The 144,179-nt window shown below is 45.2% G+C and overlaps 1 protein-coding gene and 1 long non-coding RNA gene across 5 annotated transcripts; one reads left to right on the top strand and one right to left on the bottom strand.

Moving 5' to 3' along the window:
- Nucleotides 1-24,809: 24,809 nt before the first annotated feature.
- Nucleotides 24,810-132,363, bottom strand: FAM78B (family with sequence similarity 78 member B). 4 transcript variants are annotated; one of them, XR_008501624.2, is made up of 3 exons: nucleotides 131,348-132,290; nucleotides 29,414-29,539; nucleotides 26,187-26,711 (listed from the first exon to the last, which is right to left on the bottom strand). XR_008501624.2 is itself a non-coding variant. In XM_054482349.1 (2 exons), the coding sequence occupies exons 1-2, from the start codon at nucleotides 131,608-131,610 to the stop codon at nucleotides 29,485-29,487; spliced, it is 318 nt and encodes a 105-aa protein (XP_054338324.1). In that variant the 5' UTR covers nucleotides 131,611-132,363; the 3' UTR covers nucleotides 24,810-29,484. The 4 variants fall into 4 exon arrangements, 3 of the variants coding, with proteins under 3 accessions (XP_054338324.1, XP_054338312.1, XP_063505437.1); XM_054482349.1 differs by having other exon boundaries at nucleotides 24,810-29,539; nucleotides 131,348-132,363; XM_054482337.2 differs by lacking the exons at nucleotides 26,187-26,711; nucleotides 29,414-29,539 and adding an exon at nucleotides 39,230-39,974 and having other exon boundaries at nucleotides 131,348-131,989.
- Nucleotides 49,811-60,599, top strand: LOC129033599 (uncharacterized). Its single transcript, XR_008501626.1, has 3 exons — nucleotides 49,811-50,083; nucleotides 51,677-51,820; nucleotides 56,114-60,599. It is a non-coding gene; the product is annotated as an uncharacterized LOC129033599 (long non-coding RNA).
- Nucleotides 132,364-144,179: the final 11,816 nt, after the last annotated feature.

Raw genomic sequence — 144,179 nt, 5'->3', positions numbered from 1 at the left:
CCTTAGGTCCGATCTTGGGTTTTCCTGGATGTACCCTGTGACACCTCTGACCCTGCCGCCTCTGCCCAGCTCTCATTCCTTTTCATCCTTTAATCTCGGCTAAACATCGCCTTTTGGGAAACAGGTTCAGATCTGCTGGTCTTGGCCAGGCTCCTCTCATCTCCTCCCTCAGTCTTCCTGGTTATTCTTTCCTCACCTCCTCCCTCAGTCTTGATGGTTATCCTCTCCTTACCTCTTCCCTCAGTCTTGCTGGCTATCCTCTCCTCGCCTCCTCCCTCAGTCTTGCTGTTTATTCTCTCCTCAACTCCTCCCTTAGTCTTGTGTCTAATCTTCACTCACCTCCTCCCTCAGTCTTGCTGTTTATTCTCCACTCATCTTCTCCTTCAATCAATAAGGCTTTGCTGAAATGACTTGGTCATCCACAGCTCAGGCTTACCTCTATGTCCTCTGTGGCTATGTAGTGACTGGTGCTTAACAAACATGTGTTGAATTAATATATGAATGGGTTGCTACAACTTTTCAAGTCTATATGCTATGAATATCCAAAGGGCTACGAACGCTGCCTCTTTGCTAATATTTTACTGTTATCTAAGAAGTGGGTACACAAATCAAATTCTTAGCTTGAGTGTGTTTGACAATTCCCTGAAAAAAAAATGACATCCAGAATTCCTGTTTTTCACCCAGCAAATATTTTTTGAGCATTTCATATGTACCAGGAGATACTGAAGATGTAAAGTTGAGTATGACATAGTCTCAGGCTTCCTATTGTCACAGAGTTTTCAGTCAATAATTAAATGAGGTATTGGGCAAACATTTGTTGAATGAATGAATAAATGATGAATAAAAGTATTTAATCTTAAAAACAAAACATTTTAAGTTTATAATTGTTTAAAGACAACAGAATGTGTGTTGCTATTGTGCAGTTGGAAACCTATATTCAAATTCATTCATTCATTTATTCATTCATTCAAATTATAGTTATTGAGCATCTGTTACATTTTGAGTACATGAATATCTACTGGTTTTTTGATTTGAGCCATTAACCCTGCCCAAACTGGAAAAATATTATGGGCCCTTCAAGACCAAATGAAATGTCAACAAAAAAGAGCTATTTGCAATGCAAATGTGAAATCACCAGTCTTTGTAATAAACAGGCTGAGGAAAAAAAAACCCTGCAAGCTTCTTGGGAGATCAGGCTTAGTAGTTTTGATGAATTACAAAAGCAGTGAAAATCTGGGAACTCCTAATTTGTTTATCTTCATATCTAAGGTCAACAGCATCAATCTGTACTTGGGCAGGCCTGCCAGATCACTAAGCCTATCTGTAAACCAACCAGTTTCTGCCTGTAGGTCAGTGATTCTTAGCCTTTTATAGGACACACACCCTTTGGAGGATCTGCTGAAAGCAACAAATCCTTTCCCAGGAAAATGTAGGCTCTCATTGTCTCAAGAGCTGGAAATCTCCATTTGCGTCACTTTTAATCACAGCCCTTCTCTCTGCAGGAACCTGGTACAGTTTCCTCAAGGGGCTGAGCTAGAAGTTAATTTGAGGGATTCTCCATTCGCACTGACTCCATCTTACCATAGGTCCTTTCCTCAGTGGTGTTAAGAGACCTTGCAGTATGCATTTCCTCCAGTTCTTTGGTGGGGGAGGACTGTCTTAGAATGACGTGGTTAGATGTCAGCCCACCCTATATGGTCATTGTCTTAATCAAATCAACCAAACCCTAGCTGTCCCACCCTTCATCCTAGACAGATACTGTGGATGTGCCAGGAATGGGTCAGAGGCACACAGGCATGTCATTGTTTATTAAAAACCCTGATTGCTCTGTGCCTGATTTGTATCTGAGCCCTCCTGATGTCTTCTGTCCCTGAAATCCCTAGGAATTTTCCGGCCTGACTCAAAATGCATGGTAGCTTCGGTGACATGCTGTTCCTGGCAGACACTCTGACACCTCACTCCAGGTGGGAAGACCTCAGGCCAGGGCTGGCAAAGAGCCACTACCAGCTGGAGCTGCCAGGGTCAAAGCCTGTGAACATGCCCACCCGGACTCTGCCAGCCCTAGGCTTTCACAATTCACCATTTTAGCTTCCCAGGGTTTGACAAAAACCCAGCTTTTACACTGCAAGCATTGCATGAAACTGCCTGTTTGAAATATATTAGCAGCTGCTGTCCTATCCAGCTGGCAGGGCGCCAGAGAAGGAAATTAAACTGCACTTCCCCAGCCTTCCCCACCTCCTGTTAACCAATCGATTCTGTTCAGTGTGCGCCTGAGAATACTGTCTTGCCACTTGCCAGGACTGTGGTGCTTGGAGTTCTCGGTGAATTCAGATGCCCATTGAGCCTCTGCCAACTCACTGATGGGCCCAGAGAGTCTAACATTATCCCATGGAGAAGGATCCTAGCCTGCCCAGTGTCGGACCCTGAAGTGAGAGGGGCCTATGGAGAGACAAAGAAGGGATGTGGTTGCCAACATCCCAATTGGACTTTTCAATGACAGGGAGGAAATAATTTATAAAAGTCAGAGAAGTGATATGTAATATATGCCAACAGCTTAAGAAATCAGCATGTGAGTAAAAAATTATGGTTCTATCTATTCTATAACAATAAAACTAAAATCTTTCATTGAGAGAAAAATAACAAGTATATTAAGTGTCTTCTTAAGGAGACTCCTACCACTACCGTGTGTAAGGAATCTGTCCCTCTTTTCCCAACCATTTTACCCAGGTCGGCTGCAGGCCACAGAGGCATGGAAGGCCCCTCCTGGCCACTAGTTTACCATCCACTAGGGGAGACAGCAGCCATACACATTATGTCTGCAACACAGAATGTGATATACACTTGCTTAAGAGAAGAAGTATCTACACTGAACACAGGGGCACAGCTCACACCCATCCATTCGTCCCGCAGACTTTTACTGAGCTCTTATCATGTTCCCAGAATGATTATTGCATTTGGGATTCAAAGATGAAAACAAACATGCAGTCTCTCAAGGAGTTTATAGTTAGTATGGAGACAAGAAAACACTACAACTTTTGTAGAGAAAGACTTGGGTTCAAGTCCAAGCTATGCCTTTTAGCAGCTGAATAACCTTGGGCAAGTCACTTTTTTATTCTCAGCCTCCATTTCCTCATTAACAAAATGGAGGAGTATGAGAAAACCTCAAAGGGATGGTGAGGATGAAATGAGATTAGGCATGTGTGAGGTTTTGTAAGAAAGTGGTAAAGCACTGGATAAATGGGAGTTATCTTGGCCCTCCGGTGGGTTGAGAGCTGGGCAGGCTGATGGAGGTCTCCTGGCTTGGACATCTCTCTCTGTAAGACCTGACTACTTCCTCTGCTGGGATCTGGGGATCCTGCAATCTCAGGGCTGCAGGGAGGGAGCCTGGGCACACCACCCAGTTCTCTGCCTGCTGGATATGCCTTTTGGGGAATAGGACCTCCTATCTATACAGCCAACTTAATTCTCCTTGTTAAAACATCTAGAACCCTGGGAGGGTCCTACCAAGATGTGGTGTAAAACCTGCTGAGAATCTGGCCCCTTATTTGTTTATTATTTTTAACTTTTATTCTGGAAAATTTCAAACGTATACAAAGGTAGAGAAAATAGTGTAATGAACTCCTATGTACCCATCCTGTAATGCCAACAATTATCAACACATATGAAAAATTGTTTCATCTATAACCCCACTACTCGTCCTGTACCTTGGATTATTTTAAAAGAAAGCATTTTAGAAAACATAATTACATAAGAGTGTTATTGCACCTAAAATTAAAAAAATTCTTTATACTATCAAATATTTTGTCAGAGTTTACTTTTCCCTGATTGTCTTATAAATGGTTTTATGAGGTATATTTTTAAAAATCAGAACATGAATAAGGTCCACACAATGTATTTTGTTGCTATTTTGGCATGTGTGTATGCTGATGGAATGACCTGGTAGGGAGGAGAAAGCTGTAGATGCAGGAAAGTGAGAGGATAATTCAGGATTAAAGTGCTCTTGAGTATGCTGGGTCCAGAGCACAAGTGGAGAAGCTGACTTTAGAGAGGAGTGGAGATACTTTTCCAACTAAACAAAGGAGGAGACAGGGTATGTAGCTTTAGAGGCAGGCAGATGGGAAGGTGGGGCAATTCTTATCTGATGGCTTTTATTTTCTCAATAAAGTATGATGAGAATAAGAGAACTGATTTGACCTGACAAGAGTGAAAGGACTACTCAGAACCATCTTCATTTGATAAATAAAGAAAGCAAGGGCCAGAGAAAAGATCTGCCCAAGGTTCCAGAGCTGGTTAAGGACAGGCTGAAGAGCAGAACCTAGGTCTCCTGTTCCCATGGCTGCATTCTTTTTACTAACCCTGTTTTTTTTTTGTTTTTGTTTTTTGTTTTTTGTTTTTTTAAGATGGAGTCTCACTCTGTTACCCAGGCTGGAGTGCAGTGGTGCCATCTCGGCTCACTGCAACCTCCACCTCCTGGCTTCAAGTGATTCTCCTGCCTCAGACTCCCAACTATCTGGGATTACAGGTGTGTGCTTCCACGCCCAGCTAATTTTTGTATTTTTAGTAGAGACAGGGTTTCATCATGATGGCCAGGCTGGTCTTGAACTCCTGACCTTAGATGATTCACCCTGACTGTTAATAAATAGGAAAGCACATGGTTCTCTGGCCTTCCTCTAGCGATGGGTGGCCAGGGTGTGGCAGACCAACGGGGGGGGGGTGTGTCCCTGAAGATTGTCATTTATATTCCCAGGATTGGCTTGGGTGAGTCTAGACATTGAGTAGCATAAATGCAAGAGCTTGGTCAAGGATGGGGCTTGGAATTACAGAATTTCAGACTTAAAGAGAAATCTGAGATCCATGCTCGCTGCTAGAATGTCCCCTTCAATCCTCTTAAAGGAAAATAACATCCTTCGATCCTCTGTAAAGGAAAAATAAAAAAATCTCAGGACCCCCAAAACTCTTTATGCAAAAGGGAAGGCTAAGCCTGGAGACTGAGTCATGCAACACGCTCCTCCAAATGAATAGCTATTACTAGCATTGTGCATCAGCAGGCGACTCCCGAGACCCATGCTCCTGGCCAGAATGTTCCTTACAACATGCTCCAATCCTCCAATGAGTGGTCGTCCAGCTACTGTTTGAGCATGCACAGTGCCCGGGCACTCACCACCTCTCAAATGGTGTACCCTACTGTGAGACATCTCTAATGGCGAAAAAACATCAGGCTAATGTTGTATTGAAATCGGCTTCCCTATAATTTCTACCCACAGAGCCTAATTCTGCCTCTGAAGCTACACAGCGAGACTCATTTCTCTTCCTCCTGACAGCCCTCCAGTGACTCGAAGCTGCCTCTCAGGTCCTCCTGCTGAGATGTGACACAGCTTCTGAGCCTTGAGAGAGAGGCTGTCCCCAGGACAGAGACTTCTCAGTTTTTGCTACTTGCTCTGTGGATTCCAGGCAATACCCTCTGCTGTCTGTTCCATTTTCTATTTCTTAAAAGTGCTTTCTCATTTCATTTCAGTACCTTGGGACCCAATCAAAGCTCCCTACTACATCCTGCTTCTCTTCCAAGTATCTTACCTGTTTTCCCTCATGTGCCCCAGGCACACCCCAGGGCCTGACTGAAAGAGACATGCTTCTTCCTTCTACGTTAGAGCCCCACAAGGAGCTCCAGAGTGCCAGTCAGGAGGCTCCTCTTCCCCTGACTCATGACAATCAGGAGTCCTTGGCTTGGGAAATGCCCCTCAATGCAGCAGACACAGAAGTGCAATCTTGACTGGAATCCTTACACTTACCTCTCGCAATTCAAACCCTCCCCACACGTCAAGGCTTAACCTCTGGTCCTCCGCATCTGAGAACCTTCCCAACTACACTGATCTATGCTAACTTCCTCTTCTTTGGCAATCTTAATCTTAACATGAGAGGTATATGAGGAGAGAGAGGGTGCCGCAGGGCCTCTGTTCCTGTGAGGAGGAATATTTTATCACAGATAATAAGAGTTGTAAAAATGGTGATAAGAAAAAGCAGACCTCCATTAAGTCACCCTATTGTTTCTAAATCCTCAGTGCACACTGTACCCCCTTATTGTGTGCACTGGGAGGGATGGGTGCTCCAGTGCACCCACCTGCTTGGCACACCATGGCTTCACAGTGACTCACAGCTTGCCATGTGGTTTCTGCAACTGTTTCATGTGCCTTAGTTTTCTTCCCCTAGTGAGGGATAAGTCACTGATGGTTGGGATGAGTCTTATAGTTTTTACCCACTCCTTCTGAGCCTGGCCCAATCCTGGGTTCGCAATCGCCACTTAACAGAGAATTGCCTGATTTCATGAGTTAATAATTAGAGTGGTCCTCCTTTCCCAGCAATTCCACAGCAGTGCTCTTCCCTTGAAGTCATCCCTCCTGATCAGCTTTGAGGAGGAGAGGGATTGGAGTGCATGTGTGTGTGTGTGTGTCTGTGTATAGTGAAGGAAGAGGGGTCATGTGCGTGAGTCGCACATGCACACCCACTGCTCCTGACTGTAGGAGGAGACAGAAATGGGCTGTTATCTGGCAGGCCGGGTCTGCACCTACCCAGAATTCCACAATCTAATAAGGGCAGGAATTTGATTTTGTTGTTCCTCTTCTCTCATCCTTTCCCCTTCTCACCTCAACCTTCCTTTCCTAATTACTTTGATGGGATTTCAAAGACCAGAGCATCCCTTGCCTGACCTCAGCAGTCCCTTTGATTTCATTTTGATTTTGCTTTGACGGGGCTTTTAACCTGTTGTAATTATTTTCCCAAAATGCCCGCAGTCCCCAGTGCTCACAAGCTAATTATCTGCAGAGCATGTACGGAGTGATCTGTCAGCTGCTGATGGAACTGGGACTCTACAGGCCCTTGTCTATTGGTTAGGTACTAGGGGCTCTGGCTGAACAGCTCTGCATCACTCATTCAGGGTTTTGGCCTGTGGGAGGTTTGGTAAGGGCCTCATCCCTTACTAAGGCTGGTTGTCTATGAGCAACACCAAATAATCAAGAGTAAGCTCTTCTTGGATATTCATTCCAACCGCATGGTGGTTAGTCTGCTTCCTGGGAATGAGGCCATGATGGGAAATAATTTAATTCAAGTATTTACTCAATTCATTCCTTCATCTATTCAACATCTTTTGAACCCCTACTATGTGCTAGGCATTAGGCCAGATGCTATGTGTCTGACATAAAAATGAATGACAAACAGCTTCTGCCCTCAGGAACCTTGGTCTGGTTGAGGAAATGATAAGCACACAAGAAAATTATATATATTATAAGGGAGGCATAGATAAAATGCTATAGGAGTTCATAGATAAGAGGGGAAATTTACTTTTAAATAGGGGAGCAGGAAAGTCTTCTTGAGACAGGACATGTTTAAGCTGGGCCTGAAGAATGGGTTTAATCTGGACACAGGGAGGCAGGGGCAGAAGAAGCCTTTTGCACACATGAGTCTTAGGACTCTCCTGAAGGCCAATCAGTGGATCTGGCTTCTTCAAGCCCAGCTGCAGGGTCTCTCCAGAAAACTTTGCTAACTTCCTGTCTGCCACCCAAGTCCTCACTCCCTCCCTACTGGAGCAATGCTCTTCCAAAAGCTGATGCTCAAGGTCAAGGCCATGGTGTGTCATAGGCCCATGGTTCCACATTCTTCTCTTTTCTAGCCCAGCTTAACTGAGGAAGTGCCTCATTTCCAAATCCCACCCACTTACTTCCCACCATGCCCTCCACAGGGACTGGATGGGTTGCTCTGACATTTCAGTGATGTTGCCATCACAGACTGAGGGCCTGCAGCACACCAACCCGTGCCCCGCCCCTGCTCCTGGGCCCGGCCCCGACCAGTGCTACTTCTCAGCTTTGTTCCTTTGCTTAGCCTCTCACTCCTTTTGACAGCTGACTCCTTACATCCTTCAACACTCAGCTCCAGTGCTGCTCTGCTTAGGGATCCTTTGCCCTCAACCCAGGCTGGTTTACGTGGCCCTCTTAGTGTTCCCATAGACACCATCATTGCCCAGAGCTGCAACATGTTCAGATGATCAGCTTGTGCTGGTCCCTTTGTACGGTCAGGTCTCTGAGGGCAGGAACTCTGTATGTTTGCATTCCTGGTGGATACACAGTAAGTACTTAATCGGTGTACGTTGGATGAAGAAATGCAGATAGGAACCTCTAAAGCAGGTGCCTCTATAATATATGCACAACATTCTGGGATTAGGGATTGAAGAGAAGGACTTTGCAAATTTTTCTTCAAGTTTTCATGATATTCAACAGATGTCACTGCTCCGGCCATATTCTGGCAGGTCAGAGGGCCCTGGGAACAAGCTCAAAAGTGAGAAAGGCTTCCTGAATGTGATGAGAGGCAGTGGTGAATAGCGGCCTATAGGCCTGGGGGCTGGGAGACCTGCATTCTCATTGAACTCATCTCTTACCCAGATGTGTGGACCTGGGTCTCAAGAGTCTTCAGGCAGTGATAAACTAGTTCAGCGGTTCTCAAAGTGCAGTCTCCATATCTCAAAGTGCTGTCTCCAGACCAGCAGCATCAGCACTGATTCAGAACTTGTTGGAAATGCAAATTCTCAGACCCCACCCTAGACCTTCTGGATCCGAAACTCTACAGGTGGGGCCTGGCAATCTGTGTTTTAACAAGTTGTCTAGGTAACGCTGATACACACATATTAAAGTCTGAAAACCATGGGACTAGCTCAGTGCTCCTGAAACTGCAGTGTGTATAAGAATTATTCAGGGAACCTATTTAAATGAAGATCCTTGGACCCCACCCCAGAAATTCTAGTTTGGAAAGTCAACAGAAGCCCAGGAATCTGCACCTTGAACAGATTTGCCCTGGGAGATTCAGAAGCAGGTCTACAGATGGTATTTTCATCAGTGATGTAGGAGATGACCTCTGGGCCACTATGACCCCTGTCACAGTGATGGTCTCTGGTACTGACTGGCCAGGAGCTGTGGGTACAAAGAGCAGCAGAAAGGCAGGCCTGGGGGCAGATGCTCAACCTGCCTTCCAATTGCTTGGGAGAGGCCCTCAGTCATAACAATGGGGACTGCGTGCTATGAGACAGGACTACCTGAAATGAGGCAGTCTTTCCCAAAAATAGCAGAGTGGTACCAAAGGGAAGTGTGTAGGACTTCCGCCCCTTTAAACACCCTTGTAATTTACATTTAAAAATAGAAAAAGCTCATGAATAATTTGTGAGTCATGAGCAAGCCCCTTCAAAATACAGTCATGAATAAAATATCCCGCTTTGCCTCCTCTAATGGCACCCGCCTTTGATGTTTTATTGATGGATTCCTTGCCCTGAGTGCTAGAAGGCTCTTGGATTTATTCAAGGCACTGGGGCCCTCCCACCTGGAAGGTCCATGGGCTTGCCCTTCCTGGCTTTCTGGCTTGCTTACACATAAATACACCACCTTGTTTCAGGCAATTCAAAGGAGTGGCCTCAGATTCCTTTGGAACAGAAAGCATAATTACAGGGATGTGGGAACCCCCAACCTGGGCCCACCGAGAGGGTGGGAACCAAGTTACCAGAAGCCTTTGTTTAAAGCCAGGTGAGTTTTTAGAGCAGCTGCAAGTGTATCTCCCATTTGATTGCTTCTTGAGAGGCTAGGAATGGAAAGCAGATATTAAAAAGCTGTAAATAACAATCTCCTATAGGCAGAGCAATGCCCCAGAGACACAGGCCCCATCTAAACAGAGGCTTCTGCCTGCCCTGAGAGGCTTTTGTGTGAAACAAAGGCAGAAACCCCAAGAAAGAGCTATTAAAGAGAGTCCCTAATGAAGGAGGGTGTAGAGGGAGGTGTGGCTCTGTATCCATGTAGGGAGTCTGTAGACGCAGGCTGCTGCCAGAGCCCGTTTATAGGCAAAGCCCGAAGGCTAGAGTAAATGTGGTCTGCACAGGTGTAGGAAAGAGTGTGGGAGAGGAGGAGGGGACAACCTCATGCCTTTCTTTATTAAAAACACATAAAATAAACCTTATAAAATGAAAAAGTTCCATGGATAAAAAGGGATAGTGAGAATGAAAGACTCAAAGGCACTGGATGTAGGTGTCTTGACTGAGATGTGACCCTACCTTCCCAGAAGATGACCTCAATGCACTGGGAATTCATCTGAGGCAACAGGGGGCTGAGGTGCCTTGGGTCTGTCCTGGGACTCTGAGTGATTATTGGAGGGTTGGATAGTTTTGGAGTGGGCACCCTACAAATGCCTATGACATAGGATCTTGGGTCATGTCTTGAGTTTGTTAAGAAAGGAAGCTATAAGAATCAAGGAAGTGGGGAGTGGGGAGAGAGAAAAGAGAGAGAGAGAGAGAAAGCAAGTGCACAAAGCCACCATTCTGGGAACCCTACAATGGGAGCTGTAACAGATGGAGACAGCCCTTCAGAAGCTTGGCCATGTCAGTGTTGATAACTCTGGTCATCACTGTGGTTCTGAAGGGGACACCACCAAATCTAGTGGTGATGAGAAGAGCCAAGGGACCCCAAGTGCATGGCAGAAGCCACTAAAGGCAATCAGGCTGGGGCATGAGATCACCTGGACCTCCAGAGGACTGTGGTGGTCAAAAGGAGACTGTGTTGGTCAAAAGCTCCCTTGGACCTGCTGAGAAGAGAGGAGGTTTGGAGGTCTTGCATTACTGGGGATTCACCTGGTGGGACCTAGAGCCAGTGCTTTTTCTGCTACCATTTATGTGGCAGGGGGAGGGTTAGCCACAGCCCTCGGTTGTTTGTGGGAAGGCTTGTCTAGCCTGGTGAATTGAGGGTCAGGCAGGGTGTACAGTCCCTGGACACATATAGGCATCTTCACTCTCTCAGGTTAAGCTTTTTGCCCGCTGGGCATTCAGGGATATGCAGGGGGCACTCTCCATTTAACACCTTAATCCCAATGCCCCGAGGGCACCATCAAGTCGAATGCCCCTGTTATCTGCAGGTTTGTAGGCACTGTTCCTGGGCCAGGCTTCCTTAATGGGTGTCAGTTCAAGGTAAGGAGAAGAGGCCCTTAGCACCAGAAGGCGTTGAATAGTAGTTGCATTGCTCCATAGTTTGATCCAGGGTCTTTCAAAGGTCGCTGGAAGGGAAAAGGGGTTCTGGAGAGAGATGAGGACTATTTTACACCTGTTTCTCACTTTAGCATCTGAACTCTGTTAACACACCTGGAATCTTTGCTCCTTCTAGGATTCTTTAAAAGTCATCAGGGCCCTCAGTCTACAGCCCTACCTCCCTGAATGCTCCTGATCTCAGAAGCTAAGCAGTCAGGTGTGGTTAGTACACAGATGGGAGGCCACCTGGGAATACCTGGTGTTTTAGGCTGAAAAAAAGAAGTCATTAGAATCTAGGTGGTCAAAGAAAGACAAACTGTGAGTATTAGAACAAGCCTAGCTTAAGGTAAAACTGTAAAGGTGTCAAATATGTTTTTACTCCTCTGTTCTTCTTTTTTCTTTTTTTGAGACAAAGTCTCGCTTTGTCACCCAGGCTACAGTGTAGTGGCATGATTTTGGCTCACTGCAGCCTTGACCTCCTGGGCTCAAGCCATCCCCCAACCTCAGATCCTCAAGCAGCTGAGACTGTAGGTGTGCACCACCATGCCTGGCTATTTTTTTTTTTTTTTTTGTATTTTGTGTAGAGATGGTGTTTTGCCATGCTGCCCAGCCTTGTCTCAAACTCCTGAGCTAAAGTGATCCACCCGCCTTGGCCTCCCGAAGTGCTAGGATTACAGGCATGAGCCACTGTTCCCAGCCCCCTCCATTCTTCTTTAGAACCTGCTTTGCCCACTTTCCTGGCCATCAGAACTGCTGGGTACCCCAGTTCCTGAAGCTGCCCACAAGTCTGCAAACCTCACATGCAGTGCCCAGACCTCTCACCAACCCTCCTTCTCCATCAAAACTGATATGTCCCTTTGCCTCCTGACCTTTATCTCTGTTAGAGAGAATCCAGTAAATAGTTCTAGTGAACAAGTTATTGATTGAGTCACACCTGCAGCCCCTGCTTATTGCCTGTGCTTTGTGCTCTGAGACACCAGTTTCCTGACTTCTCTGGTGGTGAGGGGGTTCACCTGATCCAAGGGCAGCCACTATTGGCTAGCCTACCATCACTGACATGCATCAGCCAATCAGACAGGCTTCTCCCAGCAAATCAACAGGGAAATACAGAGAGCAGGTGGCAATCAGGAGTGGGAACTGAAGCAGAAAGGTCATGAGGGAACCAAAGGAGAGGGACCAGAGAGGCCACGTAGTCAATGGGCAGATTGAAACTAAAGGAGCAGACACACTCAGCAGGAGAAAGAACAGAGTACACCCTTGAGAAGAAGAGAGAGGCCATGAAAAAGAAATATTAAGTGGCCCATGAAAGAGGTAAAGTAGGCAGTTCCCAGAGCTTCTGCACAGCAAAAGAAATAATCAACCAGGTGAACAGGCAACCTACATAATGGGAGGAAATATTTGCAAATGATGCATTTGACATGGGACTAATATCCATAATCTACAAGGAATTCAAACAACTCAACAAGAAAAAGCAAATAATCCCATTAAAAAGTGGGCAAAGGACACGAACAGTCATTTTTCAAATGAAAACATACAAATGGCTAGCAAGCATAAGAAAAAATGCTCAATATCACTAATCATCAGAGAAATGCAAATTAAAACCATAATGTTACCATCTCACACCAGTCAGAATGGCCATTATGAAAAAAAAAAAACAAAAAACAGATAATGGCAAAGATGTGGAGAAAAAGAAACTCATACACTGTTGGTGGGAATGCAAATTAATATAACCTCTATGGAAAACAGTATGGAGATTTCTCAAAGAACTAAAAATAGAACTACCATTTGATCCAGCAATCCCACTATGGAGTATTTATCCAAAGGAAAATAACTCATTATATCAAAAAGATACCTGCACTCATATGTTTATTGCAGCACTGTTCACAATAGCAAAGACATGGAATCAACCTAAGTGTCTGTCAATGAATGACTGAATAAAGAGAGTGTGATTATATATACCATGGAATACTACTTGGCCACAAAAAAGAATGAAATCACGTCTTTTGCAGCAACATAGATAGAATTGGAGGCTATTATCTTTTATCTTTTTTTTTTTGCGGGGGGATGGAGTCTCACTCTGTCACCCAGGCTGGTGCAGTGGTGCGATCTCAGCTCACTGCAACCTCTGCCTCCCAAGTTTAAGCAGTTCTCCTGCCTCGGCCTCCTGAGTAGCTGTGATTACAGGCGCGAACCACCATGCCCAGCTAATTTTTGTATTTTTAGTAGAGACAGAGTTTCACCATGTTGGTCAGGCTGGTCTTGAACTCCTGACCTTGTGATCTGCCTGCCTCGGCCTCCCAAAGTGCTGCAATTACAGGCGTGAGCCATGGCGTCCCGCTTGGAGGCTATTATCTTAATTGAAATAACTCAGAAAGTCAAATACCACATGTTCTCACTTATAAGTGGAAGCTAAATAATGCAGACACATGGACGTAGAGTGTAGAATAATAGACATCAAAGACTCAGAAAGGTAGTTGGGTGGGAGTGGGGTGAGGGATGAGAAATTACCTAATGAGAATAATGTATAATATTAGGGTAACTGCTACACTAAAAGTCCAGATTTCACCACTCTATAATATATCCATGTAACAAAACTTCACTTGTACCCCCTAAGTCTATAAAATAATTTAAAAAAATAAACGTAGGCAGCCCCCATGCATGGCTAACTTGGTCCCTGAGATGTTTCTAGTTCTAATTTTGGTTCCCATTCATATGGCTCCTTATTGTAAACTCTTCCTTATTTGAGGCTACTTGAGCAAATCTCTGCTGTAACTGAGGGAGGGAGGTCTCAACAAAATAGTGGCATAGGGTGGATAAGGGCTCCAGTCTGTCATTTGTCCTCTGCTCACAGCTGGAACACCCTGAGGAAATGCTTATCCTCTTTCTCATTCATTCAACTATCATTTTTTGAGTACCCACCCTCAGGCATTGCTCTAGGTGCTTGGAATACTGAGTGAATAAAATAGAAAAAGACTTTCTTACAGAACTCCCCTGCTACTGGGATGGGGATGGAGATGGAGATACAGGACAATAACAATAAACAAATTATCTGTAAGTTAGAGGTGATGGGGGCCATGGGGGAAAGTGGAGCAACATGCTGAGGATGAAGAGTGGTGATTATACTTTTAGTGAGACTGGCTAGGGCCAGTCCCATTGAGAAGGTAACATTTGACCAAAGACTTGAAGGGGAGGAAGTGAGCCATGCTGGGATTTGGGCTGTCCAATCAGAAGGAACAGTAGGGGCAATGGGAGAAATGATTGTTATGTCTTCCTTTCTGTAGGAGGGGATAAAGATAGCATGTGCCATGAAGACTGAATGAGGTCACCTATCAAAACCTTCTGCTTAGAGCTGGGTGAATGTTAACAACAATTAGATTAAAAGCCAGTTAACACTAGTGTCCCTGTTTCCAACATAACATTTAGATTTGATGCCTTAACCCAAAGGTGTGAGCAGAGGGAGAATTCTGGGCCTTCTGGTGAGGCAGGAGTGAGATACTTTGGTGCCTTGAAGCCTTTCAGGCCTGTGTCTACTCTGCCTCCACACAGTCCAGAGAGACGCTTTCCAATAGAAGTGGGACTGAGGGCTATGGGGAGCTTTTCAAAATGCATGGGCCTGGTTCCTCTCCTCGTAAGTGTCGGTGGGAAATTTAAGTGAGGGGTCCCAGCTTTGAGTATTTTGAAATACTCCTCTTCCTCCTCCTCCCCCTCCATGATTCTGATACATTCCCATGTTCTTCTCCAATCCCTGCTCACTCTGAGTGAGAAGTCCTGGGCTAGAGTCCCCAGGCAAGGTCTCCTAGAGAGAGTTCAACCCTGGCTCCAGTTATAATGCAGAAAGAGGCCATCACACCCAAAGCCATCACACCCAAAGCCATATTCCTGTGCTCGTAGACCTAATGACACACTCATGGTCTCATTTTAGGAGCCCCATGACTTATAGAGGAAATGCAGGCTCCATGAACCTTGTCTGCCCCGTTCTCTTCAGAAACCCCTGAAGAAAGAAGACAATGGGGCAGACAAGGTTCACGGTGCCTGCATTCTCTGTATAAGTCAAGGCAGCAAAGGGTCAGGATAAAGTGGATTCTGTCCTGTTGGAGGTGAGCAACACCAGTGCTAGACCTTTGCCATCTGTGATAAAATTGTCACAAAATATACAAATCAATAATAATTACAATGTAAGTGACACCTTTAGAGTTGTGTGGTATACAGACTGCAGAACCAGGCACACAGCTTGAGTGGAGGTGGGAAAGGGGCTCTCTTGTTATGGCATTAGGCTGTCCTTCCAGGGAGGAAGTGCGTTGTAACAGGATCAAATCCTCAAGCAAAAGGAAATCCTGGCATTGCCCACTGAGAGTAGTTTTCTTGGGGGATAGTTGTGCTGGAAGTGGCATTTTCTGGGGCTCCTAAGATGAGACCATGAGTGTATCATTAGGTCCATGAACACAGGAATATGGCCTTGGGTATGCAAGGCTTCACTATGACTCCAACTCACTCATTCTGCCCCTACCTATACTTGGGCAAATGGTTCATTCCAGTCTCTAGGCCTTAGTGCAGAGCCAATATTCTGGTGTAAGAGTGTTGGTTTGACAGATTTGAAAGTTGATGCAGAACTTGTGTGTGTGTGCGTGTGTGTGTGTGTGTGAGAGAGAGAGAGAGAGGGGAAGGATCATGAATATAGGCTTGAATTATGAAACAGTTAACACTCACAGGTGAGAAGAGCTCATTGCTGTCTTGACCAGGGTCTGAGAGACAATGCAGCATTAGGTATTGCTGAGACGTGGGAGGAAACAAACATCAGAAGGGAAATGGCAGATGGGGAAAAGGGAAATGTTATTTCCAAGCCAGAGGAGGGAGGAGAGGGTTCGATTTCATCTTCATGCCTCTCAGTCAGTATAAACAGAGCATCCTTTCTCTGGAACCTTCTCCCTAATCGAATCCAGATCTCCTTGGTTCAGGATATAAACAGAAGTCAAGAACAAGGTCCAATATGGGCTTTGCAGTGAGATGGCCTGGATTTTAAGTACAATACTGCCACTTACCTAGTGCACTGGAGTGAGTTAATGTCAGTGAGCCTCAGTTTCTTCACCTATAAAACCTATGGTCATTCCATTCCCTTGCAGGGTTGTCATGAAGATAAACTGAGGAAGGTTGAAGCAGTTGGCACTTAGCTCAGTAAGTGTAGTGTTTGCTGCTTCTTGAACGGGAAATACACAGGAGCAGTATAAATACCCATATCAAATGTGGGAAAGGGTGTATATAGTCATAAGATGAGTTAAAACTTTTTGAAAAGTTATTACACATACACAGAAACAATTCAAATACAGAAAAAAGGCATCTATAAAAAATGGATCTCCTTCTTACTCATCCTCCTAGCTCCCAAGTCCCCTCTCTCAAAAGATAATAAGGTTAGTCCCTCCTGTTTGAAGACCTACATTGCAGAATCTCCTTTATTTCATTCTTGTGCTTTACTCATCTCAACCTCCAAAATTTTTTATGCTGCTTCTCTTGCCTGAGAGCCAGTTTTACAGAAAACATGATTTGAAACAAATAAAGAAGCATTTTCCACATTTGTTCTACAAAGGATTTGTTTTCTCACACCCTGATGCCCCAGACAATTACATCTGCCTTGCTGGCACTTTGAGTGGCTGCTGGGATGCTTCTGTGTGATACTGAGAGGCAGAAGCCAGAGCTGTGAGTTATGAGGTGTGAAAGGTGCCATGTTGAGGTGGGCTTCCGTGGGCATTTGAGGAGGCTGTCACTGCACCTGCCCCGCTGCCTTTTCTCACTCAAGTGTGACTTACCCTGGTAATTGGCTCCTGCAAAACAGCCTTTAGTGACACGGGCATTTGAGAGCAAGCCTCTGGACCCTTGGGGTAGCAAATGCCACAGCTGAAATCTCTGGCAAAAGATAAGCAGCCAAAGCCAAGGAACATTTCCTCTGGGTCCCTAAAAATGCCATTGATGTAGATTTCTGCTTGGGTTCATCTTACGGGAACTTAGTACCAGTGATGGGACCTTTTCCTCCTTCCCCAGGAGAGGCTCAGCCACATGACTCCTGCAAGGTCCTCATGAAGACAAGGAGTTTGGTTGTGTCCAGTTGATTCCAGCCCTGGGAAGGTGCTGCTCCACTGCAAGCGTTTCAAGTCCCAACCTATGGGGAACGGGACTGACTGACTGTTTCAAGGGCCCTATGCCAGGCTTGTCTGTCAACTCACAGAGCCAATGAGAAGGAAAAGTAACTCCAAAAAGGAACTATTTTGCCTTGTGTAGATGCTTCCTCCATGCTACTGCAACAATTGCCCTGACAGCACAGGTTCTAGGCTCTTGATCCTAGAATCTCATTTCCATTTGCTCAATGGACATCTCTTCTGAAGTCCAGGGGATATAGTATTGCTCCTGACCTCAGGAACTCACAATAAACAAACTGCAGAACAGTTACATAAGTGCAGAGGTATGTGTGAGTAGATGGAATGGCTGAGCCCTGCAGCATGAGCTGGGGCAAGGGAAGGAAGGGGCATTCACAGAGGGCACAGCTTGTGCAAAGGCCTGACGAGAACAGCACAGCATGTGCACAGAACTTAGTTCTGTCTCCACATCCACAGTCTTTCCAATATTCTGAGTGTCCTATAATTACTTTTCCTTATTTTTTCCCTTTCTTCCTTTCTCGAATAAGTGTTCTGAACTCATTACCTCCATTGAAGACCTAGGAACTACTAGTTTGAAGTATCTTCATGGGGAAATTGGCTATCCAGCCAGAACATCCCCGCTTCTGAAGAAAACCTGTGAGATGTGTCAATTCAAACTCAGAAGGGCACTCAAATGAGCCCCTGGCAAGCTGAACCTTAAGGATAAGGCCTATTCCACTCCAGCCACACTGAGCCTCTACAGGTCTTGATGAGATCAGGCTTGATCCAGCCTCAGGTCCTTTGCAGGGCTCATTTCCTCTTCCTGGTAAGTGCCTTCTCTAGGTATCTGCATGACTCTTCATCTAAGTCTGTGTTTCATCTGCTACCTTCTCTTACCACCCTATTTTAAGCTCCTCAACAAACTACATTCTTATTTCCTGCCTTATTTTCCTTCACAGCACTTACACTAACATGACATATAGTTTATGTACTAATATTCTTTATCACTCCCCAACTCCCAATTAGAATGCTAGCTCCTGAAGGTTTTGTTTGCTTTGTTCACTCCTGTGTCCTCTGCACCTAGAACAGTGCCTGTCACATAAGTGTTATGTAGGTGTGCCCTACATAGGTCTATGTGTATATGTAGGTGTGCCCTATATATTTGTTGAATAAATAATAAATGAATATTTATGAGGGCTGATGAGGGCTGAATAATGGGAATGAAGAGAGGCAATTGGGCCCATTCTTCGCATCTACTTGGTTGTGGACCACAAGAGAAATTACTGGGAAACTCCTCAGCTTGGTTTTCAAGCCCCTGCTCCGTCGACTCTAAGACCCACTCTCCTCTTTCCTAGAGGCCGCATGTCCCTCTACCAGACTTAGGTCACAGGCATCTTCACAGAGTCATTCGGGAGCCTTGGGGCTGGGAAGGCAATGCCGTGTTCCTCTTTGCATCCCCTGTATAGTAGATGATATAGTTTGAATGTGTCGCCATCCAACCTTATGTTGAAATGTAATCTCCAGTGTTGGAGGTGGGGCCTGGTGGGAGGTGTTTGGATCCTGGGGGAGGATCCCTCATGTACTGGTGCTGTTCTTCCACAGTGACTGAGTTCTCACGAGATCTGGTCGTAGTAAAGAGTGGCACAAACCCCACTTCTTGCTGCCGTTCTGCCATGTAAGATGCCTGCTCCTGCTTCACTTTCTGTCGTGAGTAAAAGTTCCTTGTGGCCTCCCCCGAAGCCGAGCAGATGCCAGTACCATGCTTCCTGTACAGTCTGCAGAACTATGAGCCAATTAAACCTCTTTTCTTTATAAATTACCTAGTCTCAGGGATTTCTTTATAGCAATGCAACAACAGCCTAACACAGTAGACGTTTGTTATACTGAACCTCTGAGGGGCTGCCTTCCTTTCCAAGTTCCTGCCTCCTAGTGTAACTTGGTAACAAAGGAGCTAAACGGAGATACAGGAATTTCCCTGTTCATAGCTTCTGGTTTCTGCCTAAGTGAGCTCACCAGCAGAAAAATCTTTCATTCAGGAGGGAAGGAGGCAATACTGAGCTGGAGCCCTCTGTCAGCTTTCGTGCTATTTTTCCTGCAACTTTTGTAGGAGACTCCCTGCCTCTAAGATCCCAGGATGAGTGGTCACTAAGTAACTCAGCACTCAGACTCACTGTGCATGCACACACAATCACTTTGCAATGAGCTTCAGCCCATCCATCCTGAGACCTCCTGGTGTCTTTTCCATCTTTAGGGGAGATGGGACTGTGTGGTAGAATAACACAGTAAGTAGCAAACTGTCAGGGGAAAGCCTGGGAAAGAAAAGAATACAGGGCCAGCTGGGATTAGGTCTGGGATTGGACCTCTTTTCCAAAATGTGTTTCTTCATAGAGCACATTAATCAGCCTAGAATTCTCTTGAAATCAACCTTCCTAGAATTGGCCCAGGTGAGGGGGATTTCCTCAGGACTGGGGATGGGAGGTGCCCCTCAGTCTTTTCCAGACCTTACCAGGGCTTCTGGACACTCTGAAGGATCCCTGACACAGCTACCTCAGCACCTACTTCCCAAGGCAACAGGAGGCTTCAGCTAGAGAGGCGTGTGGTGAGGGGCCCAGTTTTTGACTGAGCTGGTAGGTGGATGAATTGGTGAATCAGTGGACTATCACTGATACTTCCTGGGGCTTCAATGGTACTTAGAAAGAGGGAAACATAGGGGTCTCACATCCTAAAGGGAAGTGGTTTTCTGGGGCACTCCCATTTCTGTGGTAGCTTTTGGCATGGAATTGAGGCCACACATGAAATAGGTGACTTACTGTTACTCCCCAGGAGCCCCTCAGCCCTTCCATGCCCCTGGAATGGGTTCAGAGCTAGGATTGTAGCTAGGATTCAGAGCTAGGATTATAGCTGTGTGGTGGGTTCTTATGTTGGAGGCTCACACTGCCTGGAGGGCTTATCTCTGCTGGAAGCAGAACAGATGGAGGCACAAAACCCAGTGGAATAAGTTGGAGGATTTCCTGCCCCTCTCCCACCTGACAGGGGAGGGAGAAGCTTGGGCTGAAACTCACCCCACCCTCAGTCCTCTCTCAAGGGCCTTTCCTTGGGGTGGCAGCCTCTCCATCCCTGAGTCGGCAAGACCCCAGCTAGCTAACAGCAGGGGCAGAGGATGTCTCTCTTTGCTGAGCTCAGGACAAGCTATGTGGCTAAGCTAATGGACTTATTTGTTGGACCTCAGTGTTCTTCTCTGAAAAATGGCATGGCTGCAAAATATGCAGGCTTCTTTCTCAGGCTTCTTCCACACCAGAGCCATGCAAAGCACACTGGATAGACAAGATTGGGAAACTTCAACTCAAGCCCCAGCTCTGACATTTATGAGACTGTTTTTTTTCATATGTAAATCAGGGCTAGTAACACCCACAGGGTTGTTGATAGGATGAAGTGAAGTACCACTATATGTGTCAAAACTTGGTAAGCCATGAGGCTTTATACAATTGAGAGGGCTTAGGAATCTCTGAATCTGAGAAAGAGAGATGCATGGAAGTCAGGGAACATATTGGATCTTAACTCTTGGGGAGCTAGGCCTGTTCACTTTTCTTTTAAACTAAATTGCTTAGCTCTACAAGTGGATGGCAGCCTCATGGCTGCTATTTATTGACATTGAGGAGATATTTGTGTATCATTAAACACCCAAGAGAATCAGACTGCAGGCCACCTCTTGATAACCTTGAAATGTAGCCTGGTCATGGGCGCCCTAAGTTCTCCTACTTCCCACTGAGGGGCACTGAGGGGTTGGGATCTCTGGAAGAAGTATGATTTGGGGGATCATTTCTGCCATCAGTTTAATATTTTGGAATTCAGAAGTGGAGAGTCAACTCAGAATTGCCCAGGGATGAACTCTTCACCCTGCTGCATTTGCCACTGACTTAATGGACTCCTCTGTTCCGAGTGGGAAAGAGATGTCAGGAACAGAAAAAACTCAAAATTCTCCACCAGGTACCATTTTTTTTCATCCTCTCAGAATCTTAACAAAGGGTCCCTAGGGCTTCAGTTGGAGCCCATTTCTCTTTCCTCAGTGATGGGAAATAACTAGTTCCCCTCATCTTCAATGTAGTTAGTCTTACAAGGGTGAAAAATTGCCATGGACTAGCTGTTGAGCTGAAACAAAGACACATTCTAGCATTTGGGGGATAGATTTGATTTAAACTATTTTATGTCTTGATCAGGCTAGGGACAGAAATTTTTGGTTTGGAAACTATGATCATCATGATTTTAGCATCCTCATATCTTTTTTTTTTCCTTCAGAGATGGGGTCTTGCTCTGTTGTCCAGGCTGGAGTGCAGTGGCAAGATCATAGCTCACTGCAGCCTTAAACTCCTGGGCTTGAGCAATCCCCCCATTTCAGCCTCCTAAATAGCTAGAACTAGAGGCATGTGTCACCACACCTGGTTAATTTTTAATTTTTTTTTGTAGAGATTTCCATATGTTACCCAGGCTGGTCTCAAACTCCTGGGCTCAGGTTATCTTTCCACCTCAGCTGCCTACAGTGTTGAGATTATGGGCGTGAGCCACCACGCCTGACCTTCATCTCCTTTTTATTTACTCCTGAAGTTATTGCATTTCTATCTTGGCTCATTCTCTATCTTTCCTCCTGAAAATGAGACTTCCCCACTCTCTTCATTTTGAACCTAGGCTCATCAAGATATCTTTGTTTTGGGGGTGGTTTAATCCAATTTCTCTTGGAATCTTGGTGAGGAGCCTCAGAGGCAGGGATAGGACAGTTTTCCACATCCCCAGGCTGGGTGGATGGCTGAGGAGCTACCAGTCTTTCCTTGTTCTAAAGTCTCCCACTCTGACCATGGGTTCAGAGTTAGGATTGTAGCTAGGATTCAGAGCCAGGATTGTAGCTGTGTGGCAGGGGAGAAGACAGAAGGCGACATTTGCAGCTCTCTGAAGGTATACTTTTATTTTTGTAGTTTTTTTTTTTTTTTTTTTTTGAGGGCAAGAACATTCCCTTTGTAGAAGCACAGGGATTGGGCAGCTAAGCTTCAGAAGCTTTTCAGAAAGTAGAGTATGCCTCTCCTCTTATAGTTTGTATCTCCTAAGATCTCCCTTCTAAGATCTGCTAAGCAGAATTCAATTTTATTTACTGGCTTAGACTGATGGACTCGGTACCAGCTGCCTTGCAGGCCAATGTGACACTTTTTTCTGTTCACTGGTGGGCATTCTCCAATGACTAGCATAACAAAGAGGGAGAGGCTGGAACAGGAATAAATCCAACTGGTTGTTCACAGCCACCTCTACACCCCTGGGAACCATCACATGCTTGGCCATTTCTCCACACTTGCACTGTGTACAGTGAGTGCTCAGAGGCTGGTCACAAAGGCCACGTGTTGCTGCTTCTTCAATACACTTACTGTAATTATGCACATGCTTTTAGAGAACACCTTAGAAGTGGGCTTGCTTTGAATCCATTTGAATCAGATAATTAGTTTACAGACAGAAAATATATACTGTTTTAATTTTTCCAACTTGAGTAAGGATCGCTTTGGGAGTTGTGTGCAGTGTTATAAAAATAACTTTTAATTATATTTATTTACTTAATGAATCACACAGATGATAGGTGAGTAGAGTTTTGAGACAGCCTGCAGAGTTGCCCCAAAGCCTCACATTTGTACTGTGCCTTATGATTTATAATGTAATTTCACATCCAGTCTTTTTTGTTTTTTTTGAGATGAGTCTCACTCTGTCACCCAGGCTGGAGTGCAGTGGTGATATCTTGGCTCACTGCAGCCTCCGCCTCCTGGGTTCAAGAGATTCTCCTGCCTCAGCCTCCTGAGTAGCTGGGATTACAGGCATATGCCACTATGCCCAGCTATTTTTTTGTATTTTTAGTAGAGATGGGGCTTCACTATGTTGGCCAGGCTGGTATCGAACTCCTGACCTCAAGTGATCTGCCTGTCTTGACCTCCCAAAGTGCTCAGATTACAGGCGTGAGCCACCACACCCAGTCACATCCAGTCTTATGTTTGCAGGGAACATTTCAAGGTTTTGTATACCTAGTAAGAGGCAATGCTGGGTCTCTATTTTAGATGTTCCAGCTTCATGTTTTGTGCTTTTTACAAGTGCATTGAGGAAATCATATGATGAAGTCAAAAGAGCCATATTGGGATCCTCACTCTAATATTTAACAGCTGTGTGAACTTGTGAAAGTCATTTTATTTTTCAAAGCTGCAGTAAATGGACTCTCCATGGATTATGGTAAAAACAGTAGACGACAAACCTGATTCTCCTCTGAAATGTATAAAGCATAGACGTGAAGCCTCTAATGGAATAGGATGCCTGTTAATGCATAAAGGAGGTGCCTGGAGAAGGCCAAAAATTATCTTTATTAAATGTAATAATTGATAGTTGCTTCTTGGTATAGCCCAGACATAAAGGAAACAACTCTGTCCTCTTGGTTCCCCTCATCTGTTCTTGTTTTTTTCTTCTCCCATAATATTTCTCACTGCCTAACATACAAATTTCTTTATTTATTATGTCTACGGTCTATCTTTCCTCTCACTAGAATGGAAGTTCTAGGAGGGATGGATTTTTGTCTGTCTGGTTTGCTGAGGAGTTCCTAGCATCTAAAAGTCTGGCACATGGCAGTCACATAATAAGTGCTTGCTGAAATAGTACATCCTTTTGCTCTGCAGATCACTCCAGTGATCTTTAGCTATGAAAAAGTAGGGTTTCAGGGAGAAGAAGGGCATGGAGGAGGTGGAAAAGTTCATTAGAAGCTGGAACTTTCTGCAAGGCAAGGAACTGACAGCTCAGCTCCTCGTCAAGGTTTGAAACAGGGATTCCCATGGGAGCTCCAAGGGAGCCCACACCTGGGCTGGGAGCCCAAGAAAATTGGCAGGTCACCAACGTGGGGAGGACAGAGGTTTAGGTTGTTGACTTGGGTGTAATGAACAAACTTAGAGATTTGTGAGGGAGTCTGTTTCAGCACAACTTAGGAATGATTCTGGACAGGCCTCCAGTACTGGCCCCTTGGCGTCATTCTGCTTTGAGAATAATGACTTGGTATGCCAGAAGCTATACCAAGGTGACAACTTGTGTCCTGGGCTTCCTGGCTGCAATGAACTGCCATCTTCCTTTACGCAGTGGGCAGGGAAGGCAGGAACAGGTTAATATGCCCGCCTTCTGCTTGGGGTTTTGAATCTCTTGGGACTGAGTTCATGACCCAGGGTTTTTGAGAAACTGGAAGTAGATGGGCTGGGAAAACCTTAAAAAGGGATTACTGTGTTCTCTGTTAACAAAACATAAGATGGTTCAGGTAATTAATTTCAAAAATAAAAGAAATGTGACCATATATGTAACATGGCAGACTATACCATTTCTTCATGTAGATAACAATAAATATATAGTTTTGTTTGAATATTGTTTTTTCTCCCCCAAGTGACTTTGTTAAATATATGACAATTTGGTTTTCAAAAAATCAGACACATCCTTGTTCCCTTTTCCAAGTTAACATGGAACTTACATTTTTTTTAAGTGAGAAAGAAATACCACCTGTATTTTCAGTTTGCCTCAACTGTCACTATATTCTACCAATCCTCACTCATACATTTGTGCTGTATATATACACACATACATACTGCAGTGTGTTCAGCAATTGCCAGTTCCTTATTTATTTCTTGAAATGAATGAACTAAGAAAAAAGTGCCAATTGTTCTTTCCAGAGATCATGCATTCTGATAGAGAAGATGCAGGAATCCCTTTTCTAAAATGTGTCTGCAAAGCTGCTTGCTCCAGAGTTGAGCATGTGCTGCTCAGGCCACCTGGTGAGGGTAGAGGGGTCTTAGGTTAGACATATGTATATTTAAAAATACTCCCTCACCCCATGACATGCATGACAGAGGCCCTTTTCTTAAATTTTTTTTCCAGGAGTGATAACCACTATTTACCACTTTTTCTTTCAATATCTGGGTCTCCTTGCTCTCCCTCTTTTGACTGGTGTGTGTGTGTGTAGAGAGAGAGAGAGAATATGAATGAATGAATGAATGAATGTGAATTAGTGACTTTCAGCCCTCTTAAAACTGTGGACCCCACAGAAGGGTCATATATCTCGTGGAAAGATCAGAGTGCAGGTGGTGGGGAGGGGCAGGAGGAGGGCTCTGATAGGCTAGGTCTTCAGTCCTGTCAACCTCCATAGTTTTCAGAATCCCAGTACACCTCAAGACCTCTCTTCCAACCCTGCAGTTCCCACTCTTGCCTGGACGAGTCTGACCATTTACATATACCAACACTCAGGGAGAGAAGGTAACATTCCAGAAACCTAGCTGCCTCGGGAACTCAAACTTTAAGATGACCTGTTTTGATCAGATCCTAGGTGGCAAACACATTAAGCTAAAGTAAAATAATTTAGCAAAAGCAAAGCAGAATCTGGTCAAGGGTGTTCCAAGAAGAAATGGTTGTATGAAAGAGATGGAAGGGCAAACTTTATCCTCTGATTCTAGAATGTTCTCTTTCTCCCAATTTCACAGCACCGAATCATAGATGAAGAGAGTGCTATGTTCCAATATTTGTATCCCCCACAAATTCATGTTGAAATCCTAACCCCCGTGGTGATAGTATTAGAGGGTGGGGCTTTTGGGAGGTGATTAGGTCATGAAGACAGACTTCTTGTAAGAGAGGCCCAAGGAAGCTCATTTGTCCTTTGTACCATGTGAGGGCACAGCTGGAAGGTGTCAAATACGAACTAGAAAGCAGGGCCTCCCCAGTCATGGAATCTGCCAGAGCCTTGATCGTGGACTTCCCAGCTTCCAGAACAGTGAGAAATACATTTCTGTTGTTTATAGGCCACCCAACTTAGGATATTTGGTTATAGCAGCCCCAAAAGACTAAGCCCAAAGCGTGTCATTAGGGAGAAGGGTGAGGATCCCTTTCTTCCCCTTACAGTTGTCCATGCTTTTTCTCATCTTAGAATTGTCTTTTGGACCAAATTCGATGGCAATATTGTGCCTTAGCCTGCCAGAGCTTTCCTAGCTGGGCAGGATTCCTGCATCTGCCCTCTGTATGTTCCAGAGCTTGCTTGTTCCTGGGGACATCCCCAGGTTTTGTAGAAAACCAGGCACTGCATCTTTGAGGACCAAATTAAAGAGAAAACATATTTTGTTGTTGTTGTTGAATACACACTGTATTTAACTTTTTTTAATCCCAGAGAAGTGAAATGCAACATCTGTTTGAGTTTATGTAACATCTGAAGACCGACAACTCAGAATTTCCTAATTAAAGTCATTTTTAAGGCACTCTGCAGAGCCAGCTTTCATTTCTTCCTTCATTGGGTTTTTCTCCAAACTGTAGCAGAATACCTGGTTTCTCTTTCTTCAAAGTGATACACACATGCTCATGCCTTAACCTGCTCTTCTGTCCTCCAGGACAATGAAACACAGCACAATTCCAAGGAGGAAACGGTAAAGGAAGGAAATACATGGTGTAGGGGAGCAGGGTAAGGAGACAGCAGAGAGGACACGTACAAGTAAATTAACTGATACAGTCGGTTGTAGCTGAAAAGAGAAAGAGCAGAAGGGAAATTGAACAGGGTGGGGTGGGCCAGATGGCTGGCAGCCGGTGAAAAAATAGGCTACATTTCCCAGTGAGATCTAAATTAATTTAGCTAGTTCCCTGTTTTGTTTTTGTTTTGTTTTGTTTTTTTTCATTTTTAAAGATAGGGCCAATGCAAGGGAGGTATCTCAAAATTATGGAGGGTATAATGTAGGTAAGTGTGCTTGCTTGTGCTCATGCACTTATGAAGGGCTGCGCTTACAGACAGGTATGACTTGGGGGCTCTAAAATGCCCTCCTGATATAAAAGAATCTCCCTTACTGGCCCACTTCTGTGCCTGAAATTCCCACCACTACAGCCACTCTTTCTGATTAAGGCATTATCTGTAGCCCCTATTAAAACGTAAATGTCACCTGGGAAGGGTAACACTCGACTCTTTAGCACCCACTGACTGAACTGTCACCTATCAGAGAGTAGGACCCTGAGAGATGGGACATAGGGCAGGGACATTTGGACTGATGGGGAAAGAAGGCTTGGTGGTATGGGACACTGGAGAGGGAATGGCTGGGCAGCTGAGGGGAGTGTGTGAAACAATGCTTGCCCTGGGAAATTACTTAGATGGAGGAGACGGGATGGCAAAATGAACTTACCCACATCACAGGTTTCCCTAGGCTGTGTGTGTGTGTGTGTGTGTGTGTGTGTGTGTGTGTGTAGTGTGTCTAACAGTTTGTATATATTATACATTCTATGTATATACCTGATATGGAATTCACTGGGGCCCATCATGAACATAATACAGTGAAACTCCATCAAGCGAAAGATAACGAAAGCCCTCAACTGTTTTCATGTAAAATGTAATCACATGTAAAGTGAAGCCTGGCATCTCTATAGATCTAGATGGTTTGTATGTAGACAGTGTGTGCACATGTATGTGTACACACACTCACACACACATTTACTCATACCCAGCAGTGGAGATCTTGTAGATGTGAAGGGTGAGATGCCTCTTCTCAGCCATCTAGGATTTGAATGCACAGTAGCTGCTGCATTGAGCCATCAGCTCCTAGATGGCTGAGGAGGTTGGTTGTTGGAAAAAGGACTTGCTGGGGGAGCACTGTGACCCCTTTCTCTGTTAACAGTAGATCCTCATTCAACTCAGGTGGCTTTGCAGAAATGGCCAAGGCTTGGGTTATAAGACTTACATGGGCCATACCATCAAGATTGGGGCTTGGAGACAGAAATGTCACCAAAGTGCCCTTTAAACTTTTGGAGTTTGGGAACCTGGAGAAGGTGCAGGTGAACAGAGAATCTTGCAGAGGATAGGTTTCTGCTCCTAGAAAAGCTAGAAATTGTTTGGGAGCAGCCCCCAGGCTGGATGCAGAAACCAGCCTCAGAGTACCACTCATGGGACCTGCCCCCTCTCCAGGGATCTGCTATGGTTGGCTGAGCTGATGGGGAAGGTGCAGAGAGAAGAAGGGGCTGGAGGAACGGGAAGAGGACTCCAGAGAAAGCTTGGGAAGTAAAGATGAAAGAATCTGGGTGGGGAGGGGCAAGGGAGAGGTGATACTAGAACTTTCCAACCCTATTTTCACATTAGAGTCATCTGGGTAACTTAAAACACTCCGATGCCCAGGATCTACCCTTTGATGCTGTAATTGGTTTGGGCAAGGGACCAGGCATGGATATTTTTTAAGCTCCTCAGATGATTCTAATGTGCATCTGATGTTAGAATACTACATCAGAGCAGAATGAGAAGTTTTGTTCTGCACTGTTAGGCTGAAGGTGGCTGGTCAATCCCCACCTGAGTAAAGGAGAATGAGAGGACCGGTGCAAGGTGGTCGGGGTGGAGGCCGGATTCTGAGAGCTATCTAGACAGTCAAGCCTCTGCTGATTTGTGTGACTTAACAGCCTTGTTAGCTGGTGATTTCTAATCCCATGTCTGGTTGAAAATGTGGCTGAGGTGGAGGTGTTTGGGCGTAAGGAGAAAAATTTCCCTCTCTATTCTGAAGCTTCAAAGAGAAATAATTCACTGTGCTCTATGGGCCCAGGAAGACAAATTCTGGGGCTGATGCTTAAAAAATGGAAATGGATTTTGTGTTGTATAATAAATATAAATAAATACATCAGTAAGCAAGCCAATAAATAAACCAATAAATAAACCAATGCACACCATTTTTACCCTCTTAAGGTGGTTTTCCCCTCACCCCATTGATCCTGGTGACTTATACTCTGCCCCTGGTCACCTGAAGGCACCCAGCCTGGCCGTGGAAGGGGGAACAAGATGACTGCCTTGGCCCTGGCTCTCCAAGGATCAGAGAATGCAGAGAAACCTAGAGAGGCCACCCACATGGAGAAGGAGGAGGAAGGGAGATACGTTTCCCACCCAAAAGCATAGGGAGGGAAGGCAGGGTTTGGGAACCAAGGCTGTGCCATGTTAGGTATTTAAAGTCCAGGCTGACCAGCTCTTCATCCCTGGGAGGCTTCACTTTGAGGGTTGGGGAAAGGACTTGGGATCTGAATGAATTCCATCTTTCCATACACAAAAAGATACAGCAGGCACAACTCTCACTTCAACACAGCTCCAAATGGGCCAATCAGGCAGCCCAGTCAGCCCAGGGCAAGTGCCACATGGCTCGTGGAGGGTGGGTAGGAGGGGCTGGTCATGGGACGGGAGGAAGGCGAGGAGGTAGGCAGGATGGCACACATTTTAATGGGAAACCAGCTGTCCAGGGATTCAGCTTCTGGAGCCGCCAGCCATTGCTCACTTCCTCCTTCTCAGTCTCTGCCATGTGGTTGTGCTTGCTGGGCTTTCCTTGTCCTACTAGGAGACCTGTATGTGGACATGGAAACATGTAAATAAAGCGGGCATTAAGACAGTGATCAAAGAAATGTCATTCCCTAAAAGCAGATGGTCATGATCTGGGCTCCATTAATAGATTTCAAGGGGAGATGACCCTGAAATTTTATGCAAAATTTTTGGTATTTATTTTCATATGCACTTCTCTATAAAGAGAATATATAACTTTCATATGGTTATTTTAAAAAGATTAAAAACTAAAGTAATATTAAAGGATTACAGGTCATTTATATGTGTAACCCATTAGCAAGGCACCAGGCAATCCTCAGAAATGGGGGGGAAGTTGAGACCCCCAATGGCATTGTTTTTTTGGCATCCAAAGCACAAAGGGACTTGCAGGAATCACTGAGTGACCAGAGCTCTGTAGCTCACCCAACATTCCTGTGCAAGGGGGTCACACCATGACTGAGCTAAAACTTACTGTTTTATTCCAGAGTCCAAGTCACATGAGATAAAACTTACTTCTTGAATATGCAACATTGGAGAAAACTGAAGTTATTTAGTTATTCAACCTGAAGTTCTCATGTAATAGTTGTGGCCATAGCAAAGTGGGTGAACTAAAGTTTTAAAATTAGAAAAAAGCAGTCTTGAACATATGAAGAGAGTTGCTCTAGGGTAAAGCCAAGCATCAGGCATCCTTCTCTTTTTTTTCTTGATCATTCTTCTGTTTGGTATCTTTGAATTTTTGATATGCTCTGTTTGCTTACAGGGATGTACTACTATAATGACACAAATTTTATGATGATAAATTAATTACCATGTTGCCTTTTCAGATTGTATGCATGGTTGCAATTTTAGGAGAAAACCAAATTTCAAATTCTTAGGTAGATGGTAAAAAAAACTTGTTCCAATTGTTTGAAGTCAGTAGACAATGCCATTACATATATAACTGGGGACGTAACAGCCTAGAAGCCATTCTAGAAAGTGTTCCTCTGCATTCCCTGTGCTGTGAAATAGCTGCCATGCTCTTTGGTGCCACTTCCCCTTCCTGCAATAATGAGATTGGTTAGAATCAGTCAGAGGCACTGACTGTGTTAGGCTTTGCCAGCCCTCAATAACTTGTGTGACATAGAATAACAGACACAGCAGGGATAGAGGGGAATGAGTAGGGCACAATGTGGCTGCAGGTGTGCAGAGGCCTTGAGACACCCTGAGTCTGCCTGCTGCTCCTGGACCATACTGGAGAGATGCCTGTGTGCCAGTCACATCACCACAATGACTGCTTTATGTCATCATTATTTCACTATATTATTTCTGTTATATTTATTATACAATAAGGGTGTCTCTGGGTTAGGATAATTTTTCTGCAGAAAATATTTTAAATGCATGTTTGGATTCTATCAGTTTTCTCTAAAGCAAGGCACAGAGGCTCAGAGCTCTCCGTCAAATGTGCTCTCACAAGCCTAAAAACTTTGAGGGTGAATATGGCACTGAGATTGGCCTTCTTCCCATTTCACAGATGGAAAAGTGAAGATCCCAAAGATGGCCTGCATCAGACCACCATCAAGCCAAAATCAGGCCTCAGGGGTCTCAGGTCTTCTGGTCCATGAGACCACCCTGTGCCAATGAACATTGCATTTGATATAGAAAGCAGGCTTGGAAAGATCTAACTCTACTGAAGAGAAAAAGACAGGATCATGTCAAGCTGCAGAAGGTTTGGAATCCAACTGAGTTTAAAGCTGCTTATTCTTTCACAGCAAATGCCATATTTCCCTTCTGATGAATGTGCCTGAAGAAGGCGTTTTCCTTTGTTTGATTTTGTGAGTGGCTCCTGGGAACAGATGCTTTCTTGCTATTTCAGAAGACTTAGGAAATTTTTTAGGTGAGACAGATGAGTCTTTAGTTCCCTGATGCGTGTGCATGTGTGTGTACAAAGAGGTGGGTGGCGTAGCCTCTCAGTCCCTGCTCATCTGATATGCATGTGCAGAGTCTTTCTTTCTTTCCTAATTAGAAGTAATAGCTTTCCATAGTTTCTGGTACGTGAGGGAGTGAAGTGGGAAATAATTTAATTGGCTGTCTTGCTTTCAAAGCCCAGTTTAATGAAATAGTTCTCAACCTGAAGTGCATGTATTATCTTTCCTGTTATTTTTCCAATTAACATTTCATTGGATCATGTCTGTGTGGAATATTCTAATTGGTTTGAAGGGCGGGGTGAAGGGACAAGAGCAGATGGAGAGATAACCAGCTGTTTCTTTCATCCCTAGTGTCTGTGCACGTACTGACGTGGCTGTAGGTTTTTCCTAGCGCCTTTCCTTCAAAGAGCTCAAAGTGCTCGACAGAAGTCCTTCCCTGTCAACCTCACACATCCTCATGAAGCCCCTGGGCCAGGAAGGCAACATCTCCTTACAGACACACTGGCTGATGCACTGGATAGAGAGAACTAAACAGGCATTTCCCCAGGTTCTGGGCTCCCTTCTGATCGGTAAGCCCAAGGGGGAAAATGGGCAGCTCCCAAAACTTCCTGTTGGCATTGTCTCCCTGAGGGCAGGACTCTGTTTAGCCCGACACATAGGAGACACTCACTACAGACTTGTTAACAGAACAAGTATTCAGATACCGCAACATCCTCCCTGCTCGATCTTCTTGTGAAGAGAGGAGTGAGCTGGAGGTGGGCATGAAGCAGGGCTGGGACTAGGGGAGGCAAGCCAGGTGCCTAGGATAAACACTGGAGGCTCGCTTGCACAGGGGCAGGTGAGTACAGGATCCAGTATTTAAGAAGGGACTTACTCCCAGGCCTGTGCATGGCCTGACAGTGAGTGCCTTCTTAAACACTGGATCTTATGAGACCAGCCTGGACAATATAGCAAGACTCCAGCTCTGTGAAAAAATAATAATAAAATAAAAATATTCTGGATCCTAGTGCCTGCTTGGCTCACCCAGTCCCAGGACTGGCATGAAGCAAACAATCTCTCCTCCTTTATATTTCCTCTCTGTTCCTAGTAATGCTGGCCCTAGGCTCAGCGATCTCACTATCCAAATACTTCATGGCACTGGCTGTATTCCTCATAGTCCCCAGTAAGGTCTATGTGGCGCTGGGTGGTGCTCTGTGTCTCTGGCCTCTCCCATCATTGCTGTAATTCTAATGTGTTTTCCCTTCTCCCGGGCATTTCTGACCCAGCACTCAGCTGTTTTGAGGATCAACCTGTTTTCTGGGTTAGCCAAGGACAAATGTGGGCCTGGAGGCAGAGGATGGGCTCCTATGCTTGGCCACATGGCTTGCTGCCCAGAAGCCTGGCTTCACATTTGTCCTGGTGAGAAGAGCTGGTTAGGTTCTCTTAGGGGCCATTCCCAGGCCCAGCTGGGAGAGGCACAGTTTGGGGTATGGGGACAGGGAGCCCTTGGGAAGCAGCCCTGAGGTGAACTGTGTGGCTGGTCCATGTGGGGCCATGGGGAGTGGGGCTGCCTCAGGCAGGTGCAGAGAGAGGCCATCATCATATATGCCTCCAGTGTGGTGAGACAGCCTGGGGGCTGTAGGGTGCAAAGAAGTATTTCTTCATTTTATTTGCACCCACACGGCCAAATCTGAAATAACACTGTTAAACTGTGGGGTCCCAGCCAAGATCTGGGACATCAAAAACTGTGTAGAGACCCACATAAAACTTTGAATATATATTTATTTTCCTCTGAATCTCTTGTCTGAGCCCGTAACAGGAAAAATGCAGCTGTTCCTGGCTGGCTTCTCTAGGTTTAAACTAGGCAAATTGGGCTGGGATTTCAAGTCTGGCCTAGACTTGACATTCCAGCCTCCTTTCCTTTCCAAAAGGCCGCTTGGAGTTCCAGCTACACATTCTTTCTAGAGCTGCTTCCTGGAGTGCTATGCAAAAATCTTTCTTTCCTTGACCACCAGGGTTCAGGCCTCCCTGAACAAACAAGGTGGCTGGGGGAAATGGGACCCACTCTCCGCAGGGGCCAGGCCTCACTTGGCAGGAAGAGTGAGTTCTCCTGAGATGGTTTTGGGCTTCCAAGTAGATGAGGCCAGAGGGCCTGCCATCAGCTTCAGGCCCTGTGATTCTACTCGTCACAATATCTTACATGAGGCAGCACATTAGGCAATTTGGACTATTTTCAGACATTGTCCTACTTTGTCTTTCTGATAGTGATGTTGGCTGGGCTGTATTAACATCTCAGGTAACAGAGAAGGAAACCAAGGCTCAGAAAAGTTAAATGATTTGTTCAAGTCCAGCTACCAGCAGGACCTCCAAGATCTCACGTCATGCTGATGTCCCAGGTTCTGGCCTCCTACCTCAGAGCACCCAAGTGGGCCTCCCTTCTAATGTGGAATAGGAGAGAAACCACTTGAAGGCACAGCCTGGGCCACCTGAACCCTGACTCCTCAGTGGAGCTTATTCTGTCTGGTTAAAGTGCATCCAGAGATCAATTAGGGCACTCTTTCCTAGTCAGCCCTGCCTGAGAAACAGTAGTGGCTGGACAAGCAGAGGAGGGTGCCTGCATTTAACCAGGGAGACAATGTTCTGTGAGAATGGAGTAAAGGTCTGGGGTAAAAATATCTGTGTGCAGAGGGCTCAAGTTCTTAGTGCACCACTAACTTACTGTGACCTTGGACAAGTCACTTGAACTTTCTGCTTCAAATTCCTCCTTATAAAGTGGTGATATAATGCCAAAATATTACAGGATTGTTGAGGATAAAATGGCAAAATATTTGTGTCTGTACTATGTAAACTGTAACATACTAATCAGATGGGTGTTGTTACTATTAATAACAACAATGACAGATCAGGCCAATACTAAGACTTTCCATCTTGAACAGAGATGCCTCCCGTTCTACACAAAGGAAATGAAAAACTCTTTATAAACTGTAAAGCACTTAAACATAAAGGGAATTTTAGGACCCTAAGGTTGGTGATGGGCTCTGTCATGGGCAGGTGTACCGCTGACCTGGGTGGGGATGACACTCCATTTCCCCAGATGTGTTCCTGTGAAAGTGTTTGGAATGACTAAATAACCTTGACTGTCCTCTGGCCACTGAACTGGCAACTCTTCTGATGGCCTTCCATAGGCAGATGTCCTACCAGGGAAACTGGAACCAGATGTACTCAAGATCTCAAAAGAAATTAATGGCAATAAGACTCTGGGGTAAAAATATCTGTGTGCACAGAGCTTGCTCACTCAGCTCCCTTTCTATCTAAGGATCATTTAGGCTTAATTATAGAGTTCAGGCATTCATTGAGTTTTTGATTAATTTTCTTTTCAGTTTGAAGAGTATGTGAGTGTGGTTGGTCTGTGTGTGTGTGTGTTTACATCTTTCTTCGCGACTCAGTTGGGAGCCGGCTCTTGCAATGTTTAATTGTGCCCTCAGTTCTAACAAGCACGTTCAATGTGCTAACCAGGGCTTGGAAAGCCATTGTTTCCACTGCTCACACCCCAAAGGCTGCTGCTGCCGTGTTGAGGGATGGCGGGTGGCAGGGCCTTGTTCAGCTGGGACCTCAGTTGCAGAATGCATGCTTTCCTTCCCCTTTTTGGCCTTGTGGTGCTTAAGGGATTCTGAGGCCAGGAGAGCAGATTTCCTACTCCAATTACCAAGTACTCTGCTAAGAGCTGCTGAGTGACAGCTAGCTCACCCACACTGCAGCCCCTGTCAGGCATTATATTCTGGGATAACCTCCCAAAGGGTTTCTTTGCATAAGAAAGCAGTGTTTGTTCTTGTATGTTTAGTATGTCCATTTAATAGATTGGGAGAGACTACATGACAGTGTAGATGAAAGGGACTAGCTTTCTCCTTTCCTTCCTTTTCTTTTGTGCCCTCTAGGCAGGGATGAACAGGAGAGGCAGAACAGGATAGTGGAAGGGCATGGAAGTTGGAGACAAAAGACCCCATTTCAATCCTGGCTCCTGACATTTTGTTTGTGTACTCATGGATATGCCACTTAACCTCTTTGGTCTCAATTTATTATCTGAAAATGGGGATAATAATACTCCTTATGAGTATTACACTCATAAGACTGGGGATGAGAAAATGCATGTGGAAGGCTTTTGTAAAAATACTCTATAAATCATAGTTCTTTTATTTTACTGATCAGAATTGCTGCTTAGTACATGCTTTTGACCTATGAAATATCATTCCAGCACCAGGAAACAGGGAGTTGTAAAAAGGTCCACGGAATGGGAGGTGGGTAGGGGACTAGCCTCCAACCTTCTCATGTGCCCCCATCTCATGTGAGATGAGATTCGGGAGATGTGCTTGGCTCTTCAGTTGGCTAGGTATGTGAGCTACAGCAACGACCCAGGAATGTAAACTGCATGCAGCGAAGGGCCCAGATTAAGGGTTCAACCTCAAAACAGCTGTCACAGATAAAGGGAATCTGGAACATTCAAATTTTCTTTTACATAATAGTAACAAGGATTTCCTCTTGTTCTTTAAAGGATGGATCCAATTGTCTCTAGTTTTAGACTCATTTGTTTGTGGGTGAATGGATTAGGGATGACGATAATGTTTTGGTTGGAGACAAGAGGCTGTGGGTCCTAGCTAAGTGTGACCATGTTGTGAGATGAAATTTGGGAGATGGGGCCTTCTCTTGGCTCTTCGGCTGGCTAGGTATACCATTCTGAATAGATGACCTAATTTAATGAGGCCTCAATTTCCTTTGAGATCATGGACTAAAAGATCTCAAAGGATTTGATTAAGAAAACTTAAGACCTGATGAAATGCTTTTTCCTATGGAATTCAAAACTCTAGTGGCACCAAGAAGCCATGTGTTCTGTGTGTGTCTAAGTCCTGAGACCACCCAACTAAAACTTAATCAAGGCACTAAATGAGCCCCTTTAAACTGATGGCATCTGGCGTCAGGCTCAGGCACTTTGAGGGGAAGGAGGGCTGGATGGGAGGGCAGAGATGACCTCAACAGAGATTTCAAGGTTAATTCTCTCTTGTACAAGAGACTTTCATTTGGCAATATCCTGACTAAGCTGAAAGATAATGATCCACAAATCACAGGAAGAAAAGGGGTCATTTCCTTGTAAAACAACAGTAACTTGAAAATAATTGGCTAAAGGGCAATAGAGCGTTCTGCCAGGCTGACTTCAGAGCTGAGAGACCCAACTGTAGAGTTCACAATGGTATCAACAACAATAATCACAATGTATACAGTGCTTTTAACTTTCATAAGCACTTTCCCATTTTTTTCATTTTGTCATTACACAACTTCCCAGAAAACTGCTGTGGGGGTAATTTCTTTTAAAACTCTGAAAAACTGTGATTTTTCATGGGAAACAAGTCTAGCTAAGTATGCTACACCTTGCTTTAGAAATACAGATATGCTTCTGAAAAAGTTATTTGTAAATATAGTTGTGTAAGTCGTATCTTATTTTAATGCACTAGGGGAATTTGCAAACATAAATCTTGTATAGCATTTTGTAACGTAAAGTCTAATCAATCTGTTGTTTGTTACAACTTTGGAGTTTAAAATACCAGGTTTTCTTAAAGTGGGGCCACATGGATTAGATTCTAGGATCAGTATCCACTCCCCAGAATCCCATAGGGGTGGAGTCTAATTCAGTCTGGGGGAGAGAGTGCTGCCTGTGGTGTCAGCATGGAAAATAAGCTGCTTTGTACTTTAGCCATGGAGCTCTCTGGGGCTGCCTTTCCCAAATAAAACAAGGAAACATGGGAAGGGACAGAGAATTCCAAACGTAACAGCTGTATTGTTTCTAAATGAATGTCTCCAGGTCCTCTGTGAGCCACTGATGTATTATTAATGTGTTGTTATAAATAACTTGCCATCAATAACTAATCTATAACAGAGTAGTTGATGGTTGGGGTGTGAGGTTAACACTACATAATTTGGAGTAGATCTGTTAGCACTCTTACGTAAGTAAGTACCATCCCCTGGGACTAGAATCTGAAATAAATTAGACTAAATTGAATTTTTAATAAAAGTAATAAACCCTCCTGCTTTTTATTCTCTATCCACAAACTCTAGTATAAGACAGCTCTTTGGAGCCAACCATGAGGTTGTAAACTGCCTTGAACTTCAACTTTCTCCCTCTGAAATTAAGCTAGCAGTGTCTACTTATTAAATCCACAGTGACAATGTGAAAGTTTTATAATTAGTTTGCATGGAAGGGGGTGGTGAACAAGCAAATATATATATACAACCATATATATGGTTGAATTATGGAGAATAAAGGGAAAAGCTCTTTTTGTGAGGTGGGGGAGGAAGGGTGATTCAAGCTAGAACTGCAAAAATCCTCACTGTAAAGACTGGAAACCCTCAAAAAGAAGTTTTATATTGGCCTGACTAAAGGAAACCTGGCCTCTCATCTTTACTGGTTAAATCTTAGCAATACAGGCTTACTTAACATGAGTAGCTTAGATTTTCTTTAAAGAGCTCTAAAGTTAAGCCTTAGGAAGTAGTTTCTCACAAATGTTCAAGTTTGAACTTCTGTGAAATAGAGCTAAAATAAATATATATAAAAATATACAGCATATGTACATACAAAGGCTACAGGTAGATATGTAGGCACTGGTGGCAAATATGCTAGTAATTATGCTATATGCCTTGCATGCATGCGTGCATGTGTGTATGTGTGTCTATGCATATATGTGTCCATTCTATATGTTCAGATCATTCAGAAACTCAAAAGAAATAGAATGAAAATGCTGTTCTTATTTGCTGAAATGTTCTTGAAATCTTACATGGATTCATGGCTTATAACTTTTGTGTGTGTGTGTGTGTGTGTGTGTGTGTGTGTTTATCTTTTTATTGTAACCTCATCAATTCAGGTTAGCATTTATAAAAACCAAAATACAAACACTTTGCCACCAGAATCACAGAAAAAAATCTTATTTCATTTAACTTCTGTATCTTTAATTACTTTTCATACCTATTGAGCATTTGTTCTTTCAGTTTTGAATTGTCAGTTCAAACTTACTATTTTTTCTATTAGGGTTTTCATCTTCTTAATGATTGTCTATTTTTCATAATATTTTTCTTACTATTATTGATTCAGAGTTTGTCATCTGCTTATTACCTTCATTTAGTGAGCAATGCTATAACTTTTTAAATATAAATTTAGGGCTAATCATGGGAACAGAATAAGCAGCTGTAAACAAAATCACAGTTAGGATTTCACTAAAACATGGACAGGTCCCCAAATATCATAACTACTGCAGAATACGGGAATTACAAAGCCAAATACTGTGATTAAAAATACTCTGAATAAGCAATCTTTTTGGAAAGAGGTGGGTAGATGGAACTAATGAAGTGTTTCCGTTAGTTCACATCAGCACCTTGGACAGTTCCAAGGAGGCTTTCTCCCTCAGAAAGGAGCAAATACCATTATTTGTCTAGTTTTCTAAGCATTCATTCCAGTGAGTGTGTCGATCTGATTATCAACTAATAAATGCAGAAGTATTAATGTGTCATAAAACCTTATTCTTTCCTCTCCCCATCACCCATTCTTTCACCACCCATTTCCCCTGCACCCTCCAGTCAGACAGCAGGAGTCTGTCTTACGACCACCTGGTGTGGATGTTTTCACTCCTACTTCTAATTGGTTGGGAAGCAGCATTTGCCACAGGCACTGTTTAATTTCGTTTCCATCCCCTGCATCTCACAGGAAAGAAATGGTCAGTAGTTCAGATAAAAGAATCATCCTGGTCAGCTCCAAAATATGGCTACTTGCATGGTAATCACAGCAAGTCTGTCAAATCAGTGATTTCTTTATTCCTAAGAGGAAGGAATTTTTCCTAAGGATTATGGTTCTACCACCCAAGGAGCAGCCCGACTCTTCAAAAGTGGCTGCAAAGGCTGGCAAACCGAGAGGTCTGCTTTGGCTCAGAAACTCTGTTTGGCTCCTGCCACCCCTGGCACCCTCACTGCATGTCTCAGAGGCGTGTGATCCACACACAGTCAGGCCAGTCTGCTTCTACTTAGGAGGGATCACAACCAGAGGTGGCCCCCGCTTGGGCCTCCACATGAGGACCTGGGCATCATTGGCATTGGGTTTCACTAGTGCATTAGGGGGGATGGGTTCCATCCGGCTCAGGATCCGGGGCTGCTCCTGCTGAGTCCTGCCCACCAGCCGGGCCCGCTGCCCCAAGAGCTGAAGAGGGTCCACCTCAATGTCCACCCTCATCCTCCACTTGATGGTCTGCAGAATGATCTTCTCTTTTGTGGTGGTGTTCATGGCCACCAGCCAGGTCGTGAAACTTTGGTCTCTCTTGATTCTTGTGAGCAGTGGCACATTGCTGTCGCTCACAGGCACTGCCCATGTCACACTGGGGTAGAAGTTGTCATTCATGCTGACGGAGAACCTGGAGATCTTGTTGGTGGGGCCAACCAGGGTCACAGTTTCTGTGGTGTTCCCGTACCAAGGGTAGCTCACCCCATCTGAGTCACTGATGGCTTTTACTCTCCCTTCCCTCAAGTCAGGCAGTTCCCAGCTTGACCTGGCAAAGCAGAAGACATGCACAAGAAAAGAAGAGGCTGAATGAATTTTTCAAAAGCTGGAGAGGTGCTCACTGCTTACTAACATAGTCAACTTGGGCAAAATGGGAAGTTCACAGGGGGAATTCAGGTCAAAAAGTTCTATGCTGTGCTGTTTCAGGATTAAATGAGAACAAACCAAAGTAAAAATAACAAAGCCATGCCAAAACAAGTTAAATACAACCATGGCTGACCCAATTGAGAACAGGAAGCTCAAAAAGGCAGTTGTGAGACCACAAAGAGACATCAACTAATTAGATGATGGTAATCAGCAGTTTAGAGGAATTCCATTACAAGAACCACTTTCTTGGAAATATGAGTGTGAATAAGGTTTGCTTTTTGGGAAGAAATAATGGTTGAAATTCGATGTACTTGGAAGGCAGTATCTGGTGGAAAGAAGGGCAAAAGGAGGCAAAGTTAAAGGTTATATTAATTTCTTAGGAAATCATAGTAATAGAATTTCTACTTAACAAAGAGGGTTGTTTAAATTCTAGGCATCAGCCAATTCATCACTTAGGCATAGAAAATGGTAACATGAGGAAATCATGGTCATCTTCTGGAAACCAACTGAAAGTGAAAGTTGTTCTACAGGCTGGCATACACTCTAATGCACTGCTCTCCAATTGCCTTCCAGTCCAGCCTGGAAGCCTCACAGCTTAGTTTGGCAAACTTCCCATTCTGGCACCTACCTACTCCTCCTGGCTGTCTCTGACCTTGTACAGGAGGAGGAGGAACCAATGTCTCTACCCCCTGCCGTAGACTGTTGCTAATAATAATTGCTGATACTTATTGAGTGTTACTCTATTACAACCATTGTGATAAGTACATTATCTCAGTCAATATTCAAAATACTCCACAAGATAAATAAATTTTTATTTCCATTTTACACACGAGGGGATGAAGGCTTAAAGATGTTAAGGTACATGACAAAGGTCCTAAAGATTGCAAGAAGTGAAACTGAGAGTTGTCTGACTTCAAAGTCCCCGGTTTTGGCCACTGTATCACACGGCCTCCCAAAGTACCCTTACACAGCACTGGAGGGAGTTAGAGTGGAGACGACTCAGGCTGTCTAATGAGTTAGCAGCTCCAAGACCAGTCATGGAGAACTGGACTGGACCACAATAAGAGCAGAAGTCTAGTCAGCAGAGTCTGTTGATGCATTCTCCATATTTTCACTCCGGGTACCAGGGATGGTGCTTGGTAATAATGCACTAGAATTTAATAATTAAAGAAATGAGATTGCTTTATTCATCAGCTAAGAGGTAGTGGTCTTGTTTGACATAAAGTTCTTCCTCCTATGAAGTGACAGAAGATCCTGCAGGGTTTTATACAAGTGGTCTTAAAGGGAATTGCATTGTCAAGCTAGTGCTGATTAACATCTCAGCACCCTTACTGTCACATGGGGACATGGAGACACTAACCAATGCCTCCTACTGACCCCCCACAGTACCTCCTAGGCCAGTCAGCCCCAGCCTGAAGTGAAAGGAGGGCTTGGCTGCCTGGGGAGGAGGAGACCCCACAGCTGCAAGAGCCTTTTCTCTTGTCATACCCTTGGTAACTGCTGGGAATAACTGCAGTGTATCATGGTTGGCAGACACTAAGTAAGGAATTGACCTGATGCAGAAAGTCAGAGAGAGCTCATTTTACTACATATGCTTTTGCAGCTGGGGGTAGTAGCTCCCAGGTAATTCTATGCCATTTCTTACTGTACAAAAGGGAGTACATGTTCTTTGAGTGGGTCAGAGGTTGGGCAGAGACCCAATCTGCTCATTGGGTTCATGAAATAACCATACTGGAGTCAGTTTCATGCCCCCAAGCAAAGGGCTAAGACAATTCTTCAGTCACAATACATCTATTTTCTGTGTTGCCTAAATCTTGTTTTTCATTTTGGTTGTGACCAGTCCCTGCTGGCCTTTGAGTTCCTTCTTAGAATTGGAGGGCAGGTATTCCCAGCAGTGGCAGACTGTTCTTGCTCTCCCCTCCTACACACTGGGCTTACTGTGGCATATTGCCTGGGGAATTTGGTTTTGAGTGGATGTACATTTTATTCTGTTACAACATTGTCCTTTTCAGGCTATCTTGCTGGTAGATTCAGTGACTTTGTCTATAGAGTCTTTACAGTTCTCATATTTTTGCCTCCCGTCTTCCTGCCCAGAGCTGTGTGAGCAGAGACTTGGGCCAGGTCACTGGGCAAGTCAGCCTTGTAAGACAAATCATAAAACTTAGTTTTGTCTCAGGTTTTTTGAAAAACAACAACAACAACAACAGAGATAATACAATAAAGACACACTCTTGTGGCTATCTCAGGAGGGAAGGAAAATACCCTTTTCTTGGAGGAGTTTCTGGAACAGAGAAATACAACAGGCTTCTTAATCATCACATCAGAACAAACACATCTGGCCACATGTAGTCATTGGGAATAGTGACATTGGAGGCTACACTTTAGTTCCATCCATACTGTTGTTACTTCTGCAACTGTGCTTTTGGGAATTCCTCAGGTCAGAGGCATGTTCTCTTCCATAGCCCTAGGGAATTAGGACTACATCATTAAGGGATGGTTTGATTTTGGAAACAGCCAAAATTCATTATGATTTAAGTCTAGTGAATAGGGAGTTGCTTTCTATTTGAAAAATATCAAATTTTTCCTTTATGAAAAATAGATACTAATGTACACCCCAAGGCAGTGACCTTCCCTTCTTCCCTCTCTCTCTCGCTCCCTTCCTTTCTCTCTTTTTTTTTTTTCCAAAAAGAGAGTTATGTCTATAAAATGCATGACTGGTTTATGTAGCTGATAAAATGTCTTTGGTAATGGTTTTTTGAGAAGTCTCTGAAAAGTTCCAAGAACAGTAGCACTATTTGAGTCACTCAATGACCATTTAAGGGGATTACTTTGAATGGAATGCCAGAGGCATTTCAAACTCCATATGGCTCAAACTGAACTCATCATTTCCACCATAAACCAAGCCGTCTTCCCCTGTCTCTGCTGCAAGGGGTGGCCCACTGCTCACCCAATCTTCAAGGTCAGAAGTAAGGGCCATCTTTGGCTCTTTACACACCCTCCCCTAGGCTGCCACAGTGACTGTATCACTGCATCCTGTGAATTTTGCCCCATAAGTGATGCTTGAATTTATCTCCTTTTCCCCACCCAACTCTTACTGCCTTCACTTAATCCAAGCCCTCAGCATCTCTTACCTGGTCTACTGGAATGGCACATAATTTGTCTCTCTGCATCCAACTCTGGTCTCTCTCAAATCCATCTTTTAGGTTGTCCAAGTGTTCAAACATGCAAATCTGATCATGCTCTTTCTATACATAAAATCCTCCCAAGGCTTTTCTATATGGACATTGTTGGCATCACCCACAGGGTAAAATTCAAGTTCCTTAACAGGACATACATGGCTCTCCATCATCTGGCCTACCCATCTCCACACACCATGCTTTTCTCACCTCCACCGCTGGGCCCTCTGCCTATGCTGTTCCTCCTCCTATTCAATTTCCGCTGTATCGAACTACTCATCCTCTGAGAATCACCACATGTATCACCTCCTCTAGGAAGCCTTCTCTTCCATGCACCCATAGATATATCTACAACTACAGGTGTCAGATTATATTATAACGATCTATGTGTCTTTCTCATTAGATTACAGGTTTCTTGAGGCTTGGAATTACGACTTATTTTTGAATCATTAGTGTCTTGCACATTGCTGGCACATAAAACTTAATAACTATTTATTAAAAGAATAAATACTTTATTTGAATTATTTTCAGGACTATATTCCTGGAGCTTGGTAGAACTTGTATACAACAAAGTGTTTTATTACAGTTTTATACTTTATATATTTACTCACCTTTAAAAAAAATCTAACATCTATTCATTTAGAATCTATTATTAGAATAGTATCATGCTTTGCACAGAAAGTTGCTTATCCTTAAAAGGAGGAGGCACATTTAAACGAAACTGAATGAAGTAGTGAATATGAATGTATTTTAGTGACTACTCGTGCCATCATATACCTACATACAAAAATGAGTGTCAGAGACTCCAAGTGATACAGCAATTCGGAGACATGGACAACCATGCAGGCTACAGCAGGGGAAAAGCTTTGTGAAGGAAATGGCATATGAACACTTTGGAATGGAGACAGGCATTCCAGGTGGGAGTCTGTGTCACAGGCTAAAGTGTGATACCAAGCATGGATGTGGAGTGTCCAGGAAACAGAGAACACTGGGAAGAGTGAAGACACTGCTGGTGGGGCAGGGTAGTATCGGTTTGTGGAGCACCTTCAATAATGGGTTTAGGCACCTGAGCTGCATCCTAGAGGTGGTGAGACTTTTGCTCAGGAAAGTTAACTGCGAGGAAGAAAAGTAATGAAAAAAGTAGGATTAGAGGGTTAAAGGGAGGGAACGAGGATGTTTAGGAGCTTCTGCAACACTGCAGGTGATCTTTAATGAGGGCTTCATCTAGAGTGGTGGCTGAGAAAATGGACAGGAGGTGTCACATATAAGAGATATTACCAAGGTAGATTCTCCAAGGCTTGGTAACCAATTGCCTGTTAGAAACAAAAGAATAAATAAAAAGATCACTCAGAAGAGGCAAGTATGGCTGACTGTGTGTGTGTGTGTAATCATTCACAGAAGTAACAAGGTTGTGGTCTCACTGTCCCTGACATTTTACACCCAACCCTGAACCAATCACAATGGTATTTCAAGGTGTAGTACCTGACTGCTGCATTACAGCATGAGGATGGTGAGGATGGGGTTGTGTTTGTCTTTGCATCCTTTGTCTGGAGCATGGTGTCTGGCACATGATGCATACTTACTAATCTTGTTTCTCTTTATATCTCATTATTTCTTTCTCAGTGTCCTTTGCTAGTTCTGCCTCATCTTTCAACCTTTTAACATTGGAGGGCCCCAGGGCTTAGGCTTTGGTCTTCTTCTCTTTTCTATCTATTTGCATTTCCTTGGTGATCTCATCTGGTCTCATGATTTTAAGTACCATCTGCACTGTGACAACTTCCAAATTTGTATCTCTAGGCTGGATTGCTCCCTTGAGCTCCAAATCCATATATTCACCTGCCCACTTGCCAAAAACTTTGGAGTCACTCTTGGACACTCTCTCACATTCCACATGCTACCTATCAACAAATCCTGTGGATGCGATCAAAATATATCTAGAATTCAACTCCTTTCCACTACCCCCGTCACCATGACACGGGTCCAAGCTAGAGTTGTTTCTCTTAGATTAATGCAGTGGCCTTCTAACTGGTCTCCTTGCTAATTATTCAACTTTGTGTCCCTGTTCTATTGTCAACATGGCAGCCACAGTGATCTTGTTAAATATTTGTAAAATCGTGTCACTTTCTTGCTCAAAATGTTTCCATGCCTCCTAAAGCACTCAGGAAAAGCTCAGCTACTTAAAATGGCTTATGTGGCCCTACATGATCCGGTTCCCTATTTCCTCTCTGATTGTATCTCCTTTTCTCTCCCTCTTGCCCATTCTGGCCTCTGTGCTGTTCATTGAACATGCCAAATAAACTCCCACCTGAGGGTCTTTGCACTTACTGTTCATTTCGCCTAGAACAATATTCCTTTGGATATCTGAAAGGCTTGCTCCCTTGCCTCCCTTATTCTTGGCCCAAATACTACGTTCTCACTGCAATCTTTCCTAACAACCATATTTAAAATTGCAACCTCCTGCCCCAGTGCTGCCCATCCCACATCTCTGCTTTATTTTTTCTCCACAGCACCTTCTAATACACTATAACTTACTTATTTTGCTAACGGTCTGTCTCCCCTCATCCCACTCTCCAAATATAATCCCTAAGAAGGCAAGGATTTTTATATATTTTATTCACTGCTATATCTCCAGTACCTAGAACAGTGCTGGGAAAATAGGAGTTCAAAATCATTTGTTGAATAAATATCAAATTGATCTGAAGTGAAAGATGAGTGGAGACCATGAATTTCAATTTGGACACTGCTGCATTTGTGGAATTGACTAAATAGGCGGACACTGTGTCTGAGTTAATTGCAAAGTTGGGTCCAGAGCTTAGAAGACAGTCAGGGCTAAGGATGTAAATTTGGCAACCATCTGCATGGAAAGGATCAGGTGCTGGGTGAGCTCTTTGAGGATGACAGACCTGTCACATGGCCAGAGACAAAGAAGAGTATAAAAAGCAAGGAATAGCCAGCAAAAAAGGAGAACTAATTTCCACAGTTGAGAATTTCAGTGAGTCAGCAGTGTCAAAAGCCACAGAAATTGACGAGAAAAAGCCATTCAACTTGTTAATTCTCAAGACAGCAGTAAAGATATGCTGGTGGAAGCCATTCTGCAAGGGAATTAACAAGCACAAGAAAAAAACGAGAAGAAGTTGGGCAACGAAGGGGAGAAGAGAGATGAAGTAGAGAGCTGGTCCAGCATCATAGCTGAAAGCAGCATTCTGGAGCCAGACTGCTTAGGCCTGTAAACCTAGTGCTACTACTTACTAGAGTGTGAACTTTCTGTACCTGTTTCCTCATCTAAGAAATAAGGAATAAAGATAATAACAGTACTTACTTGATGTATTTGGTGTGAGAATTAAATGAGATAATGAATGGGAAGTACTTAGCACAGCTAAATACTTTCATGTGTAAAACAGGAAGAAAAATAACTCCAGGTCTCCCTACATCGCAGAACTATTACAGAAATGAAATGAAGTGATGATGTAGGAGCAAATGCTTTGTAAACTACAATACACAATGTCTCTCTCTCTCTATATATAATTTATATATATATTACATATAATTATATATTTATATATAATTATATATAATACATATAATTATATATTATATATAAAAATATGTAAATATATAATATATATTTATATATTATATATTATATATAAATATGTAAATATATTATATATTTATATATAATATATATTATATATAGATATGTAAATATATAATATATATTTATATATAAATATATATTTATAATTTATATATTATATATTTATATAAATATATTTTATGTTATATAAATATATAATATATAAATATATATAACTATATTTATATATTATATTAATTATATAATATATATAAATAATAAAATATATCTACATATATTTTTGAGATGGAGTCTCGCTCCGTTTCCAGGCTGGAGTGCAGCGGTGTGATCTTGGCACACTGCAACCTCCGCCTCTTGGGTTCAAGCAATTCTTCTGCCTCAGACTCCCGAGTAGCTGGGACTACAGGCGTGTGCCACCACACCCAACTAATTTTTGTATTTTTAGTAGAGACAGGGTTTCACCATGTTAGCCAGGATGGTCTCATCTCCTGAGCTGGTGATCCGCCTGCCTCAGCCTCCCGAAGTGCTGGGATTACAGGTGTGAGCCACCGCACCTGGCCGTCAATATTAGTTATTATCTAATTCCCTTCCTTCTCCTACAACCCTCCTCCTCACTGTGATAAACAGTGTTTTTGCTTTAGACAATCAGCCATTGACCCAAAGCTCACAGCTAATGGACTTGCCAGTGGGCCTAATAATGAAAACATCGATTACGGCAACCTTCATGCTTTCTGCATCCCATTTTTAGAAGAAAGAGGCAAATCTCAATCAAACATCATATTAAGCATTTCATTCAAATAAGCAGTCCATGGGTTAAGGTCAAGACTCCACTCAGACCCAACAAATTCTCCCACTGCCTTTGAGGGGCAGAGCAACTTCTCTGAAAAGAACTCCACTTTGCTCCCCCTGAAGCCCTGCAGTCATTGGGGAGTCTGGGGAGAGGCTGGCAGCAACATTCTTGGAGGCAGGGAGTGGGCAGTTGTGCAGGGACTCTACTGATACTAATGTCCCCCGATGCGGTGTGGGTTAGGAGTCAGGGGGAACCACACATGGAGGACTGATGGTTTCAAGCCTGGAGAGCTTCTAGGGCAGGCTTTGAAATCTGGGGCAGTACTACCCTTAGATCCAGGTGAGAGGAGCCCTGGCCTGGCCTTACATGTTTTTTTTTTTTTCTTTAGAGATGGGGTCTCACTCTGTCACCCAGGCTAAAGCACAGTGGCACAATCATAGCTCACTGCAGCCTTGAACTCCTGGGCTCAAGTGATGCTCCCACCTCAGACTCTGGAGTAGCTGGGACTACAGGCATGCTCCACCATGCCCAGCTAATTTTAAAACATTTTAAAAGAGATGGAGTCTTGCTATGTTACCCAGGTTGGTCTCGACTTCCTGGCCTCCAGGGATTCTCCTGCCTCCGCCCCCCAAGTTGCTGGGATTACAGGCAGGAACCACTGTGTCTGGCTGGCCTTACCCTTTTAAGAGACCCACTCTGGTATCTTCTGGGCATGCTCTTTCACACTGGGTAAGAAGTCTGTGGGGCTGAAAGGATGTGCCCCTCCTTCGAGAACACTCTCTGGGTACCTAGGATCTCAGTATTTCCAGCCCAAATGTCCCTAAACATACCTCCAGAGTCTATTCAGGCCTTTTCCCTGTCCTGTCTTTCCAAGGGCAGTCCACTCCACTGTGTATGCACTTTTGGGCCCAAGGGGTGGGCCAGAGGGTGGCTGTTTGTTGGGGGTATGCATGGAGTTTGGGACCATGTGTTGGGTACCCACATGCATATGTGTGTTGGACCATCTTTTTCAATGTGGTACAGAGCCAGGGGTGGGAGGGGAAGTAGGTGGAGCTAGGGGCTGAGGGTCACTTGTTCCTATGCTGCTAGGTTCTGGCACAAAACTTTGAGGAGTCCAAGAATCCTAAATTTGAACATAGCCTTCAGGTTTTTACAAAGGTATACTTGTCTAGGTAGGAGGACAGAACTTACTTGATTCAGCCCTCTGTTAGTCTGACCTATAACTTATAAATATTGAGAAACATGGCACCCAGGCCTTTGTATTCGTACTCTGAAGCCTCAAATGTTAGGGATGGACAGAGCTGGGAGATCTAGATGCACAGTTCTGGAACCCAGGACAGTTCCAATCCGGAATATTTTCCTTTTGTTATGTGTGGTTTCACTGCTGCTTGTTTAGTCTTAACATGCACAAAGCACCCTTACAACCAGTATCACATCTACTCTGTACATCAATTGCATGAGGTGGGCATCTTTCTATTTTCCATTATGCAGTAGGGAACTTGTTCAAGATCTTTCCGCCAGTGAGGGGTGGAATCAAGCTGTGAACCCAAGGACTGATTCAAAACACATGCTTTCTCATGATGCCTCCCTAGTACAAAATTAAGAGTCCAAAAGCTCTGAAAAATAATAAAAGTCATGAATGAGATTAGCTGATACACACTGCTATGACCATGCCAGTTGTTAAAATATTCAAACATTTTTGGAACAATTGCTAAACGACCCCTCTTCCTCCCCGCAATGCCTTCTCTTTGGCCACCCAGGTTCCTCCTCAGCTACCCACCACCACATCTCGAAAAATTAATCAACTAAAGTGTTTACGTAGGCACAGCAGGGGATCTCCAAGACAGGCTCTGGCTCTAAAGCTGAGGATATTAATAGTTCTGATAACATCATCTTGATCATAGCTCACACTTAACCTGAATGCCAGGCACTGTCCTGAGAGTTTGTGGTCTAACCGCTATGTTCAGCCTACTCTTTAAAGGAATCCTGACTGCTGCGTTAACTTTACTGCACTTACAGGGTGGGAAAAGAGGCTTCTGCCTTTTCTCTTCATCTTCATGGCTGGAACCTAAGGTTCTACTATTTGGGTATGTGGAAAGTTTAGTTAAAGAGAACACCACGCCCTGAGCATTGAGGCTTCCCTCCATCTAACGTGAAGGAGAGCAATGTGCTTCCAGTCACGTGAGTCTCATGTTCCGTGTCATTGCTGACTTTGCAGCAACTTTCTCCTCCCAACCCCTCCTCAGGAGGAGCTGGAAATAACAGTGCATGGTGGGACAGTGAAGAGAGAGGAGGCACGGAGGTGGAGCTGGCACAGGGCTGGGGCCAGAGGGGAGCCAGGCCAGGCGCCTGTCACCTGGGCAGCTACCTGGCCCCTGAGACCACTTTCCAGCCCTGGCTCTGGCAGAGGTCCTGATTCTCAGATGCTTTGCAACCATGATTACAGAGTAAGTGTTAAAATTAGGATTTTCCTCATTCTGCACTGTTTATATCAGACTCCAAGCAGCCTGTAAATACTCCCCTCCCACTTTCCCCTCCGCCCACTTCCTTTCTGACCACATCCTTTTCTTTTTGGCGCACAGGGAGGCATTTTTCCTATTGCAGAAAATATCATTTGCAGTGTTTTTCAAGAGTCATCAGTGCGGAGACAAGCTTCATGTTTGTTACCACTCTTGTGTTCTGTTTAGAGTGAGTTCTTCTAGCATTGGAGACATCTTCTCACTGTGTATTTAACCTTCACCACGTGGAGGTCAGGTCACCTTGTGTCCTCTAAGTTGCCCCAGCTGGGTTCTCAGAGTCCTCTGCTGACTTGTTTCAATTTGACAGCCCTGAGGTCTGGGGTCGTTGGCCAGTTTTCTAGGTCACATCTGAAAATGTTTGACTTCCGACTCCAATTCTGAGTTTCTTGGAGCAAAGCGCCTCATCCCACACAGAGAAGCAGTGTTCTCTAACGCCTGCAGAGCGCCGTGCAGGCCCAGGCTGTGTCCCTTACAAGGGTCGTGTCCTCTGGCCACACAGCAAGCCCTTTTGGCTCCCTACCAGTCACTGGGACTTGTGCCAGGCCCAGTGGCGTTTGTTCTCCATCCTGAAGGAGGTCACAGCCCACCCAAGGTGATAGGTCAGATGCCTTCCCTCAGGAGTAAGGCCCTGCTTACGCCAGGCTCTGGGGGTGCCAAGAGGAAGCAGAGGAAACTGGGGCTGGAGGTAGAGGTCAGCAGCCCTCTTAGGGGAAATGGGGCTGCAGTGGGACCCCAGAAGATGAGGGGGAATCGATGTGAGCGGCATTCCAGGTGGCGAGCACGGAGACCTGCCTGTCCCTCACCATGCCCCAATCCTCACCTGCTCTTAGACCAACATGTTTCTCCACTATGCCTCTACAATATGCCCAGAATTTGTCTCTTCTCTCTAACCCCATGGCCACCACCCTGCTCCAAGCCATTTCTCCTCTATCCGGGACCATGCAGGTCCTCTCCTCACTGGGACGCTGCTTCCAAGCTTGTGCTGCCCCTGCAAGCCACGAATGTGATTTTTATAAAATGTACATCAGGCCATGTCTCATCTCTGAAAAACCCTACGATGGTTTTCTACTGCACTCAAATGTCCATGTTTCCTTATTTGCCCCACCAGTTCTCCAGCCTCATTCATCCTCACCCCCTCCCTCTCCTGGCTCTCTAGACTTCAGCAACTTCAACTTTTCTCATTTTTCGACAAGATAAGCTTCCTCCCACTGGACTTGCTGGGCCTTTGGATTTGCTGTTCCCTTTGCCCAGAACCATTTTCTTTCAGTTCTTTACATCCTGGACTCCTTTTCTTTTTCTGAAAATAGAGATGGGGTCTCACTACCTTTCCCAGGCTGGTCTTGAACTCCTAGGCTCAAATGATCTTCCTCCCTCAACCCCCCCAAAGTGTTGGGATTATGGGCATAAGCCACCACCCTTGGTTCCCTTTCATCCTCAACTTCCAGCTCCAGGTCACCTTCTGAGAGTGGCTTCCAATTGCATATGCATTTCAGTGTGCTGATTTGCTTGTATCTCTGCCAGTTTTCCACTAGACTGCGTGCGTCCTGAGGACAGGCTTTGCTGCATCTTCAGTACCTCCAGAAGAGCCCAGAACAGGTGCTTCCTTCAAGCAGCGCAATGAATGGGGCAAGTGTTTCTGGAAGAGCAGGCAGGGCTGGCTGTGAGGTGAGTTCAAGGGAGCTGCAGAGGGAGTAAGATGGGGAAGGCTCTTCTGGAGTCTAGGGGAGAGTCCCACGTGACAGCCGAAGGGATGGGAAGGGACTGAATGCAGATACATTGGAACGAGTGTCCCTAGGGCTCCTGGCAAGGTACTGAGTGCCCTTCCTTTGACAGCTTGCATTAAATAGGCACCCAGCTAAGCTGGGAGAGGATGTAGGGGCTGGGTGGTGGCATTGAGGGGCATGGGGATGCAACACACATTCAATCCAGCCCATGGCAGTAGACTGTATCCTCTACTCCCAGCCCTTGAAGCCAGACAAATGGCAGGTAGAGGAGATGGGGAGTGGATGTGTGTTTTTTCCTTCTTATTTTGGAATTCTGCTATTATAGGCAAACCTTAGTTAACCTGAGAAAAGACATTATTGGGTGGATACACCAAAATGTGAAAAGTGCTTATCTATAGTTCTGGGACGATAGGAGTTTTCTCTTTATTTTGTGAATATTCTCATTAAAAAAATTAATTTGTCTTTATTCTGTAATAAAAAGGAATGAGTTACCTCACAGAATTACATAGAATGAATATGAAGCATTTCGGGGAAAGAGAGAGAAGGGGTAGGGGAAGAGTGCGGGGTGGGACTCCCAAGACCTGCATGCAAATCTGGATGTTACCACCCGCTACCATGTGGCCTTGGACAAATCACTAAGCCTCTTTGGGCTTTCATTTCTTATGTGAATGGGGTTAATAACAAAACCTACCCTGTAGGTTTTTCCTTTTTTTTTTTTTGAAATGGAGTTTCGCTCTGTCACCCAGGCTGGAGTGCGGTGGCGCGATCTGAGCTCACTGCAACCTCGGCCTCTTGGGTTCAAGTGCTTCTCCTGCCTCAGCCTCCCAAGTAGCTAGGAGTACACGCGTGTGCCACCACGCCCAGCTGATTTTTGTAGTTTTAGTAGAGACGGGTTTCACCATGTTGGCCAGGATGGTCTTGATCTCTTGACCTCATGATCCGTCCGCCTTGGCCTCCCAAAGTGCTGGGATTACAGGCGTGAGCCACGCACCCAGCCTATTTTTTTTTTTTTTTTTAATGAGAACCCTATGAAAACTAATCTATATCATGCCTGCCTGGCACATAACAGGTCACAAATGAGAACTATTATTATGGGTATTGCTCATTCAAAAAGGATGTTGGCTGGCTGGGACCTGAGCTTCCTTAAAGGGTAGGACTCATTTCCTCCCTTTATGCAAGTAGGAACTGAGTATTTGCCTTCCATCCTGACAAGGTAACAGGAAGGTAGACGACCACACTTTATTGACATAATAAGGACACTGAAGTAGAGAAATGACTCATTCATGGCATGCACCAAGAAAGACGCACATCCACAGACAGTATTCTTTTCACAAAGAGCACCTACTTTGTTCTTAACATTGTGTTAGACTTTGTGGATAACACAGAGGATGTAGAAACCACACACACACACACACACTCCCTCTCTTTCTCTCTCTCTCTCTGCATATAATTTCATCTGGTGAGGGTCTCAAGTCTAAAAACATCTGCTCTCGAAGCTACCATCCTAGATGCCCTTTCTGGGATGACTTTTGGGCTCCAATGTGAGCCCTTTCACCTTCAATTTCCTCATCTATAAAACAGAGTAGAATAAACAACCTCATGGATAAGGATATGTCCAGCTCCTATAATCTCTGACCAAAGACCTCAGTCCTTGTGCTGATGGCGAGTGGGATTTTCAGGGCCACAAGGGAAGAGTTATGGGTTCAGAAGAGAGAAATATAGTGGTTATTCCCAAGGGATGAGTTGCTCCTCCCAGAATACAGGGCACCACACTGTAAGGCTCTAAGGCTCCCAGGGATTCAGAGTGGCTTTCCTGCACCTGGGTCCACATCTACTCTCCTATCAGGGTTCTAGCTCCTCCTGATTGAGTCTCCTGTGACACCTGCAGCTGGGGAAGGACTACAGCTCTTGAGCCCTGCTGGATGTCTCTGACTTGCTGCTTGTCAGGCTTGCCACCTGCGCATCAGGTTGTGGAAGTGGGGCACCACTCCTGCCTGCACATGGCCTGGATCCCAGCCCCAAAGCCTGGCTTACCTTGGTGCCTGTACCTGGAGTCTACAATCGGGCAGGTCCTGTGGCTATAAAAGGCCTTAACACCATGAACACCTAATGCCTTTCTTTTTATTTTTTTCCCTTTGTGCCTGGGCATTGACAGAGAAGGTGTGGTGCACTTATTTCTTTTCACCTTATTTGTCAAATAAGATTCCTAGTATGGAATCTTCTGGTGGATCCCTGGAAGAGAAGCTCTTGGGGCCCTCCGCCATTTACCCTGTCTCGGTTAACTGGCACAGTTTGGCAATGCATCCTCATCTCATGGACTGTTTTAGCATCTCATGGACTGTTTTAGCACAGAACATCTGCAGTTTTAACTGTTACTTGTAAAGACACGACTAGTTTTTTTGTGGCTGAATCTAATGGCAGCATATGCATCTGATGGAGATAATGAACACTGAGCATAGTTGGCTGGGGACCCTGGGCAGCTCAGGGGAAGGAGGGCCACTGTACCATCCCTTCCCATCTGGACCTAAAGCTGATGTGCTAGCTTCGGAGGCTGGGGTCAGAACTCAAGATCTCTTCAGATCTTTTGGCCTAGACAGCACTTCCTGCAATTTATTCCCATCTGATTTGGGAATAATTAAGGAGAACAAATTTTCAAGGTCAAGGAGACACTGATAAAGACATGGTTGTCAAATCTTCTCCAAGATCAATCAGGAATTACTAGATACTTATCAGCTGAATGAATGAATGAACCAGGGCAGGTCTGCTGGGCACGGTGTGTAGCAGGAGTGCAGGGCACTATCAGCCCTTCTATCAGCATTCTTGCCTTTCTCCTGCCTCCCTGGTTAGAGGCCTCAGTGACCCCATGACAAATGACCATGACCAGAAAGAACATAACCCACAGGGTCTGGGTACCTGGGAGTCAATGTCAAGTCTGGGCTGGGGGCTCCTTGGCCTCAGTGGTCTGGAAACCAGGAAATCCAAAGTCTAGAAACTAGGAAATAAAGAGATGTGTTTACTGGGGCAAGAACAAGGCCAGGAGAGTAACACAGCAAAACAGCTGTGGTGACAAAGTTGAGATGATCAAGACAGGCTGGGGGGAGGAATCTCAAATGTCAGGTATTATTAATACTGCTACTACAGGTAAGAGGAGCTAATATTTACTGAAGGCTTCCAGGCAGTCTACTAAATTCTTGCTATAGTAACCTTCTAAGTAGGTACTATGTTACTTTTTTTTTTTTTTTTTTTTTTTTTGCGCATAAAGGAGCTGAGGCTCAGGCTAAATCACTCACCATTGTCACAAAGCAAATAAGTGGCAGAGATGGGACAAACTTAACTCTGGCCTCTGGCTCTCCAGTACCTTTGACCCCTCTCCCTGGTCAAAACCAAAGGCTTTTGCAGCCAGTACTGACCCAGGTCCTCTAACCTGATTCTCGCTCCCCCACCATCCCCACAGCACAGGGTTTCCTCATAGGTGATACTAGAGCAGAGGAATGTCCCCAGAGAAAGCACAGTGGCAGAAGGGCAGGACTCTGCTGCTGGAGCAGTCATTTCTCTCATTTCTCTCACTGGCGCTGGGCAGAGTAAGGGTGGGAAGATGGAAGGGGCTTCCCAGTTTCCACCAAATAATGCTCAAGGTGTAGGGGGAAGGGTCAAGGTCATGAAAGCTGGGCAGAGGGAGGCAGACACAGGAAAACAGAAGGGGAGAGTCTGAGGATGGAGTGCTCTAGCAGCACAGACTTTAAAATCAGAGTTTATTGTTTTCATTAACTTTCCACTTTGTGTTCTTTGCATGCCACATTTCACTGCATGCTGAGTAGGGCAGCAGATGTGGTGAGTTTCTGGCAGCAGCTGAGCTGGGGCAGGAGATATAAGGATGCTGGCAGCTGAGTGTGTACCCTGGTGACAGTACCATGGAAATGTCTTACTAGGCAGATGCCAGCTTAGCACACACAAGGGGTGCCTGTCTGCAGCTGGCAGAGGTGGGGCCACACTGTCCACACGTGTGGACAGAGGAATTCATATGGGTATTATCAAACTACAGGGGCAGAGAGACTGCAAAATTCCTAGGGATGCCTAAATGTTCCCCCAGTGTGGCTACATGCAGTCTGGCCCAGGTGAGATGTCTGTCTCAGCGATTGTGGATGAAAGTGGTACACACACTTGCTTTCATTTAATCTGCAACAACACTACTGGGTGGCTACTATGATTACCATCTCCATTTTTTTTTTTTTAGACGGAGTTTCACTCTTTCACCCAGGCTGGAGTGCAATGGCATGATCTCGGCTCACTGCAGCCTCTGCCTTCCAGTTTCAAGCGATTCTCCTGCCTCAGCCTCCCAAGTAGCTGGGATTACAGGCACCCACCACCACGCTGGCTAATTTTTGTATTTTTAGTAGAGATGGAGTTTCACCATGTTGTCCAGGCTGGTCTCGAACTCCTGACCTTGTGATCCACCTGCCTCGGCCCCCCAAAATGCTAGGATTACAAGCAAGAGCCACCGTGCCCAGCCCACCATCTCCATTTTGCAAAGGAGGAAACTGAGACACAGTGACACTCAGGATGACAGCTGGAGTAAACCATGGAGGCAGGATTCTCACCCTAACAGATACCTCAACAGGCCAAATTTAAGTACTTGTGGAAGGAAAACTACCATGTCTTGAGCACCTAGTGTACTTCAGGCACCATGCTAGGTACTTTGCATGGGTTAACTAATTTGGTCATCATAAGTCCTTGTGAAGGGGGCATTGTAAGTCCTGTGTTACAAATGCAACAACTTAGATGGAGAGAAATAAAGTAATGTGTCTCTCTTTGCCCAGCTTGTAAGTGGCAGAGCTGGGACTTAAACCCAGAGGAAACATCCACATGACTGTGTTGTGTTGTCAATTTTTAAAAGTTACATTACTTGATTGGTTAATTCTTTTAACAGGTAATGTTTGAAATGTGTAGGCATCTAAGGCAGTATGTGGGCGGGGGGTGGGTGGGGAGACACACAAAGATGACTCTGACCTGGCTACTAGCAGGCATAAGCCGTAAGTAAATGACTGCAGTGCAATGAGGAATGGGAGGAGGGCCGCTCAGGCCGGAGAGCATTCTGGGGTGCTGGGGATGGCAGAGGGTACTTGTGTCTGCTGCTTTTACCTTCTGCACCCTGGGGAGGGTGGTTCAGAAGTCAGCCTGCCCCAACGCAAAGCCCAGGCTGCAGATGCTTTGACCCAATTCTGCTCAAGCTGTTGGTCATCTCCTTCCAACACTCAAGGGACTGGCTTTTGTCCCTGCATGGATCATCTCTGCTCTGATGTTTCTGGCATCCATGTGAGAGCCAGCAGGGGAACTGCCATGCAACAGAGGCCTCTGGAACCTCACGCTCTTTAGATGTTAAATTGAAATCAGGCGCTTTATGACTCTTCTGTATTCAGGAACCCATCAACGCTGCATGGGAACTGCTGTGGATTCAAAAGGAACACCAGTGTCATCCCTGCATGGCCCTTTACTCCACTGTGCTCCATGTTCTCCTCACTCCCTCCCAAGGGAGTTTTCTCCCATCTGCAGACCCTGCTGGGTGGGGCAGAAAGAGCACTGGGTTTGGACTCAGAAGATCCAGGTCCACTATCTGGTCTGTCACTCAGCAGCATGATTGTCACGAAGGCTCTCCTAGGCCTCAGTCTTCTGAGCTGTAAAATGGGATAATAATGCCTTCTTGCAGAACTGCTATGTGGGTTACATGAGAAGTATGTGGAATGGTAGGTGTCACACTTAACTGCAATTTCCAGGCCTCACCGACTGGCATCCAGCTATGGCCAAGTTATTCTCACCCTTCAATCCTCTGTGAAGGGCTTCCTGACTGTTCCAGCCTGCCTGACTTATGGAGGGATGTAGGACTAACTTGACGTATTTGGCCAACCATGGGGAGGGGCAGAGGGGGCAGACACTGGGTGAATCTGGCTTTGGGCTGTGTGGGGCTGGTGGGCTCCTCCAGTGTACAACTCTTGAGAGGCTTCCTAGTACTGGCAGAATACCACCCAAACCCCTAATGTGCTCCACACAGTCCTGCATCCTCTGGCCTCTGACTCCCCAGCTTCATCTCACACTACACTCCCCCATGCTCTCAGCGTTCCACTGCAAACAGCTTTCCACCCCCAACAGCTTTCCTTATAGTCCTCCAACATGCCAGGCTCTTTCCTGCCTCAGAGCCTTGGCACACACTGTCTGGAAGGTACTTTTTCCCATTGCTCCCTTGGGCAACTGAGTAATCCTTAGGTCTAAACCCAAGTGTCACTTCCTATGGGATACCTCCCCTGATCCATGTACCTCCTCCTCCCACACTGAATGAAACTAGGTCTCTGCTATAGAACTGCATCTTCTCCTGATTCATAGGACTTACCATCATTTGTAATTATATACATGTGAACCTATTTATGATTTAATGTGTCTCTCTTCATGTGGATTGGAACACCTTAACTGATCACTACTACAGACGAGGACCGACCACAGCCTGGGATATAGTGGTATTCCATCAGCGTGTATGAAGAGTGAATGTCTACATGAAACAGGTAGCAACAAGGGGCAAGAGGATGGAGGAGAGTGGGAAGGGAGTGGTGGCAGTGATGTGCCTGAGAGGTACCACGGTGGGCAGCAGGGAAAAAGCAGAGGGCTCTAGGAAGTGAAAGAATGGGTCAGGAGGAAGATCTCAGAGTGGGCTGTTTGCATTTAAGATTTCAGAGGGGCAGCCATGAAGCATGGCCTGTTTTGAGGCTCCTAGGAAGGGGAAGATGCAGCCTTGTGATGGAGTTTTGTGCAGTTAGGGCATCCAGAGTGCCCTGGGAGCTGGGAACTGGCAAGGAAGTAAGAGAGAGCTCTGGAATGGGGGGTGAGGGGGTGGGTATCGATGGTGCCTATGTCCCTGTGTTATGGGGTGGCCCTGCCCTCCAGATGTCACCAGTATCCCTTGGACTCAGTAGGAGGGAGCTCTCTCTGGGAGAAAGGGAACTCTGTTAACATAACCGCAGTGGGGGTTAAAGAGCAGCTTTCCCTCAGTGGTACAGAGCCCTGTGGCTGGCAATGCTGCACAGACTCCCCGAGACTCAGCTCCCACTGTCCCTGAGCCACACTGGGGCTCTTCGCCCTCCTGGCAGCAATTATAAAGTTGAACAGCAGAGGCAGGGGAGGATCGAAAGCCAAACAGGAAGCCAATAATTGCCTCTTGCAGAAATAGCTCTTTCAAAATAAAAGTGAGGTCCTGAGGTTCCTACCCAGGTCAGTTATACAATGCTGCTCCTGTCCCTCCCACAGCCCTGTAATCTTCTTTCCAGTGTCTACTTTCTGGCCCTGAACTCCAGTACAGGTCAAAAGATGTCCATGTGAAAACTAAGAAATGACAAGTCCAATCCCCCACGCAACACTTTTTAGGGCTTCTGAGAACGTAAACACAAATGAACATACAACATTTTCTAAGCCTGGTCATCACAATCATCTGTCCACACACTGACACATGAACCTTCTCAGCTCCTGGACAGGCAGAGCAATGCCTCACTGAAACTGACCCCTTACTCAACAGGAAGACTAGGCTGAAAAAAACAAAATCAACGGGAAGTAGGTGTCAGGAACCAAAGGAGGAGGCCACTCCAAGGACAATGGAATGAGAGCTCTCCAAGGTCACAGGCTATTAACTCGGTCCTTTCATGGGTAAAACTAACCCCTTTGAAGGGAATGCAGTCCCAATCAAAGTCAGTAATAAAAGCCACCTCAGAGATACAGCTCATGAGACATCAGTTCGAATGATTTCTTCACCACCTGCCATGTGCTGGGTACTGTCCTGGGTGCAGGGGACAACAAGACTCATGAAACAGTGTCCCTGCTCTAATTCTGGGACAGAATTAGAGCAGATCACTGCAATACAATGTGGGATATTTGGGGACAGAGACATGTCATCAGGGGCAGCAGCAAAAGCCATCTGGCCATCTGGGAAGAGGTGGATGATGGTGACTATAATGATGGCTAATGTTTATTTGAGGGCTTACTCTGTGCAGGTATTGCTCATGGCACTTCACATGCACCAACTGCTCAATCCTCACAACAACCCAATGAAGCTGGTACTAACTTTATTTCCATTTTAAAGTTGGGGTGGGGGTGCGACTGAGGTTTGGGGAGGTGAAGAAACTGGCTTAGGGCAACACAGGATTTGAACGTAGGCTGACTGGCTCCCGAGCAGCATCCTGGGTGAAGGATGAGCAGCAGAGGAGGAAGCAGCATGAGCAATGGCCTCAAGGTGTGGCACAGGCAGGAAGGGTAGAACTAGCTGTTTCTGTATTTCTTAAACACAATGTTGGGCCAAGAGTGAGGGAAGTCAAGGCTGAAGGGGAGGTGGTGGCCTTGACAGCTCCCCCATGAAAGTCTGGTTGGGTTGGTGCAAGAAGGATGGTGATATGGTTTGGCTGTGTCCCCAACCAAATCTCATCTTGAATTCCTACATGTTGTGGGAGGGACTCGGTGGGAGGTAATTGAATCATGGGGACAGGTCTTTCCCTTCCTGTTCTCATGATAGTGAATAAGTCTCACGAGATCTGACGGTTTTAAAAAAGGGGAGTTCCCCTGCACAAGCTCTTTTTGCCTGCTGCCATCCATGTAAGACGTGATTAGCTGCTCCTTGCCTTCCACCATGATTGTGAAGCCTCTCCAGCCATGTGGAACTCTAAGTCCAATAAACCTCTTTCTTTTGTAAATTGCCCAGTCTCAGGTGTATCTTTACCAGCAGCATGAAGACAGACTAATACAGATGGTATCTCAAGCCTAATTCTTTACTGGTCCTGCCACCTGACACTGCCACGGAGATCCTCCATAAGGATTTGGTGGCTGAATTCATGGGAAAGTAACCATAACCAGATATGGACTTAGTACCTTACATTTCACAAAACAATCCCCATGTAAATGATCTCAGTTAATCTTCACAATAATGCTATGAAATAGGTATTATGTCCTCTACCTTATAAACAAGGAAACCAGAGCTCAGAAAGGTTACGTGATTTTCTCAAAGTCCAACAGTTCGTAAGTGATGGAGACAGAGGTCTTAAACCTACATCCACATTCTGTTACGTTTTCTACCACACTACCCCTGCTTCTCAATGAAGCAAGACAGCAGGAGAACCTAGACACTGTGTGGTTAACATGATTGAGCCATCATTTTTTTTTTTTTTTGCAAAACAAAAAGTGGTGGAAGCTTATGTATCAAAAGTCTATCTTTCTGAGGAATTTTCCAGAACTTAGCTCTCAGGAGGATGATCTGCCCAAAATACCTGTAGTATACTTGGTAAACATGAGCCAGAAATAATTAGCTAATGAGCTACCATCAATGTTAATTATCTGTGCCAATGGAAGCGAGCATTGATGTGGAGAATAAAAAGTGTGGCAGTGTCCCTTGGATGGCAGAGCCACAGCCCTCCTCCTTCCAGTGGGGGATGCTGAGTTGTCCTGCCCTATGTGCAGCCTGCACCCCCAACCCTCCCTGGCATTGCTAACCACCACCTGCCCACCAGGGGCTTGTTCAAACGGGCTCCTCCAGGTGGTCAGTGCTGTCAACACCTCCTCTACCTCCTCCCACCCCTAGTTAGTCCTGCCCTGCCTCTTCTCTTCTGTAGACCCCTTGCTGTGGATTCAGTTTTGGTTCTCTGCCTATTCTATGCCTACTGGTCTTTAAGCCTCAAGCTTCCTTAAGCCTGATCTTGTCATGAAGGATGCAGACTCTGATTCCCCTTTATCCCATGCTCCTCAGCTGCAAGCTGGCTGTGCCCACCCAGAACTCCAGTCCTGACCCCTGCAACCCCAGGGCGTGGGCTCCCCAATATGAATTTTGTGTATACAGCACAGCTTTCATTTTAGGTCCAACCATCCCAAACATACTCTTTAAATTTGATGACATCTGTCTAGTTAGTTATTTTTGTGTGATACAGTGAGAGTAAAAGAGGCCTTCAGAAATGCCATTTTAATACACATTTTTGATGAATGAAGGAATAAGTAACTTATTAAATCCTCCCAGCAATGTTGGTTAGGTGGATATGATCATCATCAGACAAGCTTACTGGATCTCAGAGCCATTCTAACTTGCCACTAAGTGGCCGGGCTGAAATCAAACCTGGGTCTGAGCCCCAAACCTACACTCATACAAATCCACTTATAACAACATTAGTTAAGAATATATTTAAAAAAATAATAAAATATACTTGGGTAGCTCCTCCTCAAAGGAGCCCTGAGAGAAGCATTGTTTGGAATAGAAAACTCTTTATGTAATATGTAAATAAGCACCTATTAAATTTTCCTATTTTATGTTTTTTTCAAATATATATCTCTCCAGCTTCTCAAAGTGGGGCATGCAGTTTGTGAGAAATGGCCCAGAACAGATATTCGGCAGAAAGGTGGGAAGAAGACATGGCTAAGTCACGTCTACATTCCAGGTGTGAACAATGGTGGTAATCAGCAGGAAAATGATAAAAATGATTTTAAATCCTCATCTCCAAGCAGAGGTTCCAAGTCCCTGCCCTTCCCATTGCTCCCACCAGGAAACAAGAGGCCGACAGGGCATTTGTCTCCTTTTATTTCCTTTTCTCCTGGGTCAAAGGCAGAAGAGAAGAAACAGAAACACTACTGCCCTGACATGTTTGTTTGACCCTATATGACCATGGATCCCCATTTTAAAGGCAGGGGCTTGCCTTCTTTTACATAAAATATCTTTCTACTCCTTCTCACATGTAAAGGCTCTAAGAGACTGAACCTTTGCCAAATTAATTGAGGACAAACTCATGAGAGAAAAGTATTTCAGGGCAATTCTTTGCAGAATAAAAGAATCCTGATCAGCTGAGGCTTCTCCAGGGCCTGTAAATGGCAGACAAGCAGGTCGCATGGGAAACACTATTTTTTTTTTAAAGAAAGCAATGAAATTAGCAGTTATAGATTGGGCTCTGGTGGTAAGGCAAGCATTGATTTTCTTAGGAAAAATTTGAATTATACCTTGATGTGTCCTGATTGGCTGGGATGATACAGAATAGGGCTGCTGCATAGGGACTTGCATAGGCCCAGGATCAATGACGGTGCACGGGCAGAGAGGAGCAGGGTGGGGGCATGGGGGACAGGGAAGAGGGGCACACAGGGTTTGCAAATGACTCTGTGTGTGTGTGTGTGTGTGTGTGTGTGTGTGTGTGTGTGGTGTTCTTGAATCTCTGCTTTATTGAGCCAGTGGTGCAGCAGGGGAAGGAAGCAAGACGTTGGGATGCAAGGCTGATCCCAAACAGGAAGCACCGAATGCAACCCCGGAGCAGAAGCCATCAGAATAGATAGCACTTAGGAACATGCCCATGCCTATAGCCAAGGGAAAAATGATGGCAAGCGAGGAGCAGGAACAGAGGTGGCAGGAATGACTGGAGGCAAGTGGGCCCTGATAGAGCAGGAGGCTGCAGTCTGGAGACAGAAGCAGAAGGCTACCACCCTGCTTTGGGACAGCTATAAAGAGAATCTGTGTCCCGTGCTCCATGTAGGGCTCAGTGTCATGCCATGGCGGGGCTCTCCACTGCGAAGTGTGCATGCAATGCTGACACCTGCTCTTTTACACAGAGCTGCAGTGGGCATTTCCCAATCACTATGGACCTAGAACTGCCTGTGGCCAGGCTGCACTGTGTGGTGATGAGTCTGTAAATTTATGCTGTTGTGATCTGTCAGGGCAGAAGTTCCTTAACTTCCAACAGTCTGCACTTTTCTTGGAAGACTGATAGTGCAGGAGTGCCCTATAGATGTGGAGACAGAATGTGCCGTAATGTTTCTGTAGTGAATATTCTGACCCTATATGGATGCTCTCATGAATCAAAATGGTCACATATTCTGGACGGAGCCCTGAAAAGATAAGGAGGACATGTGGATGCCAAGTGAGGTTAAGACATGCCGGGAGGGACAAGACAGAACTTCCTTGGTCATGACAGCAATAACAGTGCTAGTAACACTTACTGAAGTTTATACACCTATTGAATGCTGGAGGGTTTAGAGCATGCTACATACATTTCTTTGTTTCATCTTCAGAATGACCGTTCTGCCTAGTAGATATTATTAGATTGGTTCTGTCTATAAGAAAATAAGTTTAGGGAGCTGAAGAGACTTGTCTAAGGTGACCAAATCAGCAGGTGGCTGAGCTGACATGTCTGATGCTCAGGACACTTCTGGCTTCATCATTAGACCTGGTCTAATGATGACTCTGTCTGGTCCATACCAGTCCTTGCAGAGTCATCACCATCCTTGCAGAAGCAAGTCTGCTGACAACACTGCACTCAGAGGCTTGGAAGGTCAGTCCTCAGGGTGGCTGCATTTCCCCCTGTTCCCAAAGGGCTTGCTCATGCCCTGTGTGCGGGGTGGGCTCCCTTCCCTTGAGCATGGCATACTCGATGCAGCAGCCCCGCAAGAGCAGCCGGAGTGCAGGTGGCAGCATAAGAGCGCAAAGCTATCATGGGTGAGAACAGAGGTGTGCTGAACAGTCTGGACAGGTTTAAAGATGGACAAGGGGAGGGTAGAGTGGTCAGTACAGCCAGCGGGCCAGGAACCAGGACAGGCAGACAGGAATGCTGATGAGGCTCAAATAGGCCTGGTGCTGCCCGGAGGTTCAGGTACCTTTGGGGGCATGTGTACTCTTCCTAGCCAATGCTGGGGCATGGGCAGGGGAAGGGAGATTAGGAACTTCATACTGTTTTTAATAGGAGCATTATGGCCAGCCCCTCCACCTCTGCCCCAGTCATTGTGAGCCTGCAGGAACCCCAGACCTCCTCAGAGTGCCCTCTCCTCATCCTGCCAAAAAGGGGGCAGGAGGAAAAGGGCAGGGAATTGCTTATGTGATAGATAGTAAGTGCTACACAGACCACCCCCCACCCCCAACCCAGGTAGGTCTCTGGGACCTGAGTAGACGAACGATTCAGGAACTGTTCTGTGTGTGTGTGTGTTGGGGTGGTGGCAAGTAGGGGGACAACACTCCAGTGGCACAGAGGAGTAAGGTGCTGGCTCCCAGGATCAGTGACAGATTAAACACAGAGAAAATCAAATACTAAATGCAGGAAGCTGCAGACAGAAACGTAATTCCCCAGCTGGAAATGGCAGCACCTAAAAATACTGAGCTATGGTTCTCACAGGAATGCTCAATGCCCCACATTCAATCTAGAATGGCTTCTGGATTATGGGTTAGAGTAAATAAAAAAGATCATCTAAGCAACGTAACCATAGGTTTTTAGCTTAAGATGACATCTGGTATCAACATATTATCTGTCTCTAAGAAACTCAAATTGCCAGTCGTCCCACGAACCTCTGCTGTTCTCAGCAAATTTTCATCTTGACTTGCTTTGACTGCTGGGGAGAATATAAGTTTGGATTTCAGCTCTCCCTTGGGTCTTGGAGTTCTACTATTACCCAGGAGCCACTGTTGAGGGCAGGCTGGTCACTGGTCAGCACATGGCCTGGCCACTCTGGCACAGCACAGTGAGCTTGGGCTGCTTACATCTGTGGATGGGTAGCTCACTTCACTGGCCAACCCAAACAGCCCCATGCATAGATCACTCTACATCCATCTCTTCTCCAAGAAAAACCACTTTATGTGCACAACCTCTCGATGGTTGGTCAGTGGTAGCATTTTGTTGTTGTTGTTAAGAAGGAAAACTTGCTCCATAATAGATCTCATTCCTGGTTCTGCAAAGTCCTAGCTATGTGACCTAGGGCGAGTCACTTGGCTGCTTTGTGCCTCAGTTTCCTCATCTGTAAAGTAGAACGAGAGTATCTCCAACTGTCCTGATGTAGTGAGAGAGGCCTGTCTCATGTTCTTGTCCTCCTCTCCTTACCCAGTTGGTCTTCCTCCCTGAGTACCTACTATGGCAACTATGCCTGCATCCCACTCTAGGCTGACCTTTGACTCCAGAAACCAGCCTGGAGTCCTACGATCCAGAGAAGATGAAGAGTTGTCTTCAAAAGAAAAAGAACGGGGAGAGGGGAGTGAGATCATGGTGGACGGGAGGCAAGACTAGATTGCAGCTCTGGACAGAGCAGCGGGAGGTGGCTCACATTGTAAGCTGTAGGTCCAGATCGACTGGAAAAACAAACCAGCAATCCCGAGAGGACCCACAGACCCTCTGAAGGAGGCGGACTGCTCCTGCACAACCCAGGAGACCACCCCCCAAAACTGTGAGTGCCCCAACTGCAGAAGCAGGAAAGGGAGACGCTCCTCTCTTGAACACACACCCCTGGCTGGAGAAGCTGAAGTTCTGTTTGTGGGAGAAGTTTCCGAGTTTACCTGAAGCTGAGTCAGTCTGGAGAGCTGAGAGAAATACAGTAGTAGAGGAAGCAGCAGAAAGGCCCTGGGAGTTTGCTGGGTCCCCTAGCAGGCCATTCCTGCCTGGTACCACAGGGATCCAATGGGAGAGGAGCAGTGGGTAAAACTCCACAGGGGGAAGGAATTCTCTAGCTTAACTCTGCAACAACTTGAATAGGGCGAGAAGCCTCCTGGCCAGAACTCAGGGGAGGGTGCAAATCCAGTGTGCAGACTGCACAGGCAGGTGGAAGAACCAAGCCCCTTTTCTTTCGCAGCTGAGAGGCAGATAGCCAGGGGCAGGTTTTCAAGCCCATATGGCTCTCCAACTGGAAAGGGTCTGGGGACTGTTGCAGGGAGCATGGTGGGAGTGAGACCAGCCCTTTGGGGACTGAGACAAGCCCTTCAGGTTGTGTGGGAGCTGGGTAAGGCCTGTGACTGCTGGCTTTCCCCAACTTCCCTGACAACCTATATAACTCTACAGAGGGAGCCATAATCCTCCTAGGTATACAACTCCAGTGACCTGGGAATCTTACCCCTATCCCCACAGCAGGTGCAGGAAGACCAGCTCAAGGACAGTCTGAACTCAGACATGCCCAGCCCCACCCCCACCTGATGGTCCTTCCCTATACACCCTGGTAACAGAAGACAAAGGGCATATAATCTTGGGAGTTACATGGTCCTGCCCACCACCAGTTCCTCCCCATAATACCACAGCTGATGCTCTCTGAAAAGTGCCACATCCTGGCAGGAGGCCAACCAGCACAAAAATAAAGAATTAAACCACCAAAGCCAAGAACCCTCACGGAGTCCACTGCACCCCCCTGCCACCTCCAACAGAATAGGTACTGGTATCCATGGCTGAGAGACCCAGAGACCCACATCACAGGACTCTGTGTAGACAACTCCCAGTACCAACCTGGAGCCGGGTAGACTTGCTGGGTGGCTAGACCCAGAAGAGAGACAACAATCACTGCAGTTTGGGTAACATGAAGCCACATCCATAGGAAAAGGGGGAGAGTACTACATCAAGGGAACACACGTGGGACAAAAGAATCTGAACAATGGCCTTCAACCCTAGACCTTCCCTTTGACAGAGACTACCCAAATGAGAAGGAACCAGAAAACCAACTCTGGTAATATGACAAAATAAGGCTCTTCAACAGCCCCACCCCGCCACCACCAAAATCACACTAGTTCACCAGCAATTGATCCAAACCAAGAAGAAACCCCTGATTTACCTGAGAAAGAATTCAGAAGGTTAGTTATTAAGCTAATCAGGGAGAGACCAGAGAAAGGTGAAGCCCAGTGCAAGGAAATACAAAATATGACACAAAAAGTGAAGGGAGAAATATTCAAGGAAATAGACAGCTTAAAGAAAAAACAATAAAAAATTCAAGAAACTTTGGACACACTTTCAGAAATGTGAAATGCTCTGGAAAGTCTCAGCAACAGAACTGAACAAGCAGAAGAAAGAAATTCAGAGCTCAAAGACAAAGTCTTTGAATTAACCCAATCCAACAAAGACAAAGAAAAAAGAATAAAATATCAACAAAGCCTCCAAGAAGTCTGAGATTATGTTAAATGACCAAATCTTAGAATAATCGGTGTTCCTGAGGAAGAAGAGAATTCTAAAAGCTTGGAAGACATATTTGGAGGAATAATCAAGGAAAACTTCCCTGGTTTTGCTAGAGTTAAGACCTAGACATCCAAATACAAGAAGCACAAAGAACACCTGGGAAATTAATCACAAAAAGATCTTTGCCTAGACACACTGTCATCAGGTTTTCCAAAGTTAAGACGAAGGAAAGAATCTTAAGAGCTGTGAGACAGAAGCATCAGGTAACCTGTAAAGGAAAACCTATTAGATTAACAGCAGATTTCTCAGCAGAAACCCTACAAGCTAGAAGGGATTGGGGCCCTATCTTTAGCCTCCTCTAACAAAACAATTATCAGCCAATAATTTTGTATCCAGAGAAACTAAGCACCACATATGAAGGAAAGATACAATTGTTTTCAGACAAACAAATGATAAGAGAATTCTCCATTAGCAAACCACCACTATAAGAACTGCTAAAAGGAGCTCTAAATCTTGAAACAAATTCTGGAAACACATCAAAACAGAACCTCTTTAAGGCATAAATCAAACAGGATCTATGAAACAAAAATACAAGTTAAAAAGCAAAAACAAACAAAAAGACAAAGTACACAGGCAACAAAGAGCATGATGAATGCAACTGGTACCTCACAAATCAATACTAACATTGAATGTAAATGGTCTAAATGCTCCACTTAAAAGATGCAGAACCCACAGAATGGATAAGAACTCACCAACTAACTATCTGCTGCCTTAAGGAGACTCACCTAGCACATAAAGATTCACATAAAGTTGAAGTAAAGGGGTGGAAAAAGCCATTTCATGCCAATGGGGTAGCAGCGAGCAGGGGTAGCTATTCTTATATCAGACAAAACAAACTTTAAAGCAACAGCAGTTAAAACAGACAAAGAGGGACATTATATAATGGTAAAAGGCCTTGTACAACAGGAAAATATCACAATTCTAAACATATATGTACCTAACACTGAAGCTTGCAAATTTATAAAACAATTACTAATAGACCTAAAAAATGAGACAGACAACAACACAATAATGGTAGGGGACTTGAATATTCCATTGACAGCACTGGACAGGTCATTAAGACAGAAAGTCAACAAAGAAACAATGGATTTAAACTATACCTTGGAAAAAATGGACTTAACAGATATACAACAGCTGCAGAATACACATTCTATTCAACAGTGCATGGAACTTTCTCCAAGACAGACCATATGATAGGCCACAAAATGAGCCTCAATAAATTTAAGACAACTGAAATTATATCAAGCACTCTCTCAGATCACAGTGGAATAAAACTGGAAATCAACTCCAAAAGGAACCTTCAAAACCATGCAAATACATGGAAATTAAATAACCTGGTCCTGAATGAGCATTGAGTCAAAAAGAAAATCAAGATGGAAATTTAAAAATTCTTTGAGGAGGCAGTTCCAAGATGGCTGAATAGGAACAGCTCCAGTCTACAGCTCCCAGTGTGAGCGATGCAGAAGACGAATGATTTCTGCATTTCCAACTGAGGTACGGGGTTCATCTCACTGGGGATTGTTGGACAGTGGGTGCAGGACAGTGGGTGCAGTGCACCGTGTGTGAGCCGAAGCAGGGCAAGGCATTGCCTCACCCGGGAAGCAAAAGGGGTCAGGGATTTCCCTTTCCTAGCCAAGGAAAGGGGTGACAGATGGCACCTGGAAAATCGGGTCACTCCCACCCTCATACTGCGATTTTCTGATGGTTTTAGCAAACGGCACACCAGGAGATTATATCCCGTGCCTGGCTTGGAGGGCCCTATGCCCACGGAGCCTCATTGATTGCTAGCACAGCAGTCTGAGATCAAACTGCAAGTTGGCAGCGAGGCTGGGGGAGGGGTGCCTGCCATTGCTGAAGCTTGAGCAGGTAAACAAAGCAGATGGAGAGCTCGAACTGGGTGGAGCCCACTGCAGCTCAAGGAGGTCTGCCTGCCTCTGTAGACTCCCCCTCTGGGGGCAGGGCATAGCCAAACAAAATGCAGCAGAAACCTCTGCAGACTTAAATGTCCCTGTCTGACAGCTTGGAAGACAGTAGTGGTTCTCCCAGCATGCAGCTTGAGATCTGAGAATGGACAGACTGCCTCCTCAAGTGGGACCCTGACCCCCGAGTAGCCTAACTGGGAGGCACCCCCAGTAGGGGCAGACTGACACCTCACATGGCCAGGTACCATTCTGAGACAAAACTTCCAGAGGAACGATCAGGCAGCAACATTTGCTGTTCACCAATATCCGCTGTTCTGCAGCCTCCACTGCTGATACCCAGGCAAACAGGGTCTGGAGTGGGCCTCCAGCAAACTCTGACAGACCTGCAGCTGAGGGTCCTGACTGTTAGAAGGAAAACTAACAAACAGAAAGGACATCCACACCAAAACCCCATCTGTACGTCACCATCATCAAAGACCAAAGGTAGATAAAACCACAAAGATGGGGAAAAAACAGAGCAGAAAAACTGAAAATTCTAAAAATCAGAGCGCTTCTCCTCCTCCAAAGGAATGCAGCTCCTCACCAGCAACAGAACAAAGCAGGATGGAGAACAACTTTGAGGAGTTGAGAGAAGAAGCCTTCAGACAAACTTCTCCGAGCTAAAGGAGGAAGTTCGAACCCATGGCAAAGAAGTTAAAAACCTTGAAAAAAGATTAGACGAATGGCTAACTAGAATAACCAACGCAGAGAAGTCCTTAAAGGACCTGATGGAGCTGAAAACCATAGCACGAGAACTATGTGACGACTGCGCAAGCTTCTAGCCAATTCGAGCAACTGGAAGAAAGGGTATCAGTGACTGAAGATCAAATGAATGAAATGAAGTGAGAAGGAAAGTTTAGAGAAAAAAGAATAAAAAGAAATGAACGAAACCTCCAAGAAATATGGGACTATGTAAAAAGACCAAATCTACGTCTGATTGGTGTACCTGAAAGTGACGGGGAGAATGGAATCAAGTTGGAAAACACTCTGCAGGATATTATCCAGAAGAACTTCCCCCATCTAGTAAGGCAGGCCAACATTCAAATTCAGGAAATACAGAAAACGCCACAAAGATACTCCTCGAGAAGAGCAACTCCAAGACACATAATTGTCAGATTCACCAAAGTTGAAATGAAGGAAAAAATGTTAAGGGCAGCCAGAGAGAAAGGTCGGGTTACCCACAGAGGGAAGCCCATCAGACTAACAGCGGATCTCTCGGCAGAAACTCTACAAGCCAGAAGAGACTGGGGGCCAATATCCAACATTCTTAAGGAAAAGAATTTTCAACCCAGAATTTCATATCCAGCCAAACTAAGCTTCATAAGTGAAGGAGAAATAAAATACTTTACAGACAAGCAAATGCTGAGAGATTTTGTCACCACCAGGCCTGCCCTAAAAGAGCTCCTGAAGGAAGCACTAAACATGGAAAAGAACAACCGGTATCAGCCACTGCAAAAACATGCCAAATTGTAAAGACCATCGAGGCTAGGAAGAAATTGCATCAACTAACAAGCAAAATAACCAGCTAACATCATAATGACCAGAACAAATTCACACATAACAATATTAACCTTAAATGTAAATGGGCTAAATGGTCTAATTAAAAGACACAGACTGGCAAATTGGATAAAGAGTTAAGACCCATCAGTGTGCTGTATTCCGGAAACCCATCTCATGTGCAGAGACACATATAGGATCAAAATAAAGGGATGGAGGAAGATCTACCAAGCAAATGGAAAACATAAAAAGGCAGGGGTTGCAATCCTAGTCTCTGATAAAACAGACTTTAAACCAACAAAGATCAAAAGAGACAAAGAAGGCCATTACATAATGGTAAAGGGATCAATTCAACAAGAAGAGCTAACTATCCTAAATATATATGCACCAAATACAGGAGCACCCAGATTCATAAAGCAAGTCCTTAGAGACCTACAAAGAGATTTAGACTCCCACACAATAATAATGGGAGACTTTAACACCCCATTGTCAACATTAGAAAGATCAACGAGACAGAAAGTTAACAAGGATATCCAGGAATTGAACCCAGCTCTGCACCAAGCAGACCTAATAGACATCTACAGAACTCTCCACCCCAAATCAACAGAATATACATTCTTTTCAGCACGACACCACACCTATTCCAAAATTGACCACATAGTTGGAAGTAAAGCACTCCTCAGCAAATGTAAAAGAACAGAAATTATAACAGTCTCTCAGACCACAGTGCAATCAAACTAGAACTCAGGATCAAGAAACTCACTCAAAACTGCTCAACTACATGGAAACTGAACAACCTGCTCCTGAGTGACTACTGGGTACATAACGAAATGAAGGCAAAAATAAAGATGTTCTTTGAAACCAATGAGAACAAAGACACAACATACCAGAATCTCTGGGACACATTTAAAGCAGTGTGTAGAGGGAAATTTACAGCACTAAGTGCCCACAAGAGAAAGCAGGAAAGATCTAAATTTGACACCCTAACATCACAATTAAAAGAACTAGAGAAGGAAGGGCAAACACATTCAAAAGCTAGCAGAAGGCAAGAAATAACTAAGATCAGAGCAGAACTGAAGGAAATAGAGACACAAAAAACCCTTCAAAAAATAAATGAATCCAGGAGCTGGTTTTTTGAAAGGATCAACAAAATTGATAGACCGCTAGCAAGATTAATAAAGAAAAAAAGAGAGAAGAATCAAATAGATGCAATAAAAAATGATAAAGGGGATATCACCACCGATCCCACAGAAATACAAACTACCATCAGAGAATATTACAAACACCTCTATGCAAATAAACTAGAAAATCTAGAAGAAATGGATAAATTCCTCAACACATACACCCTCCCAAGACTAAACCAGGAAGAAGTTGAATCTCTGAATAGACCAATAAAAGGAGCTGAAATTGTGGCAATAATCAATAGCTTACCAACCAAAAAAAGTCCAGGACCAGATGGGTTCACAGCCGAATTCTACCAGACGTACAAGGAGGAGCTGGTACCATTCCTTCTGAAACTATTCCAATCAATAGAAAAAGAGGGAATCCTCCCTAACTCATTTTATGAGGCCAGCATCATCCTGATACCAAAGCCTGGCAGAGACACAACAAAAAAAGAGAATTTTAGACCAATATCCTTGATGAACATTGATGCAAAAATCCTCAATAAGATACTGGCAAACAGAATCCAGCAGCACATCAAAAAGCTTATCCACCATGATCAAGTGGGCTTCATCCCTGGGATGCAAGGCTGGTTCAATATACGCAAATCAATAAATGTAATCCAGCATATAAACAGAACCAAAGACAAAAACCACATGATTATCTCAATAGATGCAGAAAAGGCCTTTGACAAAATTCAACAACCCTTCATGCTAAAAACTCTCAATAAATTAGGAATTGATGGGACATATCTCAAAATAATAAGAGCTATTTATGACAAACCCACAGCCAATATCGTACTGAATGGGCAAAAACTGGAAGCATTCCCTTTGAAAACTGGCACAAGACAGGGATGCCCTCTCTCGCCACTTCTATTCAACATAGTGTTGGAAGTTCTGGCCAGGGCAATTAGGCAGGAGAAGGAAATCAAGGGTATTCAATTAGGAAAAGAGGAAGTCAAATTGTCCTTGTTTGCAGATGACATGATAGTATATCTAGAAAACCCCATTGTCTCAGCCCAAAATCTCCTTAAGCTGATAAGCAACTTCAGCAAAGTCTCAGGATACAAAATCAATGTGCAAAAATCACAAGCATTCTTATACATCAATAACAGACAAACAGAGAGCCAAATCATGAGTGAACTCCCATTCACAATTGCTTCAAAGAGAATAAAATACCTAGGAATCCAACTTACAAGGGATGTGAAAGACCTCTTCAAGGAGAACTACAAACCACTGCTCAAGGAAATAAAAGAGGATACAAACAAATGGAAGAACATTCCATGCTCATGGGTAGGAAGAATCAATATCATGAAAATGGCCATCCTTCCCAAGGTAATTTACAGATTCAATGCCATCCCCATCAAGCTACCAATGACTTTCTTCACAGAATTGGAAAAAACTACTTTAAAGTTCATATGGAACCAAAAAAGAGCCCGCATCGCCAAGTCAATCCTAAGCCAAAAGAACAAAGCTGGAGGCATCACACTACCTGACTTCAAACTATACTACAAGGCTACAGTAACCAAAACAGCATGGTACTGGTACCAAAACAGAGATATAGATCAATGGAACAGAACAGAGCCGTCAGAAATAATGCCACATATCTACAAGTATCTGATCTTTGACAAACCTGACAAAAACAAGAAATGGGGAAAGGATTCCCTATTTAATAAATGGTGCTGGGAAAACTGGCTAGCCATATGTAGAAAGCTGAAACTGGATCCCTTCCTTACACCTTATACAAAAATCAATTCAAGATGGATTAAAGACTTAAATGTTAGACCTAAAACCATAAAAACCCTAGAAGAAAACCTAGGCATTACCATTCAGGACATAGGCATGGGCAAGGACTTCATGTCTAAAACACCAAAAGCAATGGCAACAAAAGCCAAAATTGACAAATGGGATCTAATTAAACTAAAGAGCTTCTGCACAGCAAAGGAAACTACCATCAGAGTGAACAGGCAACCTACAAAATGGGAGAACATTTTCGCAACCTACTCATCTGACAAAGGGCTAATATCCAGAATCTACAATGAACTCCAACAAATTTACAAGAAAAAAACAAACAACCCCATCAAAAAGTGGGCGAAGGACATGAACAGACACTTCTCAAAAGAAGACATTTATGCAGCCAAAAAACACATGAAAAAATGCTCACCATCACTGGCCATCAGAGAAATGCAAATCAAAACCACAATGAGATACCATCTCACACCAGTTAGAATGGCAATCATTAAAAAGTCAGGAAACAACAGGTGCTGGAGAGGATGTGGAGAAATAGGAACACTTTTACACTGTTGGTGGTACTGTAAACTAGTTCAACCCTTGTGGAAGTCAGTGTGGCGATTCCTCAGGGATCTAGAACTAGAAATTCCATTCGACCCAGCCATCCCATTACTGGGTATATACCCAAAGGACTATAAATCATGCTGCTATAAAGACACATGCACACGTATGTTTATTGCGGCATTATTCACAATAGCAAAGACTTGGAACCAACCCAAATGTCCAACAATGATAGACTGGATTAAGAAAATGTGGCACATATACACCATGGAATACTATGCAGCCATAAAAAATGATGAGTTCACGTCCTTTGTAGGGACATGGATGTAACTGGAAATCATCATTCTCAGTAAACTATCGCAAGAACAAAAAACCAAACACCGCATATTCTCACTCATAGGTGGGAATTGAACAATGAGAACACATGGACACAGGAAGGGGAACATCACACTTCGGGGACTGTTGTGGGGTGGGGGGAGGGGGGAGGGATAGCACTGGGAGATATACCTAATGCTAGATGACAAGTTGGTGGGTGCAGCGCACCAGCATGGCACATGTATACATATGTAACTTACCTGCACATTGCGCACATGTACCATAAAACCTAAAGTATAATAATGATAATAATAATAATAAAAGAAAAAAAAAGAAAAAAAAAAAAAAGAAACTGTGATATATATATATATATACACACACACACACACATATATATACACACATATATATACACATACACACACACATATATATATATACACACATATATATATATGATGGAATACTATGCAGACATAAAAAGGAATGAATTAACAGCATTTGCAGTGACCTGGATGAGACTGGAGACTGTTATTCTAAGTAAAGTAACTCAGGAATGGAAAACCAAACATCATATGTTCTCACTGATATGTGGGAGCTAAGCTATGAGGACACAAAGGCATAAGAATGATGCAATGGACTTTGGGGATTTGGGGGGAAATAGAGGAGAGAGGGATAGAAGACTATAAATATGGTGCAGTGAATACTGCCCGGGTGACGGGTGCACCAAAATCTCACAAATCACCACTTAATAAGAACTTATTCACGTAACCCAATACCACCTGTACCCCAATAACTTAAGGAAAAAAAATTAAAAAAAAGAAAGCGAATGGGGATTTATCACTGGCCCTGATCCTGCTATTCCCTGGGTATCATGAAATCCCAACCTCAGATCCTCCCTCTGCAGAGCTGGGCATCTTTGAGGAGTCAGGCAGTAAGAGACAGCAAGTGAGCTTTCACTTCTGCCGTTTTGGACATTACTCATTATTATTATTATTATTATTCTTTTTCCCTGTGGCTGAGGCCAACACAAGTGGTAAGCAATCAGTGGCTTTTTCTCCCAGTGGTAGTGCCCAAAGCCAGCTGAGAGTTAACTTCACCACTGCTTTCTTGCTTGCCTGTCATGGAAACAGTGACTATATCACCTGTGCACACTGGCTAGTGGCTTGGTGGGCAACAGTGACTTAAGATGGTATTCAGCTTTGAATGGAGCCACACAGGGAGACCTGAGGAGTCTCTGCTTTTACAGAGTAGAGCCCATGCCCCCAACTATTAGAGATTCAGCTTATGATACCTTCCCAGAGCATCTGGCAGAGCTCTGTGCAACTGAGCACATTTAGACCTGTGAGGAGTGAGGCAGAAGGTATAATGAGATAAAAAGGTATTAGGACAGGCTGTGAATTAAGAAGTTACAAGTGTGAGCATATATTGGCACTATATAATCAAGCTTTGGAAAGTCTGTGCCCCTATAAATGTATATAGAAATGACAGAAACCTGAAATGTCCCTGCTGGGCAAATATGAAGGAGGACACAGGAGTTGGGGTGAATAAAATGACCAATATGAACTACCATCTTGGATAACCCAGCTCAGAGGGTGGAAAGTGTAAGGTCTCTGTGTGAAGATAAGCTGACGGGGCCACTGTAGATAGGTGTCTCCTGACCATCCCAGAAACACTAGCACAGACGTGGCCCTTCTCTTTCATATCTCCTCTGGGTCAAGCAACCATGAGGTCCAGGTGGCTAGGAGTTGTCCAAGGATCAGTGCTGCTTTCTGCCTCAAGGACTCCAAATGTATGAAGTTGTCAGAAATAGGAACTCTCTCCAAGACTGATAGGCAGGGATAGAAAGGGTAAGGTTATACTGAATTTCATATTTGCTCTCTGTACTCCCACCAATGGGCCTCTGCTTTCAGAGCTGGGTTATCAAGTTGAGAGGCCTAATACACAAGTGTAGAGAACAAGTTAGAAATCTCAGGTAAGTCCAGGGCTACCTATTACAGAGGCTGGAGCAGCTGTCTACAGCAGTAACACATTGACTGTGATTCACAGACAGTGTCCTTGCTGTGCCTATAGTCTATTTTGGAAATATAAAAAGTCTCTTGCTTTAGTTACAAGTAACTGGGAATATCACTTCCTTTTGGTCACCTGAAGTGGGGGAAAAGTCAAACTCCCAAGGTCAAAGTCTACGTCTTTATAACAGAAAACTGTCAAGTGGTAACTGGACTGGGATGCCCTCTGCATGGGGGTTTTTCAGGGGATCCAACGAATGCAGGTCATCGAAGTTCACAGCATAGTTCTTGGCACACAATAAGCACTCAGCAAATGTGCATTATTATCTAATTTCCTCTAACATTTAAAAAACAACTAGCCATAGAGCAGCATCTCTGGCTTCCCAGAGGCTATACTTCATTGCCTGTTCCATTCTTATTGCTCTCTGGCTAAATTTCCATCCAGGTCATAGAGATTTTGCCTAAGAGAATGTAAGTTGAGTTCAGTTAAGTTGTGTGATCCAGGATCTCGAAGTCACGTTTTCTTTATTATAACATCAGAAGACATGACTCAGTGCTGTGTCCTTCCCTGGCTATAATTCTGCAGTTTCATCTCCAGAAGCAGCCTGGCCTCTCTGGCATCACTGCCCCTGCCTAAATTCTTGGGGTATATCTGTCCGCTGCTCTGCAATTCTATTCCGGCTCCGTCATTCCCATCTTCAAAACAGATTTACCAGGGATTAGCCTTCTTACTTATTTACCACATTTCTATTATAATTGTGCTCACAACCTTGGTCCTTGGATTGACAGACACAAAACAGATTAAGGATGAAGAAAAGAAAGGTGTGAGCCCAAAGCAAAGCAGAATTCTACGAAGCCCAGCCGATTTCATTTCTTGTGATCTTCACCTCAATTCACCCTGTTTATTAAAAAGTACTAATCAGGTTTTTTAGGTCAACAGTCTGAATTAGTCTAGGAGTGAAGTCTCTGGAGTTTGAAAGGGCACCTTCCCAAAGAATCTGCCTCCGAATGCTGCAAGACCAAGTGCTCTCATGGGTCGGCCTCAGGGAAGGCCTTGAAAAAAATATACTAACTCTTGGATTCTAATGATGACAAAAGGAGTACACGCTAATGTCCCACTCCAGCCGCTCCTTTCTGAGGATGCCTTATTATTCAAGGAGTGGCTAGAATATGCTGGTGCTCCATTACTCCATAAGGCAGGCATTATCCGCACCCCTGCTCTCAAACCAATAACGGATGGAGATATGGCAGCAAGGCCGTGGTCCACCTAGGATTCTGTGAGCACTTCCTACATGCCAGGCCCTGTGTAAATACTACAAAGTCCACTTGTCTTCCCAACAATCCTATGAGGTACATACTAGCATTACTCCCATTTTACAGATGTGGAAACCGAGGTCCAGAGAGGTTATATAATTTGCCATAGTCATATCACTAGTAATTGCCAGAGTTGAGAAATACACTCATGTCTATAGTATTGGGAAATCCACTTAAAGTGCATTGTTCAATTAGCTAAGCTAGAGAGATTTTAAAAAATCTGTTTTCTAATTTAAAAAATAAAAATACAGAAACTTATTGTAGGGAAAGAGGCTCAGCTGTGCTGTCTGATGGTCACTCAGCCGAAAGATGTTCAATGGCCCCAGACCCTGCACATCCTATCCTGGTGAAGGTGAGGACGTGAGCAAACCGACTCTCAACACGGCCTCTGAACCAGGTTTGTTGGCCTTGGCCAGGACCCTCCTTTGGTGGGTCCTGTGAATCCCCCAGTCAGGGTTCTGCCTCCTTACAGACTTCCTGGGAGAAAAAGACTTACTTTCCAGGGGGATAATGTTGGGTTTGAAATCCCAACTCTGTTCCTTGCAGATGCATGTTCAGATTACTTCACTGCTCCAGCTCCGGTTTCCTCATCTGTTAAACAGGACTAATAGCTACTTCACGGAACTATGAAGATTAAATTAAATGTGTGATGAGACAGCACGTGTGAAAGCCTTACAAACATTAGCGACTAAGCATACAACTAAATTTATTTTCACTGGGGTGTGAATGCCCATTAGGATTTACCCTCCAAGGATATCTGCAAACAAATGATGCTCAAATTAGTGGGATGTGTATGTGGCATCAGAAGTTACGGAATCCTGAAACTTCCTCCAGCTGGCTGGAAGGACTGGAGCCACACCTGCCACCCTTCTGCAAGGCATGTCCTGCTATAGTGTCCCAGCTGGCTTTCCCTGAACTCTCACTTAAGTATTTTGCCTTAAGCAGCCCTGGGCAGCAATGAAAGGGTGTTTCCTGGGACAGAAGGGATGCTGAACAGGTATAGGAGATGGGCCAGTGTGCAGATGGGTGTACCTCTGAGACCACCAGGCCTCTATTCAGCTCTCTCCCCAGTGGGGAATGGAGAACAGGAGAAGATGCCATCTTTGCAGGGGCAGTGTCAGGGTCCAAACTGCTGAAAACCAGTGAAGGTCAAACACAGGTCAAAAGAAAGCAGTCATCAGAACCTGTAGCACTGCCCTCCACATTAGGGCCCACTAACCTGAAGACACCTGTTAGACATGCAAATCCTTTACAAAACAAGACATGGGACAATAAATAAATCACATAGACACCAATTATCCTTTCACTGTTCAGCCAAAGGCCTCCTCTGTGAACACTCTACGCTGGACACGCCTTTAGGTGCATGATGTTAAAAATACATTTCCATTGCACATTCGAATTTTTGAGGTGCTAACACACGCACTATCCAACTAAATTCTTGACACAAACCTGTGCAGAACACAGTCTAATGCCCATTTAGAGGTTGGGAAACTGAGGCTCAGGGAAAGAGGGTACCCTGGGTCATAGTTATTAAATGACAGAGCTTGTGCCGAAGCTGACTGGTTCACTCACTCATTCATAAAATGGTTCAAATTTTCCAGAATTAATTTGATCCAGTTTGGAATAGATGTGCTACCTTTTGGAAAGACTGGCATTTAGAAAGTTCTGTGTGAATACTGAATACTACACTTCCCCCCAGGATGGGGTTTATAATAGAGACAAATTCTCCAGAACCAATTTTCAAGGAGAAAAGAAGAAATGCACTGCAAGCAAGAATATTGGGTGTCTGGGAAGGTTTCCAGCCAGGAGATTTCCAGCAGGACTTGAAAAGACTTGGTCCATCCTGCATTAGAACAGATAGTGGGAGTAGGGAGGAGGTGGCCTTTACTCATTCCTCCCTGTGCTAGTTACCTCAGAGGACACGGGAGGGGAAGACGAGGAGCCTTCCCAGAAGAGAATAACAATGTGGATTCTTTATTTTAAAAGAGACAACAATATAGCGTATTTTTTTGTTGTTGTTCTCTTTTTCCTCAGAAACCATGGCCATCCTGGCAAACAGCTTAGAGTTAGACTACATCTGACGCATGTGTATCCTGGGGCCTCCTGACTCCCAGGGAGATAGTCTGGTCTTCTGGAACAAGTTCCCTTTAGCCTTCTCCATTGATAGCATAGAGGTGGTGATTCTCAAATTTTAGAGGGGAATGGGTGAGAGAGTTTTGGGAGGAGCATGTGGTATGACTGTCCTCTCAAGATGTGACAGAAAACACCTTTGGCTGCCTGAACACGAAACAGCATGGTTTGTTCGTTCATTTAACAAAAGTCTACTGAGTGCCAGAGACCGCTCCAAGCTCTGGACTCACAGCAGTGAACAAAACAAAGCTCCCACTTCACAGGGAGCTTACATACTGGCCGGAGAAAGAGACGATACACAAACAAGATAAAGGTAATGAGAGACGGGGCTGCTTTTTAAGACAGAAGGTAGAGATGGGCTCTTTGAGAATGTTGTCACATTGTCATTTTAAGGAAACACCCAAATGGAGTGAGGGAGAGAATGCATGGATATCTGGAGGCAGAGTGTTCCAGGCAGAGGGGACAAGCAAGGGCAAAGGCCCTGGGGTGACCGGAAAGTGCTTTGTGCATCTGAGCTCCGCTTGGGAAGGTAGGTAGGGGTGAGGTCAAAGAGGTAGCAGCCCAAAGGCGGGACAGATCCTATGGGCCCTGGAAGCCATGCTGAGAGGACCCGGGGTACTTATTGTGCAGCATCTATGTGCCAGGGATGTCCTAGGGCCTGAGGGCAGAGAAAAACATGTCATGATCCCTGCCTTCACCGGGGCGGCTTATGATCTAAGGTTGACAAAGAACGAGGTGAGTACAGGACACCGTTGTAAGTGCTGAAAGGCGTTCGGAGGGGCTGAGGGCTCAAGAAAGGGCTTCCAGAGGAGATGACACCAAAGCTGGAAGGAACAGTTGTGAAATAAGCCAGAAGTCAGCTGTGTTCTGGAGCCACTTTTACCCATTTCCCGTCTCAGTCAAATCCTTGGATCTTTCTGAACTTCAACTTCCTTGTGCAAGAAATGGAAATAACAATACCTGTTCTCTAAACAGAAAACAAGGTGAAAGGTGTGAAGGTCTTTTCAAGACTGTAATGTTCTAGAGAGATGTAAAATACTCCTACTATCTCACCACGGTGCTTTCTCTTCCTACAGACCTGTGACTGTGTGTGAGTGCACACAGCTAAGTGCATAGGCTCCTAGCACCTCTCCTTGCACCCACCAAAGCTGGTCAATTTGTAAAGCCAGGCTTCTTGGCCCAAGGCCTGGTTGCATTCTGCAGCTTTCACGTGTCCTGTGGCTCTTGGTGGGGCTACTGGAGACAACATCCCTGTGGCATTTTCTCCGCTGGTTAACTGGAATTGCTCAGACATGTGTGCAGACTCCTGTTGGCTTCTGGGCTCTTCATTCTCTCTGACCAGAACCAGAGATGGGATCCTGCCCCTGCTTTCCAGGCCCTAGAGAAGAGGTGGCCACTAGGCTGCAGGTGCTTGGTCACCCTGCATTGCTGTTTGTCTGCATTCAGGAGGGGGATGCTGTTCCCACATAGGCCAGGTTTGGCTCTGTCCAGGGCAACATTTCTCTGTAGTGATAGGCGCTTAGCCAGGGAAAGAGAAGCGTCTGCCCTCTCTATCAAGAAGGTACTTTGAGGGAGTAAATTTCCATCAGTAGATTGGCAAGGTCATGGTTTAAAATCAAACAACCCCCAACAATGAAAGCCAGATTGCAGCGTGATCCACCTGCCCTCTCTGGGGTTAAAAAGTTCTTTTTCTCTAGGACCCTTCAGAAAGAGGAGTCTATTTTCACCAACCCCAAGGCTTTAATGTATTTCATCTTCCAGTGTATTTTTTCCAATCAGAGTTGTCCTACAGTAATCTTACCCTCCTCAGCTGAAAAATCCCCTTTCAACTTATGGGAAAACACTGGCTGGGTTCAAGTGTTGGCTCTGCTTTGGGACCCTGAGCACCCCTTTGGCCTCAACAACGATCCGTAAAATGGCAGGATTAAGAACAGGTAAATCTTAAGGTTCCTTCCAGCTCCAGCCTTCTAGGATCCCATGATGCTTTGTCTCTAATGGCAGCGCCCTGCCATCTGTCTTGGCTAAGGAGTCACCACATCCCTTGATGTTGACCTTGACTTCTGCCTTTTAAAGTAATAAATGAAGCCTATAAATGCTAAATAAAATATGTGGTATTCTCCTACTTTGACAACTATATCCTCATATCTGGAAGACCAAATTCAAATTTAGAATTTTCAGACCTTCCAGAACTCTGTGTTGCACTATGGTCTCTCTCTGCTGTTTTCCCCCTTAGTTTAAGGAGACACACGATCTCCCTGAGTAGAATTCTTGTTGAATTCCAGTAGAATTCAAGAATCCTACTCAACAATCCCTGAGTAGGATACTTGTCTATTTTGCATTTTGTATCTTGTGGGACATGTAGTTTGCTGTTGCTGTAAATACAAGAGCAGACTAACGGACCTCCAAATAGCACACTTTTTCTCTCTCCTTTTTTTCTTTTCTTTTTTTTTGTAAGGGGATGAGTATCAGTTGTGAGCCACATTTTTCTTTCTTCATTTAGACAACCAGCTTTTAGTCTTAGCACCCCATATCACATTTCCTCGTCAGCAGAAGCTGCTATTTCTTCTATCCATTAATTTCCATGTGAAAAGTGCAGCTTCTAGGGCCCCCATTTCATTACAGTTTTAATGGCACTTATTTTTCTATGGATATGTGCTTTGTTAGCATAGGTTTCCATCAAGAAGGCAGTTAGTTGTTTTATTCAAGGCAGGAATGGCAGATCTATGGGTATTATAGGTACATGGAAGGCACTGGAGGTCTCACTGGTCTGAAAGAATGCACTTTAAATATCTAAAGGGTTATGGTATATTCTAAACCTTTTTCCTAGATGAATTGGGACCTAGGGGCTAGACACAGCAGGGCTTCTGGGTGTCTGGGAAGAGCACAGAGGTTGAGTCAAGTGGGGTCTAAAAGACAGCGTCAGAAGCACAGCTGGAATGGAAAGCCAAGCAGACAGTCCCACAGAATTGCTCACCTTAAAAATCTGGGCAAGGGTGAGCAAACCTGACATGAGGCAGTTGGGAGTGGCAGGGGTGCTGGGCCCAGAGTCAGGTTCAGACTGGAGGGAAGGAGGCAGAACGGAGGTGGTCCTTTGAAGCAAACCTCATGGACTCTGTAAGAGAATCACAGCTCCACTCCTGGAGACAAAGGTAGAAAGAAAAGGTGGAATGAAGGAGCAGGCATAACTAGGACCACTGAGAGAAAGTTACATGGAAGCAGATTCTGCCTTCACTAAGAACCTGCTCACAGATGGGAGGGATGGAGTGGGTTGCCTCCTTAGATGACAGGCTCTTTGCAGAATACAGATAACTAGGAGTTAGGAACTTGTCGAGGAGCTTTCAGCATGAAGGGCGCAGTGGGACTCTGTGATTGCTAAAATCTCTTTGAGCTCTAAGGGTCTGAAATTCCATGAGATTTTTAAAAAGTCTATACCAAGATACCTATCTAATGTACAGTTTCAGTTAATCACATAGCAAATAAAAGAACCAATAATTTCACACACTAATAGGTTTTGTCTTCACAAGATAAAACACACAGCTTTATTGCTAGAAATAACCTTGTGTGTCATTTAATCCAGCACTTGACAAACTATGGCCTACTGCTTGTTTTTATATTAATAAATGAAGTTTTATTCAAACACAGCCATGCTCATTCATTTATATATTCTCTTTGACTGTTTTCGGGCTATCATGGCAGAGCTGAGTGGCTGCAAAAGAGACCTTACAGCTCACTAAGCCTAAGATACTTATTCTCTGGCCCTTCAGAGAAAATGTTTGCGAACCTTTGATGTAACCTAAACCCCCATTATACAGATAAGAAAACTGAGGCCTTCAAAGTAAAGGGCTTACTTTGACAGAGCTAGGTGGTGACTGAGTTGTGGCAAGAACCATGACACATGACACCCAGGCCTTTGTTTCTCCACTTCTGCCCCCAGTGTCCCATCCCCAGCTCCTCTGCTGATGTGCACCTCTTCATGCCATTCCATTTTGTCATTTTGCAGACACCAGGACGGAGGGGCAGAGGTGAACTGACTGGCCCAGGGTCACTATGCCTGTCTGCCGGCCACAGGACAGGCCTCACACTTCCGAGTTCTGATCCTACAGAACCGGCTTCAAACTGCTACTCCAAGCAGGAGTAGGAGAGAGAGGGAGGAGTGGAAGGCAGAGAGAGCTTCTAAGAGCTTTGAAGACAAGAACTCATCTGGCTCCCCAAGTCCCTCTCAGCATTAGCATTCACCTTCTGTTTTCCAACAAAAGGACACATTTACAACTGTCTCGAGTTCAACTTGAAAACCCTTTTCACGGGTTTCCAGGGAAAATACTCCAAGCAGCCCTGTTGGACTAAAATGATTTTAACACACCCAGTTGTCTTCAATTCCTTCAGTGGCATCTGCTACAAACACCAAAACATATGAGTACCTGATATTTACCTTTCTTTGACATGAGAGATTCCAAAGGAGACGACGCACAGGGTAAAAAACAAGCCCTACCTACCCACAATCACATTTAAAGAACAAACAGCCAATCTGAGGCCCAGATCAGGCCTCCGCTTTCTGTGTGGGAGATTTCCCAGAGCGACAAGAATCAATCAGCCCATTAGCATGCTCTACATTTGTCCAGGAGAGTATCAGTTGAAAGCCGACCCCACTTTAACCCTTCTTCCAGCTGCCTCCCTAAGAGAGCTGTTTTCCTCCTCTTTGCCATTTACAAGCCTTTACAGTTTCTGCATTTCCACTTCTATTACACACCTCTCTTGGACAGATAGGAATGAATATTCATCCAAGAGATTAAAGCGCATCAGCAGTTCTAACATAAGTGGTCAAAAGAATAAAGGACGTGTGTCGTAAGTGGCCACACGAGACTCCCTGAAGCCTTGCCAAGGCAATACACTGAACATGTGCTTGGTTCCCCAGGCCCACAAAGCTTCTGCCCAGCTCAGATGCATGCCTGAATTTTAAGGGTGACATTTCCGCCACAAGAGGGAAGCTAAGCATGAAAGAGAAGATGTGTCAAGAGAGGCAGCTCTGTTTGGGGCTCAGCCTGTGGATCTACTGTTCCTCGTGCCTCTGAATTCAGCCCACTCCCTCCCATAAAGTCAGCTCCTCACAGCTGAAAGGTGAAAACCAGCAAGGATTGTGTGAGGCACTGGGTGGGCTGCCGAGAATCGAAGATAAATAAAGTCCTTGTCTTTACATTTATTCAGAATCTATCTGTGCCAGGTGCTGTGCTGGGGGCTTTACATATGCCATTTCTTTAAATCCTCACACAGCCATAAGGTCAGCATTATTTTCCTCATTTTATACACATAGCACCCACAACTCAAGAGAAGTTAAGTAACTGGTCCAAAGACACACAGCAAGTTAGTGGTGGAGCCAGGCATTCAAACTCACATGTGTGCCTGTGTGCTTTCCATCACACTGCACCATATCCAAAGCCTGGAGGCTTTCTTTCATCACAGTTGCGGGCTGACTGTGCCACACCTACTTAGCAGGGTGCCCAGCAACTGCGGGAACATGGGTCGAGGCTTACGTGCATTCAGTGTGCTGTACATCATGTTGAAACGAAAGCATGTTGAGCTGAAGATCATTTGGAGAGCAGAAGCAGAAGAGTGAAATGAGAGAAGAACAAACCCAATTTGTGTGGAAATACAAGATGTACAGACAACAGTGCTCATTTGGATAACAGGGGTCCTGAAGAGGGGTCCCTGCGGACCACTGCAAGCGAGGCTGAATATAGCAAAAACACAAGCTTCCAGCAGAATCTGAAGTGAGGTGGGTGGACGAAAACAGGAGGAGCTAAGAGCTGTCCCCAAGAGCAGGAGCATGTGGTGAGCAGAGGACATCCACAGTGAACTCACAGTTAACCAGAGGCAATGGATAAATGCGCTAGGCAGGAGACTCCAGAACCCTGGCCATATCTGCAAACACCATTTGTCTTGTTCTTTACAGCTAAGTTTCCAGCACTTTCCCCTTCATCCACTTGGCCAAAGTGGAGAAGTGTGAACCTAAGTCAATACAGTAATACTATCACTTCTAGATGCTGTCACCAGAGCCTCAACTCAGAGTGACTTTTCTTGATCTCATTCTTTACTAGCAAAATTATTGTCACCAGGTACACTCTTTAAATTTGTAGAGCCTCGGGCAATTTTTTTTTTAAAGCCCACCTATCATATGACTAAATACTTAAAAGTTACAAATCAAGCCTACAAATACTAAATCAAAGACATGTTGCACTATGATGGCAAGGGATGGAACACACATCGGTGTGGACACCATCAAGGTCCACAAGGGGCCACATGCATATAGTCCTGGGGACTTCAGCATCCCACCATGGGTGTGTAGCTGTGGTGGGATACTGAAGTCCTCAGGACCAGGCTCTGTCTACACCCTAACCTCGGTCACTCTTGGACCCCTGAGGGTTCACAGGGTAGTGGAGCCTACCCTGAGGAAGCAGGCCCAGGGAAAGTGTCCACACAGGTTCTGGGAGTTCTAGACTGTCTAAGCAGGGAATTCCAGGGTCCTGGCTAACACTGAAGAATGGTGTAGAAGGAAGGGTATGGGCCTGTGTTCTTGGCCCTTCAGAGCTCCACACCCTGTGGAAAGGGACATAAGAGAGGGCCAGAGCAAAGCCCTCTAAAGCATGGGTCCCAGGGCAAGGGGCTCCGAGTGGTAATGACCTTTGATAGCCCCATGTACTAATAATGCTTCTAATAATTAGCACCATGTGCCAAGGTTTAGCTGTCTCAAGCATTTTACATGTGCTAACTTATTTAATCCTCCTAACAACTCTACGAGGTAGGTACTATTACTACTGTCATTCTACAGATGAGGAACCTGAGACAGAGCAGGTAAGCAACTTGCCCAAGGTCATAAGTGATGGAGCCAGGTCATCTGGCTGCAGGTCCTCACTCCTACTGACTACATCATATCCCCTCTACACACAGCAGGGCCCACCTTTGAGGCACATACTGGCTTACAGGGCAGCCTCCCAGAGCTCAGCCCTGAAGGCAACTCCCAACCAGGCACTATGGAGTACCTACTGCGTACTCATGGCCTATATTCATGAACATTTGGGACAACTCTTCATCACATCTCCACACCTCTGACTGCTTTGCGGAATCACAGATTAATTCCCAGATCTGTCCAGTAGGTTTGCTGAAGCACCATTTTGGAAAGTTGGAAGTGAGTCAGGAGATGGCTTTTTTTCCTTGCCTCAGGCAGGATAAGGAATTAAATCATCCCTAGGGGAGGGGAAAAGCATAGTCTGAGGGCACTGGTGGTTTGATGCCACAGCTGATAATCAGGAGAAGGCTGCTCTGCCCAGGGCACAGATCTGCCTGAAAGCAGGAGAGATGTAAAACACCCCAGATGAGTGGGGTTTCTAGCAGCCAGTGATGATAGCTGCCCTTGAATTGGGAGAAAGTACAAGCCAAAGAAAAGAGATCTCAGTTCTCTTGAAAGCTTAAGCCACCGCTATCTAAATCAGGTAACAAATGCCAAGGAAAACACCATCAGCTTGATATTTATACATGTTTATAAAGCTTATTATCCAACATTATATAAGCCAACTCATATCTCAGATGTTAATAGGCCTCAGAATAGAGATTTGCTACAACCCACTCACAAATGCTTAAAGAAATCTTTCCAAATGTGGAAAGGGCATTGTGTGAATTACCCTGAATCTGGGTTCAAATCCTCATTCTCTCTCTTAGCAGCTATGTGGCATTGTATATGTTATTTGATCTCTCTGAACCTTGGCTTCTTAGCTGCAAAATGGGAATGGAAAATATCTAACAGGATTATTGCGAGAATTCAATGAAATAACATGTAAATGTTCTAGTATACAAAATATGCTTTAAAAATGTTATTTTTACCCCTTCTTTGGCCATTTCCAGCTTCTCCTCCTCCCTCCTGGAAGCCTCTGTTCTCAGGTTCTCTTTAGGAACCCATAGAGTGGATTATTCACAGCTATCTGAGGCCCCTCTTTTATATGGGGGAAACATGGTCGGGCTGAGAGCTCCAGGACGAAGGTATAAACACAGCAGAGGGCAGAGCCTAATTTTGATCAGGGGCTACTCTAAGAAAGGCAGGAAACTAGATAAATACATTTAAAAGAAATTCCTCAGTGGCAGGGACAGCAGAGCAGCAGGGGGTAGATCCTGACATGGACAGGTAACAGTGTGATGTGGCAGAAAGGCTTTGGTTGCAAGTGGAGAACAGACGTCTCTGGCTGCCTCTGGCAGCTGCCTCCTTCTGGGCCTTGACTTTTCAAAGCCAGGCCAGGCCTCCCCCACCTGGACCACCTGTAGCTGGTTCAGGGGGCCCCAGGCTGGGCTTCATAGGTGAAGACACAGCTGACTCAGTCTCTGGCTCTGTCGGCTCTTGGCCACCTCGCCGCTCCCATAACGGTGTTTCTCAGGTCAATCCCTCTTCTCCATTCCTACTTCAGTGACCTCAGGTCAGGCCCTTGCCACTTCTCTCCTGGACGAAGATGACAGCCCTTCACTGGTGTCCTCGTCTCCAACCTAATTTATCCTCCACAGTGCTGTCAGAGTGACATCTCTAAAACACACAACAACCCCAATTTAATATTCTTCAATGGCTTCTGAGGATGAAATCCAAGCTCCTTAGTCTACTAGTCAGGACTTTTTCATTTGCAAATATCAGAAACTAACTTGAAGAAGCTCAGATTAATAAAGAATGAAAGGATTTATTGGTAGGATACTGGGAAAGTTCCTAGCAGAAAAGAACCATAAGAACTGGGCAGTTCCTGGGATCTCAGGGGTCAGGACAGGGGCCTTCTCCATGGGGTGAGGAAGAGGCATTTAGGGACCCACAACCACACTCCTCCAGCAACATGCCATGAGGGGCAAGCTGGATTCTTCCACCCCAGCTCCAGCAGAAATCCTGGGCAAACATTATGATTGGCCAGCTTGGGTCGCAATGCCCATCGCTTGATAATTATTGCGGCCAGTAGAATGGGGAATATGATTGGTACCTGGGTCCCAGGCCCAGGCCTAGTCCAAAGTGGGAAGACGAGGAGTGGGATCTGGGCTGCAGAAGCCAGGAGAAGGTGCTGAACTGATGAAGACAAAAGCCCCTCATGATCTGACCCTGCTTTGGCCTCATCACTCACTATGCCCCACCCCGAGGCTGCCACCATAGCAACACCAATCACCTTGTAGTTTCCAGCACACACCAGTCTGCTTTATTCCTCTATGTCTGGCTCATGGGTTTCAACACCCTTTTCCTGGAACATCCTTTGCACCTTCTTTGGTTGGGTAATGCACAGTCATCCTTCCAGATTCAATTCAAAGTTGCTTCTCCCCAGAATCCTTCCCAGAGCTCTTAGACTAGATTGCTTCTTTTTGGGCTCTTAGCACACCTGTGTGTCTTTATTGTAGTTACTACAGAATAACACTAAACAATGATGATAACAACAAAAACAAACACACGTAGCACTTACTATATGCCAGGCACTGTTCTAGGCATTTGGTATATTTTAATTCACTTGCTCCCATAACAACCCTATGAGGTAGGTACTACTACTGGCAAGTGGAGCTTGCTTTATTGAAGCAAGGAAACTGAGGCACAGATAATTTACGTCACTTGCCTGAGATCACAGAGTTATAAGTAGCAGAGCCAAGTTCAAACCCAGGAAGTGTAGCTCTGAGTTCTGCTTTAGAAATAATTTAACAGGCTTCAGTCTACCCGGCTTGGCTGTGAGCCCTCCAGGGCAGATACTGTGACAGCCATCCTTGCACTGCTGGTATTGGCTGAGTCCCTCATGAAATGCTGTCTGACAGAACTGAACAGAACCTCCTCTGTTGGGCAGCAGGAGGAGGAAGAGAGAAGTAGAAAAGGCCACTTGGGCCCTTGGGAGCGGGATCATAGAGGGCTGTGGAAGGAATGGAGTCACTGGAGTCAGTCCCAGGTTGGCTGTATCCTGGCAGACCTGGTGTGGGAGAAAGGACACAGACACCCAGCAAGCTGGTCAGTACCCTACACCCACCAGGTCACCTCTAAGAAATGTCTCTTCCCAACTCAGCTACACTTTCTCTCTCCAACTTGTTTCCTATTCTTTAAGCAAATTTGGCTTCTCCTATGGTCAACCGAGACCTGCCAGCATTGAGCTCTCACAATTGCAGTACTTTTCCATGTATAACTTGATAAGGCCTATGTTGGGGTATGCATGTTCTGGAGTGATTTGCACTCAGAGCTGATTTTCACCAATTAACTAAATTGAGCTAATCCCTCAGTTTAGCTTCTTTTTTCTATGGTTGTGGGACCAAGGGCCAGGCAGGTCTCTGACTGTCTTTCCTTAAATAAGCCATTGGATGCCCCCTGACTCAGTTTCTCCAGTTGCATATTGAGGCTGAGTCTAATAACCTGCCTCAATGGGCCTTGGGGCTCAGTATGAGGGCCTATTTGTCTCCAATGGGAAAGCCAGTGGCAAGAGGGAGGGACTGCAATCATTATGGCCAGTCATTAAACACGGTCCATCTTCCCTGCCAGTGGGACCTGAAACTTAACTACAACCTGACAGCAAATTTATCAATGTCAAAGTCAGATATAATAAGAGAAGCCTTTTATTGAGTCCTTCCTATGGGTCAGGCATTGAGCTAAACTATTAACAAATACAATTGTCCCTCTCTGTCTGTGGTGGATTGGTTTTATGACCAATTCAAATACCAAATACCCAAATCTGCAGATGCACAAGTCCCATATATAAAATGGCACGGTATCTGCATATAACCTATGCACATCCTCCTGTATACTCTCAATCAACTCTAGATTACCTATAGTATTGAATACAATGTAAATGCTATGTAAATAATTGTAACACTATATTGCATGTTGAATTTGTTATTATTGTATTGTTACTTTTAATTTTTTTTTTTTTTTTGAGACTGCGTCTTGCTCTGTTGCCAGGCTGGAGTGCAGTGGTGTGATCTCGGCTCACTGCAACCTCCGCCTCCTAGGTTCAAGCGATTCTCCTGCCTCAGCCTCCCAAGTAGCTGGGAATACAGGCATGTGCTACCATGCACAGCTAATTTTTGTATTTTTAGTAGAGACAGGGTTTCACCATGTTGGCCAGGATGGTTTCGATCTCTTGGCCTGGTGATCTGCCCACCTCAGCCTCCCAAAGTGCTGGGATTACACGTGTGAGCCACTGTGCCCAGCCTATTACTTTTAATTTTTTTTATTTTCTGAATATATTCAATTCATGGTTGGCTGACTCCTTGGATGCAGAACCCATGGATACAGAGGGCTGACTGTCCTATCTAATTTAATCATAAGTCTGTGTTAATCCTTTTGACAGTTATGATTAAGTACCTGTAGATGCCAGGATCTATACTGGACACTTGGGAAACAGTACTGAATAAAACAAAGATCTCTGACTTGTATATGGACAAGCAATAAACACAATAAACAAGTAGTAAACTACAAGGTAAACCATGTGGTAGGTTAGGGAGAAATAGTATGGATGAAATAGTACAGCAGGTAAAAGAGACTGGGAGTGCCAGGGAATGGTCCAGGTAGGCCTCATTGAGAAGACGATAACTGAGCAAAAATTTGATGGAGGTGAGGGAGTCGGCCATCTGGGGGAGGAGCATTCTGGGCAAAGGTCTAAAAGTGGGAGCATGCTGCAGTGCTCAGGGACTGGTAAGAGGGCATGTGAGGCTGGGAAGAAGTGATGATGGAGGAGATGAGGATGAGAGACAATGAGGGGCCACATCATATGGGGTGTAATATACACAATAATATGTGATAATTATTACATTATGTAGGCTACAATATTGAGTACCAATATTAGTCCCATTTTATAGATGCGGAAACTGAGGCAAACGAATATTACATATCTTGTCCAAGGTGACATAACCAAGTATTGGAGCTGGGAATGCACCCAGGTGGTCTCAGCTCAGAGCTTATGTGTGCATCCTAATGCTAACACATGGAAACCAAGATGTTTCATGATATCTTCCCCTGTCAACCAACTTAGGCACAGTAGGACCTAAGACTCAGATATATGTGATCTGGAAGGAATCCAAGAGATTTCACCTGATTCTGTTGTGGTAGAAGGAATAAAAGATTTTGAGGCTGAAGCCTGGGTCTTTCTCTCTCTTACTGGGTGACATATAATGTTAACCTTTCTGAATGTCAGTATCCTCACCTCAACAATGGAGAAAATAACTCCTGCTTTACAGGGTTGTGAAGATTGAAATGAATGCATGTCCAAGGGCTTTGAAAAGTGCTGGCAGTTCCTCTTTCATTTCCTACCACTTCCCCAGCTTTTGGCAGCTGCAATCACTGACAATCCATCTCCAAGTTCAATTCTGCCCTAGACAGAGATGGTGTATATATTGGCTGCCTCTACCCCAATCACCACCAGTCCAGGAGGGAGCTTGGAATTAAGTCTTTCTCCAGACTTTGGGCAGAAGAGTTTACCTACAATTGTGGAAGACCACCTCCCTTTTTGTCTCTATTACATGGAGAGTCCAACATCCTTCCAGGGGACTCAGGATCTGGTGCTCGAGGAGTCTCTAACCTTGAGACTCTGCAGTCCCTTTTCTACCAATTGGGGCCTACTGCATGTGCTCACAGCTCTGTTTAAAGTGTTAGACACATATTAGGTGCTCAATAAACAGCTGTTATTGATAATAGTACTAGTAGAAATGGAATTTGTTGCTACCAAAAAATGTATTGCCAGTTTGAACAGATGTTGGTAAAGGAAAGCTTGGTGATGAGAAGAGAAAGACAAATTTAGTTCAAAAATGTGTCTGACTGCTACTGTGTGTCTGTAGCAGGGGGAGGGGGTGGGTGCAGTGAAAGAAACACACCAAGGTCAGAGAGCACACAGACCACTGCTGAAGTTAACCCAAAGGCTAAGGATGGTGCCAAGATCATACCTCACCCGCGAGAGCCCTGGTCCATTAGGTGGCAAATGGATCCACACATAATTACTTGGCACGCACTTATGATTATTTTAGAAGTAGCCGGTATAAAATACAGAGCCACCACGTCAGACAAGATATTTTGCTACTTGATAAAAACCACCTATGAAATTGGCCTCAGTAATATAAGCTTTATTGTAGGAGCACTGGAAAACTTATAGTAAATAAAAGCCTAAAACATAGGAAGTGAAGGAAATGTGCAAACTGAGAAATAGGAGAGCTAAGCCAACAAAAGTAATTCTGACACCCTATTACCTATAGGAGCTAAACTTTTCTTCTTTGCAGTTCATCTCCTTTTATTTCTTTTATTTATTCATTCATTTTATACTTTCCTCATTAATTTTATACATTTATTTCATTTCTCCTTTATTCCTCACTCCACGAAGGCCATAATGAGCACTGAATGGACTGGAGGAAGCCTGCAGCAAGAGAAAGAAGAGATGCAAAGGGCCACGGCAGAAGTCAGCCAGGTGGACAGAGCCTGGGCTGGCAGTCAGACACCTGGGGTCTGGTCCTTGCACTGGCACTGAATCACATCCCTCCCTCTCTGCACTCTGTCCCTTATAAAGTAGGCAGTTAACACCTGCACTAGTTTTCACTGTGACAACTGAATGCGCTAATGTTGGTGAAAATGCCTAATTGTGAAAGGCTATCCCCATGTAAATCACTGTTCTTTGGTTATAAGCCAGAGAATAGAGGAGAGAAGGTTTCACAGCTGGATACCACTGCTAACATTCACAAGCTGGAACCAAGGGAGGTCTGGTCTTCGGGCATCTCCTTCCACTTTCCCACTGGGAGAGAACATGGCATTGAGTCTGTGAGAGACAGTGGGTGAGGCAGGATGACTTGGTTCCCTATGACAGACCCACTGACACATGGAGCATCTCTTTGGCTGGTTAGTAGATAAATATTAATGACTAAATATGTATGCAGGGTAGAAGATGGATGGGTGTCCTGGGAGCCATTACTTTGATTGTCCCTTCTTAGATGCATTTAAGGATCTCAATATCTTAATTGCATAGAGTGCTGGAATGAAATAATAGAAAGCATGGGAGGAGGTGAAGCAAGGTTCATGGGAGGAAAAGCAGACCAAAGTCGGGTCACCTGCTGGGGGGCCAAGATGCGAATGTGACTGAGTTGTCCCTGAGAACACAAATGTGGGGATCCTGCTCACGCCCTCAAGAGTCCAGGCTATGCTTCTCTGTCTGGGTGTGTGAGCAGTGGCAGAAGGCCCAGCTGTGCCAATTCAGTGCCCAGAGCCCCTGCTGTGGGCGCACTCCTGTGTATATAGATTTAGAGCATCCCAGTGTATTGTTAGAATATTAGGAAAAAGCAGCATATGGCATGTGCTCCGCATGCAATTCTGCTCCTGCTGTTAACTTAGTTAAATCCAAAGTCTGATTCTTTCTGCTTATAAAAAGGTGCTTTGCACAGGAATGAAAGCCCCAGGCTGAGGTGCTTTTCTTTTCTTTTTTTCTTAATGTTATTTGTTGAGGGCCACATAAATAGTCCTTAAACAATAAATGGATTCAAGAAGCCCATCTCTGCAATGAACAAAGCATCAAGCAAACACTCATGTGCCTTTTCTCCCAGGAAGTGTGTGAGACCTTTTCAGGCATGGATGTGGATGAATTTAGGAAACCCTCAATTTTAATGTTCTACCTTGGCCCTTCTCCAGTGCTTGAACTTCCTGATTCCTGGTTCCTCCTCTTGTCTTCTCCTGTTCTATTCTGGGAAACCCTTTTCCCTGAGCTCCAGAGTCAAAACTGTAGTCCTCTCCTCCTCTTCCCTTTCTTCACCTTCACAGACCCCGCTGCTTCTTCTCCTGCACTTTCTCTTCCATTAACCTCATCCTCCCTTCTCCTACCACAATCACTCTATTCAGGTCCCCCAGCCACCTTGTGCTGGCCTCTCCTTACTCTAATCCATTGCCATATAACCCCCTTCAACACAGCTATGGCCAGGCCATGTCACTGCTAAATTAGGGACAATGAACATATTTGGCATTCCAAGCCTTCGTAGAGACTGACCACAAGGTCTTACCTCTTGCTACCTTCTCATCTAATCCGACGTGCTTTCTATCCTGGGTCACACTGCTCCCTCTGATTCAAGCCCCTTCAGGCTATACCAGCCTATCTCTGTCTACTGAAATCCAAACATCACCTCCTCTGTGAAGTGCTTCCTCTCTGACACCTGAGCATGCCTTTCTGGTCTTAGTCATTTCTGTGCTTAAATATTCCTCCCATGAGAATGTGTCATCCATGAAAACAGGCACTGCTACTCACCTCTGTGGCTCTTCACACACAGTAAATATCAAGCCCATTAGAAAAGGAGAAACTTACCTGAATTGCATGATGTGAAGCATGGACATAACAAGTCACTTGCTGGACCACGTAGGGATGCGGACAGAATATGCTGTTTCTTCTTTCTGCTTCTACGTAAGTATAGGCAATCAGAGAAGAATGGAATGCCAGAGGAGGAGGAAGACAACCATGATGTCTTGTATTTTCACACAGTTATTTAATGTATCCTGCTAATCCTATGAGTTAATGCAGTGGTTCTCAACTGGGGGCAATTTTGCCCTTCAGAGGACACCTGGCTATGTCTGGGAACACTTTTGGTTGTCACAGCTGGAAGGTACTACTGGCATTTACTAGGTAGAGGCTAGGTATGCTGCTAACATCCTGCAATACACAGGACAGCCCTCTGCTGCCACTCCAACAAAGAACTAACCAGGCCAAAATGTCAATAGTACTGCTATTGAGAAACCCTGAATACTTATTAATTAAAATAAGTATTATTAATCAAGTTGAAAAAACTGACGCACAAACAAGTGAGGTGGCTTGTCCAAGATAGAACAACTATTTAAGTGGGAGATACAGGCCTAAGTTCCCTGACTCCCAGACCTGTGCTCTTTCTCCTGCATTGTGTGTACATCTGCACAGCCAGACACTGTGGCAGAACTGAGAAGAAACAGAACAAAGAATGCTGTCATTACTAAGCTTGGCAGATGTCACAAGGCTGTGGGCCCAAGAGGCAGAATAACTTGGTGTATCTGCATCTCCCCAGAGGTGCTTTTTTTTGATACAGGAGTCTTGTTCAACATGTTGCCCAGGCTAGAGTGCAGTGGTGCAATCTTGGCTCACTGCAACCTCCACTTCCCAGGTTCAAGCAATTCTCCTGCCTCAGCCTCCTGAGTAGCTGGGATCGCAGGTGCATGCCACCACACCTGGCTAATTTTTGTATTTTTAGTAGAGATGGGGTTTCAACATGTTGGCCAGGCTGGTCTGGAACTCCTGACCCCAAGTGATCTGCCTGCCTCAGCCTCCCAAAGCGCTGGGATTACAGGAGTGAGCCACAGTGCCCAGCCCTCTAGGTACTTTTTAATAGTGTCTCCAAATTATGTAAGACAGTGAGAGGCAATGTCAGAAGCCCAGCAGGCAGCTAAGGCCCATCCCAGTACGCCAGGCAAAACTGCTCCAGAGTTAAAGCAACTCCACTGTTCCATGTTACAGAGGGGGTTAAAGGAGGGCAAACTACCTCGCAGTAGTGGGCAGCTGAACCCTCCAACAGACAGTGACATTACTGAGACCAACCAACAGCAAGGTTACTTTCCTGGCTCAAAGAGCTGCGGTGAAGTCTGGGAAGCAGCCCAAGGACAGTAGATATCTTTGTGATAGGAATAACATGCTGGGAAATCTAACACCAACCCTTCCTTGGTTACTGAATTCCTTGACTCAAGAGAGCAGAGAGGTAGCACGCTGGCACGGAGGAGGAGGAGCTTAACAGACACAGATCATAGATGCCATTTTTCCTGAGCATGAGAGTGGCGGGTTGGAGGGCTGGGGAGGACCGATGTGGACAGAACTTGGCGGCGGCGGCGGCGGGAGGGGGGGCCACGAGCACATCCTGAAGTCTGCAAGGTGGCTATGTGTGTCCGTGAGAAGATCTATTTTGGGGGGCTCTGGTGGGCAGAACTGGGCTGCATGAAGAATAAAATTTGACTGATTTGGGCTCAATATGAAGAAGACTGGGGAGAACTATCTAAAATGGCACAAAGTTCCATGTCATTGGGGTTCAGGACACTGAGTGTCCCTTAGAAGAAAATAGTAAACATGGTTTTACTATGTTTTATGAAAAAAAAAGTAAGGTTACGTGGCTATGCACCAGTTGGAGGGCCTGAACTGAAGACCCCAGCGGCAGGGCTGTCTAGGGGTGGGAGATGGAACTTGAAAAAATCCTGGGCTCATGTGGCAGAAAATAGCTGAGGGCAGAAGACGCAGGTCTTAAATTGCAGTGACAGTGGTGTACATGCATTGCTCTCCCTCTGATGAAAGCTGTTGACTTCAGTTGAGAGAGACTTCTGCTTCAATCTGAGGCTGAATGTCAGGAAGGCCATATAAAAGGCAAGGCCTAAGCACAATTTTCTCCAATTTTAAAAACTTGTCAGCAGATATCTCTATAGTAAGAGCAACAAGCTATGAAGACTGGAAACATATTAGTTATCACCATAAAATAAAGTAACTATGACATGTTTAGTGATGTCCTATCATTACTATTGTGTAACACCAGAATTAAGCAGTTCACATAATAGCTGAAAGGATATGTTTTGGTTTTTCTGTCCTCTCTTTGCTACCTAGAAGAGTGGTTCCAAATCTCCCCTCTCCCCTAACCCTCACAGTGTGAAGAACATGACACACTGGACTTGACTAGCAAAATCTAGCTTGCAATTTAACAGTGTGATCCTGGGCAAGTCATGTAATTTTTATTTTGCAGTTTACTTATCTGCAAAATGGGGATACTACTACTGCTTACCCTTACTGGGTAATTGTTGAGGATTAAGTGAGATGTTTGTGAAGTGCAAAAAAACCCAGGTGTGTGCAAAGTAAGTGGCTTGTGAATGTCAACCATTATTACAAAGGGCTTTACCATATGCCATCTCCCTTCTTGTACAGCAGTGGGAGATTCCCTCCAACCCCCCAGTGAATGAATCTCCACCTAACTATTGCTTTCTCTTGCCAAGTCATTCCACCTAATTAGACAAAAATTTTCATGTTAGGATGAAGTCACCAAGTTCAAAAGCCACTTGCCTCTAGTTGTTTTCTGTGAAGAAACCACTATAAAGATAATACTACGTCAGCTAAGCGTACCAGAAAGGCCAGCTTTGTTATTTTATGCCCCATATTGTTAGAGAAACAGTGACTTGAGTTACAGTACCAGCTTATCAGTGTGACGAAACTGCTTCATAGTATCTGCTGGTTTCTCAAGACGAACCAAGATTAAAATGATAAGAGCAGTTTGTAGGGGTGTGACTGCCATATTTATGCCCTCTGGGATATGAGAACAATCTCTGGGGTTGGTCTAAGGTTATCAGCAGCACTGAGACTTTGTTGAGGAATTGGAGCTTCCAACAACGAGGAAAGGTATGAGTTGTTCATTAAACTGGTAGGATCTTGGCAGGGCAAGGAGATTGCTGACTCTGAGAACAGCAGAGTGGCCCTGCTTTTCTCTTTGAGCACATTATTTCCGCTAGAGGTTAGACCCCAATGTTTTTCTATTGGCTTCCTGGAGGAGGAGTAAGGGCTGAGCTGTGCACAGCTGCATATCCTGACCTAGCAGCTTCATGGTAGTACCGGAAATTCCTCACAAGGTCCACTCTGGTCTTCCTCAAGAGCTGGTTATGGGAATTCTCAGAAGAGAGGATACTTGTTACTGTGTAACTTTAGGTTTAGAGTTACATTTTCCTAAAGAGAGATGTATGTTAGAGGTAGAATTTCTTAGACAAAACCAAACCTGCAATTTGCATATTCTGCCAGCAGGTGACAGCAATATGAACCAAAACACAAGATGTCTTTGCTTCATGTGGGGATCTTTCTGCAAATCCCACAAATGTGTAACTGTTAATTTCAATGATTTATTAAAATATATACAACTTTCAAATAATATTAATCTGTAAAGTTGAGCAATCTTAAAAAAAAACCGTGAATATAATGTGAAATAGTGAATCTGATTTTTGGTGGTTAGAAATGTATTCCAGTGCTAATCTTATGTCTAATTTATTACAGCAGGCCTTTGCACAGCTGTGGGCTTCAGGCTATGGCCTTTCTCAGGCTGTCTGCTTCAATTGCACTGGCTTCTCCTTCTCTGATGGCCACTCATGAGGTGCTTACCATTATAATTGCCCTGTTTTGGAACTCCCATCTCCTTTCTCTAAACATTATTATTTATTGAGCCTTACTTTATACGAGGAACTAAGTGAGATCATGCCACTTGTCTCATTTCATCCTCACCACCCAAAGATTACATGTACTTACCTCCATTTTACCAACGGGAGACTGAGAGTCAGTGGATGACTGAGCCCAGACCTGCCTAACTCCCACCCTATGTTCTCCCCACTATCTACCTCCTCAGGTTCAGAGAAACGAAAGTTTGGGGGGTTTCCCCATGCTGTCAGGAGTTTCCCTGCACTGTCCCTACAACATTCATCTTCTCCCGTCAGAAGGGAGAAATGCTCTACTTTATCCTTTTTGGAAAATAAGACAAAGCAGTCCCCCACCCCACCTCCAATCCCACTATTCTTTTATTCTAGGGACTCCCGGAATGAGTGTGCATATAATATTTATTTACTGATCCACAGTATTTTGCTGCCAATGGGGCCTTGCAGGGCATTTAATCCAACTCCCTTTCTTTGCAGAAAAATGAAGCAGAAGTGCAGTGTTGCCCCTAGTCAAGCAACTAGCTGGTGGCAGAGGCAGGACTGCAGCTCAGGTTTCCCATCTTACGGTTAGGCTGAGTACCCCCCTAGCTTTTCCAAATCATTTGAGAGAGTTCTGAAGAAGTGGCCATTTGAAAGACACCAGAACATTAAAGTAATAATAATAATAATTATTATTATTATTATTATAATAGCTATAAAGGTTAAACTGACCTAAAAAGACTGGAGCATAAATAGGTAAAGAGGTTAAACTGGCTTAAAAATTTTGACTAGAGCATATGAATTTAATAATACCTCAGAAGATCAGACCAGCATTCATCCACCTAACATTCTGTTCCTGATTGCGGTGTCACAAGGCTCATTGGAGAATATGGGGGATCCATTCGTAATGATAACTTAAAATGATTAGAAAATGCTCCCTAATGTCCCTTTCATAACTCACTTTATATCTGTCATCCATGGTGCTCTCTAAAAGTTCGTGTCTAGAATCTATCTATAATTTCAACACATAGTGTTTCTGGGAGTAATGATTTTTCACACATTTACTACCTACAGCGTAAAGTACTACTTCCTTTTATTTGTCCTAAAACTATCAAGCTCTTTGGCTCTGCTCGGCAGGGCAGGATGAGAAGCCATTAACATCTTTCACCTGAAGAATTATTTTTAAAGAAGATAATTAAATGTACAATGAAAACAGGTATGTTACTATGCAAACACATTAATTACGTCAATTGTGAGGTCCCTACACGTTCCCTGAAAAAGTTCAGTCCACCTACAGAGGTTAATTTTCCCCAGATGACTTCCAGTTAGAACTACTTCCATAGGAATTTTCTCTAAACAGCTGTATCAACAAGGCTTATAACTGCCTCAGAAGAAAAAGTGAAAAAAAGCAAGACCAGTGGGCAGGAATGTATAAACTATATAATAGCAATGACATCTTGAAAACACATTCTTTTGTTTTCAAAGTCCAAAACTCTGAAAACAATTCCTCTTTGGACAAAGGGTACATTGGTAATGGTTAACCAACTCCAGCATCTAAAGCTAAAGCTGGGAGATGGCATAGCAGGAAGCATCATCCTGATGATGATTCACATGGCACTACCTGAATCCTTCCACATCAGGATTTATAACGAAAGCATGTATCATATATTGCTCCTTGTCTGTTTCACCAGCAATAAGTAGTAAGATTCCAGTGCTCTTCTACTCAGTCCAGTAGCATGAGACACGTTGGGTGAAGACATTCTCCTTGAAGATTCAAAGAAAGGACATAGATAGCACCCTCTGAGTATTTTTTTGCAGCCAGGTGGGGAAAAGGAGAAAGAACCAAACTAGAGAGAATTCCAAATGGAGCTGTTTCCACCATGGTCTCAGGGTTCTGGACTACCTGCCCCAAACAACACAGGAGCAGCCATAGCACTTTTAACTCAACACCATGACTTTGTCAACTATGGAGGGGAGGTCTACGCAGAAAGAATTTTTTTTCCTCTGAATAGTCACATTCTGTGTGTGTTCTACAAAGATGGTGCAAAGGTTAACAATCCAAGGTATTTTAGAATCAGTACAGACCAGACTTATTTTCCAGAAGTTGGTTTTTGACATATTAACAAGAGATCTAGTCTCCTAAGACCTAGAATATCCCCAGAGATTCCTGCATTCTCAAGATGAAGCAGAAGGAATATTGCAAGCCTCAATGCTAACTTTTTTCAAACAGTTCTTTTAAAGGGGACTTGTCACTCATGAGTGTTCTAGGTGGGCTAAGTACAGTGTCTTAAACAAACCTGCCAGTAATTTGCTTGTCTGTGGGACCAGCTGGGAACTAGCAAAGGACACTGAGGATGTAACAGAACAAGGCTGTAAGAATTCTGATGCATGGAGGGTGTCAGAGATTTAATAAGAGTTCAATCTTTTAGCCATGCCTGAATTCACAGCATGGCTTTTTCCAAGAAGTGCCAAGTGCTTTAAAGATGACACACTAATCTTCACAGAGCCTGGGTAATGGAAAGCCTGAGCCTGTAGGGACAGGGTGTGAGGGTTGGGGAAGCTGACTTCTAGCTGTGTGCTGGCCCCCGTGAGCGGATCAGTGACGTAGGTAACAGAGCAGCCATCTCCAGATGCCTTATCTCTCTGCCCTCGCAGCTGCTGCTGTCTCTGCCAACTCTCACTCCAGTGTTATTATGAACCAGGATCCCTTCTTCTTCCCCTCTTTACAACAGCATAACTTTATCGATAAGTAACGGCAAAAAATAAAGGCACCAAAGAGCAGATAAACAAGTAAATGGAAACAGGAAGATCTACCAAAAAGAAAAAGCAATGAACTCCTGGAAGATAATGTTATGAGACGAAAAAATCCACCTCTACCTGAGGCTCCAGGCTACCTTGCCCCTAACTGGGCCGGTGACTCTGATTTAGAGCAGTTGCAGCAACACAGCTTGCATGGATGGTCAATAGTCTAGGCTCCTGCTCAGTTCCTGAGAGGGAAGAGGGTCTAGAAGATGCCTGATGGGGAGCTCAAGTTGCTGTGTGTTAGCATAGTGCCTGGCACACAGTTGTCAAGCACTGACGTCTGCTAACTGAATGTACTTGTATGGCTCATAACTATCATGTGAGGTAGGTGTTATTACATTCTGTGAGGATACTAAGCTCCTAATGGAAAGAGAAGGGGCCTGAACCCAGATCTTATTTTAGTCCTTTACTTTTCCTACAGATCTATAGAAAAGGAGTGTTCCAGGATGATGTGATGTAGAGAGCATGAGGTTGGAAGGGAGGAGACCAGTTTTCTATGCCCAGAACGCTAGACTGGAAAAAAAACTTGGAGAGCTAGTTGAGGAATGACAAGCAATTTCCTTTTATGTGCTAACCCTGATTTTCAGCAGTGGTTGCTGGCTCCCAGGAGCCCTGTACTGAGGACTCTGGGCTGCATCTGGCTCAGCAGGACAGTGAGCTATGATCAATTAGCCATGTCTGCCACAGGCATGCAAAGGACTGAAAGGACTAAAGATGTCCACCATCCGCCATATTTTCTTTTTCTAATCCAACCTATTTATTTTATAGATAATAAAATTAAGCATCAGAAAACAGATGTATTCTAAGTTACATAGCTGGACAATAGCTGATATGTGAACCCAGGATTCTTGACTATAAGTCCAGTACTTTTTTTTTTTTTTTTTTAACTATGTTGGCTATCCTTGTCCTAATACTAGTTATACTATAGCTCCACAAGTATGGATAAATGTGCTCCCTGTGACTGAGTTTCCTCACCTGAAGATCAGAGGAAATAATTCCTATTTTATCTATCTCACAGAAATACTGACAATCAAATAAAATATTAGAATTCCAGAACTTTGAGTTCTGAGGCCATGTTCTTGCCGTTGTACCATGATGTTATTAGTAAATAGATGTGGAAACACTGAAAAGCATAAGCAGCACTACAAAATGCAGAGTAGTACTATGGGAAGTAAGGAGTCTGGGCTCTAGACTCTGCTTCAATTGCTCCATACCTGCAGGCTTCCTGTCTACATCTCCACATGCAGGAATGCAGGAGGGAACCAAGGCTAACAGCAGAAACAGACCCTGGTCCCCCTGCAGGCAGCTGGTCTCAGGTATGTCTCAGAACAGAGCGGGTGGCTGGAGGCAAAAACTCCTAGCAGGGCAGGGCTTCTGCCCTCTTAGATCTCTCTATCCCTCCCTCCTGCTCTCACAGTGGGCGTCCCACTAGTCAATGAGTATGAACTTGTGTTTGGAACCTGGGACACTGCACCTAGACTCTTAGCTTTACGGAAAGAGGATGATGGCAGTAGGACCTAGACGGGAGGGAGGCTGGGTTTCTAGGACTTCAGTTGGTGGTTTCCTCATGTCTGTCTCCTACTTCTGCCCCTCCTCACTCCCCTCATCAAAGGCTTCATCCCCAACTCTCCTGCTCTCTGTGTCTTCCTTCTCTTCCTCATGACACTCTCTCTGGTCCTTCAATGAAGTTGCCCACCCCCTGTGTTTCTCTTTCTTCATCCTCAATATCACACGGATCTCAAGAAAAAGCAACCCCTCCACCCAGACCCCTACCACAATGCACGTTTCTAAAGTACTATTTTTTAGGTGCCTTTTCATAAGAACAGCCCACCGCATCTACCTTATCTCTCTTTTTAGAGTGACAGTTACCATTGAGTGGAGGTCATGATTTGGCTTAGTGGTGTTAGAATAGAGAGATCACACATCTTCGCTAGCCTTAGATTCATGGGATTGCTGGGCTAAAAAAACCTAACAAGGTCATTTAGTCTAAGCAGCCACTGGAAGCAGATTTCTAAGTACTAAACGTATTCCTGAACACAAAGAGCTCAATAGTTCACAGCAGCTCGTTTTGAGGGTCCAAGAAGCTCCTCTCCATTGTGTTTGTTTCTGAATTGTTTCTGTTCACTAGAATGTCAACTCCATAAAGGCAACAAGATTTTTGTCTGTTGTATTCATTACTGCATCACTATTGCTTAGAATATAGTGCCTTGCACATGGCAGGTACTCAAATATTTGCTGAATGAATTAATAATTGGTCTTATTTATAACCTGTGGGGCCTTTCAAGATAATCTAATCCTTTTTATCTTCTACATGACAACCCCTCAAATAATTCCAGACAGCTGTCAAGTTCCCTGAGTTGTCTCCCTTCCTGAATATTTTATGAAGAATTTCCAGATCCTTTGTCACGTTGGGGTGTTCTCCGAATGTACTCCAGAATTACAAAGCAGCAAGGGGGACACCAGAAATTTTTCTAACTAGCCCACACTCTCATTTTACAGACAGGAAAATGGAGGTCCATAAAGGTGTAGCAGCTTTGTTAGAAGGGGAAGCCTAGACTCAGGGTTTTATCTAGTTGGAGATGAGCCAACATAAGAAACTTTGTAGGCAAAACAAATCCCAGACCAATACATTTCCTATCATCTTGATGCTGTCCATATCAGTAGAAGAATTCCAAAACAAGTGTCTCCAAGATAAAACCACTGTAGTTTTACATGCAAGCAGACTCTTTATTCATTCAACAGGCATTGAGAGTACTGTATGTGCCATGAACTACGCTGAATTTTGGGGATACAGAGTTGAAACAAAAGTCTCTACACACTTGATACTTACAGTCTAGTGGAGACACCCAAGCCAATAATTAAAGTTCTATAAAATGGCCATAGTGATAGAGGGGCAGAGTTGAGAGGGAACAGAGAAGGAGCCCATACGGCAGCCTTGGGGAGGTGGCGAAGTCTTCCTGGAGGAGGAGGTGGCATTTGAACATCAACAAGACCACACGCATCTGGGATGGGTTTGCGACTGGCTTCAGCACCAACTCTAGCACATAGGTCTATAGCCGGCAGAGGAGGCTGCAGGGCTGGTCTTAACCAGACTAATGAATCCCAAAGGCTGTTCTTCCTGTGGACACGATCAACCAGGTCTGTGCTGCCCCAGAAACAGCACAGTATGGTCTTTCAACCAAAGAGCTGAACATTCTCATGAGAGTCTCCCCGTTGCTGTTGCTTCCTCATGAAAATCCAAGTTTGGCTGTCCTGCTTTGAGGGTGGAGGGAAGAGGCTGGGCTTTCCCACATGCAAAGCCAGGTGGCAGCCTTCCTACTACCACCACCAGAGGAACCCTGGAGGAAGGATGTGACAAAAGCCACGCAGGATGAGGGAGAGGGTAAAGGCAGGTTTCTGCAGACCTTTTCAGGAGACTGCTTTAAATGAGCAGGAAAGAGCTTAGAACACACGTTTCTGAAGCCTGCAGCAGGGCTAGACTCTTCTAAGGAATAAGATGGCCTTTCTAACAGTGGCCTGGACATTCCAGGAGCAGTAGCGTTGCTCTCTATCCCAGCAAGGCTTCAAATGTGCAGGCTATACATTCACTCTTTCCCGTAGCACAATCCACCGCCAACATGCGGCTTCTAAGCGTCCTGGAGAATGAAGGCTGACTTGCCAGGAAAAAGTGAGCCCACAAATGGATAAGGAACCAGCCCCAGCTTGATTGCTGCCTGGGAGGATTTGGATTGGACAGTGAAAGTGAATATGTAAACCGAACTCCAGATATTGTTAGGGGCTAGAAACCATGGTCATAAATCTGGGAAGCCAGACAACAGCATTACAGGGCTTTGGGCCTTCAGGAAACGATAGTTAGGATGACCAATAAATCTGAGACTTGACTTCTTAACTGAGCCAGAGCAGCAAGAAAGGCACCATCATCTCTGCTTAAGGGAAAGATGATAAAGCTAATCCAAAGGAGACTTCTGTCTTTTGTGAGGCTGCTGATGCTGAATAAGCCATCAAGGCGTGCCTCAGTTTTCCTTACTGCAAATGGTGGGATAAGTGGCTGATTACTAGAAAATAGTGTGGTTTGTTGAGGTTCTCCGAGAAAACACTTGAGGTAAAATACAACAAAGAAGCCTTTTTTGGGGGTATGATTTGTATCCTCCCTGATCACTGGTCCACCATTGATCTGTACTATGGAGAGGAAGTGACTTGAAGTTTACAAAATGTTTTTCCATAATTCTGGGGCATAGGGCAGCAGCAGAAGCTGCTCTCAAAACAACCCTGTGAGGCAGGTAATATTATCATTAGTGCTCAGAGGAACCAGGCAACTTACTTGGAGTTCACAGCCAGCCAACAGCAGAGCTTTGACTGCAATCCTGTCTTTAAACACCAAAGCCAGGCTGCTGCACTGCCTATGTAAACAAATGCAGCACAATTAGAGGGGCGTTAATATATCAGAAATGCTCCCCTGACATTAAAGGCCAGGCCAGTGGGCAGGTGGAACCCTCACAAAGGGCTCACCTGCCGTAGTCCAGGAAATATGTATGAAGTGCCTACTGGGGCAAGGTGCTGTGCTAGGTACTGGGGACAGCAATGTGCAATGTACATAGGTCAGATCTCTGCCCTCATGGTCTCTAGTGGAAGACATAGACAAGATGCATGTACAGTGAGACAAATGGTTGAGAGGGCAGGTGCCAACACTGACCACACCAGAGGTTTGGGGACATAGAAATCTAAGTGGGTTTTACTCCAGTTATCGCGCAAGATATTCCTCTCCCTGAACATCCTTGTCATAGAGATCATTAAACAAACGAAAAAACAGCATGGACTACTACTACTTCTTGTATATTCTTCATATAGTTTTGAAACTCCTTTGTCCAAGACAGATTTTCTTAAAGCTATTGTAACTGAGTGTTTACTATGTGCTGGTAGCTAGGCCCATAATAGGTACTGAACAGTTGTTAAACTAGTAAATGCAGAATCTTCAAAAAAGCTCTGCAAAGTAGGCATGTTCATACCCATTTTACAGATGAGTAAAGTGTATTCCAGCTTGGAGGTGATGGGAGGTACATATCTATGTGAGGCCTGTCAAAGGCTGGCTGATAGATAAGTGGCAGCTACCTCTCGTGGCTACCCAATGCACAGTCCATCACAACTTGCGTTGGCTTTTGCATGGACACTGACAGATGCAAAGCTGTACGTGCCAAGAACAAACTAAGAGTGCCCTGGAACTGGAGTAGGGACAGTGCTCTGGGATGGATGACCATTCATCCATATCATCCAATGCTGGATGAGTTCTCATCCATATCATATTGATACGGAGAAAGGGAGGAGGCAGGCTGACAGATGCTGGTCCTGCAAAGTTGTGGTGTTCTCTCCTGGTCTTGGAAGGGCAGGAGATCTCTCTGTGAGAGATCCCAGGTGTCCTTGCCCTGAGCACAGCTCCTCAATGATCAGACTGGCTGTGAAGGTGAGTGGCATGGTGACCAGCCCTGCTCTGACTTGGGACAGTCTGCATGGAAGGGACAGCTGCCTTGTGGAGAGCTATACCCAGGCAGGTCACTAGGGGACATTATGCAATGGAAAACCATTATTGGGGAGTGGAGGGTTAGGCTGCACTTAAAGGAGGTTCTAGTGTCTTGAACCACTAGGGTCTATTGCAGCTTGAGACTCTGCACCCAAAAATCTACTTCCAACCTAGACTCTCCCAGACTCTCCCTGTGCCCTAAGTCTTCTGCGTGACTGCTACCACCCAGGCCTGGGAAGATGCATAGCTGAGGCTAGGACATGGGGCAGCAGCAGAAGCCTGAAGTCCACAGACTCAATGGTGTGTTAGCACCAGCACTTACTGAACACCGGGCATTGACATATGTATGGTACACAAGGGGGTTCCTCCCCTCAAGGATCTTGAGGTCTAGGTGAGAAAAGAGGGAGACTATCTTTATTCGAGGACTGACCACAAAACAAAGAAACTGGTTTTGTTTGTGGTTTGAGGAATCATTTTCATTACTTCAGGTTTGGGTATGATCTTTATCTCTTCAACCAAATTATAAGTTCCTCAAGGGTGGAGCCTTGTCTTCTAAGTCTCTTACCCTTACCACTGTAGCACATAAAAGGTCCTCTAGGCACTTTTTTAATGAAATGATGTACGGGTAATGGGTTGTAAAAGGTGGGCTAGTCTTAAACCTACTGAATACCACAGGCCTAGAAGGATGAATGGGTTGAAGGGTTAATTAAGAAGGAATTGTGCTCTTGCCCTGTGTCAGGGCACAGGGTGCAAACACGAGCAGCACATGGTTTCTTAGTTCAGGGAGCTCAGTCCAGAGAGGGCCATGGTTTGGTCAGTGGTACAGTAGTGTAACAGGCCATTAGAGCCCAGTGGTTATGAGTGTAGACTCTGGAGCCAGATCATTTGGGTTCAAATCTTAGCTCTCAGGAGCTGTGAGATGTTGGGCAAATTAGGTAATTTCTCTATGTCTCAATTTCCTCATCTTTAAGTAGCCATAATGTGACAGTACCCAATATAGGGTTGTTGTGAGGATTAAATGAGTTAAAACATAAAATATTTACAAACGTATTAACTATTAATATACAGTAGAGGCTGGGACAGTGGCAGGGAAGATGCCTAATTCAGACTGGGAGAAGGGTGCCAGGGAGGCCTCTGGGGAGATGCACAGGTGTCTTCTAGGAGAGGAGAGGGTAAGCCTGGCTGGGGAACAGCATATGCAAAGGTCTAGAGGTATCACGGCTGGGAGCTACATGCCATGTGGTGTAGCTCTGCCCTAGTGCCAAGGAGAGACTGGCAGATGAAGACAGGCCAGAGATGTTTCTGGTTCCCTATCTCGGAAAGGTCAGGCCAACAGAAGCTTGGCATTACTTGCTAAGGCGTGTAAATTTTATCTTGAAGGGAATGGGGAACCTTAGGAGGCTTTCAAATAGGAGAGGGTGATATTATCAGCTTTCTATTCTGAGTTGCCTACTCGGGCTGTGGTGCAGGGGACAGGTGGTGGAGGGGAAGCATGTGGAGCCAGGAGGAAGACGGGCCTGACGGGAGGCCATGGCAGTAATGAAGGTGAGAGGCAGTGAGAGTTGCTCTAAGGAAGTGGGGTGGAGAGGGAAGCAGAGATCCGAGAAAGATCAACAGGTTACACAACAGAACTGCATATACTAAAACACCATCACTGACAATGCATTGAGCCCTTAACCACGTCAGCCCCTGTGCCAAACACTTCCCATGGAGCACCTCTTTTAGTCCTTACCCAAACCCTATGAACCACAGTGTGTGTGAGGGTTGGGGGCAGGATGGGGAGGGAATGTCCCTCCTCCAGAATGTCCTTAGGAGCTGGAGGACAGATGAGATACAAACTGCTAACTCACATCTGATGACAATAAAAAAGGAGGGTGGTTTTATTAAGGTGTAAGTAATGATGACGCATCCAAAATAGCTGACAAAAGGCACCAGAGAACTCCTGGGCCCAAATTAATGGGGGTCCAGTAACCAGGGTTCCCAGGGATGAAGGGCTTGGTGGGTGCCCACTTCAATTATTTAGGAGATGAACACCAAATTCTAAATTTCCTGCCAGTCTGTTGTGTGTGTGTGTTAGCGTTTTCACAGATCCCTGCTCAGGCATTTGGACTGGGGAGAGCTGTGAGTAAGGCTGGGGAGTGGGGGGGGGGGGGTCTAGAAATGGGCCTGATTTTTCTTATGAATGATCTTGATGTGGGTGTCACAGGAATGAAATCAACAGATGGCAATACATTTGTAGGAAATGAAAGAGACAGATTTAAATCCAGAATCACAGGAACCCTTAAACTGCTTCTATGCAAGGAAGGCATATGAACATTAAATATTTTTGAAAGGATTAGCTCAACTCTGATCTGTCTCTGTCCAAAGGTGGGAGACAGGGATGGGGAGAAAGAGGTTGGCTGTTGTCTTCATGATGGAGCAGGAAGGATCAGAGAGTAACAGCGTGGGCGAAAAGGGGGACAGAGTGAGGTCCCCATTCATCTTAAACTGTACTGGCTCTTGACAGACAGGGAGTGGGTGGCTGTTTATCTGTCAAACCTCAGCTATTTTCTCCAGCAACAAGGTGTAAACTAACTTTCCTCAAGGCAAAATCTTCAGCTGCAAGAGGGGAAAAGCACATCAAAGGTATAGAGCCCACAAAAGAAGGAGACCTGCCACTTCTTCATGGGAGAAACCCCCTTTCTGTTCTTTACCATGGTACCTCACCCAGGGGTTTTGCTGTGAACCCATCAATCTTTCCATAAAAAGGCAACCCACTCCTCTGATTTCCTGTCCACGGAAGGGAGAAGTTTGGGGTTTCTTTGGAAAAGATAGAGATGGGGTGGGGGCTGGGAGGACTCAACACCACCTACCAAACTTGACTATCATTTTAAAGGATATATCAGTCCCCAGTTCCTTGAATCTCAAACCACACCAAAGAAGACAGGTGGGAGGATGGGGGAAATGCCCTCAACTTGGGTCAGGTCTATTCCAGTCATGGTAAAGATTGTACCAACTGGTTGGCCCTGGGACAAAAAAGCTGAACCCCTCTCAGCTTCTGATATCCACAAACTAAGGAGGCCAAGCACTGCAGGAATCACCATCCCTGCCTCAGACTTCCACCTCTTCCATCAAAGCTGCTTCCATCAAGTTTATCTTTGCAAGTCAAAGGTGCCTCCTAAACATGGTACCAAAGCAAGATTTTACATGTTGAGTGTGCTTCCACCTGTCTCACTTCCCTGCCTGAAGCCTACCTTCCCAGAGTGCATTAGGGCATCCTGTAGGTTGGTACCAGGTGCCATCATGGCAGCAGCACTTTGCCCATGCCTTCAAAGGGAAAAAGGGCTTTTTGATGGGCAAAGAGGAGGATGGAAGGGCCTGCATGGTACAGGATATTTGCCTGCCTCTCAGTTGCATGGAGGAGGGGGAGGGATGAGTCAGATGTTTTCCAAAATTCTCTTCCAGCTGCTTTAGAACTCTAAGACAGGCCACAATGCATTATCTTAGCAAAAATCCAGCAAAACATCTAGTCTTGGATCTGTAACTTATCAAAGACAATCTCAAGTCAGACACATTTTTGGCACCAAATGAAGCCCATCCATGCAAGCTTTTCAAATGAAAGGTGACTAACACTTTTTCTTGGTTGGCTGCACATTAAACTGATGCTAAATTCACAACCTGAAGGCTAGTAGGGTGGTAAAGTAAACGAATACTGGATAATGAGTCAGAAGATATTGTTTTAGTCTTTTGTCTCCTCCTTCTGGCTTTGGACAATAAATATATTAAGGGGTAAGTTATCGGTCTAAAATTCCCTTTTTTTGTTGTGTCTCTGCCAGGCTTTGCCCCTCAAGTCTCAGTCTTAGTTCTTCTCATTTGCAAAGGAGAGATGATAGATTCTCTGCTTCCTCTCACAGCTACTGTGAGGAGCAAAAGGAATGTGAATGAAAGCACTTTGTAAACTTCTACTACCTATATGAAGGATGAAGGATGGTTATTATTAACATTGCTCGAAAGGTCCAGAATCTTCCCTGAGGACAATTCAGGGGGATGTTTTAAAACATTAGTTCAATGGACTCATGTCTCACAGTGCCACTGCCATTCTGTTGAAAAGACTTCTCACCCAATGACCAATTTCTGTTTTCTTCACTCAGGGTTTTACGGCATCTGGGATCACAAGGCATTATGTTTATTTAGGATACTGTCTGAGACATTTCTTCTATGTTGAATCAAACTGATTGATTTTCATAGTCCTCTCATGCCTAGTACAGTGCTTGCTATAAAGCTGGTACTTGATAAAACAATAAATAAGGACTGCTGACTGGACAGGTAGGATGATGCAGTCCTACGGAAATGAAGATGGACAGAAACTTGCTCTTGTTTACCAGTTTTAGGAGATTTTTATAACCTAACTGGGCTAAAAGCACTCCAAGGTCAGAGCTCTACTAGGCCAAGGGCAAGGGGGGTCTGAGGTTGCCTATGATAGTCTCCCCACATTCAGAAAGAGGAGGTTGAGAAGTTGTGAATATACAATGGGTCAAGGGCAGCACATTAAGCTGATGCTCAAATTCAGAAGGCAGAGGGGAAGTGGGATGTTAAAAGTAGACAAATCATAGATAATGAGTCTTAGGGAACATCTCAGTCAACCTCTCAACAATAGTAGAAATGGCTTTCATTTCATTTGTACTGGCATTCATTTCATTTGTACTGGCAGGAGTTGTCCTGAGCTTCCTCTTTGCAAGCTTCAGGTCATTCACCTCCCTCTGTATTGAATGTGCAGGCTTGGTTCACCACTTTCTGAGACTAACCTACGATCTCTCCTTGCAGGTCTGATCCTCACATCACCAAGCACACACACAAAGCTGTAAGGTTCCTAGACATTCTAAGCTCATAACGTCATCCCAGAGCTTTGAGTTCTGGGTCTGGTACTTGCTTGACTGGAGTTCATGAGAGACCTGATCTAGGAGGAAATAATCAGAAAGAGCCTTACCCTGGGAGAGGTGGTCAGGAAAGAACAAAGTTCAGCTTAGTAAGTGCAGCAGTGGACACAAGGAGGGGAAACTTGCTCAATACCAGAACAGGAAAGGCTGGTTGTGTGTGTGGTGAGCACAGTCAGAAAAGTCCCAGGGGTTGTTGAAGGTAACAGTCAGCCTCTCTTAATGGCCTGCTGTGGTTTCAGAGACAAAAAGCAGGCAATGCCAGGATGATAACACCTAAATGAGCATCAGTGGGCAGGAGGCCCAGGGATGTCCTCTCATGGCTGCAGCCAGCTCAGGCCAGACCTTCTTGGGGAACTGAGTCCAAAGGATGAATAAGTTAGAACCCATAAGGATGCTTTAGAGAACTGGCACAAGTCTGCCTGGGGAAGGCTGGATGGGAAATTACGGTATTGTCAAGGTGTTTTTATGGGTCTACTGCGTTCCCCCTGCTCAGACAGTTAATGTGCCTGAAATCACACAGCTAGTAAATGGTGCAAGCAGGATTTGAACTCACATACTAAGGTTCCAGAGACCATGCTTTTTTTTTTTTTTTTTTTGAGACAGGATCTCACTCTGTCACCCATGCTGGAGTGGAGCAGTGCAATCATAGCTCCCTGCAGCCTTGACCTCCTGGGCTCAAGCAATCCTCCCACCTCAGCCTCCCGAGTGGCTGGGACTTCAGGTGCACACCACCATACCCCAGGCTAATTTTTGTATTTTTTTTAGAGATGGGGTCTTGCGCTTTGTTGCCTGGGCTGGTCTCGAACTCCTGGGCTCAAGTGATCCTCCCACTTCAGCCTCCCAAAGTGCTGGGATTACAGGCATGAGCCACTTCCTTGGCCCAAAGTCTGTGCTTTTTAATGTTGCCTGCAATCAAAGAGGGGTTAAAGGAAATTAATTCTTGGTGATGGGTGGCTTCTGAATCTCATGCTCCTCTCCATTGTGGTACACTCTTCCTGTTAATCTAACACTTCAACTTTAACAACAATGAATCTCTCACTTTTTGTAGAAACCCATGTAGAAAGAGATGAATGCAAAGTACGATATGAGGGGTCTAGAGAGCTGGTAATGCAAATAATTCAACTCTAATCAGATGTTTTAAGGAGTGTCTTACGACTAAAAGATAAATCTTGAAATACTTTCGGTACAGTAATTTGGCAAGAGTGATTGCAATAGTTTTGCCATGGTATGTTCAAATTATTTGCTGTGCCCAGCTTTCCCAAGCCCTGCTCAGAATCTGAGGTTCCTTTTTCTCTTTTAGGTGAAGCATCTATATAAGCACAATGGTAGGCAGAGGCACAGCTTTGGAATTCTTCTAACCTGGTGTTATATTCTGATTCTGGCACTGAAAGTTTGGGCAACTTACATGGTCTTTCATGAGCCATAGTTTCATTATATGTGAAAGAGGTAATGTGAATAAGTGTTAAATGAGATATCATTTGTGTAAACGCCTAGCACCTCATGTTCATCTGTGCCCATTAGGTGATAAATCAATGATGAAAATCTGCATTAGAAAAGGATCTGCCCAATGGCAGTCGGGCAGCTGGGATGCAGCTCAGACTTCTAATGGGAACTCAATGGAAATGAGAGAGGAGACAACCTGTGCTGTCACTTTGAGCCAGGAAGATCAGGTGACAAAGGGAGCGCATATCTTTTCCTCCCAATGTAGTTGTCCATTCAGCTAGGTTATTCCTATAGACTGTCATCCCACCACAGAGTGGGTTTCTCAGATAAGCGATAAGCATTCATAAAAATTACATTCACTGAATTGAACTGTTATAAAAAACAGACATTTTAAATAAACTCCATCCTTTGAGGATCTCTTAGCTTTTTGTATGAGCTTGGGAAATTATTTTTTACCTCTTTTTACATGTCTTCTCACCTGTAAAGTCAAGGAAGAAGACTGGGATCTCCAAGGTCTTTTCAGCTTCAGAAGTTCTATCACTTTCCCCTTTTCCAGTATCGGCTACCTAAAGGGAGTAATCAATTTGGAACTGGACGGCAAGTGTGGCCACCTCCTAACCATGTAAACCTGCTGAATCAGTTCAGCATGCAGAGCCTTGGTTTTCTCTCATTACATGGAGAACAATAATACCATCTCTAAAAGTGAGTGTGAGGCTCAATAGGAGTAACATACATGGAAGCATTTTTGTAAACATTAAAGTTCAAGCCTAGCCTTTTTCATTACATTCAAGGTTTACATGGCCCCAACCACCTTGAGCTCCATATCGTAGAATACCTCCACACAGGGAATCCCCATGCTCCATCCCCACCTCTGGAGAATGTCAGCCTGCTGAGTGCAGGGTGATACTAGGCATGTGTGCCTTCTTGGGGGTTGCTGGCTGCACCTTCCAAATGACATTGCTTTGCCTCTTGGTCTCCTCTCCCACCTCCCTTCCCTCTGCTGGTCCTTCCTAGAGCCACCTGGAAGAGAAGAAAGCAACAAGCTTCCTGCCTGCCAGAAGCCAAATGCCAGTGCAAAGTGAGCCTTTGGGGTAAGGTCAGGGAACAGGTGCAGAGAAACCTGGAGCTAGCTACTTCGGACTCTGATACTGCATAGGGACAATGAGGATGGCTATGCCTCAGGGGGGTTTGATATGTCTGAGGAATGCACCTCAGAGAAACTGGGTCTGCTGAGGCAGCAGTATACCCCAGGTGGTTGTGCCTAGTGCACAGTGGGACAACGTGCTGGACTCTCTTGTCCTTGGCCTTAGACCCAAACCCTCCCAGTGCCTTGGCTCCCCCTTCACCCCTAACAGGGAGTGCTAAGTAAAAAGAAACCTCAGTTCTTTTTATCAAAGAGCCTTGCCTAGATAGGCAGCTTGCTTTGAAAGACAGTCATTCAAACCAGAAAAAGGAGACATGAAAAGTTTACTTTTGTCTATAATTGAGGAACAGAAGAATATAGTAAGTAAATCATAATAGACTAAATCTCCTGAAAAACTCCTACATTCCAAGTTTCTTCTTGAATACACAGTTGAATTTGCAAAAATAAATTCCTAGGGGTCAAAAATGAAGAGGAAGCCCACAACTCAAGAGGTAAGCAGCCTCATCCTCAAAATGTACAAAGCAAAATGTGAGAAACCTGCATAGAGTTATGACCACACTAGCATACACAAATTTCAACAGAACTTCTCAAATGATAGATCAAACATAAAAATTACCAAGAATGTAGAACATTTGTACAATACAACTAGCAAGTGGGATCTTACGGACAACAAGAAATACACATTCTTTTAAAGTATACATAGAAGCAGGCTGGGTGCAGGGGCTCATGCCTGTAATGCCAGCACTTTGGGAGGCTGAGGCAGGATTACTTGAGCCCAGGAGTTTGAGACTAGCCTGAGCAACACAGTGAGACCTTGTCCCTACCTATATTTAAAAAATAAAAAAATTAAAATGTATAATAGAGGTAAATCAGAAATGTTTAGAAGTTGGATGGTATGACCCAGAACTGGCGTTTTAATCTGGTATAGAAGTTGATTTTTGCCAAGGAGCTTGAAGGGAGATTCACCTCAGTTCTGTACTGGGTTATAGAGGATGGCATCAGAGAAGAATTTGAACACTTGAGACTGGAAACAAATGCATGTAGACTTGTAATAGCTCAAGAGTTCAATGCTACCCTGTAAATTGGCCTGTGCTTTTGAAATGTCTCAATGAAGACAATCTGACTGTCTCGTCTACTTCTTTCTCTCTGGTTACTCTGCTTCAGTTTAACCAGGGACATTTCTGATAGAACATTTTTTCAATGTTTTTGCTTTTTGAGGATGGCATGAAAACATTCCAAGATTTTCCTTTTAGTGGAAAGTCGTAAGTACTAGGGTATAAGTCTAGATTCTAATTCTGATGACCAGACATTTCAGGAAGCACCAGATGTTGAAGGTAAATCTTGAAAAACCGCCCCCCAGCATCCAAGGAAGACTCTCCCTCTTAGAATAAAGCCCTAAACATTCCTGGGTTCTGATCCAGAAGCATCCTGCTTTTCTAGGCTCAGCAGTGAGTTTGTCCAATTGTTGGCCTAGGATCCCTCAATCTGAAGTCATTGATACAGCCACAGAAACCATGGCCAGATGTAAGTGGACAAGAAGCCATCTTAGCTTCCAGGTGTTCACAAACACTCCTCAGTAAGGGCTGCACCCAAGTGTCTCTGCTTCAAGTGCCAGACCTACTCAATTGTTCAACCATTTGACTAAAGAGAATAAACTGCTTCATGAAAAAGTAACTATGTACAGATCCCAAGGTTAAAGGTCAACAGATAGGGTTTCCGCAAAAACTTTATCATGTAGACAAATGCTACCTCTCCCCTTCTGTTCAACTTTGAGGGCCTGGTAGGAGGAATGAGCCCATTAGCACTAAATCCATACCAGTACTTAACTATACCCCAGGCCCAACTCTCAGCCTAATTATATAGCAGTCCCATCTCTGAAAGACTTTTCAATTGTGATTACGCAACCCCACAGGTACCTAGATTATCTAGAGTCTCTGTCAGATACAGGTTCTGAAAAGACAAATTTTCTCAAAGATATTTGAGAATCCCAGCAGCCCAGGCACTGGCCAGGGAGGAGGATGTCCACTGTGGCTATAAAGGGCCCTTCAGTGTTCCTAGCTCCTCCCCTCTCTGGAATCTTCTAGCTAAAGCCATCTGCTCAGCCATCCAGCTGGAGATGTTACCCCAGGGAGCTCTGCAGCAGAGAAGCCCGTGGTGGTTGTTGTTCTCAGGTGTCAGGGATAGGGATGGGAGCAGCTGCTAACCTTGCCCGGGCCTTTCAGTTCCATGCTGTCGCGACATGGCAGGACCAAAGGTCAAGAATTTGTCTGGTCTTGTCGTGAGGAACTAGGCCCACCACAGCTTCCCTTGGCCCTGTCTGCACCACATTAATTGTTCTCTTTTCCATATTTTAGGATCTACTCTTGATATCCAGGACTTTAAGATGCTTGCCCGGAGGACAACCATGTTCTTAAGCTTCTTTCATACTCCCTCTCTGCTGCAGACTTGCTGTGGATGAACTGGCCCCGGACACTTGTTGAATCAATCCCCCTTTAACCTGTGCCCTCTCCCTGGATTCCAAACCCCACATGCTCAGGGGAAGTTCTTGGTACTCTAGATTTATTTATTTATTTATTTACTTATTTATTATTATTTTTTTTTAGATGGAATCTCGCTCTGTCACTAGGCTGGAGTGCAGTGGCGCAATCTCTGCTCACTGCAACCTCCACCTCCTGGGTTCAAGAGATTCTCCTGCCTCAGCCTCCCACCTAGCTGGAACTACAGGTGCACGCCACCATGCCCAGCCAATTTTTGTATTTTTAGTACAGACGAGGTTTCACCATGTTGGCCAGGATGGTCTCGATTTCTTGACCTCATGATCTACCTGCCTTGGCCTCCCAAAGTGCTGGGATTACAGGCGTGAGCACACCCAGCTGGTACTCTGGTTTTAACTGTTCCCAGCTTCCTCACCAGACATCCAGAACTCTAGCTGAGTTGCCCCTTTAGATCACAAGTAATTTTCTTTATAAAGATCATCCATGGTTTTTGGAAACCCACTCATGAGATGAAAGTAGACACCCAGCCAGGCTTGGAGGCAACGTGGAAGACAGAGTGACTCATGGGCTCCCAGGAGAAGAGTGAACGGTTCTGCTCCAAGGGTGGAGAACAGCTTTGCTCTTCCAGCTGTGGCTCCTTCCATATTTCTCTCTCCAGAGGGAGAGGGGGAGCACAAGTCAGGGAGTCAATGAGAAGTGGGGGGATCCAGGGGTCTGGGGAAGGGCATCTGGCTAAAGCCCTGCAGCTTGAAAGAGTGACTATCCCAAGACAAGCAAAGGGTCAGAAACCAAGCCGGTAGAACTTGAGATGGACACAAAGATGAACAAGTAGTTCAAAGGCAGGCAGGAACCTGGCAACAAATACTGAGAATCAGGCATCAGGGCCAATCGATCAGACAGGCAGGAGCCCTGCGAGTTACAGGACTTGGAACAGGCCATGCCAGGCAGGCAGGATAAAAGTGAAGGGTCCACATAGCCCAGGAAACATGAGGATGCCTCCTCCTCTACAGAGGCCTCCAGGGAAGGCAGAAGCCAGGTCCCAGTGCAAGCTTAGAGAAGGAGGGCCAGGCTGCAACAGGACTATGTAAGGGCGAGGGGGACCACATGACATCGCCCTGGATTCCCAGAGTCCTCATGACAGGCAGCGTGGAGTGGTACAGAAACTACAGCTTTAGAGTAAGCCAGCCAGGCAGCGATGGCAGGATGCTCGGAGGTATATACTCGTCTCCCTCTGCAGTCCTCCCTCTATACCCCTCTTAGATCCCAACAAGGGCAAAGCAAAATGGGGTGTTGCCTAGACCTGTTCCCTCCCATTCTTCCCCAACCGCACCTCCTTTAGGGTAAGCAGACACAGCACAATTTGATCATGCCCCTATGCTGAAATGCCTCAATAAAACAAAACAACAATGACAGAAGAATTGACTGAAACCAACTAAAAGCCACAACAGAGACAGGGTCTCCAGGCTGCTAGGATATCCCTCTCAGACTTCTCCCATCTGTTCTGCTCCACAGAGGCCTCCCAGCTGAGCCCTGCTGTCAGGGGAGGGCCCCTGGCCCCCTCACAATCTGTCATCTTTGATGCTACTTGGATCTTATTTCTTCTAGAGCTGCCAGGGGCTAGGAAGATACCTTGCCTGTGTGTGGGTAGGGGGCCAGGAGGGCCATGCAGGCCATCAGCACCAGGGCTGGGGTGAGGGGAGTATTGAGGGGTGGAAGAAAGGGATTCTGGGTTGTTGGGAATCCCGGCTAAATCTCAATTTCTCCATACTTTCGCCTTCCCTTGGGCTGCCAAGCCCTCCCATCTCCTGCCATCTGTGATAGGTGTCTCTGGGGAGACCCTCTTCTTTCTTGCTTGCTAATCACTGCATATAGACACTGAAAATAGGCTGGACTCTCTGCTCCCGGCAACTGTGTAGACATCCCTTGGGCTGATGTGAGTTCCTCTCTGTGCTGCCAAGGGATGGGTTCTTCCTGCACCCTGTGCACTTTCCTTTCCTGGGCAGGTGGCCATCTCTGCCTGAAGACCTGGACCCTCAGCAAACCTGGATGGGGGGCGGGGGCAGGCACTGATGGAAAAACAGGGGGTGGTGACCACTGACTGCTGCTTTGAAGACTAGGTGTGCTGGGTGCCTCCAGCCCTGACCCACAGAGTTAGCCAGTGATCCAGGCCCATGGACCTGGGTCTGAGTCCTGGTTCGGTCCCTCACTAGTTGTGGCACTGCCCTTTTCTGGCTTCAGTGTCCCCATCTATAAAAGAAGCAAATCAGCTAGATGATTTCCCACATCATCCTAACACCCTGTAAGTTAAGGATGATTCTGTTGATCTACCACTTGCATTCTTCTGGCCATTTCTCTACTCTTTAATCAAGACCCTGCTGTGACTGGTAGCTGGTAACAGTCACCTGTGAGGTAGCTGAAAGGACAGAAGACTGCTCCTGGTGCTGGGATGGTCCCCTGGGTCTGATCCCAAGACCCTGGTTTCATTACTATCACATCCTGAGCAGCTGAGTGAACCAGGCAGCTGGGAGGCGAGGAGGCTAGTCATTTCCAATTTGATTTAAACCTTTTGTTTCCCAAGTCTCCTCAGCAAGGACAAAAGCAAACACTCAAGCAATATCCTGAATACTTCCTGATCATTCATTCATTTGGACATTCATTCGTTCAACCCTTATGAGGCAGTACAACATCATAAGGAGTCACAGGAATTAGTTTGACCTGCTTTCTAAATCTGGCTCTGGCACTACTTAGCTGAGTAATGCTGGGCATGTTATCCAACTGCTGTAGGCCTCCGTTTCATCTCTAATATGAGGAAAATAATGGTGCTACCTACTTCACAGACAGTGCATCTAAAGCATCTGACACACACTAGTTGTTGTTATCATCAAGTTGAGTAAGTTGCTCATGGGGAGACAGATGATGAGCACATAGATGCCCATCACTCAGTGTGCGCAGGTTTCTTAGCAAAAGACAGGCTCCTTGGTTCTGAAAGCCAAGAAAATAACTTCAACAGGAGTTTGGGGGTTAGTTTGTGGCACAAATCACTCATCCTTCCTAAAGAAAGTGAAGATGGTTCGTGGAAGCTTGAAACAGATTCTCAAATTATTAAGTCATAACAAAAAATCTGTTCTTGAATTGATTTGCCCAGCTCAGGTGTGGGGACTGCCATTTTGGAATGGAGGCTCAGCATGTGTGGTCTCGGGAGAGGGAATAGAAGGTAAGTAAGGTCCTGCTCTCACACAATGGGCATGTCTGATTCCCTTCAAGCCTCTCTTCCCCGACATATCCCAGCCTGAGTCCCCATGCCAAGGGCAAAGCAACATCTAATTTGCCTGTTTCTGGGAGCTCTTGGACTTGCCAAAGCCTGTACCTGCCGCCACGCATGCCCCAGAAGCCTCTGCCTGCTCCTTCAGGATGCTGCAGAAAGTGCTGACTGCGGATGCCGATTTACCGCTTCCCATTAGCCAGGCCTCTGACAGCCTCTGAGAGCCTGTGCCGGACACAGGCCCACCAGCCAGCTCTGAAAGGTCAGGCCCCAGGAGCAGGAGCCAGCCAGAGGCTTTGCAAGGCAGGCTTCACACAGTGACCCTGTTGATGTGCCATCTTTTATTTTGTTTTAATAACAAAATGGCCTTATTTATTTTGTTTTAATCTGACAGCCTGAAAATGTCTCTTTGCGCTTGTTGAAGACATTTAGGTGGTCCTGTTTACCCTCTCTTGTCTTTAGACGTCATAAATGATGCCCCTAAAAGTGTCCACATGCTGGCTGAGCCAGAGGTGCCCAATGCACATGGCTCTGAGGATGACTTCTCCCATCCCCGACTCCCATTCTTGGTTGGCTGAGCATGGACTCAGTATTGAGGGCACTGGGAGAGGAGGTGGGATGCCTGAGCATCAGGCCTGAGTCTACCAGTGCTTGCCAGGATGACCTTGGGCACATAATTTAATCTCCTTAGGCCTCAGCTTGCTTATTTGAAATAGGAATAACTGTTGCCCTAAAAGTTTCATGATTATTGTGAGGTTAATTATGAGAGGTCCCCTTATAAAGAAGACGAAAATCATGAAAGGGACCTGCAAAGAATAAAGTACCTTAAAAATAGCTTTGGACACAAATGATTTCAGGTGTTGGTCTCACTGTCCGCCTAAGCTGGAAACTGCACAACCTTCCTGAGCATGAACAGCGTGGCTCACATGCTCCAGCATCACCCCACCCTCAAGTTCTTGGCTTGGACAAACTGTAGCTCCTTCCCCCAGCCTGAGTGATACTGTTACCAAAGAAGGGCTCAGGGATGGGACAGGAAGTCCCCACAAGGATGTGGCTAGGCTGCAGGCATCGTGCCTAGGGATTAGGAGCAGCCAGGGTCCTGGAGGCTTCCCAAAGTCTACAGCTTAGAGGAGAACAAGGAGGGTGACTTCTGAGTGACATGACGTCAAGGGGAGGCGGGGGGGGGCTCCAATGCCTTCCTCCGAGTTTGAACAGAAAACAGCCCTGGCTCCAGAGGTACAGAGCAAGCCTTTCTCCTCCTCTCTATCTTTGAGTGGGTTTGTAGGGGAGGTTTGTATAGCTGACATGCCAGAGACCCCTCTCCAGAGTCTGAATGCTTCTCTGTCCAGGGAAGTTGCAGGGCCACAGCCACAACCTTCCTGTTCCTTAAGGCTGATCCACAGTCATCCTCGCAATAATAACGAGCATGCTCTGTAATAACAAAAACCACAAGTGTTGATTCCTAATCCTTATGGCATTAGGATAGGGGAGATCTTACTACTCTCCATTTATGTACAGGCAAATTAGACGCTGGCTTGTTAAGGGACCTGCCAAAGGTCATGCAGCTGGCACTGGGACCCAGATCTTCTGACTGGAACCCTGCGCTGGGGAACCAGCAGCTAAATCTTCCACTGGCACAGTGAACAGTTCCAACTGGCATGTACCCCAGAACCTAATGAGGGAGCAGGGTCCACACAGGCCTCGAGAAAAGGAATAGTGCAGGAATTCTTGGGAGCCAGAGGTATGTCCAATGAGCTGATGACAGAGCCAGGGGTCCCTTCCACCACCAGAAGGGAATCCTTGTTCTCCTTCTCTTCCTAATCATCCACCCGAACAGCAACTGCCTGGAGAGTCTGGGGGATGAACAGATCTCCATATCCAGTACCTGGGTAGTCTGGGTGACTGTCTGCTGGGGCCCAGGGCTGCCCATTAGGGCCTGAAGGTATAGGCACACAGCTAAAAGCTACAGCCCAGACCAACCAGCTTGCAGCCCGAGAACTGAGGATGTCGTCCCCCTGATCCCAAGGAATGTGCTCCTCAGCATGAAAGGAGCTTATTCCCCGCTGTCTTTACTCCTGGCCCCTCACAAAGATATGGCTCTTACAGCTAACCACCAATGCCATTCTCAGGGGGAATGCAAGGAGGTTCACACACATGATCTCAGAGCAACTTACTCTGTTTCCAAAGGAGTGAGGAAATACGGAAATCAGAGAAAACCAATAAAGCTAGGTCCATTATCACTATTTTGCAAAGCAAGTTCAGAGAACCCCCTTCCTGGGAGATAAGGCCATCATCTATTAGAAACAGAATACTAGTCAGGTGTGGTGGTACATGCCTGTGGTCCCAACTACTCGGGAGGCTGAGGTGGGAGAATCGCTTGGGCCCAGGGGATTCAGGCTGCAGTGAGCTGTGATTGTGCCACTGCACTCCAGCCTGGGTAACAGAGCAATACCTTATCTCAGATAGACGGATAGATAAATAAATAAATAATTTTTAAAAAGAAACAGAGTAGTCAGAGCACATGAGCTAGAATCCTGGTACGGCTCCTTGCTGGCCATGAGGCCTTGAGCTAGCTACTGAGCATCCCTGGACCTCACAATAGGATAACTTCCCTCACTGGGTAAGATTTCAATGAGGCCATGCATGGAAAGCACCCTGCACAGTGCCGGTCACATAGACCTTTCACGTGTGTTATTGTTATTTCCCTTCTCTTTCTCTTCCTTTCCAAACAGCATCTCCAGACGTTCCTCGATCTGGACAACTCTCCCAGCACAGGCACACTCACACCTTCTTTATGAAAACCCAAAACAACAACAACAACTCTAGAACCATCCTTAAATACCACACTGATTTGGATTGGTGAGAATAAGAGGCAACTTGCCTGATGACTCTGCCTCTGTGGGGGAATATCCCACTCTGTGGGCAGCTCTGCTGTTGGTGTGCAGGCACGCACCAACCCCTTCCAGGGACCCTCAGCACCACGAGGACTCTGCTTCTTTGTAAGTATTCACCAGGATGCTCTGCTACTGCTAGTTTCCTGTTATTTCTCTTCTCAAAGGAGTCCATAATAACCAACTTATAAATGACAGCCACTTCTTGTGTCCTGTTTGGTGTTAACACAACAGAATTTGTGGCCCCTCTGTTATCTGTGACAACTTTTTCTTATCAGTAGGCCAAAGTGGTCCAGAAAAGCAAGCTGGGTAAGAAGAAAGCCATGCTATCAACTACTTGGAGCCTTTGGGCAACCCTAGGCTTCCTTAGAAGAAGCTTTGAGGAAAAGAGCTAGGTGCATGATGACAATAACAGCGGCCATAACTACTAACTTTTCTAGTGCTGATATAAATGGAGGGGTGACCTGTCCCCTCACAGGCCAAACTGTGGCAGTATATAGAAAGCCAGGACACAGGGTCAGAAGACATGGCTTGCAGTCTCAGCTCGGCCACTTACTTGATGTATGGCTTCAGGCAGGTTACCTGACCCCCTGAGACTCAGTTTCCTCATCAGTAAGATCAGCATGATAATAGTATCTAGTTCCCAAGAACCAGGGGGTCAGATGAGAGGGTCAGATGAGGGAGTCAGATGAGATCAGAATGCAGTATGAATTAGAAGGAAAGAGGATATTTGGGACTGCGCACCCCACACCAGACTTCGCATTTCCCTTTCACTTGCCAGTCTGCATCCTTAACTTGGAACATGATGCCTCTGCAGACCTGCCCCTAAAACAGCATTTGCCCCTGGTGCCTGTGGAGGGTCACTGATAACTTGCAGTCTGATGCCCTCACAGTCCATCTCCTGTCCTTGCTTTCCCCAACGTATCCAGTGCCCTGGAACGCAGATTAATATCCCAGACTACACAAGCCACATTTTGTTAATTTCCCATTTGTTTCTCCCCCTCTACATCTTTCCCTAATCATTTGTTTCCTCCCCTATCTCTCCAACTCCTCCTTTGACTCCAGAGTTGTGCTTTATCTCCAGTGAGCTTAATGCTTCCCTGATAAGACCGGTTAATCCTCTGCTGCTCCTCTTTTGCAGAGATGGAGGAGATTAGAGGCAAAGGGTCATCTCCCCTCCAAGGGCACTCAGGACTTTAATAAAGGAACTGGATCCTGCTTTCCCATCTGATGCTCTAGATTGGCATCCCCAGTGTTTCTGCTGAGAAGCAGTTCTGGTAATTTCCAGACCGTGAGCCTCCTGATTGGAATGAAATGGAAATAGTGGGGGGAGAATGGGTATTGGTCAAGTGGCCTGGAGACTCATCAGGCTCCCTGGACAGATGGGCTGATCTGGTCCTCGAGAGCAAAATGCCCAACTGTGTGACCATCTCTATGGTCAACAATGAGGGCCACACTTAAAGCCACACTGGGCATGTAGCCGTGTGTAACTGTTAACAAGAAGGGGAGCTCTAGCTTGGGGGACATAACTGTACCAGCCAAGGCCTTTAGCCTTCTCCTCCACAAGTCCGGGATTAATGAGTTAGTGATGCAGGTGGAACAATGCCACAACAAGGTCTCCTTGGGTACACACTGAATGCCACTTTACAGCAGGTAGGTGATAATGAGAGCAAGGCTTCAGTGTTTGCTGAACACCACTCCCAGTGTACAGAACACCTCAGGGAGACAGAGGAAGTGACAGAAGTAAGCCCTGTGCTGAGAAACAAACCATCTGGTGGGGTAACCCAGGACAAATAACGCAAAAGCACAGCGGAGTTAAACTATATATTAGTGCTAAGTAACTGCTGGAGTGTCTTGGTTCAAGATCTTTGTGGGTTCAGGCTTAGGTTTAACATGAAAAGCTAACTTTGAAGAGACATTATTTGTTGAAGAGGACATAGACTATTTGAGGTCACAAAAATAGTTCATTCGTTTATTTTGTATCAAATGTTTCTTGAACATCTGCTATGGACCATGCACTGTTCATAAACAAGACGGACATGACATCTGCTTTCATGAAATTTACACTGTAGTGGACAAGTCAGAAATTAAGTAAACAATTATATTCTCACTAATTATATTCTTAGTAATGGTAACCAGTATAAGAACAGGGCATCTTGAAGGAAAAGAACAGGAGGATCCTAATTTCAGCTGTGAGATCAGGGATAGCCTCTCAGAGGAGACAGTGGCTGAGACCGGAATGAGGAGCAGGAAGTAGCTACAGCAGTGCAGGGAGGAAGCACATTTCAGATGGAGAGTGGCATATGGAAACATTCTGAGTTGGGATAAAGTTGGTTCTTTTGAAAGACTGGAAGAAGGCTGTCATGGCTTAAGAACAGCAATTCAGAGAACAGAAAGAGATTTTCTTTCTTTTTTTTTGAAACAGTCTCGCTCTGTCACCCAGGCTAGAGTGTGCGATCTTGGTTCACTGCAACCTGCACCTCCCAGGCTCAAGCGATTCTCGTGCCGCAGCCACCGGAGTAAATGGGTTTACAGGCGTGAGCCACCATGCCCAGCTAATTTTTGGAATTTTTAGTAGAGATAGGGTTTCACCATCTTGGTCAGGCTGGTCTTGAACTCCCGGGCTCAAGTGATCCACCTGCCTCGGCCTCCCATGCAAGAGATTTTCCCATTTTATTCCAATTGCAATGGTAAGTTATTAAAAGGTTTAAGCAAGAAAGTAATAACATCTACATTTTTAATATATCACTCTGGCTGCTATGTGGGAGGCAGACTGGAGGGGGACAAGAATGGTGGTGACAGGTTCAGTTAGAAAGTCTCTACAGGAACAGGTGACAGTTGATGGTGACATGTCCTGAGATGGTAGCAGTAGACAGAGAGAGTGGTGGCTGGATTACACACATATTCTGGAGATGGGATCAGTAGGATTTAATGATGGGCTGGATGTGTGGGGAAATATCTAGGGTGACATACAGATGGTTTCGCTTGAGCAACTCAGAGAGTGGAGGCGTTGTTTACTAAGATGAAGAACGGCAAAGGTGCAGATTTAGGGTGGGACCTATAGTGGGGATCAAGAGTTCGGGTCTGGATACCCTAAACTTGAGATGTCTTTCACTGTGTCATGTCATCATTGTGCAAAGACACACATCTGGACTGGAGGTGACTGTGTATCATAGAGGTTATCTCTCACCCTTAGGATGGATGAAATTACCCAGGGAAAGCATAGAACCAGAAGAAAAAAGTCCCATTAACTGTATTTTGAGTTAAGATGGAGTTAGAGGAACAGCGGAAAAATAGCATAGAAGCTAAAAGATGGGAGTAGTTCCACACAGAGAAGCCCGTCTACAAAGAATGCTGCTGAAACGGTGAGTCTCTCAAAAGTGTCTGAGGGATTCGGCAACATGGAAATCACAGACGAACTTAGCAAGAGCAGTTTCAGAATGGATAGAAATCAGCTTGGACTAAACTGAACAAGCAACAGAGGTGAGCAGGTACAGCCAAATCCTCAATAATCTTGGCTCTGAAGGAGGAGTAGAGGAACAGGCAGGAGCTGTCTCTTGAAGCTATAACTGAGCTATGACTTCCTAAAGTTTCACACAGGCCAAAGTTTTCCAAATTGGCAGTGGAGATGGTTTCCATACTATCAGCCCTAGCCTGACCATGGAGAGTTCCCTTATAGCCCCAGAAGACTCAAAGAGAATGAGAAAGGCCTTTAACTATTGCTGGTTTTCCCTGACCTTGTCTTCATCTCATTCAACCCTGGCACAAGAGTCCCATTCCTTGTTCAAATCTTACTCAGGAAACCTCTTCAGCGTTGTACTCCAGCATTCAAAACTGTTCCATTATAAACGTCTTCCACCTCTGTTGGAAAGCTTCTGCATACTCAAGAGGTACAAAGAAGATAGGAAAAGCTTCCTGACATCCTCTGTCTGGTCAAGATCTGACTTTAATCTTTTCCTTTTCCAGACTGTGTTATTCTGGGACCACCCAACAGACCCCAAGCTACCTTTCAAACCTCATCTCCTACTGTTCTCCTTCTTGAACACTCCACTCTAGCCAACGTATGCCCCCTTAAAACACCTTCTATTTTCCTACCTCCATATCTTTGCTGGTCTTCCCCTTTGGAATTAGTCCCTCCTCCTTGCCTACCTGAATATTACCCATATCTCAGAGTTCACCTTGAGTCCATTCACCTCTACAACACCCTGCTTGGCCCCCCAGCTCTCTCTCAGGCATTTCTTCCACACCACCAAAGAGCACTGCTTTTCTCTGCATGTGTCGTCTTATAACGAGAAGCAGTGAAAACTGCCTCCATATTCCTTTTTCTTTGGTGCTGCTGCCTGCACAGCAGAAGCATTTGGTAAATGTTTGTATATTGACAGGTTGATTGAGAAAGTCAGGAGCCCTTCCTCCCCGAGGAATGAAGACTTGCAGCAGTCTGTTCAAGGCTGCAATAGCAAGATTCACCAGGGCCAAATGAGAAATAAATAGGTGCCACAACTATTGACCAGCCTGGTTTCTATAGAATCATTCGAGGAAGTGCCATGGCAATGAGTTCAAGTTCAAATTAAGCTCTGGCCATCATGGCCATCAACTATTTCAAATGTTCTTTTAGAAGCCTACCCCTTCTTGGAAAAGTTTACAATTTAAACCACAAAGCCTCAGGCTTTCTTTCACTCCTGTAAACAGAAGTTTCTTGCCATTTTATGTTGTGGATTTCCTCTGGCACAACTCTTTTCAAAATATTGAAAAGGCAGTTTTCTAATCCAAACCCTTTCAGCATATTGTGGTTCATGTGACAGAACACTGCACAGGGGTGAAAAATCACTCCATGCTATTTTTTACAATCCAGATATTGGCTAAAGTAGACATAATAACTAATAGATTGCAGCAACTTTCATGCAATATGAGTTCCCATTAAAAAGTTTGCACTAGCAAAATTTTCCAGGCATAAATATCTTGTGGAAATTGGTTCATTCAAATCTGGGCTCCAAAGTGGCCTTAAACACATAGCAATTATTGCAACCATGAAGAAACAGGTAGACTGTGGACACAAATCTACAATAATATGCTTTATGATTTATTGGGGGTCTATTTTTGCTCTCCTACATGAAAACCAAGAATGTTAAAATAACAAAAGTGGCAGTTTAAAAACAAAACCTCTTTCCAAATCCCAAATGCAAGGATTCAGTGGGGAAGGGTCAGGAATTCTGTCACTGATTCATATCCATTAAAGTTGGTTCCAATGAGGACATACCTTCCCTATAGATTCCAGGAAGTTCAACTACTATGTCTGTTTATATCTCAGCTTGACTTCTAAGGTAAAGTAAGTTTTACGGAAATAATTCTGTATTTATATATTTGCTTTTACTTATTCATAAGAGATTTGAGGCAACAGAGAGGTCCGCTGTGCAGTCTTGGGAAAAGTGAGGCTGCTTCTGCACAGTCACTCCTGGCCGCCTCTACCAGGGGCCCCAGGCTGTTGTGGGGAGCAGTTGCTGTCCTCCAGCAACCCACTGCCATCAGGGTGAAGCCAGGGAAATGAAAGGGAGGGCTCTTGCCCTGCCTGTGGCTTTCTCTGACTTGGCTGGAAACAATGGATTTATTTTAAAAAGCAGTTTTAAGAGACACATGTGTTCACATATAATCATTCTTTTGAGGGTATGTCGGTTTTTAAATGGCATGATTCACCCCAAATAAAATATCCCCCATTTCTCACATCTAGCTGTCTTCCAGAAAGAATACAGTGTGCTGAGGCGTATTGGAAACTGGGCCTCATATTTCTTCGCTAGAAATTGAGTTTTCTCTAACATTAAGCTTTTGTGCTTGAAGAGAGAAGTGCAAAATCTTTGGGAGGAAAAAAGGAAACAACGACCTGTCAAAATTTCTTTTAGCGCCTATGACTAGTGTTAACTGACATGCTCTCAGAGTGCAATAAAAAGCCTGCAAACTGCTGCTAAAAAGATGGTTTGACCTTTTAAAATGGGAACTCCCCCACCCCATATCCATATTAAATAGGCGAAACTTGGGCGCTCTAGAGTTTTAGATTAATAAGTGAAATGAGGTTGAATTTCCAGAAAAAGGGTTTCCCTGTAGGCTGCAGACTGGCCAATTAGGGTGTTCTAGACCTACATTGTAACAGCAGGTAGAAGGCAGGCCCTAAACCTTTTAGCTATTGTCGTTGCCACCTGCTCAGAGTCTAGTTCTGAAAGGAGGCAGGTGCGGAGTTGTGAAAATTTGGTAAATATAAAAGTCCCGGACGCGACCGCCCGTAGCCTGCGGCCCCTGGCGGTTGGGGAGCCGCGGCGATCCTTGGTCTTCACCGCAACAGCCAAGCCCGGCGCGCACCAACCGGAGCTGCTGAAAGTTGGAGAGCTCCCAGCTCGCCGATAGAATTCGGCGGTGGGCGCCAGGGGAATCCCTTCCAGTGCGGCAATTAGGAAAGTTTTAAAAAGTAAGGACCCTAGACAGACAAGAGACCCATCCTTTCCTTTAGCATAAGAAACACCCCGCGCCGCGCCAGCCGAACGCTGCTCGCACAAGACTATCCGCCCTGCTTGGCCGGGACGCACCCGGTGCTTTCCAGCTCCCCACCAGCACTGGTCCAGGGGGCGCGGAAAGAGAGGCAACTATGTCCGGCTTGTGGTTCCAGATGGAAACGCCTCCGGGCTCCCTGGCCGGGGGGACAAGGGTTCGAATTCAACAGTCGCGAGGGCAAAGACAGAACTACCAACTCCCGCTCGGATGCCCGGGACCTGCTCTTCCAAGCCCGCTCCGGTTTCTCCAAAGGACGCGCGGCACAGCCCATGCGCCCCCGGCACTATACTCCACTCCTCTCTATGGTTTCCCCCAAACTCTTCCCGGGGAGCCCCACAAAGCACAGACGGCGCCCTGAAACTCGCCAGGCACTCGCCAGCCATCCCCCACCTCCGCCTCTCGAACCCTCCTTGTCGCGTTCTTCCCGCCCCGCATCGTTCTCCTCGCGTTTCTGGGAAGTCAGAAGCAAACCACGAGAAAATGCCTTCGCAAGAAGCCTCCCTACACCCGCCCTGTCACTGAAACAAAAGCGTAGGGAGAAGGGAGGTGGGAGAGGAGGCGGGAGGAAGGTTTAGAAAGACGATGAGGACAGCAGTAGGAAGGAGCTGGGGAGGGGGGTCAAGGTGGCAAGCAGAGCTGGGGGCCCAGAGTCCGCTCCCGTGCCGCGCGGCGGGTCGCTTACATGCCCAGGTCGCTGTAGGTGTTGAAGAACTCCATCTGGTTGCACGCCTGAATCCAGCCCACCACCCAGGTCTCGTGGCGGGGGATGGGGGGCATGACCACGCGGGCGGAGGCTTTGAAGTAGGGGGTCTTGTAGCGCAGGACGATGGGCGAGGTCTCCTCGATGCGCGTGGGGCACTGGTCGATGGTGGCGCACACATCGTACACCACGATGTTCTCGCGCCGGATCCGCGCCTTGCAGGTGATGCTTTGGATACAGCCCATCCTGCAGCCCGGTGCCGGCACGGCGCGGCGTGGGGCAGCGCGGGGGCCCGCGCGGGCAGCCGGGGGCGCCCGTCACGCCGGCATGGCGACGCGCCGCTCGCTCCCGGTCAGACTCAGCTCGCACCTAGGAGCCGGGAGCCGCCGGGCATCCTTTGGGAAGCCCCCTCCTCTTGTAGCCGCGCGGGGCCCCCGCTGCCCCGACGCCCGCCCACGCCCGCCCCCTCGCTCCGGCAGGGCGCACGGAGGGTGCACTCCTAGGAGGCGGCGGGTGCCCTCGCCGGCTCTAGCGCCCGGGCGGAGGGCAGGCAGGGGAGCGGCGCTGCGAGGAGTGGTGCCCACCCCGGGCCGGAGCCCCCCGCCCCTCGCCGGAGAGGAGGAGGCGGCAGCGGCGGCGGCATGGAGCCGGGGGAGGGCGGCGGTGGCAGCGCCCGGTCTGTCTGCCTCCGCGGCGGCAGCAGCAGCAGCCGCCGCCGCCGCCGCCGCTGCATGAACCTCTGCACCGCGGCTGCCCCCCGCGTGCAGCGCACCCAGCGGCGGGCGAGCGGGCGGCCCGAGAGGCAGGCGGAGGCAGCAGCGGCGGCGGCGGCGACCGGAGCTCCCGCCGGCCCCGCCCCGTAGCCGGACCACACCGACACTCCTCGGCCCGGCTGCCCCGGCCCGGGGGACGCCAGGAGGCTGTGGCCCGGGGTGAAGAGCTCCAACGGCTGGGGCAGCACAGGACGTCCTCCGCGGAGGAAACTGGCTGTACGCCATGAGTTTTGTCCCTATCCGGCTGCCGTCCGGGTGGGGGGGTAATGTGTAAGGGTGGGGGTGTTTAAAGGGCCGCTAGCGCCGGGGTGGGGCCCCGCACGTGGGGCTGAGGCGGGGCGGGGCCCTGGTAGGTGGTGCCCTGGGGTGGGGGTGGGGGACTAGGGCGGGCCCAAGCGCCACCGGGTGGGTGAGGCCGAGCAGGGCGCGGCGCTGTCCAGAGTCCAGTGGGGAGCCCAGTAGCCCAGTAGGGGCTGTAGAGTGAGTGTTTCGGGCAGCAGAAGGGTTAGGGGAACAGCTTTATCAGAGATTGGTCGTTATTCAGAATATAGCTTGTTGGATTAGATTTAGGCTTGAGCCGTTTTAGTATCCTACCTTCAGGAAGGGTGAAGGGCGGGCTCCAGCAGCGTTACTAAATGCAGTGTATTTGCCTCTTTGCCTGACTGGGTTTGTTCTGGAAGCTCTTCTTTCCACCACTGTGTGTAGTGGGGATACCGGAAGACTCCCTCTGTACTCCAACACTAAGTCTCTCATATGCCAGAGTTTTGGCAGACATTGGGCATTGTGTACAGTATGACCACGGTCATGTGTCTGATACTGCAGTCTAATGTGCCAAACAGGAAAAATATTTAGCAGATGCTTTTACTAGGCATCTTCTTACATTTTTATTTTCAAAGCCAATAGCTTCTAAGTATTTCTTCTCTGATCATTGAACATTTGCTGGATCTGCTGCCCAAGTGTGAAATATTAACAGGCCGCAGGAGGTGCTAGAGTTAGTCTTTAGCTAGGACAGATGTGACGAGTAATTTAAAAATTGATTGAGATCTAAAAGCACTCTTCATCCTTGTTTTAACTGTTCTAACACCTTGGTTCACTTTATAGTTAACAAAAAAGCAATTTTTCCCTCTGATGACTCGTCTCTCTCATTTTACCATGTAGCCACAGACCTCAATCACTGGTCCTTTCATTCAGCAAAGGCTGACTACCTGCCTGGCAGGAGCCAAACATAGTGCTAGGTACTAGGGATTCAAAGTTGAACAAGAGCACGTGGATCACTGGAGAAAATAAACCTGTTAACAAGTTATTATAGTAAACTGTGACACCTGCTTTACTGGGGCTGTGTATCCAGTGCCGTGGAAGGCCAGACATGTAAATCTCTGGCCACATGTAAATCTCTCAGTGGCCGGAGAGCCACTGAGAGATTTACATGTGACTTTGCTCAAGTAGTGACATTTAAATTGAATACTGACAGACTATAGAGTCTCACTGAAAAGAGAAAGGTGAATGAGTAGTACAGGACCAGCATTTGGCAAATGCAAAATGCATAGAGATATGAAAGAACTCATCCTGTACTGAGGGGGAGAAACAACTCACAGTCAAGGCATTTCTCAAAAGGTTATGTGTCGACCATGGGCATCAGAATCACTGTCCAAGAATCGGTTGTTGATAGACCATATCTTTTTTCTTTTTAAAATTAAGACTACAGACTTTATTTTGATTTTACTAGTTTTTCCGCTAATGTCTTTTTTCTCTAGAATCTAATCCAAGATATGATGTTGCACTTAGTCATTACATCTCCTTATTCTTCTCAATCTGCGACAGCTTCTCAGTCTTTCTCGGTTTTTCATGACCTTGACATTTTTAAAGAGGACTGGTCAGATATTCTGTAGAATTGTTCCTCATTTGCATTTATCTGATGTTTCCTCATGATTAGACCAGGGTTTTGGATTTGGGGGATGAATACCATGAAGATGAAGTGCCTTCTCATTGCATTATGTCAGGGGTACATGATAGCAATATGACTTATTACTGGTGTTATTAACCTTGATCACTGGGTTTGGTGAATAATTTTTTTAACTTTTAGGTTAAGAGGTACATGTGCAGGTTTGTTATATAGGTAAATTGCATGTCATAGCGGTTTGTTGGACAGATTATTTTATCACTCTGGTAATGAGCATAGTACCCAACAGGTATTTTTTTTTTATCCTCTGCCTCCTCCTACCCTTCACCTTCTAGTAGGGCCCAGTGTCTTTTCTCTTGATAGGACCTAATCTTAAACTTCAGTAGAAGCCAATGAAGGCAAGCCATGCATTCTGAGAAAAATTACTCTGCATCCATATAGAGAATAGAGGAGGCAGAGTTTCAGAATATTGTGATGACAGATACTTTGAGCTTCGGCTAGCTTGGGGCAGTGCTGTGGGGCTGGAGAGGCCTGGCTGCATTTGCATTTGAGAATCACTTATGAGGTAAATGTATTTACTTGGTAACTGAATAAGGAGATAGAAGGGGAAGCAGCTTGGGACTGTGGGTGATGTCATGTTAAGTTCGAGGTTCTTGGAGGTATTTGGGGGGCAGGGTGGGGTCAGAGTTTGGGTTTCAGTGGTTATTAGGTTCCAGGCAATAGACCAAAAGGAAAGCATTTCATTGGGGAATGTAGTTATGTTTCTTAATATGAGTTGCTTGTCAGGCTGCAGTTTTGTGGATAAATAACTCCTTTGTCTTCTGGTGACACATGTTAAACCTTCATAAACAGGAAGGGGAATGGCAGCGTTTCCCATAATATAGGGAAATCACATAAGGAAGAATATCTTATTTTTCAAACTTAAAATAAGATTTTGTTATATTTAGTAAAGCCAATAAAATGTAACATTATTCATGGACTTGGACCCTTGACATTCTCAGAGGGTTCATCCATGACCTTGGTGAATCTCCAAGATCATGAATGTCATCATGGCATATAATTTCCACCATAAAGTACAGTAAAGTGTAGCTGAAAAATGTAAAGAATCTTTTTAGACTCTTAATGGTTCTATGAATATGGGGCCAAAGTAATTTCTAAAGCTACTTAAATAAATTTTGCCATTAAAATAAACTTCTTACTTCATTACCTTATATCTTTACCTTATTAACACCCTATTTCCCTGACTCTGTGAAGAAAAAAATTCATCACAGTATGAGAATTATTGTGCAGATGTTGATGAGAAAGGAAGGAGAGCTAAGTGGTGCTGGGACACAAATGCCAGTGTTAGGAGTGGTCATTCACTAGCTGAGTGGCTGGCAAGTACACTCTGGCCTCCTGGCAGCCCCATTCAAATTTGCATCTCAGCAAATTACCTCATGACAGGGACCTTTTGGATTACTCGCTGGGGGTTTTTATCATTCATGCATATTCAGTCTGCAAATGCCAATGCGGGGCTATCTGTAGCTCAAATAAATCCCCAGAATTTGCAACAGTTTCTCTGTGCTGCTCTTCTAAGTTTCTCTTTCTGTCTGCTCATGGTAAGTCCCTTGCTTCTATTAACACCTTTAAAGCTATTTCACAGTTCCTTGCTTACACTTGTCTCTCCCAATAAGCTGTTCACTCCTCAGGAGAATGCACCATCATGCCCTGTTGCCCAGCCTAGTGCGTGGCACCTAGGTGCTGCTCAATAAACATTTGAATGACTAAAAGTATTCTTAAAAATCCAATAAAACATTATTTCCCATGTATCATATTTAGTAGAGTGCCAATAAAATGTAACATGATTCACAGACATGGACCCTTGACATTCCCTATAAGCTTCCCTATAAGCTCTGTCTCAATACCTGCAGCAAGCACATGTTTTTATTCTAATTATTTCTGCACTGTACCTCTTTGTCCCCCCACTCTTTTCTTAATGTGGCTCCTTGATGTTAATTGATGCCCTTTGTCTTCGAGCACTATACGTGATCTCAAGGGTTATCAGTTCTAGACACTACGAAAATGGGAAAACTCCAATGACAAGACCTTGACAACAATCATTCCTTGTGAATAACTTCATTGGAGTTCATTCTCAGGGCACAGAACAAATGATCCTTTGTACTTCAAGCTTCTGATGTTCTTGGGCATGACAGAGCTCCTCAGTTCCCCGAGTTAGAGCTGTGCTGTGCACGCTCCAGGATGCTGGCCTCTGTGTCCCCTTTACAATCCACTCCTTTAGCTGTAGATGACTCGGTCCTTCCGGAAGCAGGGTGATCTCTGACTTTATTTTTCCTCTTGATTGACTCATTACTCAATTTGTCAAGTAAGCTTTTTAGAAACTCTGGGTCACAAGGGCCTATTTTCTAGTTGACCTTGGCAAGGGTTTTCAGAAACTATAGAACAGACTACCAAGAGATGTTGAGGAATTGCCTCTGGAGCTGTTAAAAACAGATGGATTTCTGTCTCACTTAGATGGCCCAAAGACAGGCAAGAAGTTAGCCTCAGGCCCAAGACTGCAGGATTAAGGAAACAGCTCCTTCTTGATTGTGAACTCTCCCTACCACTACTTCAGAGCCAGGGTTACTAATTTCTCTTCTAGAACAGGCTAAGAAACTGAACATGGAGTGGAATATGGCAAGGGACTCAGGCACTTTGCAGAAGTCATTCAGCCCAAGATGTGGCAGCTATTGTGTGGTTCAAGTAGTCAATATTTATCAAGCTTTTTCCACTAGCCTTGCATTAGATTAGGCCACAGAAACTATGAAGAAGGATACCTTGGTTCCTCAGCTATTCTGTTGTAGGTCTGCTGTGCCTATCTCTGCCGCTTTCAAAGTCCTTTTCTCTGTCCTGATCTGTCAGATTTGGCACTTTTAAAAGAAAACTACTTTTAATCCGGTGATTCTGCAAATCCTGATTCTCCTCTGAGCTGCTCTGATTCCTCTTGCTTTCCTCATTTTGCAGGGTCGTACTTCCTAAGGGTCTCCCCTCTTCTTCCTGAACTCCCTCAGGGTATTTATCCACGTTTTAACTGGTATTTTTCATGGATGTCTTCCAAGTTTGTCTTGCCAGCCCAGCATTTCTCCTGAACTCAAGGTCAGCAGGCCCATCTGCCTGCTAGATGTTTTCACTTGGATGTACTGCTGTATCCTCCTCCGTCGCAATGAGTTTTGATACCTCTCTTTCTGTGAGCCATTGTCTCTTCCGGACTACCCTGTTCCTGGCTGAAGGCGCCAGTGTCTTCCTACTCTTAAAGTCCGGAACCATCTTGGGCTCCTCCCTCTCCATCTTTGCCACTCTCAATCTAACACATCAAGTCAGAGCAAATTTTGATCATGTATTTCCCTACTGTGGAAAACTTCTGTGTTTTCTTATTACTATTAAATTCATCACAAATCCCTCAGGTTGGTATTGAAGTGCTGCACCATGATGGGACCCCAACCAACCTGCGTTTCTAGCCTTCTTTCCCTCTATTTCCTACCCACCCTGGGCCTCAGGTCAAGCAGATGACTCACCAGTCCTTCAGCAGTTTCCTATTCTCTGTTTTGGTTAGGCCATGTCCTCTGACTATGTTTAAGCCCCACCCTGTTCCATGACAATTATAATAACCGTGTGTATCTCATTTATTCCTGGCATAAGTCTATATCATTATCCTCTTTTACATATAAAGGTACAGTGGAAAAGAGAGTAAGGAACTTCCCCAAGGTCACAACTGGCAAGTGGCCAGGCTAGGACTCAGACCTCCATCCGACCACACGCTAATGACCCTCTAGCTCCTGTGAGAACTTCTGGGAGCACTTCAGCTATATATGATCTTTCCCACCCTAGAGTCCTGCTCAGAACATGAGTAACTGATACCTGTAGACACTGAGTAACTGATGCCTGAATGAATAAAATAACAAGGTTTTGTAATAGATTTATAGAAAGATCAAAGGAGAAGGAAGAATCAAGGATAAATCCAAGAGGCTAATAGCTTAAAGGACAGTAATAACCATTGTCAAAGTGAATCACGTGAGACGAGGAGAGTTTAGTGGGTTGAGAACTACAATGATCTTGATGTTAAAGTATCCAAGTGTTCAACTGAAGATACTCTGTGGGGGAAGTCACTAGTGAACACATCTTGTTTGAGTGGTCGTTTTAGGAATTATAGCTTAGTACAACTCCTTCCTTCCTTCTCCTGTTTCTCCCTCCTTTCCTTTCTATCCCTTTCTTTCCTTTCTTCCAGAAATATCAATAAGCCTTTTCTTAGTGCCTGTTATTATGATGGTGCTTAGAGATTCTGAGATATATAATATATTACATGTAGTTCTTACCTTATTAATAGCACTCACACTTTTAAAAATACAATTTATTTACATGTCTCTCTCGTGAATACATTATCATTGTTTTGGGTTTGTGCATTGTATTTAATTTGATTTTGTGTCCTCAGTTCTAAGCACAGTGCCTGGCACTTTGTGTGTGCTCAAATGATAATGAGTAAGAGGTGAGGAGTAGGGGAAAGGGTATTACAGGTTAAGACCAGTGCTTCTCAAATTATTATGCACATACACATCACCTGAGAATCTTGTTAAAATGCAGATTCTGATTCAGTAGGTCGCATGTGGGGCCTGAGATTCTGCATTTCAAATGAGCTTCTAGATCTTTGTTACTCAAAATGTAGTTTGAGGACCAGCAGCATTGGCATTCAAGTTCAAGAAGCTCGATAGAAGGGGTAATGTTCTAGGGAGAAGCAGGAAGTTTAGTATGGCAAGCATAGCACATGGGGTGCAGGGATGGGGAGAGGTAAGGTCAAAAAGGGAGAGAAGTACCAGAGCCTGCAGATCCAAATGTCTACATGAGGCAGTGGGAGGTATAGTGAAAAGCTAATGCAACTGGACTCAGACATACATGAGTTCTAATCTCACCTTGGACAAGTAATAGCTGTATACTTTCCATATCCCTAGGCCTCATGTTCCTTGTCTATCAAATGAGAATAAGGAGAACACAATGTCTTTTTTATGAGATTGTCATGAGCATGAACTGAATGTAAATCTCCTAGTGCAATGCCTGGCCTGTGGTAGGCACTCAATAAATGGTAGTGAGCATTGTCACCATTGCATGTGATGGACAATGTGATAGAGAAAACATAATCCCTGCCTATAGGAATTTCCGAAGTGGTCAGTTTCCAAAATGAGCCTCCTGGCTATGGCCTCTCCATTTTTCCTGTTTCAGTTTCATGACTGACGCAGGTAAATAGTCAATTGGTTGCACAGCTTGAGGCCCTGGGTGGGATTACCACTTGCAGAGAAACCCAGGTCCCTAAAACCATCAGCAGAAGGTCGTTACCTTCTCTGGATTTGCTTTGGACTCATTCACATTTCTTCTAGTCACCTTTCCTCTTTTTTCTCTTCTTACTTCACCCATGGGTTTCCCTACCAAACACTGTCTGATCTTGGATAAGGTGTGTTTTACCGTGATCCCTCTGCATGGGTCAGAGACTGGGATTTAGTCTGAGGATTTATCCAGCGTCATATTAGAGCAGCAGCTAGTGCTGCTGCATGTCTGCAGGCGTTCCTCATCAGCAGGGTTGGCGGCTGTCCAGCTTGCTGCTGTGTGGAAGGCAGAGCCACTCCTTGTCCTCTCCAACTCACTTGACATTGCCACTATTCAATCCTCATTCACTAGGAGATCCACTGGTCTCCAAAGGGTCTACACTGGAGGAGAAGAAGGATATAAGAGAATTTCTATTTTCCATTATTTTAAACATTTTATGTTAAAATTTATATTTTATGTATGTTTTATTTATTTATCAGTGTTGTGCTACTGACATATATCATTTATAAATAAATAAACCTAAATGGCAACCACTGATCTAGACAATTGCAATTCCTTCTAGCTGATCTCCTTATCTCAATCCTTTTTTTTAGATTACACTCTGAATTATCTTTCAAAAACACACTTCTTATTGTTCACTGGCTTATCTGAAGCCATTCATTCACTTATTCATGCATTCATTCATTCATTCACTTGCTGAGCAGCTGCCATCTGTCAGCCATTGAATGAGGTGCTGGGCAGATGAAGATAGACAAGATACTGCCCTTGACCTTACAGAATTCAGGGCTCCAACTTGTGACCTCCTGCTCCCCTGTGTGGTGAAAAAGACTTTGTAATCTGGCCCCTTCCTACAGCCTAAACTCTCACCCCTCCACTCACATTTAGCCACATCAGGGTTCTTAGTGTTGCCCAAACAGTTTGCCATGTGCTTTTTATTTTTACATCCCACAAGCATGTACACTCTGTGAGGGCAGGGGCCCTTGTCTTTTTGTTCACTATTCAATCCCAAAAGCTTAGTATAACACCCAACATAGAGTGGACACTTAAATATTTATTGAATGCACGAATGCCTTGCATATGTTGATTCCTCTTCTTTGAGGTCTTTCTATCTGATGAATGTCTGTCCACCCTTTAAAAGTCACTTCCTCTGTGAAGCCTTGAAGCCTCCCTGCTCCCTGGCCCCTACATACATACCCTCCCATACACACTGAGCTCTTTTTCCTGGCTGCTCTGGTGAATATTCCTCCACATTAGCAATTGCCAGGGTGTCCTGCAACTGCTTGTTTATGTGTCAGTGTCTTCCACTAGTGTATATGCTCCTTCTGGGGTTGTCACTATATGTTTTTCATTTTTATATCCTGGTGCCTATCTCAGACTAAATGTTTAATAAGTTTCAGAAAGGAAAGGGAGATGGAAGAAGTGAAAGCTGATGTCCTTGTAGATCTTGCTGAGCAGAGAAACTGTGATGTATAAAGGGCTAGGTCAGGCCCTGGTGGTCTTCCCTTCAGTCACCCTCCTGTAAAGTATTGAATTGTGCCCCCTGGAAGAGATCTTGAAGTTCAAACCCCCAGTAACTCAGAATGTGACCTTATTTGGCACATTGTTGTTGTAGTTGTAATTAGTTAAGAGGAGGTCATGCTGGAGAAAGTGTGCCTTTAATCTAATATGAGTGGTCAGTCCTTATAAGAAGACACTGGGGCACTGACAGAATACCATGTGATGACAGAGGCGGAGACTGGAGTCATGCAACCAAGGAAAGTCAAGGATGGATGGTCACCACCAAAAGGAAGAGGCAAGAAAAGATTCTACCTGGAGTCTCAGAGGGAGCATGCCCTGCTAACACCTTGATTTTGGACTTCTAGCCTCTAGAACTGGGAGAGAATAAAATCTCTGTTGTTTAAAGTCATGCAGTTTGTGGTGCTTTGTTGTTATAGCAGCGTAGGAAACTGGAACATCTCCCTGACTTCAGCTGAGGCCACCAGCTCCTCCCTGCAGGCTCAGCATCACCCCTGCCTGGACAATTAAGTTACACCTGACTAAGGTCTGCCAGAGGCCCAGTGACACCCTCTGAGCCTTAGCAGTGCCAGCGTATCCTGGTTGTGGGCTGAATCTGATCTAGAGCCTTGTTCCCAAGGCCCACTTTGGTCTCTGGTCCTTGTCACAGAGTTTCCACCTCTTTCCTAGGATCCACTCTTTACCCTATGCCCCACTTCTAAGAACTGGCATCCCTCTGTTTTCTTGAGTGTCCCAACTGGATTCTCCACATTTGCCCTTCTCCTTTGCCCTTAACCTACTTTTTTCACACAATAATCAACATGATCTTTTAAAAACTGGAATAAGATTGTGTCACTTATTCTCAAAAAATATTTCGGTGGCTTCCTACTTCTCTTGGGACCCCATTTTCAGTCTTACCATGTGGTGTGACTATGATACTATGATAAGGTACTTCATGAGCTGGCTCCTGGCTGCCTCTCCTGCATTATCTTGTACCATGTTCTGTCTCATCTGTTCCATCTGCACATTTTCCTTCTTTCATGTCACTGAATGAGTCAAGCCTCACTTTCTACCTCAAGGCCTTTGTGCAAACTCTTTCTTTTGGTGAGATCAGTCTTCCTCTTGTACCCCTGTCCTGACCTCCAACCTCTAACCTCCACCCTCTAGCCTCTGCACATTCACATAGCCAACTCATCCTTTAGATGTCAACCTAAATGCTGCACCCTCAGCAATGCTTTCAACCCCACACACCCAGCCAGGGCTCATTTTTGTGCATTCTTAAAGCCCTCTGGACCTCTTTCCCTCAGCACTTATCATATGAGTAATTAAATAATCATTTCTGTGATTATTTAATTAATTTTTTTTTTTTTTGAGGCAGAGTTTCGTGCTTGTTGCCCAGGCTGGAGTGCAATGGCGTGATCTCAGCTCACTGCAATCTCCGCCTCTCAGGTTCAAGCAATTCTCCTGCCTCAGCTTCCCGAGTAGCTGGGGCTATAGGTGTGCGCCACCATCCCTGGCTAATTTTTTAAATATTTTTAGTAGAGATGGGGTTTCACCATGTTGGCCAGGCTGGTCTTGAACTCCTGACCTCAGATGATCCACCCACCTTGGCCTCCCAAACTGCTGGTATTATAGGCATGAGCCACCACGCCCAGCCTGCAATTATTTAATCTGTCTTCCTTGATAGATTATAAGCTTCATGAGGGTAGAAACTATGTTTATTTTTTTCATTGCTGTTTCCCCAGCCCTCAAAACAATGCCTGATACCTAGTGACTGTTGAGAAAATATTTGTTGGATAAATGAATGAGGTTGAGACCTTGTCTTGGTAACCTGCTTAGTATCCCAGTCCTTCTAGAGATGTTGTCCTACTTCACTCTCAACACTCCCTCACCTTGAGTAGGAGAAAGATCCCCTATTTCCACCTTAGTGCAGGGGCCATGCTAGTTACTCTCAGACTTCCCTCACACTACCTGCTTCTGGCTGCTCCTGTATCTGTTTCTGTTATGTCCCCTGCCAGGACATATTCATCGTTCCATCTTGGAAGCTCTAGTGCCAAGGCCAGGGCTCCTTGATGCCGTGTTATACCTGTGGGACTAGAAACATTTCTCTCTGCACTTGCTTTGGGATCTCCACTTTAGTTCCAGGTCCCACCCCTCCTGGTCTGCCCCATCCAAATTGTGTCAGGGTCAAGTGTCTGCAGACACAACAACAAGATTCGAGAAGCCAGTGATGGGATCTTCAGGGATCGACTGTTCAGGCAGTGCTACTGTATGCTGTGTTTACTTAGAAAATACTACATGTGCTTCAGTTCAGGCTAAATAAACACAACATGAGGGCAGAAACCTTCATGGCATTTACCACTAAGATAAGTAATTATTTTATTACTGCTAGAAACTATTGATTTATGAATAGAAAGGAAGTCCAAATCACATTAAAATAAAGGGAATGAGCAGGAAGAAAGGAATAAAACATAGGAAGAAAACAGTACAAAAGGGAAGGAGAAAACCTGAGAATCCCTTTACATTGGGTATTGTGTTTACTGGAAGAGAAACTAATTTTATCTGTATCACTCAATAAGTATCACACACAGTGGAAGCAAAATAACATTAGTGTTTACACTTCCTGAGGCAGCTGGGGACAATAGCCACAATCCTGCACTGACTTGAGATAAGCATCGAGCAGGTCGCACAGCACAATTTCATTTCCCAAGCCCCCCGTGGTGCTAGATGGGGAAGGCTATGCTATTTCCCTAAAATGTTTGAAGCACAATTGATTACGTCTTACATAAGCCCTCAGGCTGGCACTGGGAGCTTTATAGGAAAGTGTGCGTCTGAGACTTTGTGCCTCTCCATTAACAAAGGACTGGTAGTGGTAGTAACTCCTTTGGTCTTGGGCAAGTCACAGAAATTCTTTGAGCCTCAGTTTCTTTGTTTGCATTTGTAATTCAAAAGTATCTTCATGGCTGTTTCCAGATTTCCTCCTGTTTTTGTCTTTGGAAACCCCTTGATAACTGCCTAGGACAAGAGATGAGTATCTGATAAGGAACTTGAGATCTGGTAAAAAGATGCTAGCCAGTTCTTCCATAGAAATGAATATGAGTTTGGGGGATGGGAAGAGACTAAGATAAAGAGAAGACAAGGGAGAGAGGAGAGAGTGAATGGCCTGCTAAGATGTGTAAGGAGATCTACCCATTAGAATAGGGAGGTCCGATGTTCAGTTTTAAGGGGTTTCTATTATACTTTCATGTGAGAGACCCACTTCTCCGTATCTCCAAGTCTTCAACACAGTATGCTTTAC

The sequence above is a fragment of the Pongo pygmaeus genome, chromosome 1, assembly GCF_028885625.2.
Source record: "Pongo pygmaeus isolate AG05252 chromosome 1, NHGRI_mPonPyg2-v2.0_pri, whole genome shotgun sequence".
Taxonomy (NCBI): domain Eukaryota; kingdom Metazoa; phylum Chordata; class Mammalia; order Primates; family Hominidae; genus Pongo; species Pongo pygmaeus.
This window is presented reverse-complemented; position numbering and strand designations above follow the sequence as displayed.

Bases quoted from the DNA above. Each gene is read 5' to 3' on its own strand.
- FAM78B (XM_054482337.2), bottom strand. From the start codon at position 131,610: ATGGGCTGTATCCAAAGCATCACCTGCAAGGCGCGGATCCGGCGCGAG. The intron at 39,975-131,347 runs GTAAGCGACCCG...CTGCTTTGCCAG, and splicing joins ACCTACAGCGACCTGGGCAT to GTCAAGCTGGGAACTGCCTG.